Below are 140,725 nucleotides of genomic sequence, written 5' to 3' on the forward strand. Positions count from 1 at the left end.
CTCAACTAGGGATTAATTTAATCCTGCTTGATGTATTTAATTCCCATGTATTAAGAAAAATGAAGGTTGAAAGGAACATAAATTTGGAATCTTACCAGGCGGGGATTCGTCGTTTTTCTTTCGAGTTAGATGTTTGGACAACATAATCATCTGAGTCGGCGAGATATTTGTAAGTTGGAGCAAAGCATATCCTGCCTTCTTCCCATCCAGAAAACACCCGTCCCGCCCTTTGTTCGATCCTTAGCTGCCAAGCACTCAGGGAAACGTCACATGTTAGATCTTGAAATAAACAATAAAGAACTTCAAGGTCAACTATCCATTTTCTTTGTTTCACACGAAAAAGATGCCAAAGTGAAGAGATAAACAAACCAACATCTTATCTGAAACAGAAAAAATGTTTAAGTGAATTAGCCTCTCACCTGATCCTTCTCTAGAAGCGCCTGCCAGTTGTTCTTCTTCAGTAATTCATGCGTATCGACACAACCCGGAGCAAGCCGGTAGTTCAAATCCCCTAACCAAATAACCTTACTGAACAAATAAAGAAAAGGAAAATACATTAGAGATCAAACAAGTGTGGGATCAAACAAACAAGTGTGGGAAGTTGCATGATAATTTTAGTGGAGTAAGGAGCATACTTATGGTCTAAAATGTTCTCTGGATGAAATGGCTGCCTGAGATCTCTAAATGAACGAGAAAACTTTGTCCTCTTTAATATTTCTGCTACATCGGAATTTCTTCGGATCTCATCCCCTTCTTTCTCCCCGGACGTCAAGTGCGTACAAACAAAGCAGAACGTTTTTTGGTGCAATGTCATGCTAATGGATACTGAACCCTGTTACCAAATAATTAAAAGAAGCTAAATTTAATACAATTACAGTTCAACTGCAATAAATGATGGATAGTTTTGTTTTCGGAACCAACATGTAAACAACAGTGTATAGAATAAGTGCAACTGCTGACCTTGTTTCCAAGATACCCCATGATACCACAGCCAACACATGAGACTTTCAGATTGCTAATATGCTTGTAAAGATCGGTTCGAACCCACACACACAAGAAAAGCCCAACCATTTGCTTGCTAGCAGCTAAGCAGAAGTGTTGCCGGGCTGGACTGCCGGACATGTAGGTGGGACTAGGAGAGCCTTCCTCGCTCGAATTTGAATTTAAGTTTAGCAATCTTTCGAAATCCTCTTCGCCAAGTTCATCTTCCATTGAGAGTAAATCAGTAAAGCTGGTCCTAGGCTTCAGGCTGGCTTGCTGCTCAAGCTGCAGTGAGGATGGACTGCTTTCTTCAGTGGCATCGCTATAACATCGAGCAAGTTCTTTGTCACTTTGGTCGGAATTCAAAGCTTCACGAATAAGGGAAAGCCATTTGGCAGCTGGTCCGTTGTCCTCAGCTCCAAGCACATTGCCAGCATTTAGAGGAACAATTTCCTGGAACCTAACAGGTCAAAAAACAATCTGGTTATGCAAATCATTCCAAAATACCACAATACCCTTCACACTTCAAGTCAAACTTAATTTATTCCTTCTTCTGGGCCAAGTAAACAATAGATTGAAGTTGAAGGGGAAAAAAGATAAATTATAAGAAGAAAATGCGTGACGGACCACAGATTCCCATTCAACAAAGTTGAAGTTGGTTATGAGCTGTGGAGCATTTTAAGATGGAGTCAACAAGAAAGGAGGATCGTTTTCCTCATTTTTTCTTAAAGGAAGTTTTCAACCATAGATATTAGATATGTTAAGGAAGGTGTTAAAAAGCAATTTAGAAGTGGGATAGGTACAAAGGAAAGAAACAACAAGAAATTACCCAAGAACGTAGATATCAGCAGGGGCTGGCGAGCTTAGCCAATCTCTTATGTTCAAACCCTCGTGAGGCGACTTTCCTCCCACATTCCATGTCCCTACGAACATCCTGAAAACCCCCCAAAATTATTACTGCATAATTAACATTGAAACTTCCAAAGCAAACCCCAAAAGTTAAAGACCAAATATTGATGCATCTTCAACTCCACTTTTCTCATGTGAACCCGCGTATTTCGAGGACCCAATACACCAAAAATTCTCAACTGCAAAATTAAGTTTTTATAAACTCACCTGAGGTTGAGTGAATCGGTGACAGGTGGTGGCTCCGGCATACTTTTCGACGGTTTAATCCCTCCGGCAGTTTCCGTCAGCCAGCCTTCTATAAAAAAGTCCAAAAAAAAAAGTACATCTAAGTACCAGTACGTGCTACAGCTAAAGTCAAATCTCTCCCGTCTACGTGGCAAAGAATTAAAACACTGGATCATCAAAAAAATCAACTGATCAAACCGGGACCCGGCCGAAATCACTGCCAGTGCTTTCTTTTAACGTCCAATCCAATCAATAGGAAATCAGAGCCGTCAGTTAGCTCTGGGAAATACGATAATCCCTTTTCCAGTTCTCATCTTTTCACAAAGATTAACGGACGGGATTTGAAAATCAGTACGATTTATAATAGTGCCCAGCTGTAGCAGAGTTAGCAACAATAATATCATTACCTGAGAAATTTTCCGGTACGATCGAGTGATAATCCTGGTCACAGCAACTCTTTCTTCTGTCACCAGTTTCGCCTGTCAAAGAAAAACATGAATTTGCCGTTCTTTGAATCAATAAACCAAATCTATGAATAAAATTTTAAATGAAACACGACGAGATGGGATTTTACCGTTTACGGCGTAATCGGACTGAAACTCGTCAGCTCCACTCGGTATATTCAGCCATTTTCGAGCGATTACTTTAGGCCACGAAGACTAACAGCCAAGAAAAAAACAAAACAGAGTTTAAGATTTTCACTTACCCATTAATCAAAATCCGGCGAAGGATAAATCGGGCAAGAAGAAAAGGCGCATACCTTGGAGTTTTTTCTCATATCTGTTCTCATAGTTGATTGAGCGCCTGAGCCGGGAAATTTTAAAATGAAGATCAGAAACAAGTTGGCGGATTTTTAAATCCAATTGTGGATTAATCAGTTTATTAAATGTGGAGATTTTCCGGGGAAAATTTTATAGTATTGTGAATTAAATAGAGAAAGCGTTTAATATTTATATATATAAAAAGGTCGGCTAATCCGGTATATAAGAGTTGGAAGCAAAAAGGCTTTGGGTATTAATTTATCTATATTTTGAGTGAAAATGGTTAGGAAGGCTCAACTAAATAGAGAAATTCAACGCAATATGAAAGAACTAGTTGCAGGAGAAATGGAGACAGCTTCCAACGAAGAAACGTAGACGGAAAAAGAATAGTTTAAAAAGAAAGAAAACGTAGTATCAATATAATATAAAGGGTGCTAGAGATGGATAATAGGTCAGGTTCATCCTTCTTTTTTGTAAATATTGGGTTTAAAGAAAGGCTTTAAAGCTTTTAGCCGTCTTTGCAGAGAGGATTACAGGGTGGAAAATAGGTGAAACAGATTTTTAAGGATCGGATCGGATCATCAAAGTCTCTGGTAAAATACATCTGGGAAAATTATTTTGGCCTTTTTATTTGGTACGTCTGTACTTGACTATATAAATATTATTGCATGATTCAGAAAGATGAAAAGAAAAAGGGAAAAAGGGAAAAAGGTGGGGGGGGATTGAAAGCTGATTCTCAATTATGAACGCAAGTGGAAAGTGAAGGATGTTTGAAGAATGAATCTGAGTTGTTAGTGAAGGACATGAAGATAGGGGAATGAAAGGAACTTTACAAGAACCTGAAGATAAGGTCATAATCTCATGTTTGGGATGATAGGAAAATTTGAAAAGGGAACTAAATGGCAGAGACAAACGGAGATCCCACAAAGCGGCCGGCCAATGAAACAAAAGGATCTTCAAATGCAAATAAGTGGTTTCTTGAAGCAAGGGTGGTCATTGGGTAATAACTTGATCAAAAGAGATAATAGAGGAACACAATAAACGTGAAACCAAAAACACCATTTAAAATCTAACACCTCCTAACTGAAGTAAATAAGTGCATGCCAAACAAAAAGGGAGAGTAAAAAAAGATGCTAAACCCAGATGAAAAGTTGAGAAATACTTACAATTATGAGGATGCAGAAGTAGACAAAAAGGAAAATGGAGATGGTGAAGTATCAGAGGAAAAAAGGGTGGGTGGGGGAGGGGGTGGGGATTATATTGGAGTATGAAATTGAAAGAGGGTGCCTCTTTTTTCTCAATCTTGGATCCTGATGTATCCTTTTCCGACTGTTTAGCCTTCCCCGAATGCTTTGTTTTGTTTTACAAGGAAAAGCGAGAAGAAATGCAGAGCCAAGTTCTTGGAGGAGTTCCTCGTAAAAGCCAAAAGGGGCGGTTGCTTCTCTAATTTATAAATATAAAGTGCTGGGAAAAAGGGAAAAAAAGAGAGATTAAAATAAATAAATAAAACACCAAGCTATACATTGAAGTCCAAACTACTTCTATGTACGCATCCTCACTTAAATGTTAAGCTTAATGTTTTTAATACTTAATTTTGATAGAAAGTCACCTTGTAACTAGAAAGATATTTTTAATCTAAAATTACTAATATTCCTCTTTAATCCATAATAGAGGGATAATGTACTTTAATGCATTTAAACTCACATCATCCTAAATTAATAATAATGTCATTGTTAATCGAGTTAAGACTCAATTAATTTCTTCTAATAATAATTAAACAATTATATCCAATATATATTTAATATTTAATTTACTTTTAAATCGATAATAAATTTATAATTTAATCCAATGAATTCACATAGTCATCTTTAATTAATAATATTCAATATTTTTTTTTGTGAAAAAACATAACAAAGAAAATACTAAGCCTAGTCTAAAACCCCCTTGTGGGTTGATCAAACAGTTTAATATTACTATTATTGCAACAAGCCATTTTTTGTTTGGTGGTCTGCAACTTCGTTTTCTTCTCTCGAAATATGTTGGATTTGTCACTGTTGTGTTGTAGTCAACAGCTGTTAAATTCGTCTGATCAGAGTAGAATTTGAGTCCCTTGAATAATTATCTCGAATAGCCTGAACTACCTTCATACTATCTATATTAATCAGCACACTGTCATGACCTTGATCCAAGATAAGGGTCAAGTCGTTAAAGATGACCCATAACTCAGCTTCCAAGACCGAACACGTCCCCAAACATTGGTTAAAGCCTAAAATCCACTTCCTGTTCTAATATCGCATAACTCCTCCTGCAATTGCGAAGCATGAATCTGCTTTAACGACTCCATCCGTGTACATCTGGATCCAATTACCTATCAGAGCTAAAGAAAAAATGTTATATACCTCTTACCTTCTTCTAGTTCCCAACCAAAAAAAACCTTTGATGACTTCATTAACGCTCTAAGAGACACCTTGGATCACATAATATCCAATAAATTTAACCATCAAATTTTGATATATATATATATATTAGCTTAATCTATAAAATATATATATACAGTAATTAGAACTAATCCATTTTAAACCATATATAAACTTGTGATTAAGGATTCAGAATTTTGCTGCCATTTTAATTAATTATGTCAGCTGCTTGATTTGTCCAACTTGCAGTCTTGTGTAATTATTATGGTTGACTTTTTTTCTTTTACGAAATTTTATTGTTTTATAATTATTTGGAGTAAATTAAAATTTCCTTAACAAGAAAAAAATATATAAAAAAAACCTTATTCATGCGAGGGTCCCAAGAAATTTCCATAAATTGGATAATGGTTTTATTATTTAGAACAGACAGACCATGTGTTAATTGAAGTTGCTACATTTATTTATTTTATTTATTTGTATTGAAAAAAAAACCATGCTCTAATTCCAAGATTCTATACCACTTGTCCTGAGTCGTCGAGAGGACAAAAATAAAAATGGAAAAATGGTTTCGCGTATTGGTCTCCATGGTAAGGAGCAAATGCATGCATGTTGCCTATTCACACATATTTTGACTTTTCTTCTGGTTATTTATAATTTTATTCTTTTTTCTATTTATATTTATGTATCAATAGTGTATAAAATTACATATTTGTTAATAAATTAAATGCTGTTATTTAAAAATAATTAGGTAATTCTATTTTCTTAGTCCTTTAAGAATAAATTGAAATACAGACACACAAACCTTTTCTCATTAAAGTTGTTGGAAATATCCAAATTATGATATTTTAAAAATAATTTATCATTACTCAAAAATATTAAATTTAATGACAGAACATATTGCATTGTCAATAAAAAAACCCCTATTCTTATTACGAAGATTGACATTATTATAAAAAAATAATCACGAGTTCTCAAAATAAACATGATGATTACATAAATTAGATGCGTGGCGGATAATAAAATACAAACTCATAGTGAAATTAAAAATAGGTTTTTCCATGCACCTTTTCTTCACAATATTCTCCAAAATGAAGTTTGATCATTATTGTTTATACTTAAAAACTTAGGTGGCTTTAGCTTTCCACAATATTTTATATTATATTTACAACTATACCAATAATTTATTACAAGTTTTTAATAATTAATTAAATTCAAATTTATAACTTAAAATATATTTGGAGAATTCATTCTAGCCCTCTCTAAAATTAAAAATATTTCATATTTTTCCCCTAAAAAATATAAAATTTTAATTTAATATTTTAAAATTTATAAAAATATAAACTATTAAAATTATAAAATTATATTTTTATTATTATAAAAATACATAATTTAATTCCAACCCTCTAAAATAATTTCTTACTCTGCGGATGAATACGAAGACGGACATATTGTGTCACGTAACTTCAAAGTAGGCGCCATAACTGCATATGATCAAACCATTGTAGCAAACCCAACATATCTTTTCCTACTTGTAAGACTATGCGTTTAAGTTGGGTTTCAATAGTACCTTCACTTTTGACACCATTCATTCGACTGTTTGTCCCAATTTCTTCCTTTTTTTAGAAAATAAAATATTTATTTTAAATGTAATATTATAAAATAAAAAATATTTAATTATATATAGAATATATAAACTGAAGTTATAGTAAAAATATTAAAATATAATTTGCTCAATTATATTTTAGATATTAAAATTACATGCAAATATAACTATTATACATTGAGGTATACAATGCTATATATTTTAATGAGCGTTAAAGAATAATTTCAACCCCAAACGTGCATTAGCAAAATTCAAAAGCCATAAAAATTGGTTTTTTTTGGCTTAAGATAAAAGCTTTTGTATTGAAAACTTTATTATTTATTTTTATTTTTTTAATATTAATTTTATTATAGGTTCTTATAGTATGTACTGTTCTTTTTTATATAATATTTAAAATTATTTCTGGCCGCTCTTCAACTCTTAAAAGGAGGATAATGCATTTTGACACACTCAAACTCACGTCTTCCTGCATTGGTAACAATACCAATGTTAATTGAGTTAAGACTTAATCCTCTTTACACTGGTAATAATGCCGATACTAATCGAACTAAGACTCAATCCACATCTTTATGTTAATGGTAAACAACGTCTTAATATAGGAGTGGTCGTCTGATCTTCTCTCTTCAGTTAATTTTTATAAATTTAGATATTACAGAATTAAATAATATTTAAATAGATATATTTTCATTTTTATTCATATCAGACCATTGTGGATAATTGGTTTGGACGTAAATATTTTAAAATTTTGTTAAATCTATTTAATAAATTCTGATAATAAAATTCAAACATAAATTCAAGTAATAGCACTAAGATTGAATACAAATTATTAAAGTATTTCATATTTATAAACATCAAATCAAACGTCAAATCGGGTGTTTATTTAAAGCCAAACAAGTATTGGCACCGGCAGCTGCAAGACTCATCTAATTTGCCGTTTCAGCCTACACTAGAAGTCGTAGTATGTTGTTGTATATTCACCTCTCTTTCCTTGTCCGGAAATAAAATTTTAGAGTTGAAACCGAAGAAAATATGAATTTATTTAGGTTCATGCGTGGAATGGAAAAAGTTCAAATAAATTTAGAATTTATTTTTATATATATATTTGAAAAGTTTAAAATTTAAGTTCAACCGTTAATATTATTAAAATTATTTTATTAAATTCAAATTTAATTTAATTTAATTATATTGCTACCAAGTAAAATTTTTTATTTTAAAATGTGACGTAAATTAATTTAATAAAAAATATTAATAATTAAATTTAAATTTTAAAATATGAAAAATATCTAAAAAGTAAAATTATAATGATTAAAATTTAAATTTGGGAAGACATTTAAATTAATTGAAAATAGGGATGTATGGCATATTCATCCATGAATTCCAGAGTAGTCAAAAAACTCAAAAACCTGGAATAGGCAGCTAGTTTCAGTGGGTGGCGAAATGTGGTAGGAGTCCTATAATATTAATGGCTTCAACAGACGGAAAAAAAATCAATCGTCAGATTGTTGGTGAAACTTAGGTATGGGTCTTGACTTACAGCCTTCAGGATTACATTTTCCACTATTTTAATCAGAATTAAACTTCTATTCATGACAACCTACTCCATAACTCATAAATATAAAGTTTAGTATTTCATATACACATTATATATGTTAGGGATCGTCCCGATTAAGCAACAAGTAATAAAAATAGCGGAATAAATTGAGAAATTGAACACACAAATTTAACGTGGAAAAATTCCTCCAAAGAGGATAAAAAACCACGGGTAAAGATAATTTTACTATAATGGCAAAAGAACGAAGAGTACAAAAGATGGAGATAAAACTAAACCCCAAAAACCCGAAAACAAAGAACTCTCAAAACGTAAACACAAAATTCTCTAAATGTGTTATGAGTTCTAATCTCTAATGGGTGTTTTTACTAAGGTTGTAAAAGAGCCTATTTATAGGCTAAATTCATATGTCAAATAATAATAAAATAATCTAAACTAATCAGTGTTTGACTGAAACAAATAAACAGAGTTTAACTAAAAGATTATTTCTCAAATTTGACTGAAAATAAAACTCATACTTAACAATATACAAATTAATTTTGCCAATAAATTTCAACACCTAAAACTCTATACATCACCCTTTCAACTTTACTTACAAACTTTAAATTTTCTGCTATTAATATACATTTTTCATATATACATTAATATACACTTTGGAAAACTGAATGTAATGATAATTATATATATGGATAATCATTTGATGTATAAATAATAGAAAAATTAAATTTATAAATGAAAGTAAGAAATGGTAAGCAAATTACCCAATGAAAGAAAGTAAGATATGGGAATTTATTCAACTTAAAATGTGTTTGATTCAAGAAACATAATACTTTTAATTAGGATAACGTAAGATTTCGACATATGATTTTTATATTTAAGCTGATAATTTTACATTCTAGTAATGTCAAGAATTTAAAATATAAGAGTAATTTCAATACCACATTTTCCTTATGTAATCTTACATTTCCTTGGAAGATGACATTTTTGAAAATTTTACCCCCATTTTTAGTGACTATGATATATTTTATTTAAACCAAAACGACATAATAATTAATTAATCAAATTCTCCTTGATATCTTTTTTAAGTAACATTTCAATTATATTTATAAAGAAAAAAAATATTTGTCTAAAGATTATGTTTTCCTATGTTCAAATTCTAGCATGATACTATTTTATAATAATATTTTATATCTAAATACTCTCGTATTAATATTTGTATATTGTAAAATTATCCTCAATTTAGTCATTTCTCGACTACGTTAGTATTTAATTGACTATTGACACCAACTCATTTATACTATTATTTATACCCCTGACTAAGTTGATATCATGGGTTAATCGGGTACAAACTCAATTGGGAAAAGACTAACATACGCTTCCTATCAGATGAAAACTATTATTAATTTGATGGCGTTTTTGTCTTTTCGTAATTTTATATGACCTTTAAATAAAATAACTAAAGTTAACATATCCAAGGATTAAACACATGTTTTAAACAAGTTTTTTACCACTACACCAATAATTATTATTTAGTAATTTTTTAAAAAATATATATTTTTTACATAAAATATTTTCTCTCATCCACATCGTGTATATAAATAAATTTTCTACTCACCAGTTATTTTTTTTAATTTTAATTTCGTACATATTTGATATGTTTTATTATTATTGGTTTCAAACCATGCATTTTACTATTCGTTATATATTATTTTTAAATGCACATATGTATTCTATTTACATGATTAATAAATATATACGTGTGTAATAAAATTTTTAATATAAATAAAAAATTGAGTTGTACAAGTTTAGAGAAAAGGGTACATAAAAAGTAAAACATGGGGTTATGACAAAATTGACATTTTTTAAGTTGGTTTGTACGACTATAACCTAACCATCTTTTTAATTTGATCATCCATAAGACTCAAAAATTTAACTGAATCAATTTAGAAAGACCGTCACATACATATATGTTGAGTGTTTTTCTGTGTATCTCCTCAGATGGGTTAATTTTATGTATTTATATGATACGGTCATTATTTATAGATGTGACATACTAGGTAGATTTCCATGCATAATAACACGTAACTCACATTAGGGTTAACACATGTATACTTAAAGTGAGTTCGCATACATAAGAATGCGAACCCATATTATGTGTTCTCATCTAAGGCTTGCCCATGTACAAACCCATATAAAGTACAAATCAATACCCAACGGACTAACATCATTAGATTGATAATAATTAGTATGATAATGATATCTATTTTCAACAAAACTATGCATATTTACATCTCCAATACTTGCAAGAGTCAAATTAAAGAATGAAAGTGCAATTAGTGTTTAGGCATTAGAAAGTTTAGTAACTTTTGGGGTCCGTTGACTGGTAAAATACCCATCAAAATCCGACGCCGCGCCTACCTATGTTATTGACGTACTACTTTTAACCTTTTCTAATCTTGCATTAAAATTATATATAAGAAGAGCCTAATTCGGTTTAAACACCTGTATTAATAAAATACCTAGGCAATCGAATGACACCTATGATTAGTAATGAATGTTTTTAAGTGCATTTAATCCTGTTCCCTTTGACATAAACAATGATTCAGCCCAGCTTCCTTTGACGAATTTGTATTAAACAAATGTTTTCATTTTGGTGTTTTTGAAAAGGTCACCAATGGTTGAGAACAATGTGTCCACCACATTTCCATCAAATCATGCCTACAACCTAACCCCCAAATGTGCGTGACTCTGTTAAAATTGATAACAATTATTTTAATCTAAAGTTTAAGATTAACCTATGTTTTACAAGACACCTAGAGGTAAGGCATAAGGTTTCGTCACACTCGTAGATTTCCTGACAAAATGTTGCACTTTTTGGCATTTCTTTTTCACTCAGATTCTCAGGATTAATTTCATCTCCCTTAGATTTGATGTCCAACTTATCTTATAACCATTAATTAAAAGCTAATCAGGTTTGTATTTTTTATTAATTATCACCCCATCAATTATTATTAACATTGAATTTTAGAAGGGTTAAATTTAATGCTTTTGTAGCGAAAGCAACACTAATTTGTGTTGGACACTCAAAGGCAGAGGACGAATATGAAGTAATCAAATTAAATATTGGCGAAGTTGTAATTAAGCGGACAGATGGGTATTGACATGTAACCAAATGCATTGAAATAGAGTGCATTAGTCAAAGGTAAATTTCCGTATAAAATGGTTGATCTTCGTATCCTACAAAGGCTGCTGTTATGCCATCTGCCCCAGTCATCTCCTTTACAAACTTCCATTCAATTTATCTATTACTCCTACAATCTATTGCGAGATTTGGTTCTATTAAATAAAGTAATCTATATTCTTTGTTATTAAATTAAATTGAAATATTTCATTTATTTAAATAATAATTTAATTAATTATATGGTTCCAGCTGTTAAGGACTATGGGGGGGGGGGTATTCTTTTATTCTAGCATCTTGTATTTTTCAGAACATGAAATGGAGAATAATGGTAGTAGTGGACTGATTGACGAACTCCGTCTTCTCAATTTACCAACCGTCATTTATGTCTTCCTTATCCAGAAATTTGTCCGATAATATTGTTCCACGAGGTTGAAAGAAAAATGGTGAATAATACCAACAATAATAATAAAGCCAATACATGAATTTGTCATTATGTTTTAAATAGACTTAATTTTTTACTTAAATTTATTTCGAATCTATTATTTTTATTTAAAACCTTTAAATATGTTTTAGTTTACTAGTATGTCGCATATGAAAAAATAGAAATCTCTTTGTGTTTCAAGGTATATCTTAAAATTTTATGGACTCCATTAAGATTTCGATAAGTACATATATAGTGCATAATTCAGAAGTGTCCAGAAGAGTAAATTTAGAACCTGATGCATTAGGAGAGTCTTGGAATAGTAGGGTTACGATTGTTAAAGCTTTAGATAATTAGTTCAGTTAGATTTTATTTTACACCCAAAAAATATACAGATAATTTAACTTTTAAATAAATTTAATTGCTACTTATTTAATCTTTGATCTTATCTTCAAGCATAAAAATAATCTCTTAAAATATTACAATTTTTCTTCTTGCCCATATAAAATATTACAAATTTATTAGCCAAAAAAAAGTTATAGCTTATTAAACTCTAATTCTTGCCCATTGATTTTCTTTGTGATATCGTTCCTAGTCTACTTAATTTATCCAATGGTAGATGAAAAGAGACACTACCATTACTTAATTTATCCAATGGTAGATGAAAAGAGACACTACCATACTATTATTCAATAATTTAGGTGAATTCAAATTACTATTTAAATAAAAATACGTATTTATTTAAATTTAATCATAAGAACATGTAAAAATAAAAATTTGAATCGGAGTTGATAAACCTCTCAATAGGCTCGTATAGTCTCCAAATTGAATCGGAGTTTTGTCTCCCAACTTTATTGAAAGCCCAAGCTGGGATAATATTAATCTATTGCCTCCAACCAAACAATAATTCGAAAAATCCACTTGAAGAAGTTGAGAGATTTAAATCTAAATCAGACCAAAATTATTGTATATATTCTATAACGAAATTGTCAACCTAATCTATGTCGAGAAGAAGAACATGTCCATGGAATATTGGATTCATCAGCTGGACTCCATATTGTACGTTTAAACAAGTAGGAAGTAGGTATGGAGAGAGTGATTAAGGCATGTGAAACCAAACTTTAAGCTAATATTCCAACGAAAAGTGGATTAGTTAATGAAAACTCCAATTGTAAATTAATGCATCTGATTAGTTTGGGATTAAATTGACATGATTAGAGTTAAGTCTCCTAATCATGAACTCCACAAGATCAATTATGTGGGGTCTCCATATAATTTCAGCTATGATTTTTTCATTAGTGAAAGGAAAGCATTATTATCATGGACCACCGTTTAAGCTCCTTTTTCATCTCTCCCATGCTCAATCCTTCTTTAAAATCTTGGGTCATAAACAAATATCAATGCCTGAATCACTCGTAAAATGATAATCAATCTTCAATTACCAGATTTAATTTTTAAACAAAAAGTTGAACAAAAAAGAAAAGGCAGCCAAAAGGAAAAGAGCATGGGTTGAGAGTAAAATATTGGTTTTCAAAGTGCAACTTTCTATGAGCCACTTAAACCAAATCATAAGAACCCTACAATTAAATTACACCATGAACAAACGTGAAGCATTATTTCATGAAAGCATAATTGTTAAAAGATGAATATTTAATTGCATGCGGTGACATGTCTGCCAAATCAACAAGTGTTAGTTTTGAGAATATATATTAAAAACCTTTGATACGATTTGCAGGGTTACTAAATGGGATTCATGGCACATGCTTCCTATGCCTATATTTGCTTTTTATATTCTAACATCCACAAGCTCTGAATTTGCTGTATGAATTGGCTAAGCAATGACGTTTAGCCGCACTTTTGTTTGGTGTCCTTCCATTTATGGGAGAACATGATTCAGGCATTAGCCTTGGATCCAATTGTGCACCAACAATAAGTGAGCTCTGGATTCTTATTCGTTGAATCGAATGATAAGTTGTAGTTTAAAACGATGCCATTGATTTCTTAATCAACTCTTGTATAAGCTTTGTTTATAATTAACCTGCAAATTTCTGAATGGTTATTTGAGTTTTTTTCTTTCTGAGGAACTAATTATAGAGGTGGCTAAATCGTGCACCTCTTCTATACTTGTTGAGTAACATGGGTAATGCGTTTGGCAAAGAGTGGTGAGGATTGATGAATGGTTGCTTGTTTTAAGCAGTTGATGATCAATGTTTTTCCTTGTCATTGAACCAACCTAGAAATGGGAATATATTTATTGGGTGCAATGCTAAGAAAGCTGGGAAAAAACTAGAGTCCCGCTTAAACATCTGGACTTAAGAACCATCCCAACACTTTGCCTAAAATAAGAAACCTCTAGAAAATAAATAAATCAACTAAAATAGAAGTAGAATAAAATCTAAGAAAAGAATTAAGGTCACAACCCAAACATTAATTAGACAATCATAATTAATGGTTTTTTTATTATAAATTCGTCCCAAATAATGAGTTATTAGTTGAATATTCTTCACCAAAATACATCTGTGGTCAACTATACTAAACATAGATGTAATCATAGAATTATATTTACTAACCTTTCTTAAGCCAACAAAGCATTACATATAAGAGCAAATTGATCTGCATTAATAATATCGAGATTTACATGAACACTTTTCAATAAGACAACACATCCTCCAATTACATCAAAAAACACGTGTTTAAGGTTTGTGACTCAACTATCAACTCTCCAATAACAAGACATCTACATAGTGAGGGTCCAACCATGAACAATATAAATAACCCACCTACACCAAGGCACATATACATTATCACTCTACTAGAATATCATCATAACTCTCAAACATTTATCTTTACATTTATTGATCACCTAAATGCTTTCTGCACCTTCGTGTGAACTTACTTTCCTCTTCCTTAAATAAACATTTTATCAACAATGTTTTAAGGTAAAAAAAGAAAAAAGGAAAAATATCCAAAAATCTTTCACTAAAAGCTTATAAAATCAATTAAGTTAATTGATCCATTCGAAAACAAAAATCATCTTTGACTAGTTTAATGGTTAAGGGATGCTGACGTGATAGCAACATGGATTAGTACATTGATATAGCATGCCACAGAAGTAAATAATAATAATAATAATAATAAAAGTCACAACTCAGCCCTAACTTCCCATCTTAATCATTCTATTTAAAAGTCAAATCCCACGATTCTCTTTCTAAGCCATCTCATGTTTAGATTCCAAACTAGCTAAAGCAATCAAGTTTCTCCCAACATCGTCCCCCTATTAATGTTATGATTCCACCAGCAAATGTTAACATGAACCCCAACCTGGCTCCTGCCAGTACAGGGGTATGAGAAGATGACCATGAGAGCCTTTGACTCTGCCGTTGACAGTGCAAAAGCATATGATAGAGCCCTTTAAGCTACGTGGAAACAAAGCCATATTGAATTTTCCTCTCGAAGAGAGTCACTACAATTTTTCATAATTAAATAATAATATTTATTTTTATAAATTTTAATAAATTTTTAATAATTTATTGTAATTTTTATAACATTTTATATTTCTCGACTTCATTAATGAGAAAATGTTTTAAGTAAGAAGGTGATCTAGGCTTGGAGCTAAAGCCCATTTAATATCACAACCTAATCCTAATGGATCACTGTCAACAGATAAAGCCCATTTATGAACTCCAACTAACTAACAAACAACATACTGTGTTGGAAAATCTCAGCTTCAAAAACTACAAAATTAAACGCCCATAACAGGGCATTGAACAATAGAGGGCCTGTTAGAACTTAGAAGAGGAGGCAACCAACCATACGAGTGGGTCTTCGATTTCAATTTTTTTTACATTCACACTTTTTCGGGCATAAATTTTTTTGGGTTCAGATTGTTTTCAAGCTCGTATTTTTTTAAATTTGGGCTCGGATGAAGCTGCACGAACTATAATCAGTTCAAATAATTTTGAATTTCTAAGTTATAAATATTTTAATTTTAAATATAATAATTCATTTTACTTCAATAATAATGCAATTTAGATTTGTCCTATGAAAAATATAAATTCTATATATTTAATGGAGGTTTTTTTTATATAAAATAACAAAATTGCTGTAAAATTTATTATTATACGATTTGTATATGAATTGACAAAAATATCTTTTATTGTTTATTATTATATTGAAAATTGAATAATTTTTACATTTCTTATTAAATTTATAAACCTAATATTCATATTCATTCCAACACCCAAATATATTATACCAAGCTCAAACTCAAATAGTATACTCATTACTTTTTATAGCAAAATATACCCATTATTATCCAATTCAAAATAAACTAATTATAACACAAATATCAAGTTCAAAATAAAAAAGAAATTAAGCTCAATTCCCAAATACAATTCGTAAAAGTTAAAACTCAATTCAAAATCCAATTTAATTAAATTAATAACATATTATGCCAGTTACTGGTATATATATTAAAATATTAATAACCAAAATATAATTTTTTAATTAATTATTTAAATTTTTTCTCATATTTTTATTTCTAACAAATATTACTATTTTTTATTTTAAATCCTAACAATTTTTGAATCCTAACCAATCTTTTAAACCTCTACTAGACTCTGCCATTGCACTGCACTCGATAATACAAACTAATTATTAAAAGAAAAAACCATAAATAACTCAACTTCCTTCTATATTTATGGGGTACAGCGAACCCTGGCATGATGTAAACAATGACTACATAACCTGGCGGCTCTGAGGCAGTGGACCATCGCTGGACCTTCTCATAATTTGGGTTCTAGATTTTAAATTCAAAATGCAACTAAAAGGCATGATGTTTTTTTTCCCCGAAACAACGTCTATGTGATTTTACGTCTATGTGATTTGCACTAATTGTATTTATTGTTGGGGTTTTGTCTTGTTATTGTAATTCACAAAAAAAATATCACACCAGTAATTTAAAAAAAATAATGATATTAAACAACTTTGAAATATGAAAAAAATAAAATAAAGATTGATGTTTTGAAGAAAAGTTGATGCTTGAGCATTCTTTAAATTGAATCCAAGTCATTCTAGTATGAAAAGTTGATTAGTATAATGTATAAGTAAAGAACATAAATCATATACACCAAAGGGAAGGAATGTGATTAAAAATATCAAAACAAATTGCATATCATGTAGATATATGCATGCCATTTGGTATCTTTAAAGTTTATCTAAGGGTCTCGAAGAATCGTTAATTGTGTCGGTTTAAATGATGTTGATTGCTTGTATAAATGTAGTAAAATTTTGTTGCAACAGCATGAGATGTTGGAGAACAAAAAGTAGCGGAAGCTTCATCAACAGTCACTGGTATAGCCATTATAGCTCGCCGCTCGTGACCGCAAAATGCAAAAGCACCCTCCTCACGTTTGACTAAATCTAGAGGTATTTTATTTAATTATTACAACACAAGACGCGTGGGTTTCATTCCAAAACTCATGTTTCCGCTTTGTTGACTCCGCAGACAAATGGGAGTATTGTCTTTTTGAATAGTCTATTTATTAGTCAAACTTCTCCGCTGTGAGCATTGAGAGGTGAGAGTTGGTTCCTCCTCTATATAAAACTCAAACATGAGCGATGCTTGTCACCATTCACATCAAAATAAAACCCAGGTTTCATAGTAATCAGATCTGTGAGTTATACCTGTCAGCTAAGCAATGAAAAGAGAAAGAGAAAGTGTAGAGATTCAGGGGTTTGACATTGCTAAATCTCTAATGCTGCTATCTCAGGGCCTCCAAACCAAGCCTAAGGAGCATTCGGTGAGCGAGGTTTTCGAGTGCAAAACTTGTCACCGTTGCTTCCCATCCTTCCAAGCATTGGGAGGTCACCGGGCTAGCCACAAGAGACCCAAACTAATGGGGGACAAACCAAATGAAACAACACAATTCCTTAGTTTATCAACCAAGCCTAAGACTCATGAGTGCTCCATTTGCGGCCAAGAGTTTTCAATGGGGCAAGCTTTGGGTGGCCATAGGAGGAGGCATCGAGCTGCCATGAACGAAAGCTTCTCGCCGTTTCCGCTTGTCCCGACAGTACCGGTGTTGAAGAGATCGAATAGCAGTCGGAGGGTTGTTTGCTTGGACTTGAATTTGACTCCTTTGGAGAACGATTTGCAAGTTCTATTTGGGAACAAGGCTCCCAAGGTTGATCTTTGCATTTGATACAATACCATCCATTCAAATGCTTTTTCTTCTTCTTCTTTTGTGTTCTATTCTTTAATTTGTTTTCATTTGTTCGTAGATCTAATCTAATCTTTTAATAATATTCATTCATTTCTTCCCATCAATTTATGTTCCAGTTTCCAACAAAACATACCGCTTGTTTAAATCAACATAATTTTAATGAAGTTGAATAGAACCAAAAGTAACTCAACATAATTCTTCCCACAAAGCACTTACTGCGAGAATGCTCCTTCACTCTTAAGCCAATGGCAAAAAGCTTAGCATTCCCTCTTCACTCCCATTCACGGATTGGCTCAAGACTAATATGCTTTCAAAGCTCCCTGCTAAATTAAACATCACAACACCCCTTGGAGTATTGTCTTTATTCACTTCATCCGAGGCAACAAATATCATTTTTGGAAACACTCCAAACCCAAGTAATTTTCCCAAATTGCTAGCCTCCCAATTCTTTCCCTTTCGAGCAGTGGGAAACACACCGGCTCTCCTTCCCTCGTCCAAGTCAAACAGGTTCCTCCCTCTCCTGGATTTTTTAAGCTCCATAAGGATGGCTCAGCCATTTGTAATCTTAGGAGTGCGGGTGCTGGCCATGACCATTTGGGTAAATAGATCATTGAATTGCATAGGTTTCCTGGTCATACTATCAATACAATAGCTGAACTTTGGTCTCTTCACTATGGCTTGCTTCTTTCAAAGTCTTTTAAGACAAGTAATTTGTGCAATTTTGTCTAGTTTCTTTTAAAAAAATAGATAATGCATTTTTTTCCTTTATTTAGAGTTAAATAATAATAATTTCACTTTTGTGCAAGTTTATTTAGTTTCTTTTTACAAATAAAGCATGCATTTATTCTTTATTTCAAGTTATAAAAATATGCATTACAAATATACTAGTCAATAAAATATTTTTAAATCCCATAAAAGGAGAACTAAAGACAATACAACATGCCTAAAGACACCTACAAAACACACATCAACAACAAAATAGTAAATCCAAACATTTACAACTTCTCAAAAAACAGAATGCGCCACCCTCCTAACACATAAAAAAGATCACCAACACCAGCAAAAAATTAATTAACAATCAGTTCAAGAGCGAAAATCACCCTTTCAAAGCCGCAAACAAAACATACAAGTGCCTACAAGAAACTCCAAAATTGTACGACTCAAAGCATATCAAATCCAATAATCTCGCCAAGTAGAAACCACCAAACACCTCGCCCAACAAAACCAACAAGAGATCAGTGTCCATACAAAGATCATAGCACCACCAGCCATGAAAAAATATCCCCACCTTAGGAAAACGATAATAAAACAAAAACTTGCCTCCAAATCCAATTGAAATATCCAAACACCAAATAGTACAACATATCGAGTGTCATCACCTAAAACACAGCACAACAAGAACGACAATCATAAAACAAAGGAACTCCCTTTATCATCCCCTTAACAATCTATATTCAATCTGCATCAGCTCCTTAACGACCTCTTCCTCATTCCTTATGGCTTAAAAGACTCAATTTTTTACCAAGTTCCCACAAGACCTTTTTGCGTTTCAGAAAATCAGAGTCCGATAGTGACTCGTTAGCTTATTGACAATCTATTAATATATAAGACCTAGTTTATTGGTTGAATATTCATATTCTTAGGTTATAGCTTAAGTTTAAATCACAATTGTACTTAATATATGTATACATATAAAAGTAGGGGTAGTCGGGATTGGCAGGCTCGACCCCAAAAAATTTCATTTAGCCCTCTTTAAAATTATAAAAATTTAAATTAATAAAGGTAAAATTGTACTTTTAACTCCTCTTTAAAATGATAAAATTTTAATTTAATTCTTTAAAAATTATAAAAATATAGATATTAAAATGGTAAAATTATATTTTTGCTATCGTAAAAATATATAATTTAATTTCGATCTCTAAAAAATTTTCTAACTTCACCTCTAATGATATAGTGAAATAAGAAATTAGGTCACCTATGGCCCGGAAGAATATTGAATACCCAATTTTCAGCCCTGAAAATCTGAAACATCCCACGCCGCCGTGAAAGCTGAAGCTTTCCTTTTCGTGTGTGTATATATATATATATGCATTAATTTATTTATTTGTTGCTAGCCTTCCTGTCTCCTTTTTGTACGAGGTTTATCATGTACATGTACGAAGCAGACAAAGGTCATGGTTTTATTATTAGAAATTGATAAAGTAATTAATATATGATCTAAGAAAAAAAAGGAAAGTTGGAATCCAACCAAATCTTTCTTAATTATTTAGCTTTGGTTGATGTTAGACCTGCCGCCCGGCCCGACGGCCCGCCCGAAATATGAGAGGGTTTGAGTAAAAATTTAGGCCCGTTTAAAAAATTGGCCGGGCCTCGGGCAAGATTTTTTGGCCCCGACCCGGCCCGAAAAATATTAAATATATATTTTTTATTTTTAAAATATAATAGTTTTTTATTTTAATTTTATTTACTTTCATTTCCTTGACTAGTGTTACAAAATAATAATAATAAAACATCAAGTTTGTTTTACTAATCAAATGTTAGATTTTATTACAACAATTAATACAATTAATAATTTGATAAATGTACTAATCAAATGTTAGATTTTATTACAACAATTAATACAATTAACAATTAATAATTTGATAATTTTACTAACAATTAATTTTAATAACAATTAGTTTTAATTTTATTAAAAAAACTAATTTTAATTTTAATTAAAAACGGACTGGGCCGGGTTGGGCCCCATATTTTTTTTTGGACCGGGCTTAGGCAAAATCTCAGGCCCATATTTTGGGCCGGGCCGGGCCCGGGCCTAGTAAACTGACTGAAATTTTTTGTGGGCCCGGCCCGGACCATGGACAGGTCTAGTTGATGTAGACTAGAAATGCCCATTTGGGGTCCATGCATTTTCTTACAAACAAAATCATATTTCCGAAGCTTCAGTGATGGTTCACAGCCATAGCAGCTCGCCATTTGCGTAAGCATAGCCTATTGCTTACGTTCATTTCATTTCCCATTGCTAAAAAAAGCACCCAAATTTCTTTTCATGCTGTAAACCCAAGCTTTGTAATTTTATTTTTTGTTATTTCGTCTAATAAAACCTGTCAAATGAGAAGATCCTGGGTACAAATTAGGCATATAAATACAAGCTCTAAGGTTTCTTAGTTACCAACCTAAAACATTACTTCTTGATTATCTAGCTTTGGTCTTTAAAATATACATTGTTTTCAAGTTAAGATAAAGATAATATATAAAAATAATAACTTTTATAAATTTGTTAACATTTACGAAAAAGAATTATGTACAAATATTTAATTAATTTATAAATAAGCATTATTTAGAAGACTTTTAATTGAAAAATATTAGTTAAATATTTGAAATTTTGATTTTTTTCTATCAGTATTTAATTAATTTTATATTTTTAACACTTCTAAATAGTATAATAATTAAATAGTTTCGAATTCTACTAAATAATGTTATCATTATTTTTTTTATTTTTAAATTGATTGTATTGATTTTTTTCGAATTTTTTTATCTTATACATATATTGATTATATGTATATGTCATGTCACGTGGATCGATAAGTGCCTAGTTAAATTTTTAACATATTTAAAAAAGTTAATGAATCATAAGAGTGACTTTTAGAAGTTGCGGATAGAAATAAATTCCTACAAAAACTGGATTATAAGTCAATTTTACTCTCATTTTGATTATCAGATATTCAACTTAGTTTAAAATATATAATATCCTTTAGAGATTAAGAATTATATAAAAAAGCATCACATATTACAAACAATTGTATATAGAAATATATATGTTAGTTGAGGCCTTGAGGGGATCAACATTGTAATGGTAAGGAAACCAAAAGAGGAGCCAAATGGAAGCACGTGGTTCACACTACTAATGGCATTTATGGGTTTAGCAGTTGAGTTGAAAATTAGATAAAGTTTCTGTATCTGAAAGAAATTGTTCTTCCTTGTGGCTGGAGAAGCTTACAAAATGGAGGAGGGACTTGACATGAGTCTCGCTATATGATTAGTTTACAGAATCGGATTGCATTTAGAGTTGAGAGAAATCTCTTTTAGGATGAGAATTGACGGTGTCAAGTTTTACACTCGAAAACATCATTATGATGGACCAAATGGTTTGATTTTAGCTTGGTTTCTAGGCCTCCAGACAACAACATTAGACAGTCATGTCCATTATGGACTCAAAACTCACCGTCTCTTCATCTCTTGCGAACAAAAATTTGTGGGGTTTTAAGACCAAAGCTAGATGATCAAGAACTATAATTTTTGGCTGGTCAAACTAAAGAAACCTCAGAGCTTGTATTTATATGCGTAGCTTATACCAAGGATTTTCTATCAGTCAACATTTTAATGATATTATATGAGATTAAAACTGCAAAGCTTGGCCTTCTATGGCATTAAAAGAAATTGGGTGCTTTTTAGAAGACGGAAATGAAATGCACGTGAGCATTATGCTATGCTTACGGAACTGAAAATGTCACAAATGGCGAGCTGCCACGCTGTGAACGATCACTAAAACTTGGTAAATATGATGTTGTTTGTGAGAGAATGTATGGACCCAAAGGGCGCCAAAGGGGCATTTCTAGTCAACATAATAGTCATCATAAACAAAAACAAAGCAAATAATAAAGGATTGATTGGATTCGTACATTCTCAAATCATACATTAATTAATTCATCAAGTTGTTATCTGCTTCATACATCATAAACCTCGTACAAAAAGGAGACAGGAAGGCTATCAGCCAATAAGGAAATGAATGCATATCTATATATATTATACATATGAAGAAGAAAGGTACTTCGGGTGAGTTGAAGATGGAGCGGCAAAGGCTTAAGGACCATCTAGGGTGCCAAGGGAGCTTGAGAGAGGACCTGAAGGGACTTGCGAACTCCTCAGATTCCTCGAGCTCCTTGGTGGAAGGTTGATGGCTCCCATAGTACCCAAGGGAGGCGCACCTTGAAAGTGTGGGAGAGGCGAGTGATGGCGAGTTATGCAGACTCCTCGAGGATGGAGAACTTGGGGGCGTTTCGACTCCTCAAACTCCTCTTGGGATGTGAGGGTGTCGTGGTTTATGGTTCTAAGGTTATCTGCGCATGAGGTTGTGGTATAATGGAGCGTTTGTCCTGTAGTTTTTGTGTAGACTCCTCGAACTCCTAATTCTTAAGACCTACAAGAAGGCATCGGAGGTTTTATTTTTGGTGCACACTTGAACACTTAAGTCAGAGATGTGACCAAAGTTTGAAAAATAAAGAGAGTACTTGGAGGACAGACATGGTTACAAATGGTAAGGATGCTTGGTATTTGGTGACAACCTCCTATTGGGAGCTTTAGGGGTGCCAGGTGTCATGCTTTTATAAGAGACTCAGGAGGTGCGCTAGTGGGTGCCCAAGTTCTTCTTGAGCTTAAAAGCGAAGGATGTTTCTTTGGTGTGAGCTTCTTTCATGGGCTTCTTCTAATTAGTCGTGGCCATCGTATGCGTCGTTCATTCTTTCACTCCCAATAATTATATTAGTATTCAAATATTTCATTTTGTGAGAAGTGCACGTCTCCGGAAATATTGTCTAATAAATAAATATAATAAATTAAAGTTTGAGAATTTTCATTTACCCATCAATTTTAATTTTTAACTTTTAATTATTCTCATTCATGTTGGGTCATTGGTTTTTTTAGGTGTTTTGAGAATTGGGATAAAAATAGTTTTAATTACTAAAGAATTTAATAAATCCAGTTTTGAACCAATTTCGATTCGATTTTAAACGGTTTGTCTAAGTTAATTAATTTTCGATTCAATCAAATTGATCGATGAATTTAATTTACAATTCGACATATAATATTCAACACCAAATATAATTTTAATGTGATTATTTAAAAAAAAAACAAATAAGTTTGTAATTTCGAGTTAAGTGACATATATATATTTTGAACTAACATTTTTCATAAGATTTATTGAATGGAATTAACATAAGGGTCTTAATTTTAATAATAAAAGTTGAGTGATGTAATACGAAAAAAAAAATACCCATTATTTTGTATTCAAGCAGCAAGTTTTTAACTTAGGGTTTAATTTCAAAACTGTTTAACTTAAGTCATAAACTAAATTAGATTATGGCACATCTATAATATAGGTAAAAAATTATTCTCACATTTTGTAAAAAATATGATTTTTTAATTTTGATTATCTCTTGAGTGTAGGCTATATATTACAATTATTTTGCATATAATATATTTATTGTTAGTTATTCTTTTATTCAATCTCGTTAAAATTATGTTGATTTTAACAAGAGGTGGGTTCTGTTAAAAGTCTGAACATAAAGACGATGGAAAAAAATGGATGTAACATTATTAAAAAAAATGTTAGAACTACAAACACATGAAAGAATACAAATCAAAGGGAGAAAAAGAATTTTTCACATGTTGTACAAAACAAAAGAAAATTGTAAGTTTCGTATGGGAATAATGATATCAAATGCAACGATCAACCTTGGGAGCCTTGTTGCCAAATAGAACTTGTAAATCATTCTCCAAAGGAGTCAAATTCAAGTCCAAGCAAACAACCCTCCGACTACTATTCGATCTCTTCAACACTGGCACCGTCGGAACAAGTGGAAAGGGCGAGAAGGTTTCGTTCATGGCAGCTCGATGCCTCCTCATATGGCCACCCAGAGCTTGCCCCGTTGAAAACTCTTGGCCGCAGATGGAGCACTCATGAGTCCTAGGCTTGGTTGATAAACAAAGGAATTGTGTTGTTTCGTTTGGTTTGTCCCCCATCAATTTGGGTCGCTTGTGGCTAGCCCGGTGACCCCCCAATGCTTGGAAGGATGGGAAGCAACGGTGACAAGTTTTGCACTCGAAGACCTCGCTCACCGAATGCTCTTTAGGCTTGGTCTCCAGGCCCTGAGATAACAGCATTAGATATTTAGCAATGTCAAACCCCTCAATCTCTACACTTTCTCTTTCTCTTTTCATTGCTCAGCTGACAGGTATAACTCACAGATCTGATCACTATGAAATCTGGGTTTTGTTTTCTGCTGTTTGTAATGGGCAAAAGAAGATGAGGAAGTGGGGAAGGTGTGTTTGAGGTTTATATATTGAAGGGAAACTCTCAATACTCTTGAACAGCTGAGAAGTTTGACTATTATTTTGACTATTCTAAAAGACAACTAACCCATTTGTCGGCGGCTGTCATAAAAGCTGAATCGTGAGCTTTGAGAATGAAATCCGTTTACTGCTCCTTCGAGGTTTGTCTTTGTATTAATCAATTATATAAAGCAAAGCAAACAGGGTCTTTTTTTTTTGCTGACAGGCAAACAGGGTCTTTATGTCTTAACTAGAGAGGAGGTCACCAGTGGCGAGCTTAAATGGCAAACAGTTACTGTCGCTGAAGCTTCGCCTACTTTTTGCTCTGGAACGTTTCACTTAGTATTTTTTTTATTTAACAATTGCTTATCGTAAATTAATTTTCAGGGTTTACTTTGCCGTCTATATGCTTTTACTAATGACGATGATAAATTTGTGTACTATTATAGTGTATATAATAATAATAGTAGATGTGATGATATCCATGATGTAACTTAGAAGTCTTAAGCTAAAGTGGGAACGAAAGCCATAATATGGTCAAAACATAAGAAATTTTCAATGTTGATAAAGTAGCAGTAGAATTGTCAACTTCTTTTTCAAGCAATATGGGCCGCAGACATTGTTTGGTTACTCCCCGCAGGCTGGTTCCACATTTTTAATTAACAAAAATGAATTACTAGACTTCACATGAAAATATTATTGGCCATATTTTTACTCCCCGCAGACATTTGTGTTTTCCATTTGTTGGGGTAGGTAGGAGTCAGTCCCCAAAACCCACATCTAAATTTTGAAAATGTCTGAAGTCCATGTACCGGGTAGGACATATCTATTTCTCTTTCCCTTTGTTTTACATGTTGGATTCTATTGTATGCCTAAAACCCACAAATTTCTTAGAATCAAGGATGGATTAGTTAGATCTGGCAACACTATGAAAACGACGTATCTTATAATAGGGTAATAATTTAATAATACAATATGATTTATTTTAAATAAAATTAGTATATTCAACATAATACATATATTATATCATTGTCTTGGATGTGTAACAGTTTTAAAATTTCTGTCGACGGGAGTTATAATGGATACTTTGAAAAATTAAAATATATGATTAAAGATTTATACATTTTTAACTCTGATCATGCGTGGATTCTATCTTAGATTTATCTTTAATAATTTATGTTATACTAATTGTATATATATTTACTAGTTGATAAGAAATTAGGATAAGGATAAGACTAAAACGTAATGAAGAGGAAAAGGTTGTAGAAAAAGGGAAGTAAAATATGGTGTAAGATGTGATGCAAGATGAGCAAAACTGGGGAAAACTGTAATGATGGATTTGAACATTTCCATAGTATCACGACATGCTGTGAACATTCACACATATATCTCTTCAGTTTATAGTAATGAATGTGAAAGCATAAGGGGCTTAGAAGTCTATGACTGGGAGGGAGGGAGGGAGCAAATAATAAAAAGTCTTATGGTTGACTGTACGTGCAGGTGAGGTTAAACCTCCAGTTGCAGGTAATTAATTAATGAAACACCCATTTTTGCAAAGCCTTAAAAAAAAACCCTCCCTGCCCCTGCCCCTGCCCCTGCTACAACATTTCAACTCTCTCAAATTTCTGTTCACGGAAACTGAGATGTTTCCTTTCATAACTCTTCAAGAATTTTCTTCTTCAATGACAAACTCGTGTTGTGAGTTTTGACATTATAAATTGGATTCTAGATGTTCAACATGCACTTGTCAACCTTGAGTAAACATAATATTAATATTTCATACATTCAAATACCATCATATACATTTAAATATTTTGTTATCGTTTTACTGCACCATAAAGAGGTATGTCTTACCCATTTAAATTGGATGTATGATATATTTTTAAATATTTCTTGGTACCAAAAATAACTCTTCACTTTTATTAAAATATCTTCCATATTTATCCCTATCAACAAGTTCGAAAATAAGTATAGTAATATGATCATAATAAAAAGAGCAAATACATTGTACAAGCCCAATTTTAGCCTGGGGCCCAATTACAAAAAACAAAAAAACCAAACCAAATTAACCTAACCCATTTCAGCCCAATCTACCCAAATTTACCCATTACAACAAACCTAAAACCCAACAGACCCAACACCCAAATAACCTAACAACCCTAGCCCAACAAAATCAGAAAAATGAACAGCAAAAACAAACCCTAGGTGCGCCGCACCTAGGGTCTTCTGACTTCGGCCGCCGTCAGCGCAAATGGCGCACCTGCCACCGTCCCTTCCATGCCTCCATCACGTCTCTACCCACCTGCTCCACCGCCTTCAAATGGCCTGCAAGAAAGGACAAGAAATAATATAAAAACATTGTAAAATGGCTATAAAAAGCCATTCAAAACCATTGTAAAATGGGCGGTTTTCCCCTCTTTAAAAAACACTTTCAGAAATCAAAAGGAAACAAAAATTTTAAGGTGATTTGCGATTCTCCTGTTTCGGATTTGTTTATTCTTCTTTTCCTTTTTCTTCTCTCTACATCTACAAATAAAGAAACAGAAAAAGGAAACGAAACGGTACCTGAGTCACTCCGCTTGCGTTGTCGCCGGAGTCCGTCTTCGGGTCTCCGAGATCGGACCCCGAGGGCGACGTTTGGGGGTTTCGCTCCTCGGCCCTACGAGTCTAAAGCCCGATCCTTAGTTGGTCCCTGAAACGGGGTTAAAAATCGACCGTTTAGAACCCCCGACCACCGCATGTGGCGGGGTCATGGGTGGCCCGTTTAGCCAAAGGAAAAGGCGGGCTGAGGGTTTCTTTTTTTCTCTGAAGTTTTTTTCTAAACAATGAAAGAATGAGTTTTAAAAAAAAAATTTGTCTTAAATAAGGTTTTCAAAACGGCACCGTTTTGATAGGGTCAGGACAGCCCCAAAACGACGTCGTTTTGGGCTCCTGACCCGAGACCCGACCCGTCTGCCTTGGGGATCCGCGTGTTTTAACGGAAGGGCTAATTGCGCGTTTAGCCCTTCCGCTTTTTAATGCTTTTAAAATTAGGTTTTTTTAATCTTTTGAATTTTACCCGGAATTTTATTGCGTTTTCAATGTAGTCCCTTCTGAAACTACGTCGTTTTAAAGGCGAAGGACAAATTTCATCTTTAGTCCCTCCATGTCTCGCGCGTGTTTAGAATTATCCCTCCCTTTTTATTTATTTGTGATTTGACCCGAATTTTGTTAAATTTTTAACTTAGTCCTTTTGTTATTTTGTTTATTTTCTTAATATTATATTATTATTATTATTTCCTCATTTATATATATACATACTTATATATATTTTATATTTTATAATTTTTATATATATTTTTATATACATATACGTGCATATACATACTTACATAAACTTTTATATTTAATAATTTTGAAATACATACATACATATATTTTTCATATTTTTATAAATTTATGTGCATACACACCTTTTTATATAACGTATATACTTATATTATATATATACATATTATTTTATAATCTATATACCTATATATGTAAATGTTTATGCTTTTATTTTTTTTATAATCCATATACATATCTTTTATTTATTTTCTTCATTTATTTATTTATTTGTATGTCCATTATTATTATTATTGATTATGCTTTATATTGGTTTATTATTGTATATACGTGATTGATTTTATTTATATATATAATTTCTTATTTACTTATATTTTGTTTTCCTCGAGATTATTTTGCTTACATCATCATCATTCCATTACGCCCATTTCTATTTAGATTTCAAAAAAAGAAATTTTAAAAAATATAAGTAATATTCGGTATTTTGGATCTTCGAGAGAATCGAGCCCTAACGTATTGGGTTCCGACTTTCTTCGTTGAACTTAAATAATCGAGACTACTCTTCAAAAATGATAACAAGCTCGTTATGAAGAATTCAATACGTTGTGTCCTAACGCATTGGATGTGACATGTTGCTTTCTCGAAACGAGAATTTTTCGAAATAAATGTAATATTCAGTGTTTAATATTTTGATAAATTGTGCCCTAACGTATTGGGTTGCGATTTCTTCATTTGATTTAAACAATTGAATATTCTTTTAAACTTTATTACACGAATTTTTTTAAATATCGGGAATTAAAAAAGGATCGTGTCCTAACTTACTGGTTGTGATCCCTTTTTAATCCAAGATAATTAAATATTTTCTAAATAAGCACTTTTCATTCGCGTATCAGGAATTCGAGACATTGTGTCCTCCTTACTGGAAATGATTCTCTTTCTCGAATAACGTGAAATACCCTCCTTTTCTTGAAAATTTTCAACGTTTTAATACAAGGATCGTATTTTTTAAAATTCTTCAAAGTTTTTAACCTTTGACATTAAGACATTAACTAATCAACTAGGTACCAATTTTGGGCGTTACGAGGGTGCTAATCCTTCCTCGTACGCAACTGACTCCCGAACCCGTTTTTTTGAATTTCGTGGACCAAACTTGTTGTTTTAATAAAATCAAATCGTTTATTAAAAACAACCACTTTTCGAGGTGATCCAATCACACCTCATGAAAAAGGATTGGTGGCGACTCCCGTTTCATTTTTCAAAACCCCAGTTGACCCCGTTTTCATCAAAAAAATGGTGTCAACAGCTTGGCGACTCCGCTGGGGAGGAAACACGAGAGTCAAGCCATGAGTTGATTACTTTTTGTCTTTTTGTCAAAAATCAAAAACTTAGTTTAAATATACGATCCTTTCATTGTATTTTTATTTATCTTTATTATGATCTTCGTCATTGTGATTCATAATTGCTGTGTTTAAGTTCAGATTTATTTTTGCACATTGCATTGCATGACCGTTGGTCACACCCTTTTTAAGTGGGAGTGAGAAGCTACGCCTTCGTGAGGTTTTCACCTCCGCATGGGATAGTGAATCGCTTTCGGGATACATCCGTACCTATGTCTTCGTGAGATTTTCATCTCCGCATGGCCATAGGGAAATGTATTCCCCTGAACTGAACTCAGTCCGTATGAGCCTATAATGGGTGAGGATCGAGGAATCTGCTGGTTCGGGTACCCTTACTTTAGAACCAACCCTCATATAGTAGACTTAGGAACTTAACCTAGGTAGAGCCACTCCAAACCCCTAGTATCTACCCGATTAGGTACTTTTTGTTTTCTGTGCTTGCTTATGTTTTGTACTAACCCTTCTTGTTGTGTTTTGATTATGATTGCATTACATTGCATTTGCATCTTAGGAAAGAGATATGGATTCAAATCCAATTACTAAATTAGAAAGCTTGTCATGGAATACGAATTCCTTGATAAAGTGGAAAACAATACGACTTCCCAAACATATTCTGAGAAACACAAGAATGGCGATGGAAGAGTTCGTGACCTTGCTTGGTGGCCTGGGGATTCGAGACGATTGTCCAAAAGCCTTCAACAAGCTGACGAGCCTTATGAAGATGGGCAGATGATGGATCGCGACCGAGATCAAGAAAATGAGCTAGCAATGGCATCTATTGGTGAGATTACCTCAAACATGCGGATGAAGAAAAAATCGATGTTGTTTCTTGGAATATGAGGGTAAGGTCGTACATGTATCCGTTTTATGTAAGGGAATTTGCTTTCTAGAAAAGTTTCCTAAATGTAATTGAATCAGAATCAACGTCTCTTTAGGCATTCATTTCATGCATCTGCATTACATTGCATCATATGCATTAGATTTTCACGAAGTGACCCTAATTATGTAAAATTATTTCAGCTAATCTGGAAAACCAATCAACCAAACATCCTTACGGTACTCGTCGCAAAGCCAAAGAAATGGATCAAAGATTAGAGAAACTGGAGCAAACGTAAAAAGAGATGCAAGACCAGTTACAGGTGCAAATGAAAGAACATATGGAAAAGATCCAGAAAGACATGACACAAAAGATGAAGGAGTCTCAGGATGAACTAATGACTAAATTGACGCAATTAATAACCAAGGGAGTGGATAAAGGGAAAAATCCTGTGGTTTGCGATGAAGAAGGAAACAATGATGAGCCACTTTTTTCTCCAGGATACACGCCTCCGCAAGCGCAAATTCAGATTGAACCACATCCACGAAGATCTTCTGTTTCGATTAGGCCTCAGCACTTTCAAGGTGACGCTTCAATACCGAAGAACCTTCAGGGCAGATCTGGTTCTAGTCCTGACGATAATCTGGTTGTCCCAGACTTCGATGAAGTAGCGGAGAAAGACAAGATGAAGGAGGAGTTACCAAAGCAGTTTGAGGAGAAATGGAAATGGATTGAAGAGAAGTTTAGGGCGATAGAAAGTATCGACGGCTATCGTGGAATAGATGCGAAAGATCTGAGTTTAGTTCCGGATTTGGTGCTTCCTTACAAATTTAAGATGCCGGAATTCGAGAAATATAATGGGACCAGCTGCCCAGAAGCTCATATTACTATGTTCTGTAGGCGTATGGCCGGATACGTCAACAACGACCAACTGCTCATACACTGCTTTCAAGATAGCCTCACAGGGGCAGCGTCTAAGTGGTACAATCAATTGACGCGTATCCAGATTAGTTCTTGGAGGGATTTAGCACAAGCCTTTATGAAACAATACAGTCATGTAGCTGATATGGTCCTTGACAGAATTACCCTTCAAAATATGGAGAAAAAGCCTAATGAAAGTTTTAGGCAATACGCACAAAGGTGGAGGGAGGTCGCTATCCAAGTTCAGCCGCCACTCCTAGAGAAAGAAATGACGATGCTCTTCATCAACACATTGAAGGCCCCGTTCATCACCCATATGTTAGGAAGTGCTTCGAAGAGTTTTTCAGACATAGTCATGAGCGGTGAAATGATTGAAAGTGCCGTGAGAAGTGGAAAGATTGATGCTGGAGAAAATAATAGGAGGTCAGACTTAAAGAAGAAGGAAAATGAGGTGAGCAATGTGAACACCTACAACAAATCGATTACACAGCCAAGAAAGGTGATTACTAGTCAGCAAGGTTCATCTAGACAAGAATCGTATGTGAAGCAAGGCACTGAGAACCTCCAATTCACGCCAATTCCGATGTCATATAAGTAGTTGTATCAAAGCTTATTCAACGCACGTATTGTCGCCCCTCTCTACACGAAACCTCCACAGCCTCCGTACCCCAAATGGCACGATGCGAATGCACAATGCGAGTATTATGCGAGAAATACGGGGCATTCCATAGAAAACTGCATTGCCTTTAAGAAACTGGTTGAAAGGCTTATCAGTATAGGCATCGTTAAATTTGATGATTCCTCCACTGCGGAAAATCCATTACCCAATCATAATTGACGAGTGGAGTGAATGCAATGCACAAGCAACTGAAGAAGGGATCTTATTAGATGTTCGCCCTTATAAACCTGGGAGTGTTCTAAAGAAACCTTTGTAGTATTTAGAGCTTACTCAGAGTAATATTCAAAACACACTCGTTGCTTTCAGCCTAGAGCAACAAGAAGTCTTTTGTGAAAAAGGCTTATGTCTGAACGTCATTATGGAATGCATCTTTGCGATCTTTTGAACTAATATTTTTTCATTGATTATTCTTTTATTCTTCCATCCAAATCATTCTTTCATTCATTCATAATCATACTGTGCAGATAATTATTCTTAAATTCATACATTCTTTGTATATTCTTTTGTACCTACAGTAGGTCCCTGGATATCAATTATATGAATGACACTGTTACAGACTTAGAATCTCCTTTTGAGTGAGACATGTGTTTAGAGGGATCTCACGCCTTTGAAGATGACATAGATTGTAGCCTATCTCTAGACTTGTTGAGGATGGTAGAACAAGTGGATAAACAGATCTTACCTCTCAAGGAATCATTAGAAATTGTGAGCTTGATGAAGACTAGAATTGACCTGACCACAGAAACGAAGCAATACCTTGTTGAGTTACCTCTAGAGTTCAAAGATGTCTTTGTATGATCATACCAGGGCATGCCTCGATTCTTAAAGCCTGCACAACAGCACGATGGCAGAAATTTACAGTGCGAACGATGCAATTCTTTACCGGGGCAATGCCTCTCTCGTTGAGTCAGCATAGCTTTGTCCATTTGAAGTCGAGTTTCCATCCCTTCAAGATGTTGGACTTTATCCTGATTAAAGAGGAAGATCCAAAGTTTTCTATCGTAGTTGCGTCCCAAAAGGGCTCTATGAAAGAAATCTGGTACCAAAGAAGGTTTTTCGCATACAAAGATGAAAGTGGAAGATCTTATGTGGAAGACTTTAGAATAACATTAATTCTGGTCGAAAAACATGACCAGGACTTGCCTGATCTCATGAGTTCAGACTGAAAAAAAAATCAAAAAAATCAAAATATCAAAATATCAAAAGAAAAACAAAAATAAAAATAAAAAAATCAAAGTCAAAAATAGGAAAAAAAGAAAAAGAAAAAGGAGAGGTCAAGGCGAAAACCCGCAAAGGGCGCTTTGACCAAAGGTGGATCTGAGTTGAAAACCCGAAAAAGGACGACTCAAATTTTGAGCACAATGGGGCATGGACATCACCATTATCGAAGACTTCTAATGGGCATTGTTTCATTTTGAGAGGCTACTTCATGAGCTAAAGTCATCGTATACCGATACAGAATTTTAGAGAAGAGAGTATTGGAGAATGCATTGAGGTTAAACAATAGCACGATAGCGGAAGTCTCAAATTAGCTCAGAAGTGGACACCACGATTCGTCACTGAAGTTCCTAGAGTTGAACATCAAAAATTGAAGGAAAATGACTGAGACTTACGAGGATTGACGTGAGAAATTACCATTTACCCTCATTGTTTGTCGAACATCGGTACTGGGGCAACACTTCTCTTTTTGGTTTACAGGATTGAGGTAGTTCTACCTATTAAAATCCCCTCATTGCTTGTTGAAGGGATCCAATCGCAATGTGATCAGTTGGCCCTAGGAAAAGGGTTAAAAGCTATTCATCAGGGTCAGATGTACCATAAATAAATAATATGAGCCCATAATAAACATGCTCGTCTCAGAGAATTCCACAAGAGGGCTGGATGTTGAAAAAGATTCTTCCTTAACGAAATGATTCTAAAGGGAAACGAATGCCAAACTAGGAAAGTCCCTATGTTGTAAAGAAGACCATTTTTAGAAGAGCACTGATCCTGAGTGAGATTGCTAATCCTATAAACTCGGATCCAGTCTAGAAACACTTCGTTTAAAGAAGAAGGAAGGACCAAGGTGAAAACCTGTAAAAGGGCACTTTGATTCAAAAAAAAAAAAGAGAAGAAGAAGAAGATGAAAAAAATGAAAAATGAAAAAGTAAAAATGGAGAGGCTAAGGGGAAAATCCGCAAAGGGCACCTTAGGCCAAAGGGGATTTGAGTTGAAAACCCGAAAGGGGCGGCTCAAATATTGATCAGAATGGGGCATGAAGTGATCAGATTGGGGCATGTGGTGATCCTGCTATACCTGAAAGAGTAGGGTGACATCTTGGGGCATCGACAAAATCCTGTAGATCTCCTAAACACATGTCAAACTCAGGAAAGTCTTCAGAAAATTTGTACAGAGAAGTTCAAGCTGCGATATCTGGGGCACCTAACCTTCATACTATTTATATATTGAATTTGTTGTTGTTCTTGGAATACTTCATTCTTTTTCAAGATACGTGTTCCAATCAATTCCTCTTTTATTACCCTTGATAATTCATTCATTTCGAGCTTGCTCTCAAATCAATTCTATTTCATCCATTGTTATATTCTTTTTTGCAAGTATGTTGCATTGGAATGATGATACTTTCACAATGAAAGTTTTGCATATTACTCTAGAAGTTTCTAAATAATATAGGAACCTAAAACAGGACTATCGTTTAGAACGCACCAAGTTTAAAGAGTGAAATATCTAAGAGGGAATAGTTTAAGTTAAAGGCTATCTTTTCAGATTTTGTTGTCCAAATATTGATTGAGCAAAATGACAAGATGTCGTGTTGGTGGCAAAGCTTCAATGAGCCAACAAGCGATGTTTACCAGGCAAAAGGAAAAGGTCTTCTGGGAGAAGAAAATTTTGCAATTGTGCATGAGCATTTGGTATGACACCTTGGGAATGAGGTAAATGACCAAAGAGTTTCACATTCAATATCATTGAATTGCGATAGGAGAAGATTGAGAAAAGCCATACCTTTCTACCATTGGGTTACAATGGAAGATTGATGGTACAAATTTTATGTCCCAGTGGATTAAACTTTGACGTGCACAGTGGGGGGCAATCAGATTAAGTGTTTCTTTGGATATGCTAGCCGAGCAAGAAGGCGGTGCAGCACGTCAGTGAATAAAGCCTTAATAAGCTTTTGTGTGATGATAAACTAAGCATTAAGGAATCATTTTCATGACATTTTGAATGTTATTCCTTCACATCTAGTTAGGAGTATTTGATTCATTTTGATCATGCCACCCTAATCATTAGGCATAATTAGGTTCATTATACAGGTCATGTTCCCTAGAGAACAGATCAGTGAAGAAAGTAGATTTTGCCTTCCTGCGTTAACAGCGAAGCAGATCGAAAACAAGCTTTGCCTTCATTGGTTACAGTGGAGCTGGTTGAAGATAGCAGATCTTGCCTTCCTGCATTAACAGCGAAGCAGATTGAAAACAAAGCCTTGCCTCCATCGGTTGCAGTGGAGCTGGTTGAAGATAGCAGATCTTGCCTTCCTGCATTAACAGTGAAGCAGATTGAAAACAAAGCCTTACCTCCATCGGTTGCAGTGGAGCTGGTTGAAGATAGCAGATCTTGCCTTCCTGCATTAACAGCGAAGCAGATTGAAAACAAAGCCTTGCCTCCATCGGTTGCAGTGGAGCTGGTTGAAGATAGCAGATCTTGCCTTCCTGCATTAACAGCGAAGCAGATTGAAAACAAAGCCTTGCCTCCATCGGTTGCAGTGGAGCTGGTTGAAGATAGTAGATCTTGCCTTCCTGCATTAACAGCGAAGCAGATTGAAAACAAAGCCTTGCCTCCATCGGTTGCAGTGGAGCTGGTTGAAGATAGCAGATCTTGCCTTCCTGCATTAACAGCGAAGCAGATTGAAAACAAAGCCTTGCCTCCATCGGTTGCAGTGGAGCTGGTTGAAGATAGCAGATCTTGCCTTCCTACGTTAACAGCGAAGCAGATCGGAAACAAAGCCTTTGCCTCTCTCGGTTGTGATGGAGCTGGTTGAAGACAACAGATCTTGCCTTCTTGCATTGACAGCGAAGCAGGTCGAAGACGAACCTTACCTCTCTCGGTTGTAGTGAAACTGGCTGAAGAATTTTAGATCTTATCTCCCTGAGGTTACAGCAGAGCAGATCGAAGACATAATCCTATCTCCCTGAAGTTACAGTGGAGCAGATTAAAATAAAGGATCTTATTTCTCTGAAGTTACAGCAGAGCAGATCGCACCAGGTCTTATCTCCCTGAGGTTACAGTGGAGTAGACCGAAGACTTTCAGATCTTATCTCCCTGAGATATCAGCGGAGCAGATCAAAGATAGTAATCCTATCTCCTTGAGATTACAATGGAGCGGATTAAAGGATCTTATCTCTCTGAAGTTACAGTAGAGAAGATCACATCTGGCCTTATTTCCCTGAGGTTACAGTGGAGTAGACCAGAGAATTTCAGATCTTATCTCCCTGAGGTTACAGTGGAGCAGATTGAAGCCAGAGATCTTATCTCCCTGAGATTACAGCGGAGCAGATCGAAGACACTATCCTATCTCCCTGAAGTTACAGTGGAGCGGATTAAAATAAAGGATCTTATCTCTCTGAGGTTACAGCAGAGTAGATCGCATCAAGTCTTATTTCCCTGAAGATGCAGTGGAATAGACTGAAAACAACAAGTCATGTCCCCCTAAAGTTGTAGCGGAGCGGACAGTAGATAGCAATTCTTATCATGTCTAATCTTATTCCCCTAAAGTTGTAGTGGAATAGATGGAAGCGAAGTCACAAACCTTGTCTCTCTGAAGTTGCAGTAAAGCAGGTTGAAGTCACGAATCTTATCCCCCTGAAGTTGTAGTGGGGCAGGTTGAAGATATGAGTCCGATCTCCCTGAAGTTGCAGTGGAGCGGGTCAAAATGATGGACCTTACCCCCTGAAGTTACAACAGAATGGATTGAAGTTACAAGACATATCTCTCTGAAGTTGCAGTGGAGTGGATTGAAGCAACACGACACATTGGATTGGAATGAAACTACTTGAAGAAGAGAAGCGTCAAGAGAAGTCAAGAATCGACGAGACCGGGCAAAATTGGTCTTTCTTAGTCTTTGCTCTGTTCTCGTTACACGACAACGAGCAAAGAGGGGCAGCTGTACAAGCCCAATTTTAGCCTGGGGCCCAATTACAAAAAACAAAAAAACCAAACCAAATTAACCTAACCCATTTCAGCCCAATCTACCCAAATTTACCCATTACAACAAACCTACAACCCAACAGACCCAACACCCAAATAACCTAACAACCCTAGCCCAACAAAATCAGAAAAATGAACAGCAAAACAAACCCTAGGTGCGCCGCACCTAGGGTCTTCTGACTTCGGCCGCCGTCAGCGCAAATGGCGCACCTGCCACCGTCCCTTCCATGCCTCCATCACGTCTCTACCCACCTGCTCCACCGCCTTCAAATGGCCTGCAAGAAAGGACAAGAAATAATATAAAAACATTGTAAAATGGCTATAAAAAGCCATTCAAAACCATTGTAAAAGGGGCGGTTTTCCCCTATTTAAAAAACACTTTCAGAAATCAAAAGGAAACAAAAATTTTAAGGTGATTTGCGATTCTCCTGTTTCGGATTTGTTTATTCTTCTTTTCCTTTTTCTTCTCTCTACATCTACAAATAAAGAAACAGAAAAAGGAAACGAAATGGTACCTGAGTCACTCCGCTTGCATTGTCGCCGGAGTCCGTCTTCGGGTCTCCGAGATCGGACCCCGAGGGCGACGTTTGGGGGTTTCGCTCCTCGGCCCTACGAGTCTAAAGCCCGATCCTTAGTTGGTCCCTGAAACGGGGTTAAAAACCGACCGTTTAGAACCCCCGACCACCGCATGTGGCGGGGTCATGGGTGGCCCGTTTAGCCAAAGGAAAAGGCGGGCTGAGGGTTTCTTTTTTTCTCTGAAGTTTTTTCTAAACAATGAAAGAATGAGTTTTAAAAAAAAAATTTGTCTTAAATAAGGTTTTCAAAACGGCACCGTTTTGATAGGGTCAGGACAGCCCCAAAACGACGTCGTTTTGGGCTCCTGACCCGAGACCCGACCCGTCTGCCTTGGGGGATCCGCGTGTTTTAACGGAAGGGCTAATTGCGCGTTTAGCCCTTCCGCTTTTTAATGCTTTTAAAATTAGGTTTTTTTAATCTTTTGAATTTTACCCGGAATTTTATTGCGTTTTCAATGTAGTCCCTTCTGAAACTACGTCGTTTTAAAGGCGAAGGACAAATTTCATCTTTAGTCCCTCCATGTCTCGCGCGTGTTTAGAATTATCCCTCCCTTTTTATTTATTTGTGATTTGACCCGAATTTTGTTAAATTTTTAACTTAGTCCTTTTGTTATTTTGTTTATTTTCTTAATATTATATTATTATTATTATTTCCTCATTTATATATATACATACTTATATATATTTTATATTTTATAATTTTTATATATATTTTTATATACATATACGTGCATATACATACTTACATAAACTTTTATATTTAATAATTTTGAAATACATACATACATATATTTTTCATATTTTTATAAATTTATGTGCATACACACCTTTTTATATAACGTATATACTTATATTATATATATACATATTATTTTATAATCTATATACCTATATATGTAAATGTTTATGCTTTTATTTTTTTATAATCCATATACATATCTTTTATTTATTTTCTTCATTTATTTATTTATTTGTATGTCCATTATTATTATTATTGATTATGCTTTATATTGGTTTATTATTGTATATACGTGATTGATTTTATTTATATATATAATTTCTTATTTACTTATATTTTGTTTTCCTCGAGATTATTTTGCTTACATCATCATCATTCCATTACGCCCATTTCTATTTAGATTTCAAAAAAGAAATTTTAAAAAATATAAGTAATATTCGGTATTTTGGATCTTCGAGAGAATCGAGCCCTAACGTATTGGGTTCCGACTTTCTTCGTTGAACTTAAATAATCGAGACTACTCTTCAAAAATGATAACAAGCTCGTTATCAAGAATTCAATACGTTGTGTCCTAACGCATTGGATGTGACATGTTGCTTTCTCGAAACGAGAATTTTTCGAAATAAATGTAATATTCAGTGTTTAATATTTTGATAAATTGTGCCCTAACGTATTGGGTTGTGATTTCTTCATTTGATTTAAACAATTGAATATTCTTTTAAACTTTATTACACGAATTTTTTTAAATATCGGGAATTAAAAAAGGATCGTGTCCTAACTTACTGGTTGTGATCCCTTTTTAATCCAAGATAATTAAATATTTTCTAAATAAGCACTTTTCATTCGCGTATCGGGAATTCGAGACATTGTGTCCTCCTTACTGGAAATGATTCTCTTTCTCGAATAACGTGAAATACACTCCTTTTCTTGAAAATTTTCAACGTTTTAATACAAGGATCGTATTTTTTAAAATTCTTCAAAGTTTTTAACCTTTGACATTAAGACATTAACTAATCAACTAGGTACCAATTTTGGGCGTTACGAGGGTGCTAATCCTTCCTCGTACGCAACTGACTCCCGAACCCGTTTTTTTGAATTTCGTGGACCAAACTTGTTGTTTTAATAAAATCAAATCGTTTATTAAAAACAACCACTTTTCGAGGTGATCCAATCACACATCATGAAAAAAGATTGGTGGCGACTCCCGTTTCATTTTTCAAAACCCCAGTTGACCCCGTTTTCATCAAAAAAATGGTGTCAACATACATTATTTGGTACGTAACTTTGACATTTTTTTAATATAGTACTTATGGTGCTTTATTTAATATAGTACATGTATTTGGCAAACGTTATAGATTTTGATATTTAAAGGTAACTGTTAGAGATTGTGTGACCCAAATCCTGTCAGTTGTTGAAGAAATAAATGCAGCGGCACAATAAGAGGATCTATGGGGGCAATAAGCCAAGGGATGAAGTCATTGAGTATGTTAATTTTGATTTTGCTGAAGACCTTGATAAAAGAAGGTCACTTTCAAGGTATGTTTTTACTATTGGAGGTTGCGCCATCAGCTGAAAAGCCGCTTTGCATATTACAGATGCTTTGTCTACTACTGAAGCTGAATACATGACGATTACTGAGACTTGTAAAGAAGCTATTTGGTTAAAGGGACTCTTTGGTGAACTCAGTACAGACCTTCAGATTAGTACAGTGTTTTGTGATGTCAGAGTGTCATCTTTCTTACGAATGATCAAATGTTTCATGAAAGAATAAAGAACATTGATGTTCGCCTTGTTCGGTATTATTTTGTGCGTGATATTATTGCCTCGTGATGATATTGTTGTGAGCAAAGTTAACACTCATGATATCCTATTAACTTTAAAGTAAACCGTAATCTAACACTAATATATCTACCATTAATCTTTAATGATAAGAGATAAAACAATTGAAACTCTATCTTGTCACCTAATCGAACTTTAAAAATATATATATTTAATATTCTAATGAAGTATTAATTTGTTTACCAATTAAAAACACCAAAGTAGAAATGTGGATTCAATTATTTCGTTAAAGTAAACCCTAATTTAATACTAACCTACCATTAATCTCTAAGGTAATCTAATATTTATCCTAATATTGTCGTTGACACTAAGAAGAAAAAGATTAAAATAAAAATAAAAAAATATTTATTATTCCAATTAGGTATTAATTTATTTGCAAGTTAAAAAAATTAGTTATTTTGTTAAAATAATTTAATAATGTTAAGGGACTTAAGTTGTTAATAATCAAAGTTAAATGATATATTTTGATTATATCAGAAGTTTATGATCTAATTGAAAGTTGAGATTAAGTTTAATGATTTATAATGTAAATTACGTAATATACACTATACTTATTGCCGCTAAATGAGAAGTACAAGTTAAATCTCTAGTAGTAATGATTAATAGTAAGTTTTGTTTTTTTCTATCTTTAAATTGTTGGCACATATGGGAAAGTTTTATATTTTTTAAATTTTTCTTTATATATTTAAATTTTTTAATAATTAAAGCAAAAATAAAAAGAGTAGGGGTCAAATTGACAAAAATTGAAAGGTTGATGAGCTAAAATTGTGATTATACCTAATTTTTTAATGGAGTTTACGGAAAAAAGTTAATGGAGGGACTGAAAATGATGAAATCGAAAAATAAAGGAACCAATTTTAAGTAAATAAAAGTAGAGGGACTAAATCCGCACAAATTGGTGATGTTACAAGGGCTATCCTTAAAATTTAACCAATTAATCAATTACTAACTTAGATGGTATTTGATAAACTGAAAAGGTAATTATTAACAAATTAAGTGTTTGAAAAATTAAATACTAAATTTAATTACAAAAATTGTTTGATATATTTCTTAAAATTTTGTATGAAATATGATTAAAGCGATTGATAAATGTAAATATTAAAAATTTTAAGGTAATGTATTTAGGGATGACAATATAGCATAGCGAGGGCGAATATTGTCAAATTCATCATCGTTACACAATTGGCATGGATTTGCTATTTATTTTTAATATTTTTAGTGTCAAGTAAATATTTAAACATAATTTTCAAAAAAAAAAATTTAACATAAAATATATGAAAATTTTCTATATTATGTTATTACATATTTACCCTTTTAATAGTTTATATATACAAAGATAAAATTGTAACTTTATATAGTGGAGCGGGTTGAAGTGAGGCAAGCAATTACCATAACTGCTCCATACCCACTATCTAAAAGAGAAAATCCACCTCGCCCCACATCCACTTTTCAAAAGAAAAAATTCATTCCATTTGGAGCGGATCGATTTGAAATCCATTAGGCGGTTTGGATTTTGCCATCTCAAAATGTAATTTAAATGATAATGTTAAAAGAAATAAAATAGAATAAAATAAAATAAATCGAAAAAAAAATCTAAAGTAATTGATAAGTAATTTAAGTAGCTCATTAATTACTTATCATTTTTCACACTTTTTATTATAGATTATCAATGTGCTTACAAAATTAGATCACTAAAAACATTAATTTTTAGTTGATTTAATTTTTCAATGTATTGTCAAACAAAGCTTTATATATTTAAATTAAATTTATACTTTAACATGAAAAATAATTTTTCAAATTCTATTAATAGATCATGTACTTTGTATAAATTATGAATTTAGTATTTGTACTTTAATTTGATCAAATTTAGTTTATGTACTTTTTGATTTTTGAAAATTTAGCTCTAACCCAATGGTAACGGTTAAATTATGTCATTAGCTCTGTATTATGCTTAAAGTTATATATTTAGTTTACGCTGTAAATTTAGTCCACATTCACCAATTGGATCATTCTTAGTGGCTATATATATTTTTAATTTCAGATTTTTGGTATTAATTCAAGCGATAGTCGTTAAATTTATAAACTAATTTTTTATGAGCAATATGTGAAAATAACAACCAGACATAACATTACATATGTGATAATATGTTTGACACATTGAATTTTAAAAATAACAGAAGTTAACTTAATGAATTTAATAGTTATCATTTGGTTAGGAGTAAAATTTTCAAATACTAAAAGTATAAGGATTGAAAATGACCGAATTAAAATACATGTATTAAATCCACAAACCGAATTTAATAATAGAATTTGACCTAAATATTTTTAAATAGTTATAAAAGTAGTTAATTAAAATATTTATATAAACTCATAAAATTGTATAATTAAAATTTTAAATGTTAAAATGTCATTAAAATACATCATAACAATTAGATTAACTTAAATAATCATTAATCTCACAATTAAAACAATTAATTCTATCATTATCATTAAAATCAATCTCAATGCCCCTAAATTAATCATATTTATTAGACTTAGCGTCTCCAAGCGTTGTTTGTTTATGTAGAGTGTTCGCGTTTGAAATAATGAAAACGAGAACTGAGAAACAGCGAAACCCTGGTTTCTTTTCTATTTGTATTTTTAGGTTTGAACCGACAACAAGGCTTAGGGTTATGGCTTCTAGCTGTAATTGCACCAACAAAGCATACTTTAATGAGCAATGCTTTAGGTAAATTAATATTTTAAGCAACAAATCAAAGATTAAAGGGGGACGGAACGTAATAATTGTTTGAGCCTATATTTTAATAATATCAAGCAGGAAAGGGATATTGAAAGATGAAGCCACTGCACTGCTTTCACGTGAATCCTGAGGCAGAAACCGATGATGGAGTGGGGATGATCATTGTTTGCTATGAATGATAATCGAAACGAAAATTCTCTATGAATCTTTGGAGGATGTTTGGGAAGCTATTGAGTTATGGTGATGGGGCTGCTAACCCCCCTTCCCCTTTATAGACTAGCCTACAGTTAGGCCACAAAAGGTGTTCTGCCCTTTACTTAAGATCCCAATAATTATACTTCAAATCCAACTTCTCCATCTATCATTCAATTCTCATTATCAACTTTTTTTAACCATAAAATCGATTTTTCATAGTTATGGCAAGGGAAAAAAAAACGGACCAAGGGGTCACGTGGAGAGGGGCATAATGTCCACGTAAGAGACAAACGAGGATTTGCTTACAAAAATCTCAGATCCACCAATCACACACGTCGTCCCACGTGCGACCTTGTACCCCATCAAAAACCTATGTTATGTTATGCATGACATCATTCATAGTATCATAACTGTAAGAACAACAGTGCATTAATATATTTTTTATTCAAACAATTTGGGATTCTCTTGAAATCTTCATCTCATAGCTTGCTATTATCATTATTATTCCCAGTCTACCCTCTCCTACTTTCTCTTTTCCTCTCTAATTCATTTTCTAGTTTCTTCTTCATCTCTCTTTTCCTCTTTAAGTATTTTAGTTTTTGTTTTTATTTATGGCTGACTCATCATCATCATCATCTTCTTCTTCTTCGTATATTCACATGGTAAGTTGTAGCTAATTATTTCTTTTTATTTTATTTCCATTTTTGTTGGCTATTGCTAACTAAGATGATCATGTATATAAATACAGGTGCACCGTCTTATAGAAGAGTGTTTGGTATTTAAGATGAGCAAAGAAGAGTGCATGGAAGCTTTGTCAAAGCATGCAAATATAAAACCAGTTATTACTTCAACAGGTAGTTATTCTTCCGACACTTTCCTCTTTCTTGATCAATCAAGCAGCATATACATCGTACATGATGAACTTGACCGTAAGGGTCTTATTAAGTAGTTTTGTTGTTAGTAATATAATTAATAGGATGCGTATATGTATTGGTTAAAGTTTGGATTGAGTTGGAGAAAGAGAACAAGGAGTTCTTTGAGGCATACACAAGGGGAAGCCATGAGAGAGCCACTGAAATAGAGAAAAGACAAAGGATTCAGAGGAGTCTCCATGCTTACATAAGGGACAACAATGGCAACGATCAACTCCACTACTAAATATCATCATATTGTTCCAAACTATTTGTTCTTCCTTTTTGGTGTTGAAAGTGTATTGTAAAAGTAGGCATGAAAGTTGAGGCAATATCCCTTGCATGATACCATGGTTGAGTGTAAGGTTACCTTGCTATATTCCTAAGCAATAAACTCACTAAACAATTTTAATTGCTTCAAGCTTTGCTCACAATCTCGTTTGTTGTATATACATGTGTGTGTTTATTCATGTTGTTGGTGAATAAAGCTTGAAAATGCACGTGTCAAATTCTACAAAAGAAAAAACAAACGTGTCAAAGAGATGCGAGTACATTTACAGGTACATCGACTACTGAACATATTTTTATCCACGTTTTAGTAAAGAAAAGATCAAATTTTCGTTTTCTTCTTTTTTCTTAGCAATAGAATTTTGTTAGAGAATAAAAAATGATGTACTTAGAGCGAAGTTACATATTCAAAATAAATTTATATATATTTTTTCAATCTAAGAGGCAATCACTTAAATATGAGGTTAAAATAAATTTTTTCAAAATTTAGATGACTTAAAATGTAATTTGACTAAAGTTAATATATATATATATAAATACATAAGGGTGGGATCTATTTACACTAGTATAAAATTGAAATATTTTTACACATTTCTATTATGTTTTATTCAATCAATATTTTAAAAACGTTAAATTTATCAATATAATTATACAATATTTCATGCATATAAATTTTTTAATCAATATTAATCTATAACATTATATTTATTAATAATTTGACATGCATGATTTATATTATATTTATTAAATTTTATTTTTTAATCAATATGATATCTCTGTCATATTACTTAAAGTTTAACATTATTACTTAAAGTTTTTTTTTTTGAAAAATACTCAAAAAAAATTTATTCTTAATATTTTTTTATAATTAAAATTGGATTTGCACAAAAGAATTCGGTCCATAAATATGTATATTTAGACCTTCCATGAAATTAAGCACATATAATTTGTTGAGTTAGCATCTTCAAAAACTCACTAATAGAAGAGAAAAGAAATAAAATAGTCACACCATGTGGATAACATCAATATTTAATTATTTTTTAATTTAAAAGTTTTTAAAATTTATAAAAAGCTGGTTTTTAAAATTAAAAATTTTAAAAAATATAATTTTAAAATTTTAAAAAATTAATTAAATGCTGACATGTTATCTACAGGGTAATTCTCGTGTATGCCACGTTAGCAAAGTTAATAAATATTAATTTTTTTATTCATTTAGGGGTGATTTGAGAAAAATGTAAGTTTAAAGGTTAAAAAAATTAAATGAATAATTAAAATAACTTTTTCTGGAGCCAAAAAGATCATTTTTCATGTTTTTATATATCTATTTATAATGCTTTCATCTAAGAGGATTTTACTTGAAAACATTTTTAATATTGGAAAATGAGAATTGCTAAAACTGGGCTGACTAAAAAAATAGTATCATTCGGCCTCAAATTTCAAATCCAATTGTGTAAAACATGGCATTTCAAGCCCAAAAAAATTGGGCCTCGATTTTACATCATCTATCATCTACGTTTCTGGAATGATAATATGATATTCGACTTCTCACTTTTCATTAAAAAAGAAAGGTTAATATATGTGCCAAGTGTTTATACTTTTCGTAAATATGAAATTTAGTCCATTTGCATTTTGAATTTCAAAATTTAGGTACAATTATTAATATTGTTTATTTTTTGTTAAAATTGTTGGCGTGATATTTTAATTTTTTTTAAATACTCATTTGGTAACTATATAACTAAAAACGACGTTATAATCAGTTTGAATTTAACAAAATAATCCTAATAATGTTTGAATTTTAATATCTGAAAAGTAAAAAGACTAAATTTCAATTTTTACAAAAATAGATGAACTTATGGTATATTTTAACCAAAATTAAAATACACTAGTTTTGTCATTATTAATTTAGTTTGAGATATGGACTAAGTTTAATTTGAATAATTTTATTATCTCTAAATTTAAATATTTTAAAGCTTTATTTGAGTAAGATTTAATCAATTTTTTTATTCTTACTTAATCAACTGTAAAGCATAAAACTGAAGTTGTTATAACAATTAAGTTATACCAAATGTAGAATAAAATAAGGGTGGCGGTTCACACCATAGGAGTATAAAATGCCACTAAAATAAAGGTGGTTTACACCAACTACTGGAAATTGTGGTTTAGAGATCTCAAGGTTGGGCTTGAGCTTAGGGGATATATGGATTCTCTATCTCCTTGCCTTGATGCAAAAAATGAGTATTTATAATGAGAGGTAGACTTGGTGTGGGTCTCAGCTGTTGAGTTCCCTACTCCTTAAGTGCATATGGTAGAGTAGAAGATATTTTCCAAGGGTACAATTGTAGTCGACTTGAAGGGACTAAGTGAGGGATTTGTCAGGTTAGGGATGCAATAGATTAACGGGCATTGTCAAAAACTCTTCTCCATACATCTTCTAAGGGTTGTCTGGGCTCGCCTAACATGACATGATGTTTAAGTAAGACATTTTTTAGATAGGAATTATCTTTCTGGCAAAGCCATAAGAATAAGCTTCATTGCATTCCTATAGTCATTGAGTAGTTTAGTGAGACATGAGTATAACAATTGTCATCTAGACGAAAGATTAAGTTATAAAGTGATCTAGGTTGATTTGATTTGCCAGTGAGGCTTGCAGAGAGTTTAAAACATCATTACTATTGCCGAGCCATGTCACGTATGGGATGGTCATGGCATGACGAGGACCTCTTGCCGAGCTGATGCTTGCTTGGAGGAGAAGGAATTTATTGATTTTGTTCACCAACATGTGGTGAGCATTTAAATGTGGAGCCCTTCATTGTGTTGCTTGTAGAAAGGGATGGACACGCTGCTAATATCCTTGTAGAAGATCCTATGGAAGTCATTGGTGCAAGTGTGTGATCCTCTTTTAAATTAAATTTAAAGTTAATGTACCATTCGATGTTATCAAAATTAGTCTTAAATCATAAAATAGGGAAACATACTTTTAATTATATAAAAATAATAATTTTAGAGTAAATATTTTGAATTTCATTTCAATTCAAATCAAAAGGCTACAACTCCTCACATCACAAGTACGTAAATAAAACAAGTGAGAAGCTGCAAATGTCCCCTTGGGGAGTGGCAGAGCCCGCAATAGCCGGCTTCTTTTCATCTCTCGATCAGCTTGATGGGCAAGGGGATTGATTCCCCTGCTGATTTCAGTCTCCAGTCAACCACCCCGCTCCTGACGGAGGAGATTCTTTCCTAATCCTTTGTCCCTTGTTTTCCCTTGCTCCGTTCCCACTACTGCTCTTTTTTGCATACGCAACTTCCCAATTCATTACCATTTGGGTTGGGCTTCTCTATTACAAATTCCATCAAACTCAGCTCTCTATTATTTTGAATGTTCACGGGTGGGTTCTGATGACAGGTGTTCAACCTTCTATCTTATAATGTCAATGAATCCCTTCATCTATTTTCCACTTCTTTTCTTCAGAGTAAGAACCACCTCTTATTTCTACTCGGTTACCTTTGTATTTAACTTATGCCCATTTTTCTCCTTTATTAAGTTAATTTGTCTGTCAAAAGGTAACCTACAATTATAGTTATTCAAAAAGCCATAATTAATAATGTTGATTTCGGCCTCCAATACACTATAGTCAAAGCTATTGCTCGCTTTTTCTTTTTCTTTTTCTTTTTCTTTTTATATTTCCCAATATTTAAACCATAAATAATAATAATAATATTTCATACTAATTGCTAAGCAATTAATGGAAGAAACCTTCCTACACATACAACACAGGCCATGAGTGGCAGGTATAAGTAATGCTTATTGCATTTATGTTAATTTCTAATTTCTTTCAACATAATATTACTTTCACATGTTTCCTACGACAATCTTTGGATCCCTTGTGGAAAAAAAAAAGGTGTCTAGAAAGAAAGAGAAAAGAACATACGGAAACGACACTGTCGAGTCTCCATCATTGTGATGGAATGGAAGAGCGGAACTTAGCTTTAATCAACTTCTATCCTAGAGAATGGAGACAGCAATCATTTTTTTCTTCTTATGGTGCTGTTTTGCTTTGCCTTTTACACTGAAATAAAGGTTTTTCCGTGTTGTTCTTATCTGAACTAAATATGCATGAAATCCGATCCTAAAAAATGACAAAATCTAAAATGATTTGATTCGAAAATTTTGAATGATAAATTTAAAAATTTTGAATCTCGAAATGACTCGAACTTATCCTAAATTGAATCGATTCAAAATCAACATGACCTACCTAAATGATAGGGCATTGACAAACTATACAGGAATGGTTGGTGAAACATGTTGTTTTGTAGACAGAAGATGAAACAGGAAACACAAAAAAGATTGCTTCTTGGCTCAAGTTTTTGCATTTTTGAGATAGGAAGTGAGGGTTTGATTTTCGTTTGTTTGTTTTCTATTTAAAGTTTATGTTTTTTTTTTGGTTCATGAGATTGAAATTAGTAATTTAGGAGAAACTGGTATGGGTTTGGGCTGCCCTTACCAATCATGTAGGAAAATAGGTGAGAAAATTATTGCAAATCGGGAGAAAATGTTGGGAGGAACGAGACAAACATTGAAGGCAGAATCAGTAAGTCAAGAAAAATAATTGAACATCACAAAATATTGCAGCACTGATTGAAATAGTTCTCCAATTATTATTATAATATCTGATGACATTGCTTCATTTACAAACTTGGAATTTAATCATATGCTTGAAGCTGATTGATTTAATTTAGACATGCGCTAAAAGGTTTCTTCTGATCCAAAAATCATGGGAAAATCAGCTTAATTAGCTCCTTTTCCAAGCCAATGTTTCAAAGATTGATTCACCCAAGTCTTTTCAATACATTTCATCCAATGTATTCACCTCTTTTGCATTTATTATAAGAAAGAATGGCCATAGAGGCTGAGATCTACTTTCATATAATAATTTACTTAAATCTGAAATTGTTGCTTCTTTACCATGTAGCTCCTACGCTATTTTGGATTATGATCGGATTTAGCCTTTTTTTTTGCTAAGGGAAGAGGTGGAATTGTTCAAAGTTTAAACATATAATTCAATGGGAGTCTTTTATTACAGAACCAATGATTTGACAGTTTTGATATAGAAAGTGTAAATAGTAGCATTAAAGTCACCTTGGGAGGTAGATTCTCAAGTGAAGCCCACCAAATCTTTAGAATATATAAGTTAGAAAGAAGAGAATACCACAAAAAAAGGGTATTATTTAGGGTTTTAGAAAAAGGTATAGAAATCTGGGTCTATCCATATCCTTTTCATGTACAATTCTCCTCTTAAGGACACAAATCCCTGTGACATTGTTGTTTTCTCGTCCAAAAATAAAAGCTTGAGTAGAGTCAACTTCATAAACCAAATCAAAACAAAAATCACCAACAGCTGGAGGACCAACCTAGCCAGTAATACAGGCCCGGACGCCCTTTGTTTAAGCTTCCACTTGCATTTAAAATTGGAGATTCCCTCATGCTTTATAACTCATTTTGTGGCCTCTAATATTTCATTTGGAGCCACGTAAAATCTGTAAGCTTGACTTTCACATTAGATTTAATTTGGCCAATTGATTCGCAACCATGTTATAGTCTTTAGTCACATGCTTAATTTGCCATTGTCGTTCAAATCTCATAATTCGCTAAATCTTTCTAAACACGATAATATTTGAATCCTCCAATCAGATGTTTGTCAATACTTGGACCACATCAAGATTATTGGTTTGGATATATGTTAATTGGTTAGTTTTTAATCATTCATATGATTTATTTATGATGAAGAGAGAATTTTTCTTATTTTTTAAATTTTTTTTACAAAAATTTTATTTATCATTTTAAATTTAAATTTAAATTTATACTAATTATTTTTATGGAAAAAACATAATTATACCTAACAAGGATTATTGAATTTATATAAATCAATTATTAAAATATGTGGAAGAGTGGACCGTTCAAATGTGAAGAAAGAGCATTTTTAATTGCATGTGAAGAACATCTATCTTGAAAAACCTTATTAGGAACACTAAAAACAAAAGAAAAGAAAGAAAGAACCATGACAGGTGACAAGTCACGTGACAAATCTCTTTCATAGGGAAGTCAATTTAGGCGTTTTTTTTTAAATGTGAACTAGGCATGAATCTTGATATTGGACAACTTTCATAAGTTAATGTGTAAAAGTATAATATTTATATTCATATGATATAGATGGTCTAATCATTATAAAACTATATCAAATTTTCGATGTTAGTATTTAAAATTTTTTATTTCATTTTGACACTTAAACTATAATTTTGTTATATTTTGTAGTTTTACGATTTATGGTGTTAAAAGAATAGTAACCAACCAGAACATGCCATTGTTTTCGTTGATTGTTATGTGGACGATGACATGGTCATTGACCGCATTGATTATGCATTGATTGTGCTGACTAGACCAAAAAATTGTTAAAAATTTTATTAATGTAAGTTTTTTACATACAAAAATTGTAAAAAATATTTATATTATTAAAAATAGTAATTTTTTTAAATAATTATTAAATATTATTAAAAATAATTTAAAATTGTAAAAGTTATTAAAATTATAAAATAATATTTAAAATTTGTAAAATAGAAAAAATTATTAAAAAAATTGTAAATAATTATTAAAAACTATAAAAATTATTTAAAATTTTTGAATTGTTCGCATTTAACCAAAAATTACACAATTTTTACATGAATTTTACAATTTATACAATTTTTTAATCGAATCATATGTTGTTCCTGTTTCAAGACCGCGGATCTAAAAACAGTAATGTTAGAATAAATCAAGAAATAAAGTAGATGACAACATAGAGAATCTTCTTGTATTCTTTTAGAATTTGTAGAGAAAATTGAAGAAGAATTTGTTTTGTTAATTATTTACAACTTTTAATAAATATTTACGATTCTAATAATTTTTAAAAATTTTAAATAATATTTTATTATTTTTAATAATTTTTTTATAATTTTAAAACATTTTAAAAATATTTAATTTTTTACAAATTTTAAGTATTTTATTACAATTATATATATTTTAAATATTTTTATATTTTTTAATATTTTTCTACAATTTTTTATTTGGTCAATGCTGTCAATGGCCACATCATCTTCCACATTAGCAGTTGATGGGGACATGTGCGGTGTTCTAATTAGTTTTTTAACACCATTAGCAATAGGGGTCAAAAAGTTCAATAAAACTATAGTACAGGTACCAAAATGTGATAAAAATAATTTTAAATACTAATATGAAAAAATAAGTATAGTTGAAAGACCAAACAGTAAATAAAGGCAAGTTTAAATAAAATCCAAAGATATATTTGACTTGCAAGAGATGGTACACAGCTAGGATTTCCAAATTCGATTAGAAATATTAAATAGAATATTTAGAAATTAAAAAAGATCAACACGATCTACTTTTTTTTTTTTTGTTTCCAATAAATTATGCATAAATATCGCCTAATTTCAAGTTTACTTGTAAACAGGATCATAATATTAATATAAAATGTATCTTTTCCATGATTTTGACCTAAATTCTTTTGTCTTAACAATTATTGTTTATAATCATCCTCTATTCTTTAATTTAATTATTTTTAAAATTATAAAATTTAATTTTTGACATACATGAAATTTATTACATCTATTAATTAGCTTTTTTTTTCAAAGTAATATGTAAAATTATTAAGTTGGTATGATATTAAACAAATGATAATGTGTTTACCGCATAAGATTTTTGAAAATATATAACTTATGTTATGTTGGTTACTAGTGTAATAACGTGAGAAAAAAAAAAGCTTATTTATGGCATATGCATTACAATAATTAGACATAAAATAAATAATAATTAGTACAGATCTAAACTTAAAATTAGAAAAATAAGTAAAAACTCTTGTAAAAAATAAGAGCTCTTCAAAATAAGCGGAAACTTTTCCTTCTCTTTACTAAAAATAAGTCATGAAGTTGAGGTTAAATATTACCGATTTAATTAGTTTATTGTTAACTCATATATAAAACATGTGTAAAAAATAATATTCCTATCAGACTTAGCATCAATTAATTAACAGTTACTATTCGATCATCACTGAAATTTTAAAATTTGAATAGTATAAAGATTAAAAATGACCAAATTAAACTACAAGAACTAAACCTACAACTTACACATAATATAGAGGTTGATAACATAATTTTGCCTACTACAATAAAATTCTTTGTCGAGTTTAAATATCAAAGCTAACTCAAAAAAAATTTATTTGATTTCGTGTTTAGTTTCACAAACTAACTTGTAAAAATTAAAATAAAATAAACAAATTAATCTAAAAATAATTAAGTATTTAAAATTATAAAAATACATGTCATCAACCACAAGTGAATCAGTACAATAATTAATTTTGGTGTCTCATAAAAAAGTAACACTAATTGTAACACCCCTTACCCGAGACCGTTTCTGGAGTCGAGCACGAGGCATTACTTAGCTTATCTTACCAGTTCGGAGCATAAAAACTAGGTTTGAAAATTTATTTCATTATTCGCAGTAAATCTGTCTAATCGCGCAGCAGTTACTAAATTAATTATAACTTGAGCTAAAGAACTCGAAATTTAATCCCGTAAATTTTCCCTGAAACTAGACTCATATATCTACTCACCATAAAATTTTTAGAATTTTTGGTTCAGCAAATTAGTACAGTTTATTAGTTAAAGTCTCCCCTGTGTCACCACCAGACTGCCCTGACCTCTAGTCACTAAAAATAAGTTTTCTCGCTATAGGATTTTCATATGAAGTTCTTACTTGTTTCTATAGAAAAATAGACTCATTAAGGAATCTAAGCATGTAAATTTCAACTCATAACCATTTTTGTACAATTTGTAATTATTTTCTAAACTCAGAATAGGAGACTCCAAAAACAGTTCTGACCCTATCTTACTAAAATTCACATATCTTAAAATATAAATTTCTTTTTTCTACACCGTTATTTTTCCATGAAAATAGACTCAACAAGCTTTAATTCCATATATCATTCACCCTCTAATTCATTTTATACTATCTTGGGTGATTTTTCAAATTCACGTCACTGTGCTGCCTGAATTCTGTTTCTTTGCAAAATTTTATCCTTTCATAATTTCCATGCATAATTTATCACCTAATCTTTCATAACAACAAACACCTTCATCCTTAATCATTTTAATAACCATACATCATCAACTACTTACACATCACTCATTGTTCATATTATACCAAAAGTAGCTAAGTTTCTATACATGCCATACACAAAACAAAACGTCTAACTATACCGAGTTATTTCTTTGATAGTGTGATCGACCTCCGACGTTTCCTTCGATCCCCGAGTGGTTAGATAAGTACTATAAGAAGAAGAAAATAAAGAGATTAAGCACTAGGCTTAGTAAGCTTACAAGCAAATAAATCACAACATTCAACATAATGGATAATTATGCATAATATCATCTAACATCATAAATTTCTTTACTTCTCAATTTCTATCTTCTTCTTTATTCCTTTACCTTCTTTCTTACCTGACCTTTCCTTTTTCATAAATATAATCTACTTTTCCTTTGCTGTTAATTCACTGTAATTTAACTCGTATTCTGACCCGTTGAACCACTCGAAATACTAAGGATACTAGGGTCATTCCTGTCTATCAATACCCTGCCAATGTCATGTCTTTGACATGGACTTACATGAATTATTCCTGTCTCCAATGCCATATATAATATGGACTTACATGGCTCAATCCTGTCTCCAAAGCCATATTTCTAATATGGACTTACATGGCTCATTTCTGTTCTGTCCTGTCAACCCTAATATCCTAACATTCCTAGGGTTCAACCGGGGCTTTCTAACACTTTTCCTCTATCACTTCACCTTAAATTCGACTTTAAATATTTTCATAACATAAATATATAAATGCTGAAAATTGACAATAATAATGTAAAATAAAAGAATATTGCATTTATTTACTGTAAACTTACCTCGATACAAAATGTGACTAAAGTTTACAATTTAGTCCTTTACTCTTTCTTTTCCCCGATCTACTCCCGAATTTCGCTCTTCTTGATCTATAATAGCAAATTTAGCTTATTTAATATCAACATTTATCAAAACAACCCTTTACTCAAACTTTGGAAAAATCACATTTTTGCCCCTAAACTTTCACATATTTGCACTTTTGCCCCAAGGCTCGTAAATTAAACTTCATCCTATTTTCTTATGTTTTATGACATACTGATCATTTTTCCCTTCTATGACAACATCAAATTCTAATTTAATCCCTTATCAATACTAATTTTATTTTTGCATTCTAACTCTATATTCTCTCTTAATTCTTACTATAAACTCAGTTTAATTCTTCAATTTCCCCATAAATCCCTAATTTCGGGATTCTTTCAATTTAATCCCTATCAATTCAAAACTTATATTTTATTTTACAAATCAATCTTTTACTAACTTCTAACTTAAAATTCAATCATTTTAACCTCTAGTTCATCAATTAATTCAACATAACTCATGTCTAACAATCTACTAACTTTCAAAATATCAACATAAATCAAGTAGTATTTATCTCTAGGATTCCAAAAACTCAAAATTATAAGAAAAAGACTTAATTTGACTTACCAATTGAGCTTGGAACCTTAAAACCTTAAATTCCCCTTTTTCTTTTTCTTTCTTTCTTTCTTTCTTTCCTTCCTTCTCTGCCCGTTTTGCTCTCTGTTTCTTTCTCTGTTTCGTCTCTTCTATTCTGTTTCTTTTCTTTCTTTTTTTCTATTCTTTCTTTTGTTTTATGCATATATATAATATAATATAATATATTAATGATAATATAATATAAAACATAATCATTACTATAATATAATAATATTTTTTTAACACATAAATATCTTAGATTTTTATACTTATGCCGCCTCAACTTTGGAAAAAGGCATAATTGCCTATTTGGTCCTTTTAACTTTTCTTTAATCTATAATTAAACTTTTATCCCTATTGCAATTTAATCCTTTTTCATAATTAACTATCGAAACATTAAAATTTCTTAACGAAACTTTAATATTATCCTATTGACACTCCGTAAATATTTATAAAAATATTTACGGCTCAGTTTATAATATCGAGGTATCGATACCTCGTTTTCGACCCAATTTACCTAATAATTTCTTTTAAATCACAAAATTCACTAATTCAAAAATATTTCTAACTTCTTCATCGAATTTAGTGATCTCAAATCACTGTTCTGACACTACTGAAAATTGGGCTGTTACACTAATAGTATACTAGAATAATTTGTATAGCATTTAATAACTTCAATGCTAAAGTGAAAAAAAAAATACTAAATTAGAAAAAAGTGTAAAATTAAACACCAAATATTATATTAAACCATTTATTAATAATCAATATTAATATTTGATATAACATAAAATTTAAAGCATCATTTGACTAAATATTTAATTTTTATTTTTTGAATATCAAATTAAGGATATGTTTTCTCCAACTCGTCTGTAGGTTTAAAAACTTACACTATTGACATATTAAATAGTTATATTCAATAATAATTTATTTTTAAAAAAATAATTATTAATTAGATAATTTATTTTAACTAGGAATTTTATTATATGCGTATATATGTGAAAACAATATATTTTTACGTTTAAAATTTAATATTTTAGTCATAATTTTCACTGATAAATGATTTGATTATTTTTAAAATATTGATAGTTAAATTTAACTCTTTCTAAAATAATAGTATTAAAATTAATTAAAAATAAAAACTAAATTAAAACATATATATAAATAGTAACACATTAATGTGTTGTTATCAAAAACACTTTCTTTTACAAAAAAAAACCAGCAAGGAAGAAAAAGTGGAAATACAGCAGAGTGACACGTGTAAAATACAGTTCGGGGTACGAGCAATCCTTTCTTTGCCTCTCTCTGTCTCTCTCATATGTATTTGAATGTTCAAAAATTTTAACATTGTCTTTCTCTCTCTTCACTCGCACGCTCTCTTTCCTTTCCCTTCCCTTCCCTTCCCTGTCTTCGACGGTTCTAACGGACCACTTCCGCGACTCCCTTCTTTATTGCCCCCGCCGTTGTCACGCTCTCAGCTAACTAATTTATTTCTTTTTTTTTTCTTAAAAATTACTGAACTTTCTCAGTTTTTTTTCCCTTCTGTTTACGAGATCTCTATTCTTTTTCTCTCCACATTGCTGCCTTTTTTTTTTCTTCTGGATTTTCGAACTAGATTTCTTCGGATTTCCTGTTTCTTTTTCTCTTTTGTTGGTTAAATGAATGGAAATGGAGACATTTGGGCAACGGAGGCCTAAGATTTCCAGCTTCCCTTCTGATCAGAGCTTAGTCGATTTGCTACCTTCAACTGCCCCTGCTTCATCCAGAGGTTCCATTTTCTCTTCTTTTTTACGTATTTTTGAACGAGGTTTTCGTTTGTTTTTGTTGTTGAGGAATCCGAGGCCAAAAGTTTTTTTTTTAATTTTGTTTTCTTTTAGTTATATGAAGATTCCGTAGTTGCTTTTCCATTTTGAAAATGAGTGAATTACACTGTTAAATGTTAAGTTTTAATCCACTACACTATTCTCCTTACTCTCTTTCTTGAAATTCTAGTTCATTTTTTTGTTCGTTTCTCTTTCTAGCATGCATTTACCTTTTGTTTGTTTTAAAATTTGTTTTCTATGCCCTGCTTCTAGCATTTGCTTGTGTTCGTTGAAGTTAGTCTTTTTCTAACTACTTTCTGACTTTTCTCAGTGTCTGTAGTGGTATAAACATGATTTTGCTTGTTTTTCTTGGGTCATGGTGAGCCATGATTGCTTCGCTTCGCTTCGCAACCGAAATTTATTTCCCCATTCTCTGATTTCTTGCTTTATTCTTCTGCTTATTACTACTTGTTTAAACACTTTTGCAAAGATTGAATCTAGATTTGGGGTTTTTATGCCCAGGTTGATTTTTTTGTGTGTGTGTGAGAGAGAGAGAGAGAATAATTCTTATGGTTTTTACCCCGTTATGTTGATTTGATGAATTTTTAAGCGTAGCTTCTATAATAAGTTTAAATTTGCCCCTTTTTTTATTACTGGAACAGCTATCTAAAACTTTTATAAGGATCTATTTCCAGGAAACAGGCTGCTTCAGAAACAGAGAAAATTTCCAAAATTGGCATCTGATTCTAGTTCTTGCAGTAGTGATACTACAGAGGAAGATCAGGTGTGCTGCTCTTTTTTATTTTTATTTTTCTTGTTTCCATTATTGTTTTATATGGTAAGGCTTATCTTTCCTAGCATTAAACTCTTTTAGCTCTGGATTCTCCTGATTTTTTTATTTTTATATGAAATGATTCATGAGGTAATGGTTAATAAACAATTGTTTCGGGTTGTTGCAGTTAACGTTTGAGTTGACTTGTAGATCTTCAAAACAATCAACTGGGACACCAATGAAGAAGTTGTTAGCGAAAGAGATGACAAAAGAAAACGAATCTAGAAGACGACCACCAAGTGTTATTGCTAGATTGATGGGTCTTGATGGACTGCCACCTCAGCAGCCTGGCCACAAGCAGCAAAAAAGAAATGAGAATAGTCATGAGAAAGTTCAGAAGGGTAGTGCATCTTATAGTTGGCAATCTTCTAGGAAAAGCTCCAAGGACGAGCAGGAATTTAAAGATGTTTTTGAAGTTTTAGATGCATTAAAAATGGAGGGTGCTAGTTTCTCTTCACAAGGAACTGTAAAGTCAAAGCTTTCTGATACTGAGGTGGCATTTATCCGGCACAAGTTTATGGAGGCTAAACGTCTTTCAACTGATGAAAAGCTTCAAGATTCTGAGGAATTCAATGATACCCTTGAAGTTTTAAACTCCAACACCGATCTTCTGCTGAATTACTTTCAACAACCAAATTCATTATTCACTAAGCATTTGCATGATTTGCGAGTGCCACCCCAATCCCATTGTGGTCGAGTATCTGCTATGAAGTCATCGCATACTCTGAACAATGAAAATTGTTGCTTTGCACAAAGAACTGGGAGAGAAACTCAAATGAAGCTCCACTGTAAATCTCCCATGGGGCATCAAGAAGATTGTTTGAATCACTCTTATGGGAGATATACTGCTCACAACCCCCCCAAGTCACCGGTGGTTCAATTAGAAGAGAAAAATGGGCCAACTATTATACCCACAAGAATTGTTGTCTTGAAACCAAATCTTGGGAAGTCACAGAACTCTTCTAGAACTGCTTCATCACCTTGTTCCTCTCATCATTTTCCATCCAAGTGCACAAGGCACTCAGAAATTCTAGGTATCCAAAATAAGGAGGCAGAAATTTGGGGCAAGAATAAGGTTCATCAAGATACTGGGTTTTCAAGGTATAATTCTAGAGACTCTAGGGAAATGGCCAAGGAGATTACTAGGCAAATGAAAAATAGCTTTAACAATAGCCCAATTACAATTTCAACCTCCAGGTTTAGAGGATATGCAGGGGACGAGAGCTCATGTGATGTATCTGGATCTGAATCTGAATCTGCAAATGATTCAGATGTAACAACGGTATCCTACAGAGATAACATTAGCTGGAATAAGCGACGACATAGGAGGTCATCATCCCGTTCTAGTGAATCATCAGTCAGTAGGGAGGCCAAGAAGAGATTGTCTGAGAGGTGGAAATTAACGCACAAGTCTCAAGAGGTGCACATGGTTAGCAGGGGCAGTACACTAGGTGAAATTCTAGTGATTCCTGGAAATTCTAGTGGCCCAGTTGGTGTGGAAAGATGCAATGAGATTGGTAATCATGTTAGGCCCGCAGTTTTGAATGAACCATTAGGTATTAGCAGTAGGGACGGTTGGAAGGATGGTTGTCTTGGTAATCTTTCAAGATCACGATCTCTTCCTGCTTCATCTACCAACTTTGGAAGTCCTGGAGTAAGCATCCGTCCTGAAAGTCTTCGCAGAGATAAGAATGTGAATCCAAAAGAGGGTTTCATGTGGGACAGAAACAAGGCAGTAAAAGGCAATTTCAATCAGAGGGGAGCTCCATTACCTAGCAACCAAAGATCCAGTGTTAAGAAATCTCAACTTCTGGGTCGTAGTTGCAGTAGTAGTAAGGAATACAGTGACACTTTAGCAGATTCTAATGTCACCCCATATCAAGTAAAGCAAAATATAGAAGGGGATAAGCAATCTGAAAACAATGTTTCGGTCTCAGGGGCTTCTAGCTCTGCCATGGATTCAAGTTCAGTTCTTGAAAATGCAGCCGATGTCAATGATCAGAATAAGCCCGTGCTTTCTGAACCTTCTCAGATGGAATTATCACCTCCTGCTTCTTTGAATCCTGCTATAGTTTCTACTAGTGACCTAGATAATTTGGACTCGCAGGTATTTCTGAATGGTGTTTTTGTTTGATGCGTCTATTCTGATCATGCTCATGGTGTTGCATACTGGTTGTTATTTGTTATATTTGACAAACTGGGCAGCCTTTCCCTTTCAAACAAAATTCTGAATATGTTTTAATGCACAGTATAGCTTTACAAGATGGACTTCTACGTTTTTATGTCATCTTTCTTTCCTGGTCAATTTTAACCGAACACATCTTTATGTGGTTTCTCCACTATTAGAATCTTTTTTTTATTCTTTGGTTTTCTATTCTATCATTCCGTTCTACTATTGAGTATTTTCTTTATCTGTTGCTTTTGCCTTGTAACATGCACACACGGGATGTTTGCTCAATAACAGTCTATATTCCTTAAATTGCGCTGTTAGCAATATATAGATCTTTTTTTTTTCAACTGACTACAGTTTCCCATAGTTCTGTTGGAAATTTGCTTGAAATGGTTACCTCAAAATCATTGTTTATAGAATTATAGATTATAGAATTGTTAAGGAGAAATTTCTCTACTCAGTTTGACATATGAATCTCTCTTGTAATAATCTCCAGGAACCATCCGAGGGACCATATAAGCAAACCACACCGCGTTGCCCTGTATCTGAACTAGAATCTCAAGCAAACTGTAAGGAGGCAGATCAACCTAGCCCAGTCTCAGTTATAGAAGCTCCTTTTACGGATGATTTATCATCTGGTTCTGAATGCTTTGAGAGTATTAGTGCTGATCTCCATGGTAATTTAATGATGGTTTTAGTTTTGTTACCATTTGTATTTGGCTTCCATTTGGACTAGAAAAGCCATTGCTTTTTTTTCCTCCTTTTTACTAGTGTTTATTCTTTCAGAGCTTCAGATGCAACTTCGACAATTAAAGCTAGAATCTGAAGCATATGAAGATGGAACTTTGCTTCTTTCGAGTGATGATGATAGCAATGAAGTGTCTGTCGGGTTTGCTGAGGAAAATGGGAGACCAAAGGCTGAAGAAAATTGGGAATCTGTATACATTGTTGATGTCTTGGTTGGTTCCGGAATTGATGGAGCTGAACTGGATACCTTCATAGCTGCATGGCATTCTCCAGAATGTCCAGTGAATCCGCTAGTATTCCAACAACTCGAGAAAAAATATTGTAGCCTAAATTATAGGTCAAGGGCTGAAAGAAGGTTGATGTTCGATAGGATTAATTCAAAGATACTGGAGATGTATCAAGAATACAATGACCAACCCCCTTGGATGATATCTGGAAAAAAATCATTCCAACATGGAACATCAGAGAGCTTGAAGATAGCCTGCACAAGTCACTAGTAAGCCAAAACAAGATAAGGCAGATGGATGTAGGAGAGATGGTGCTTGCAGGGGAATGTCTATGGTTAGACTTGAGATGGGATATTGATACAATAGGACGGGGAATCGAGAGGTTGTTGGTAGATGAACTAGTAGCTGAGGTATTGGCAGGTTAGTAAAGATGCCTTTGGTTTAGGAAATTTATATACAAAATGCTGGAATAGGTCGGATATATGATCATTCATGACTGTATCAATAAGTTCTACATTTTTACACCAGCAAGAATTATGGAAAACCCAGAGTATCAATATAGAATTTGGTTGAAATGTAAAAAGTTAGGTCTGGATTTGGTAGAATTTGTTAAATGACTAAAACTTTTTCCCCATGAATTTCAAAGCCCATATTCAATTAGCGATGAGTTGAATGCGACGTACTTTTAAAACGAATGCATCCCACTGTTCAGCCACTTTTAAAATATTCCTCTATTAAAGCCATCTCCCAATATTTTCATGGAATGGTAACTTTTTTTTATAAAATTAAAAGAAATGGAAAATATATCTGAGAAGAGTTAAATATACATAGGTGAAGTAATAATAAGTTATCATCATATTCTCTCGAAGTAAAGCAAGAAGACCATAAATTGTGGCAACATATTATTTAAGTTATTATGGTTATGTCCTATGATTGAAAAGGTATATTTTATGAAATTTATATACGCCGTGCAAGAACAGTTGCAGTATAAAGAGTCCAGAGTCCTTTAGGGCTATTGCAGCAGCAAAAAGTCCCGAGGCAAATTGGCTATGAAGATGCTTCAGCTGGCCGAGGAACAGACTGCCATCCAGTAAACTGCTGTACTATATGTTTAAGAGCTTCTGACGGAGGTTCCACTGTCCAAGTAGGGTAGTATTCACTTGGATGAAACATGTTGGACATAACATTCTCGGTCAACAACCCTGCTTGGGTCCCGGTCAAAAACAAATCCCCTTCAGACCTTATGCAACCGCTGCAAGCTTCATCCTTGTCTGCAGCCTGTATAACCAATACATCAAATGATAATTTTCTATTCATTAAGTGTCAATGGTTACAAGCCAACATGTATATGGCAAAATTGAGTATTTGCAGGAAAATAAAATAAATTATTTGTGTCAGAACATGTTTTTCTTCATCAATTATATCTTCATCAGTCAAACTAATACTATGCAAGACATGCCGAAAATGGAAGATGCAGATCCTTTCTTTTTATAGGATCTTCCACACTTTTTTTTCCTGCCTCAAAATTTGTGCCCCATGGGGAGTTCATGACTTTCTAGAGGAAATGTTATCGACATTTTAGGCAGTCAGAAGATCAACTGATGATATGCAAAGAGAGTTTATAGCTTCTCAATCCAAGGGAATGGCAAACATGGGTTCCAAAGTAAGACTCAAGGGAACATTAAGCAAGGCAGTAAACTGTTTTCTTCTTCAAAAGCCATAAAGTTCAGATACCAAATGATTCTTCCTGGTAGCATAAGCATTTGCTCAATATACCAAATTTAGAAACAAATCAAGAAGAGATACCTTTTCATGAAGATACTTGAAGGCCACCTTCTTCTGCCCTGCTTCGTATATATTGCACTGAGAGTATATCTGACATCATTTAGTAAATTAAACTGTTATCTTTTCGCCATAAGAAGGTTGAAATGATGAAACCTTGGAAAGAAATTTTAGAATGGTAGGAGAATGATCACCTGTGATTCCACACTGGCACAAACTGCATAAATGCCCCAATTTCTAGTGTAATTATTGTACAAATGTACCTTCCCATATCTAACACGAGGATGGCGTTGCCGAGTCCCATCGAAAAAGCAATGGTGAATAGTCACCCGGATACACCTATCACCGACATGAGAAGGGTCTGCTCCAATAAGCATCGTCTTGTCATGCTGTGCAAAGTGACACCTGAGAACCCAATTAACAATTTCATTTTGTGTTAACTGCTGTTATTTTCCCTGAAAATAATATACAATACCTGGAAACAGTAATATCAGTGCTTCCTCGGGTGATGTCTATCAACCCATCATCATAATCGTGAAGGCTGCAACGGTCTATCCAAATGTGCTTGGAGTTGGGTTTTATTTGGATCCCATCGACATCTGGTCCTCTACCACCTTCAAACTCCAAATTGCATACGATAACATGCTCACATTCCTTGAGCCTCAAACCTTTCCCGGTGAGTTTTATCCGTTGGCCACGTCCATCAATGGTCTTATAAGATGACACACTCAAGGTAGAAGAAAGATGAATGGTTCCTGAAACTTCAAAGACAATCCAAAGGGGTTCTTTTCTGCGGCAACCATCACGCAGCGATCCTGGTCCATCATCTACAATCCCACAGCAAAATTACTTCTACTTTTACTTTAAAGAAACTAAACTATCCACAGTCAATTTCCATACTCTACACAAGGGATCTCAAAGGCCAATATACCACTCAAATGATCAATTCAATAATTTGTAACCCAACCAACAAAAGAAGGTTCCCCACAAAATTCAACTTAAATTGACCAATATCCAGAGCCCTAAAACAATCAGCAATAAATATTTAATCTGGAATTCTAAAAGATGTAGCTAAATGGGGCTTCAATTTAACTTCAAAACTCTTATTTCATACGCAGACAAAACGGAATTCCAAGCACAACCCACCTAGGAGAACTTCAATAGTTCCCCAATCAACCCCCCCCCCCAAAAAAAAGCTTTTTTTATTTTTATTTTTATTTTTTGTGGTTAACATAGCCAACGAAATAGAAAGGCGAAGGAGTTATACCGGATAAAGTAGTGACAAGGTAGATAGGACCGTGCAGCCCACCAATGGCGAAGCGACCAAAGCCCTCAGCTTGACCGGCAAGAGCTCGAAGACTAGAGTCGACATTTAAATAAGGCAAAGAGTGAGGCATGTGGGGTTGTGGCATGTAGCTTGGGACATAAGGTTGGGGAGATATATAGTAAGGAGGGGTAGGCGTTGGGTGATGGTGGTGGTTACGGTGCTTGCGGTGGGGGTGAGCGTTCCCCATTTATGGTTGTAACAGCTAAGCTGATGAACGTTTAGGAAATTGATTGTTCTGCAACGGAAGAGCCTTGGCTACATATCCTTTAATGCACCAATGATTTTTTGCCGACAAAACATTTTGGGGATACCTACGATACTTGGCGTCTCAATTGATTTATTATAGATTGAATGTGAAGATTTCCGAGTCAAGTGAAAGGATGGAGAAGTGCTCACCGTCGGCCCAATTTCATCTGATTTAGACTATTAATATTTTTTTAATAATTATTTTTATTAATATCAATACTAAACATGGATTTTTTTAATAAATTTTGATTTAATTAAATTATATATATAAAATTTTAGTAGTGGTTTAATTATGCACCTCAAACTTTGATTTTAAATAATTATGAAAATTTAAATAAATAAATATATCTAATTTATTTTTATATTGAATTAATATAGTTATTTGTGTATGTAATATTATGTTGCTAGTGGTTTGTAAAAACTTAATCAAATTAAAATATCATGTATAAAATTACACAAAATCAAAATTTATATATAATATTATACATAAAACTAAAGTTCATGGATAATTTTGATATTTATTCCTTCAATTTATTTATTAATCCTTAAGCTACTATATTTTGTTTAAACAATTATACCATATTTGTAGTTATATTGGCTCCTAGTCGGTCGTTTTTTACTTACGGAAGTTCTTGATTTTAAGTAAAAAAATATTTGGGATTTTTAAATTAATTTGTATTCAATGTTGATGTGAATTTAATAATAAAAGTTTATTAAATAAAAATAAAAAATATTTTTTAAAAGTAAAGTAAAATAATATTTTAATTTTTTTTAAAAGTGCTTACATATAAAACACATTTAATTACTCTTTTGAAAATTTTAATGTCTCTTTTAAATTTTATGTTGATGTTAAAGTGTATATAATTCCTATTGCGTCAACAAAAAATTATATAAGAGCTTGAGATTCAAATTTTAGATTTGGGGCTTATTTAATTTAATTACAAAAATAGTTTAAGGGCTTGTTTAAATAAAATCTTGTAGTTTAAAGGCTCTTTTAGTATATTAACAAAAAATATATGTAAAAATTGTATTTACTAAAAGTTTACCTAAAAAATTAAATGAATATTCAATTGAAATGATAGAGTCAAAAATTTAAATTTAAGGTGTCGATTCAAATCTTATCATAATTCATATGTGAGTATCATACATTGTCATTAATGGAGTTTTTAGATAAAATGATTTTTTTAAATATAGAAAATAAAATGCAAATTACCTTGTGAAGTTTTTCTATAAAAAAATTATATATAAAATTAAAAGTATGTATTTGGTATATAAGTAGTGTACTTTTTCTATTTCACTAATAATCTTAAAAAATTGACATGAATTTATTTTTAAAAATATTTTATTATATCTTTATAAAATATTTGTTGACGCTTGTGGAGTTAAAAATCCGCTAACAGTATGCCAAATAATTTTTAAAAATTAAAATACATATAATTTTTTCTTTCCTGCATGGGAGTTTTTATATAAAAAAGAGACATTATTATGCGAGGATGCGGATCATGAGATTATCATTTTTGTTTGGACAAGATGATCCATGGCCAAAACTCCAACTCTCCTGTCTTTGTGGTGGAAGACCAAGATTATTTCTGTTATCAGATTGAAGCTGTCCTGAGCTTGGTAGAGAAATTGTCGCAGTACATGTAGTTTGCAGGAATTCAGTTCCCAGTTATGAAGACAATCACTACTTTGCTTTATAATATACCCTTCATGGTTTACAATAGCAAAAATCCTTTTTTTTCCATGAGATATAGGCTGTGAAGCCTGATTGCTGGTGGAGAGAAATAAAAGATTGAGGATGTTGCGAGATGACCAACCATGTAACAGCTCGCATAAATGGTGAACAGTTTAAATGCCAATCATTTTGCGGATTGTTATTTGACGAACTGTCTCGTTGATTGACATTATGCGGGCAGTCCATATGTGAGAACGAATTTGCGGACATATAAAGCTGCGATCTGTATGGCAGGGTTGAAGAAATGCAGAGTAAATCTGTGGAATGTATCCGTAGATTGAATGAAGATGTTCAGTGATGAGGGCGTGTTTGTTTTAGGTAAAACCAAGTTAGTTGGTAGATTTTTTGATGTGTTTAGATAATGGTTGATATGTTTATTTAATTTATTTTGTGTATAAAAAATATATTTTAAGTTTCAAGAATGTATTAGTGAAATTTGTTAAATTCTCTTGTAAAGAAAGAGTAATTCTTTGTTTTGCTTTCTTTCTTTGTTCATAACACCAACAGAGAAGATATCAACACTGGTTTAGAATGATCACAATTTAGGAAAGCCTCTGTCCATTGGTTTGCACTGACAATTGCAAAATTTACTGCCTGAATGTCATCTTTTCAGCATGGCTGGTAGAAGGTAAATATACGTTTTACTTAATTTTTTTTTAAAAATTTTTTAAATACAACTTATCAATACATACCAAAATTTCAACTCTGCTTACAATTATCCCTGATAATAATATATCAAATCTTTTTAGTAAACTTTTTAATTCCACATCACATGTCCCAATTATTAAAAAATTGTTTTTTATTATTGTATTGCACCCATTTATCCCTTATTTATGAAGTTTTTACTAATAATTTTTTCTTTATAAAAAAAACATAGATGATAAATTTTAGTTCGTTTGTGTTATATGAAACACGTTTAAAATATTCAAACTAAATTACATTGAAATTTAAAAAATCTTCAATTTTTTTTAAAAAAAATAGAAGAATTGAACTAAAAAGAATCTAAAATAGTTGTATATTTGCACAAAATATAAAAAATCAGAAAACAAGGAAGTCAAAATTATTTAAATATAAAGCAGTTGGGAATGTAGTTGCCTCTGACCAAAAGAAGAATGTTTGTCTGTCGGACTTTCCGAAACGAGATCTTTTATTTTATTTTTTGGTTCATACAAAAGAAACAAAAACAAAACAAAACGGGGGTTATTGGGTATTTCCAACATGTTGTGGAACAACCAGAACGCGACACGACAGGAGACTCTGCCAAAACTACACCACATTACAACTTTAATTCAGCAAAAACTCCCGTACTTACCTGGACTTCCCAATCCTCCGGTGACCCCACTGTTCGGCCTATCTCAGGGCCCGGTCTGTCCATTTCTCCATTCCCCTTTCTCCCTTTTTTTCTTTTCTTTCTTTTTATTTTTTCAAACTCAATTCTTTGCTAGTTTCCATCAGACAATCCATGGAATCAATGACAAATTGATTTAGCTTTCTTTTTCTTTCTCTTTTCATCTTCTGATGGACTATTGTAAGCAAGAAGGTACTTTCCAATTCTTTTTTGCTTTCTCGTTTTTTGTTTCTCAATCCGATTCATTCATTTTAATTCGATGTTATTGAATTTAAGGGTTCTTTTGAAAGAAGGGAAAATCTGAAAGGTATATATAATATACATAGGTTGAGAAATGAAACATAGGCATAGGATCTGGGATTTATTTAGATAGGAAAAGGGTTATCCATGTTTGGACATGGATCTGGTGTTAATAAAGACTAAACAATGCAATTTAGTTATTACTACACCAGTGCTTAGTTTGACATTGGATTTGGAATTTGATCGATAGAGATTGCTTTTAATAGGGTATGTTTTGGAACTGATGTCATTTTCCTTTGGTTTTTGAATGGAATGTGTAAAGAGTGGGAGAAGGATCTGGAGAAGGGACTTTCTCCACGGAATGTCCCGGCGGCAGTGGCACAACCGACTTCTCCGTCTGCGCTAAGGCGTGCTCTGGTTCTATCTAGTTCATCCAAGGCCCTTTCGGCCTCCAATTCAAGTAAGACCCTTCTGGTCTCCAATTCAAGCAAGTCTCTTCTAGGCTCTAATTCTGGAAAACGATTTGATAAGAAGTATGTCAAACAAGTTACCGGCCGCCACAACGACACTGAGCTACACCTCGCTGCGCAGCGTGACAATGTTGGATATATCAGGCAGATTTTAGCTGAAATTGATTCTCAAATGATGGGGACAGTTGGTGGAGCCGAATTTGATGCAGAGGTAAGTTGTATTGTAGAACAATGCATGATTAGACTCTAGTTTCAATCATGCAATGTGATCCCAAGTGAGATGTGAGTTTAAGAGTGCATTGTCAGAAACGAGTCGTTTGTTGCATTTCTCATTCTGATCCTGTCTACATGCTTTCTTCTTTTAACAAGGTGGCAGAAATAAGGTTAGCCATTGTGAACGAGGTGAATGAGTTGGGAGAGACTGCGTTGTTCATTGGAGCTGCAAAGGGGTATTTGGATGTGGTTAAGGAGCTTTTGAAGCATACAACTGAGGAGGGGCTTAAATTGAAGAGTAAATCTGGGTTCGATCCATTGCATATTGCTGCAAACCAAGGTCATGAAGGTATTAGGACTAGCCTTCTCTCTTATGAGTTTAATCAATGTAGTTGAAATTAACATATATGTGGTTAACAGCAGAGAACATTCTTGGGTGGTTGTGTAAACAATAATTTTTGCTTGTTTATACTGCCAACAAATTGGCATTGTTTTAGAACTATTGTAACATAAAGTTGTTCTTTACTTCTGAGATGAATAACAAATTGCATGTGTTCTGCTTGCTTGCTGGCTTTCATTTTATTTTGTTGAGCATAAATTACATGTTAGGATTGTGCAGTTTGTCTGAGGTCAATACTTACCTTTATGCAGCCATCGTCCAGTTGCTACTGGATCACAATCCAGAGCTAAGTAAAACAGTTGGACAAGCCAATGCGACCCCTCTTGTATCTGCAGCTACAAAAGGACATACAGCTGTAGTCAATGTATTACTCCGCAAAGATCCTAGCTTGTTGGATATACCAAAAGCAAATGGAAAAATTCCATTACACTTTGCTGCCAGGCAAGGACATGTGGATATTGTTAAAGCATTTCTTGACACGGATCCTCAATTGGCAAGGAAGACTGATAAGAAAGGGCAGACAGCATTGCATATGGCAGTCAAAGGGATTAACAGTGAGGTGGTGAGGTTGCTTCTTAAGGCTGATTCAGACATTGCTATGCTCCCAGACAAGTTTGGTAATACAGCACTACATGTGGCTACTAGGAAAAAGCGGATAGAGGTATTCGATTAACATTATATATATACATACAGAGGCAATAATTTCCTGTTAGTAATTGAAGATACGAAGGTCTTTTGTTGCAGATAGTGAACGAACTTTTGGAACTTCCTAACATTGATGTGAATGCATTATCTAGAGACCATAAAACGGCGATTGACATAGCTGAAGGGCTTCCACTCTCTGGGGAAATCGCTGAAATAAAGGAAAATTTGACTAATTGTGGTGCTGTCAGGGCAAACGAGCTGAACCGGACACATGATGAACTCAGGAAAACTGTGAAAGAGATCAAGAAAGATGTGCATACCCAGCTTGAACAAGCCCGCAAAACCAACAGGAATGTGAATGGCATTGCCGTGGAGTTGCGTAAACTTCATAGGATGGGCGTTATAAATGCCACCAATACAGTCACAGTTGTGGCAGTGCTTTTTGCAACGGTTGCATTTGCAGCTATTTTCACAGTTCCTGGGGGTGATTACGACAGCGGAATAGCTGTTGCCGTCAAATCGACATCATTCAGGATGTTCTACTTTTTTAATGCAATCTCACTCTTCACTTCGCTTTCAGTGGTGGTGGTACAAATGACGGTTGTAAGAGGACAGTTGAAATCAGAGAGAAGAGTAATAGAGGTGATCAATAAGATGCTGTGGGTGGCTGCGGTCTGCACCACTATTTCATTCATGGCTTCGTCGTACATAGTGGTCGGTAAATATAACGAGTGGGCTGCAGTTCTTGTAACAGTTATAGGAGGAATTATAATGGCAGGTGTTCTCATTGCCATGACTTACTATGTTGTGAAAAGCAAAAGGATTATAAAAGTAAAAGAGAAGGAGAAGAGTTCGAGGAACAAAACAATGTCAAATAATATATCAGATTCGGAGCCAGAGGTGAACACAATTTATGCCATTTAATGTTCATAGGTACTACTTTGAACTGGCCTATCATCATAACTTGTAATTCAAGGAAAATGAGTGAAGCAGAAAAGAGGAGGCAGTTTTGTGTTGTTGTTGTGAGAAGTAATTTTCTGTAGATACATCTTCTCATCTTTCTTATTTCTTTCCTTCATTCCTTTTTATCCCATATTTTTGAGGATGAATATAAAGACACTTAGTCCAAAAAACTTGATGAACATCATCGCATGCTTACATTTTCTTGTGGTATACATACATACATACATACATCTTGGAGGTTGCGCTCCCTTCTCCATGCTTTATTTGCAGTTGAAGAAGCAGATGGTTAGGACTTTTAGACTTTAGATGTTCTACTGTAAAGTGCAGCAGTTTTGGATTGTATCATTTGTCTTTGTCTAATCGACTCGGGTTAGACGGAACTATGACCTTTGAATAGAAGGCCCCATTTCTTTTTTAATCCGATTTGATCTATAGATAGGTGCCCCCAAAGTCAAAAGAAAAGTCTATGAAGCTATCAAGATATTTGCACATGCAAGGGGGTGGGGGGGGGGGGGGTGGGGGGGCAGCGATTAGTTAAGCAATCCCCATCATGGAAGTAGAGACCTGATTAACACCACTCTATGCCTCCAATTAAATAGATTAGGTACTCTAATCCCAATTAATTCATTTTGATTTCCATTTTAATAAAAAAATAATTTTTAATGTAATTTAATTTGAATTAAGTTTAAATAAAAATTTAAAAAATAGTTGAAATCAGATTAGAGGCGTTCAAACAGTTGGTGAGGTGTTTATAATTAATTTCGATAGTTAATCGAATTAATCAAAATTAGTTCATGACTTTTCAAATAAGTTTAAAACATAAAAAAAATCCATTACGATCTTTTAATAAATATTACATTAAAAACATTAACTTTTACTTTTCTTTGTTTTTTTTGGTTTAATGTATACTTTAGTCCCTAAAGTATACTGTTTTTCCCATTTTAGTCCTAAAAGTTCTTTTTTACCCTTTTCAGTCCCTAACATTTTCAAACCTTGCTTATTCTTTTGGCCATTAAAAACCAATGAATAAGATATTCAACTAATCATATGCTGCCACATGTCATATAATAATATTATCATTCGAAAAGCCATTAAAATAATTTAGAAATAAAAAATTCAAAAATTTTTAAGAAATATAAAAAATCCAAAAAATATGTTAGAAAATAAAAAAATTAGAGAAAAATTATAAAATTACAAAAAGAACAATATAAAAATTTTACTAATTTTTTTTAAAATATTAGAAATTTTAATATTTTGAAAATTTTATAAATCACACTTACAAGAACTTGAATATGAGATCGTTATCTCTTAGAAGAATATCAACTACAATATATTTTTTACAATTCAATCAATCAAAATTTATAATTAGTAGATTCTTTAAGTAATAAATTTAGATTAAAAAATTTCAAATTGTTTAAAAATAACATTAATTTTCATTATTTAAATAAATTTAAATATTGCGAATATCAATTATAAAATAAATCTATAAACTAAATTGAATTTTCATTTCTCACCCTAATCCTAGACGCTATGCTCCACACGGTTATTACGTAGGAAAGGCCAAAAAAAACACCCGCAGGATGTTTGGATTGATGGTGGGAGAACATAATTGGTTGTTACTGTACGCGTAGGACCCCAACCCAAATGGGATTTTAAGGCAACCCTGCTCCATGTTTCAGTGGTGTGTGATTGTTGCTTACAAGCTTTTTGCACCAAAAAGCTCTCCTCCACTTGCCCATTTCGACTAACAATCATTCTTTTTGTCCTTTTTTGCTTATAAACTTTCTCTTATTATTTCTTCCTCTTTTTCTTTTGTTCTTCACCGCTCTAAACCACCCTTTTCTTTTTCAATTCCTTTTAATCTGTTTCTAAAACAGAGAAGGCAGGGGAATTTTGGTTTTTCCAGAGCTAGGAACCAAGGTGAGTTAAATAAAGTAAAAGCCATTTCTTTATTTTAGTCTCTCTTTTTTTTTTTTGAACATTTGGGGTCTTTGGCGTTATAGCTAGTATTAAATTTAACTACTCAATTACTCTCTTTGATTCATTGAATGATAATAAATATTCAAACTTGAAGAAAAAGTTTCCAATTTTTACAGTGCTTATCCAATGGTTTTCTTTTCGTGTCTTTTTCATACGTTTTTGAATGATTTGTGCTAATAAATATATAGATATGAAGCCGTGGATATTATAATGAGGAGTGGGGAGACTAATGTGTCTTATTTTTATTTCAAAGATTAAAACATGTGTACGGAACTTGGGTTGCAAGAGAAATGTTAAGATCATGATGATATCAAGGAAATCAAGCTCTAAGGTTTTCTCCACGTGCCCCGTCAGTCTTCTGAATCATCTTATCTTTTGATTTCAGGGATTCTTTTATGCTTCGGGTGAAGTTTTTGATCCTTTTATATGGTCGATAATTGAAGTTTGCATCAAAGGAAGCAAACTATGGGAGAAGAGCAAATTTTCCAGAAAAAGATGGCAAAGCAGTTGACAGGTAAAAGGGATGATACACCACTTCACTCAGCAGTGAGAGCAGGGGATCTTCACCTGGTTTTGGAAATAATTAGAGGATGCGAAGCTGGGGACTTGTTTGAGCAGAATCAATCTGGTGAAACTGCCTTGTATGTTGCTGCTGAGTGTGGTAGGGCTGATTTAGTGAAGGAACTGATTAAGTATTGTGATATTGTTTTGGCTGGTATTAAAGCAAGGAATGGCTATGATGCTTTTCTTATAGCTGCCAAGCAAGGGAACCTGGGTGAGTTCTTCAGTTTGATTTTCACCTGATAATCATTATGAATGTCCAACCCTGCAATTTCTCTACCAAATAATTTTATGAAATCAATGGTTGTAGTAAAGGTCAACAATTTTGAAGTAATTTTATTTGCATATACAGCTTGAGGGTATTTTATTTGTGTATTTGCCTACTGATTATCCTTTTTTCTCTACTATCTCTCAGAGGTATTGAAGATTCTCATGGAGGCCAATGTTGATCTTTCGGTGACTTTTGATTCTTATAACACCACAGCGTTGCACACTGCTGCATCACAAGGCCATGCTGAAGTGGTGAATTTCCTCTTGGAAAAAGGCAGCAACGTGGCTGTAATAGCAAAGAGCAATGGTAAAACTGCCTTGCATTCAGCAGCAAGGAATGGGCATGTAGTGATAGTAAAGGCCCTTTTGTCTAAAGAGCCTGGAATCACAACAAGAACAGACAAGAAGGGGCAGACAGCTCTACATATGGCGGTTAAAGGGCATAATATTGAAGTGGTTGATGAGCTGATAAAGTCAGATCCTTGTTTAATAAACATGGTTGATAATAAGGGGAATACTGCTTTGCATATAGGGACTCGAAAGGGTCGAATTCAGGTAGTTAGTATTGAAATTTTGGTGATTGCCGTGTTTCCTGATTAGAGTATGCCTTTTTATTTTGGCCAACTTAATAAGCATACAGGATGAACTTATAATGGCTTTGCATGCTATCAGATATTGAAAATCATCTTAACTAATCATGTCTTATTTCGAGTAATACAAGGTTTTGCTTTGGGCTTTAGAATAAGCACCAATTTTAGTTACTATTCAAGTATTTCTTTTCTACAAATGCGTTCTGCAATGGCCAGAAGTAACTAACCAAAGTTGCTGATAGAACATTTTTGTCTCTCTTATAGTGTTGAAAAGACTGTGTGTTGGTCTAATCTCTAATTCGATCTTTCAGATTGTTGAGAAGCTGCTAAATCAAAATGGAGTTCACAAACTAGTCATCAACAAGTCTGGGGAAACAGCTATTGACATTGCAGAGAAACACAAACTATCTGATATTGCAGGCATCTTAAAAGAGCATGGAGTCCAGTGTGCCAAATTCATCAAGACACAACCTACAAATTCGGCTAAAGAACTAAAACAAACTGTAAGTGATATAAAGAATGGGGTTCATCACCAGTTTGAACACACACGCCAAACGAGAAAACGCATGCAAGGTATAGCTCAACGAATCAACAAAATTCATGTTGACAGTCTCAATAATGCAATCAACTCCACCACAGTGGTGGCTGTTCTCATTGCCACTATTGCGTTTGCTGCCATATTCAGTGTCCCAGGCCAATATGCTGACAGTCCAAAAGATATTTCACCAGGAGTTTCTCCTGGACAAGCGAGAATTGCTTCAAAACTGCCCTTTTTGATTTTTATTGTCTTTGATGCTATAGCCCTCTTCATATCATTGGCTGTTGTGGTAGTGCAAACCTCGATTGTAGTTATACACAGAAAAGCAAAGAAGCAGATGATGGCAGTTATTAATAAGCTCATGTGGTTGGCTTGTGTACTGATTTCAGTTGCATTTCTAGCCCTTTCATATATTGTAGTTGGAGATGAGTGGTGGTTAGCTAATCTAGTTACTGGTATAGGGACTGTTATCATGGTATCAACATTGGGGACATTGTGTTATTGGGTGATTGTGAACCGTATCGAGGCTTCAAAACTACACAGCATCCGGAGATCTTCAATGAATAGTGGATCTCGATCATTTTCAATGTCATATGTGTCTGACACGGAGATTCTGAACAATGAACATAAGAAACTCTATGCAGTTTGAGCTGCAACGCGCCTTATGGCCTTCACCTAGACACCCACCTTTTTATCTGTACATGGATCTCACTAACTGAAGCAGACTGTCAGCCTAAGCAAAAAATGCAATATTGAACTTATACAGATTGTATAACATCATATATATGTAGACAGACGTTTTTGTAGTTAAATGGATCGAGGAAAACAAATTAGCCAATGATTTGGCTTTATTGTCTGGATTTTTTGTTACGTTCGTAATATATCTGATAGTTTTTATGTCTGAACGTGTCAAACAACAATCACTCTAATCTCAGAACTTGCTGATTTCTTTGTTCCAATGATAATCCAAAAGCATATCAAATGAGTATGTATTATGCTGTGCTTTTCCAGGTCGTATGTACAAGATTCCCAGTTAACCGTGCTCCTTTTCCTCTTCTTGCAAGACAAAAATAGAAGGGTGCCGGCAACTGCTGAGCATTGCGGTGATTCTCCTACATAGTTTCCTTCTCAGTGAGTCTCCTTTTACCACATTCATTGCAAAAGAAAATATCTTATGGAATAACTCACAAGTTTTTAAAAAGGGATTACTTAGAACAGTTATGATTATTTTATACATGGTAACATTATGCTGAAGGTGCTTCAGAACAAAGTGGGAAACAAGTTATTTACAGAAATTTTATACTTCCAAAATACTTTCTTTGAGGATATACTATTGATGCTTTGAATTTATTCTGACATTTTCTTCCACATGCTAAAATGGTCCCAAAGCAAAACTTTGAAAGAGTTCATTGCTGAAACTTACTTCTAGGGGGAGATTATGATTGAATGCAATGGTAAGTTATCTGTAAATCTCATCTGTTCCATCCACTAACACAATATTTCAAAGCAAGAACTAGAAGGGCCCTACTTTTCTATATTTTAAGCAAAGTAAATGCAGCAGCAACGTTTCCTTTCTTCAATACCAAATTCAGCTAGCCCCATAGTTTACTCATACAAATTACGCATGATAAGCATATAATTTTGGAATCCAACTTTTAGTCTTTTTCACATAAACATGAAATAAAGATCCAAATTACTAGCTTACAAGGTGTTAGACCCTTGCACTTCCATTTTTTTCTCACCAAGTGGAGAAGAAAAAAAGGTGATGATCATACATGTAGGGAAAAGGACTAGTTGCTTTTCTATTCTTGTCTGTACTCATGGTGCTCAACATCTGTCAAATTAGCTGCAATGCAATTTCATTATTTCCATGTCAAAAATCTAGCAGGCATGTTTTGTTTTAGTTTAATGGTTAGTCAAATTCATGAGAAAAGAACAATAAGATATAATGAATTTCTTTGCTTTATAGTTGGGGTCATATCGTTTTCAGTTAACAATGACATTGCACATTTTCCATGTAGATGGTTATGTATAGGGTAGTGATGAAAATCATTTCATAAATAGAAATATAATTGCAATAACCTAAAGCATTTGGTATAGTTTAGTCTCAAATTGCAGTAAACCATTGTGGTTAGCAGGTGGGATGATCATGCTACTTCTGAATAAAGCATAAGTTGGTTCCTTTAATCAAGTTTTTTTTAGGCATCAAAGTATAATTTAAAACCTACTTTTTTTAAAGTAAGATTGCAGGGTCTCTCTCCTTGATGTCAAGGGAGTTATTTGACCAGTAAAAGAATGACCACTTACTGTTATTTCCTTGTTTAGATTATTATTTCCTTGTTTAGATTAAGTGAAAATAGATTATTATTATTATTATTATTATTATTATTATTATTATTATTATAATAACTTACTTTACTAAAGTGAAAAGTTGAGAAAGATGGTAGAGGATCTTCTGGACTTGCGGATTTAAATTTTTTATGTTAATTCTTATATTTTTAAATTTTATGCAATAAATTTATTATTATTATAATCACTTCGAAAAATGATTTTTATGAATTTCTTTTACCATATCATCCATGATCATTATCAATTAAAAATAAACATATACTTAAAAAAGTTGATAAAATAATTTTTCTTAAACTGGGAATTTCAGTTTCGTTAGAAAAAAAAAAGCCAGAAAGGCTGAAACAGTAATAAAAAAATTCTATTTCTGGGAAAAGCTTCAGGTAGAAAAAGGGGCTTTTTGTAAAATACGCAGTTTATACAGAATTTAAGATTTAAAATTCTGCTGATCTTACTGATAGAACGGTTTCTTTTTTCTTTAGAAAAAAAAATTTTGGGGATTCCTATTTCACTGTTATCAACAGAAATTGACTTCTAAACTTGGCATCAATGGAGTAAAACTTTGAGATCATTGTCAAATGTCAAAAGATGCTCTAAGAAAACTGGCAAGTCCTTGTAAAAGAGAACGTCTTGTCCCTGCCCAAGGAGGAAAACAAAAATTAAAAATAAAAAGGAAACAGGGGAAATGAAAATTGAAGCAAACATTCAACCAACTCTAATCATGCAATATCTTGAGCAAGTACAAAAAGGAAAAGGCCATATAGTGACCATTGATTTTGAATGATAATCTTCCATGGAAGAATCTCCACACTTTTTTTTTTAAATTAGATTAATAATGGGGTTTTCAATATGTTCTTCCATAGAAAGCTATTACAGTAACATTAACAAATTGATCTTGTCTAACAGTGAAGGAAAATCATGCAAAGTATCTAAAATATCTCACACTGCAACTGCATTGAAAATGACTCACTTTGGAAGAATGTAACAGGAACTGGGTACCAACTTTGTGATTCTCATGGTGGATTTTTCAGTGTCCCCCCCCCCCCAAAAAAAAAAAGTTCTTTCATATGATTATATGCTGCAAAATCCTGGTCTTTCTTGGTCCCCGTTAACTGAAATCTTTCTTGAACTAGACAGCTGCTGAGACTGCTTACAGTGAGCAATTGCTCCCTCAATAGAATTTTCCATCTCCGAATTGGCGCTGTTGCTTCTTTTCAGCAACTGTAAATCATAGAATCCGCTTGAGCTGAATGAAAACGATGAAGACGACGATGAAGAGGAATCGGATGAAGATGTAGATGAAGACTTTGTTGTAGAATGCCTTTGAATTACTCCTGAAAAGGACCTCCTATGGCTATTTGCAGCATCCTCAACCACCTCCTTATCAATGCTCTTCATAATGATACTTGATATCTTATATCTCTCATTATCAATCTTGCCAAATGGATTCTTCTTTGCCATTTTCATGTACTTGTTTACACAATCTTTGTTCTTTGAAACATTACCTGCTTCTACATTGCATGCTGCTTTGGCACAAGATTCATCTGAACACCCAGACTTGCTGAACAAGGACTTAAGATATGCCCGAGATGTCTTGAGCTTTTGGCTTATTGAGGATTGCTTGATCTGCATGAGCTTTCGGCACCAAGACGTCTTCGAAACAGAACCGTTGCCGATGAAACCATTCATTTCAGTTGAACATTCAAAGAAATAGTCATCAGCATTTAGCTCACTACTCACCCTACAGGATTCTGATGCAGAGATGCTGGTCCAGTATTTCAGTGGGAAACTTGTATTAGTTGAAGGGATAGCAGGGTTTGGTTCAATGGGTGGTTGAGTTTTGGAGTCCAAGGCAGCATTGTTGGAACTTTGGCGTAGTTTCTGAACCATTTGGAGGCGAGGAGGGAGGTAGAGGGGAAGGAGCTTGCCCTTGTAGAAGAGTTCATCAGCTGGATAAGTAGAGGAAATATCTCCATCTGGAGAAACTGAACACATTTGGAACTCAAACTCTCTACTTTGAGGTGGAGAGCTTATGGAATAACACAAATAGTTGGAGGATGAGCTTACCTCCATATCTATATAATCTTCATCTGCATGGTTACTTGAAGCTTGGCTTATGGCCATCATTTTTCAACTCTCAAAAGCACCTCTCTTGGTCTTTGGGGGATGCTCAGTTATGGGAAGGTGTGAGGTTGGTGACGAAAGAGAGGGGTATCCTTTAAAGTGAAGATGGAGCCAAGTTAGAAAAAGAAAATCATATGGTAAGGAGTTGTCAGATCTTTTCCATTTTTAATTTGCCACCCTTTTTTTTTTCTCCTTTCTAGTAAGTAATATCTTGAATGGTTCCAAATAATAAAATGGCAAAAAACAGCTTCTGACTGACCCATATATGTAGTATTTTTGCATATTTATCCCTTCAATTCTGCATCAAAATGACCTTGCTGTTATTATTTTTACATCAGATACCAATTCCAAAAGGTGAATTACAACCATTTGTCTTTTTATTCCAGATAATTTCCAGTTCTGAAATTAAAAAATGCAAAGAATCTTCTCATGTTAATGAATGATTTGCATCCATAGCCATTAGCCAATGAACTTCTAACAGGTACAAACTAGTAAAGCTTGAAAGATGAGCTTAGAACCATATGATCAAATCCCTATAATGCAACAACTGTTGTTTTAGGAAAGTGGGATAACAATGTTGTGAACCCCATGTTTATGTACTTTGAATTGAACTTGAAATGTGGTGGCAGAAGGTAAGAATCTTCCAATATCAGCAGAAAGAAAGGTGACAGTTCCCTTTTGTTTTTGCTGAAAGTTTCATTGTAAGCAGCCCATGCATATCTCTTTCAACAGTGTTGAAGAAAATGAAAGTAGGAGAATGAAAAATTTAGATCAAAAGAACTCATGGAATCTTCAAATTATATGATAATGACAAGTATAATAATAGTGTATCCACTTGGGAATTCTCAAGGATTTAAGCATCTACTACTTGTCTGCCTCAGTTTTAACCTATATTACGTCCACTCTTTATTTAATATACTCGTGTCTAACAGTTAAAAACTTTTGAAATAGAAACAGCATTATTTCCTGAATATAAAACAAAAGACCAATTATTTATTTATATATATATACACAATAGGGGTTGTTGTTTTCTGCACCTCCGCAAACTTCTTTCACTGCAGCAAAATTTAAATTTGAAAAGGGAAAGCCAGCCAGCCCTGTTTCCAAAACCTGTTTTTTTGCAGTGTCAAGTTTTACAATTCAATACTGATAAATTAGAGCCTAAGGGACAGAGAGCTATTATTATATATTGAAAGTTCCAAAACCTTTAAGCTAAGCTAAGCTAAATTATATGTGTTCTCCAAGAGCTGTGATTGTTAGTACAAAACTCCGGTAAGGAAAAAACTCGAACACACGATCGGAACTCGAAAAGAAAAAGAAGAAATAGGACAGGCTCCAAGGCGTGTATCAAGCCACTATCTTTAAGGTTATATTCGCCCCCACTTATCTTCAGTGTGCAAACGAGTTCCAAGCAAATTAACCTCGAGGATACAATGAAGCCAATGACTATTTGCGTTTTGCACTGACGAGAATAGTCCACTATGCACTGAGTAATGTATAACAAAAACTCAATTTCTACAAAGGATTTCTGCAGCAATACTTTATAGAATAATCTAATAATATTAGAAAATGAAGGAAGAGAAGAAATAATATTAGAATTTGTTGATATGATTTCCAAATGAAATCCCATTCCTATTTATAGGAATTTTCATGTCTCTTCATAGAGACATCTTTCAATAGGTGTCTTTATGAATAAATAAATAATAATAATTATTCATTTAATTTTGTAACTATTCAAATAATATTTTTTGAATAGTTATAATTCTTTTTTTTTTTTAAAAATCAAATGATATAACTTTTGACCAATGACCAAAAGTTTTATCTTTTGATTAATTACACCCATTCATTTATAGTTATTGGGATACTATAAATATTTGAAAATATTCCAACAATCTCCCCCCATTTTCAAAATATTTAGATTTTGATATTCTTGGAAATCAATTTGCATAAATAAAGGTGTCTTACGATTGAACCTTCACTTAGTGAAAACATGTTAAAGTTAATCGAAATTGTATGGTAGACTAAGCTTTGAACCAACTATTCCATTTGATTAACTGAACACATCTCACACAATGATTTCAACATCAGTCAATGCATAGTATCTAGGGACACTATTATAGCCATGTGTCTATCCTCTTTTCATGAGTGCTGTCAGAGCCAAGCCCTTAAGCTCCTAGAAGCGGCCACACTTCCACTCACATAGGTAGATCCCATCAAAAGTGTTCCCGTAATTATAACACTCTAACATATTTATGTTATGGGTCCATTAAGAGTACATTACTCATCCTTCCCTTATCATTACGGGTACCTAGCACTTTAATCTTAGGATGGATTTATTTATAGTGCTAACAGTCACATACTAATGATGTACTTTGTCTCATTGAACTCAAGACTTGACGTTATACCAAGCGTTGAGTCGAGTTTCCATCATGGGTGACTCTAATTAATAGGCTTGAGTCTCATCCCTTTTGAGGTCCTTTTTACTGCATCTCTAGCAAGACTTTTTGTCAAAGGATCTGCCAAATTTTCACTTGACCTCACATAATTAATAGTGATCACTCCATCAGAGATTAATTGTCGGACATAACTATGTCTTAATCCAAAGTGTCTAGACTTTCCATTATATACTTGGCTATATGCCTTTGTTAGAGTAGCCTCACTATCACAACGGATAGAAATAGGTGAAATTGGCTTAAGCCATAAAGGTACATCATAAAGCAAATTTCTTAACCATTCTGCTTCTTTAGATGCAGCGGCTAATGCAATAAATTCTGCTGCCATGGTGGAATCAGTAATACATGTTTGTTTCTTGGAACCCCAAGAAATGACTCCTCCACCAAGAATGAAGATCCACCCACTAGTAGATGCATGATCTTCCAAACTTGTAATCCAACTAGCATCCGAATACCCTTCTAAAACTGGAGGATATCCATTATAACACAATCCATAGTTAATAGTTTTCTTTAAGTACCTAAGTACTCTATTTAAAGCTTGCCAATGCAAACTACTTCGATTACTTGTGTATCTACTCAATTTTCCAATAGCATATGCAATATCTGGTCTTGTACAAGTCATTATGTACATAAGACAACCAATTAGACTTGCATATTTCAATTGATCAATTTTCCTACCAGCATTAGATAGTAATTTTAATTGAGGATCCATGGGTGTAGATGCTGGTATACAGTTGAAAAGATCAAACTTTTTAAGCACATTTTCAATGTAATGTGATTGTGATAAAGCTATAGTGCTTTCATCTCGGGTTATTTTAATCCCAAGAATAACATCTGCTACACCCATATCCTTCATAGCAAAGTTGTTTGACAAGAATTTCTTTGTGTTTTCTATTTGTTCCAAATCCGTGCCAAAAATAAGCATGTCATCTACATATAAGCAAATTATAACACCCTTTCCATTATCAAATTTACTATATATGCACTTATCGGATTCATTTATTTTATAGCCATTAGCTAAAACAACCTTGTCAAACTTTTGGTGCCATTGTTTTGGTGCTTGTTTAAGCCCATATAAAGATTTAACAAGCTTACATACCTTATGCTCTTGTCCTAGAACAACAAATCCTTCCGGTTGCTCCATGTACACTTCCTCTTCCAATTCACCATTTAAAAATGCAGTTTTAACATCCATTTGGTGAACAACCAAATTATATATAGAGGTAAGTGATATTAATAGTCTAATTGTAGCAATTCTTGCTACTGGAGCATAGGTATCAAAGTAATCAATACCTTGTCTTTGTGTAAAACCTTTTGCTACCAACCTTACTTTAAATTTATCAATGGTTCCATCGACCTTCATTTTCTTTTTGAAGATCCATTTACAACCTATTGGTTTGGAACCTGGTGGAAGATCAACTAAGATCCAAGTTTGATTTCCCATTATTGAATCCATTTCATCATTTATTGCTTCTTTCCAAAAAGCAGAGTCTTGAGATTTCACTGCTTCTTCAAATGTAATAGGATCAGATTCGGTATTATAACAATAAGGTATCTTATTGCATATACTTTCACTTTTTCCTTCTACAAGAAACATAATGAAATCTGGTCCAAAATCTTTGACCTTTTTAATCCTCTTACTTCTTCTTAATTCTTGACAAGATTCATCATTATTATCAATTTGTTTCAATGGAATCTCATTCTCATTTGAAGAATGAATCAATTGTTGTGGTTGTAATTGTCTTGATATAGAATTAAATCTATTTTCATCAAAAATAGCATCTCTTGATTCAATAACCGTATTAATTGAAATTGAATCATTTGGTTCAATTACTATGAACCTATATGCCTTGCTATTATGTGCATAACCTATAAATATGCATTCAATTCCTCTTTCACCTAACTTTTTACGTTTAGGTGTTGGAACTTTTACAATAGCTCTACAACCCCAAACCTTTAAATAATTAAGGTTTGGTTTCCTTTTCTTCCATTGTTCATAGGGGGTTATTTTAGTTTCCTTATTAGGAACTCTATTCAATATATGACAAGCTGTTAGAACAGCTTCTCCCCAAAAACCCTGTCCAAGACCTGAATATGATAACATTGAATTTACCATTTCAATCAAGACTCTATTTTTCCTTTCAGCTACACCATTTTGTTGTGGTGTGTAAGGGGCTGAAACTTGATGGACAATTCCAGTGAGTTCAAAATAACTTGGATTATAGTATTCTCCACCTCTATCCGATCTTAAGCACTTGATAAATGATTCACACTGAAGTTCAACTTCAGATTTATAAACTTTAAATTTATCAAGCGCTTCATCTTTTGAATGCAATAAATATACATAACAATATCTAGAACAATCATCAATAAAAGTAACAAAATATTTCTTTCCACCTAATGTAGGAGTATTATGCAAGTCACATAAATCACTATGTATCAAATCAAGCAATTTTATTTTCTTTTTAACCTTAGGGAAAGGATTTCTTGTAATTTTAGTCAACATACAGGTATTGCATTTTTCAATATTATTATTAAAAACAGGAATTAAATCTAATTTATACATGTCATTCAATTTTCTATAATTCAAATGACTTAATCTATAATGCCACAAACAAAATGATTCAACCATATAAGCAGAAATAGTATTTTTATTCTTATTAATAATATTAAGTTTGAACATGCTTTCATACATATACCCTTTTCCCACAAAAATTCCTCCCTTAGACAAAATAAACTTATCTGCCTCAAAAACAAGTTTGAAACCAAACTTATTCAACAGACTTCCAGACACTAAATTTTTCCTAACTTCTGGTACATAATATACATCATTTAAGGTTAAAACCTTTTCAGAAGTGAATTGTAGTTCAACAGACCCTTTGCCTTTAATTGTTGCGGTGGAAGAATTTCCCATGTACAAGACATTGTCATTTTCACATTGTGTGAACTTTGTGAACATGCTTTTGTCTTTGCACACATGTTTGGTTGCTCCGGTATCAATCCACCATGTATTATCATCTTGTGCCATATTAATTTCAGATATCATTGCAACGAACTTTTCGTTATTATCAGCCTTAGAAGATGATTTCTTCTTTAAAAATCGACATTCATTCTTGAAATGTCCCGGCTTTCCACAATGATAGCATGAGCCCTTTTGTTTCTTTTTGAACTTAGGTGCTCTATCAGTCTGATTGAACTTTCTCTTGAATGGTTTAGTAGTCCGTACTTCCTCCGTAACATGTACTTTGGCATTTTCAAAATTTAGGTTCTGATCTTGTTTTCGATACTCTTCTTCAATACGAAGATGATTTGCCAAAGCCTCAAGAGATATTTCCTCTTTCTTATGTTTTAGACTTCTTTTAAAGTCTTTCCAAGATGGAGGAAGTTTGTCTATTATGGAGGATACCACAATCATTTCATCCATTTTCATATCATATTGCTTAAATTGATTCAGCATCTTTTCAATATCACGAAATTGTTCCATAACAGAATGACCATCAACCATTTGATAATTATTGAAACGACTGACAAGAAATTTCTTACTTGTAACATCTTCGGTCATGTATCTTGCCTCCAATTTGTCCCATAATTCTTTAGCGGTGACGTCGTTTTGGTAGGTGTCGAACAAACCATCAGATAAACCATTCAATATGTGGCCCATGCATATGTAATCAGCATTGTCCCATTTTTGTCTTTCTCGGGTTGCAGCAACAGATTCATTTTCATTCTCTTCAGGTCTTGGAGTATCCAAAACATAAGCAATCTTCAAAGTTGATAACAAAAAGTGCATCTTTTTCTGCCATCGTCGAAAATTGCCACCATCAAAACGATCAAGTTTAACAAAGTTGGAAGCCAACTCCCTTAGTGTTCCACTTTCATGTGTTGTGGTAGTCATCATGAAATATAACCTTAAAATTGTTAGTACAAAACTCCGGTAAGGAAAAAACTCGAACACACGATCGGAACTCGAAAAGAAAAAGAAGAAATAGGGCAGGCTTCAAGGCGTGTATCAAGCCACTATCTTTAAGGTTATATTCGCCCCCACTTATCTTCAGTGTGCAAACGAGTTCCAAGCAAATTAACCTCGAGGATACAATGAAGCCAATGACTATTTGCGTTTTGCACTGACGAGAATAGTCCACTATGCACTGAGTAATGTATAACAAAAACTCAATTTCTACAAAGGATTTCTGCAGCAATACTTTATAGAATAATCTAATAATATTAGAAAATGAAGGAAGAGAAGAAATAATATTAGAATTTGTTGATATGATTTCCAAATGAAATTCCATTCCTATTTATAGGAATTTTCATGTCTCTTCATAGAGACATCTTTCAATAGGTGTCTTTATGAATAAATAAATAATAATAATTATTCATTTAATTTTGTAACTATTCAAATAATATTTTTTGAATAGTTATAATTCTTTTTTTTTAAAAAAATCAAATGATATAACTTTTGACCAATGACCAAAAGTTTTATCTTTTGATTAATTACACCCATTCATTTATAGTTATTGAGATACTATAAATATTTGAAAATATTCCAAGAGTGATGTGATAATGATCTATCAGAATCAGACAATGCAATGTATGCCAACCAATATTTGACTTGGTCAAAGCATGGGAGACTTGTACATTCCAGATGAAGTTATCTTTGGAGGATAGTTGTATGAATTAACCTCGGTTTTTAAAACATTAGATATTTTGTATTTTTTTTCCTCTTGATTTTCTTTTTCCTATTTTCATTCACCTCACTAAAAACAAACATAAACGCCATTCATTCACCTACAAAAAAATCAAGTTTAACAAACTTCAATATTTATGTGGTGGGACGTGGTTTATCCAAGGCTGGGGGGGCTGCTTTTTATTTTTGCTTGTCTCCTCTTGTACTAATTGTTTAATTTTGGTAAAAAACAACCTTCAAATCTTTGATCCAAAACCACAGCCGCAATATGTTGAATAGGGCTCATTGAACCTTGTATATGCAGTTTTCTACTCTGTACTCCAGCCCGAAAAACAAGAATATATATATATATATTTTAGTGTTATGTTATGAGGGTGAAGGCCAAGTTCTGGTGTGGAATAAAAGGGTAAGCTGGGTTTCGCTGCAACAAATGAAGCAGGTGATCACGTGATGCTGGTCACTGTATTCAGAGGGGGAGGGATCTTACTTTCGGTCGTGGCAATTAGCTTTTAAAACACTAATGCCTGCATCATTTGGCTGAGCCACTGTCAAAAAGACTCAAAGTTGCATCATTTACAACTCAGAGCTGAGATCTCTAAAAAGTTCAAGGCCAAGACCCAATGGGTAATGGGACTCACTTTTATTTTATAAGTGGGTTTTCCTTTTTACTACTTTCTGAGTCTTACAATTGATTCGAATGCATGGCAAAAATATTAACATGTTTCATTCTGAAGCTTTGATCCTGAACCTGCATTTACTCCATCTACATTTATTAGTTTTTCCCTCGTCCTAACTTCTTAGCGTCCTTGGTTCTTTACCTTGTTAGTTCTGTCCCTGTTTTTGCTTTTTTGTCTCCTTATGGTCCTGTTTCCATGGCCCCTAAAAGTCCCAACACAACAGCATAAATACATCGTGGTTGAAGACCTGGAGGAAGAACTCATAAATTTGGATCTTATATTATTGTATAAACTTTTTATAATCTTAATAATTATAAAAAGTTTATACAATTAATATTTTAACGACTCAACTATTAAATTTATCAATATAATTGTATTTGCTATGTATGTAAATTTTCGAATCAATATAATATATCTATCATATCAATCTAAAATTTTGTATATATTAATATCTATTTAACAGTTAGAAAAAATTTCTTTTACATATAACAAATAATTAAAAAATTTTAATTTATATTAAATTTTGTATATTTTTTTTAAGTGAATCCTTCCCATTTTTTTAAACGGGAGGTTTGCTTTTCAATTGGAGCAAAATACCCTAGTGAAAAATTAGTGCTCCAATGTGGTATGAGGTTCACGATTGAATAAAATTGTTGTTATCTAAACGCAAAATCATGGTACATTTGTACAGAATATGTGAACTCATTGAAACGTGAGTTCTACTCACATCCAAAGGAAGCTGTAATCATCGAAAACAATAGTTGATCCTTAAGGAATGGTTGGGTATTAAAGGCATTGAAAATGTTGATCTTCAACATCTGAATTTTGAGTTCAAATCCATAACATGCCACTATAACAATGCACCAAAGAGAGTCGGAAATGTGTTTGTTATTATAGATTTTCATAAAAATGGCGATGAATTATGTTAGAGTAATATTATGTGATCTACAACAATCATCAAATTAATCAAAAAGCATTTGAGTGTTGTGGTAAGATATATTACATTCTCAAAAAGAGAACATAAGTTCGAATTTTAAAAATGATATTATTAAGAAAAACAATTATAAACTCTAAATAATAACAGTAAGAAAAGTTGCATGGAAATGTTTTGTTGAACTTCAGCTTTTGGATTCAGCTAGTGCTCAGTGAATCTTTATATTGGATTTTCAGAGCTGATGATGAAAACATCTTATATAACATTATTAATGGCCTTATCATGCCATATTGCCATAGCTTTGGTTATTGTTACTGCAATCAACCCTTTTAGGAACCAATCCCCTTCAAGATGTAGTTAAACTCAAGTTTTTGTTAATTATGATAGATTGTTCTCTCCCCTCCATGAAACATATTGTCCACTTTTTCATCTTACAATAACAAATATCCATATTTTTAATTGCAATCGACAACTTTTTCGTCTTAGGAACTCTAATCAACCATCCAAATGAATAAGTAGAATGTGTTAAAATGCACTTTATATTAATCATAGAAATCAACAAAACAATGTTTTTATTTCTATGGTACATACATCTGTGGGAGGCAATAATTTTGATTTTGAAGGTCACAGATGAATATAAATGTGTGGGAAGCAGTCACGACAATCTGCTCACCATGGGGCCACTTTACCCAACTCATTATCTCATTAACTAGTTGGTAGAAGCAAACTGTATTCCTTAAGCCACCATCTCACTTAATATCCGGTAATGGCACTTTCCAAAAATTCCATGCGTTATAATCTTCCTGCAAAAGTATTTCCATATCAGGGAAACCATTGAAGGCTCCAAAATAAAATCCAGGGACAATCTTGCAGAGAATTTGTAGTAAAGAGACAGGAAATATACTCCTTACCTGCTCAACCAATGAGGCTGGCGGAAACATGTCATCAACAAGAGTATGCAATGACGTATACGATCTCACATCAATACGTTGACTAATAGCCACCTCACCCTGCCAAGATTATTAGAAAGTCAATAGTAACCGCAAGACAGGCTTCAGTTAAGTTTTATGTCTCTTTTTTCTCATACAATCATATGGTTGTACCTTAGGGTTAATTATAAATATCTTGCCCTTCGGGATTCCAATTTTTCTGTAACTGAGCTCATCTGTGTCTCTGTTTCCAAAGCCAGCATAAAACGGATTGTGATCGGAAGGGAAAAGTTTCTTGATATCCTGCATGCACATGTAACCAAGAAATCAAAGGTGAAAGACTGATCTGATCATAGTAATTTAAATCTATATTGAGAAACAAGGTTTATTATTTCAGAATTTACCTCTAAACATGCTATTTTGAATTCATGAGGTGCTCTTCTTATTACTGCCATGAATAAAGAGGAAATTGTAGGATAACTCGGAATGGTACTCATATGTTATTACAACTAAGAAGAAAATGGAGAGGGGTGAAGAGGATACAAAACATAATGCATGCAAGTACATAACTACATACTACAGTCAAAAGATTTCGACAAAAAAGATCAAAAGTGCAAAAATAGACGCTTTTTATCATTCATGGGTTCTATGATGGGATGTAATTTCCCTTGTGTTACTGAAGCCACAAAGTTGTGATGCAAACTTGAAACAACAAGCTATATTTTACTTCAATAAACAATGGAAAAAATGGGGGGGAAAATAGAAGACCTTACCTTCACGGTACAATGAAGGAAACAAACCATCAGGGGAAATAACAACGGGTCCATTCGGTAAAGCTTTTCCGTCCTGCATGAAAAAAGGAATCAGTTAAGAATTTGATTACATACTCATGATTTCAACGATTTTTTTTTTTACAAGATGGCTCTAGATGTGTTGGCTTATTCATTTAGTTGTTATTTTGTCATATTGCCTTTTTGCTTCCATAAGTAAAACGTAAAAAATGCTTTCGGATGCAACAGAAAACAATTCTTTTGAAGAAATAAAAAATTGTATATTAGAATTTTCTAACATTGAAATAGGAGGTTAAGAGCAGCAAAACCTGGCTATTTTGCTACCTGTTTTAGGTTGAGTAAATAGTTTCTGGTTAAATATGCCTGAACGATTGCACGCGCACTGAGAAATAGCAGCTGATATCCATTCTCCTGTTGTGAACACACAATTCGGTATTTGACATCAGATACCAAGGAAATCACTTTGCTAAATCAAACTCCAAAGTGACTTGATATTGAACCCAATGTTCCATAGAAGCAATATTGTGTTTGTGTATGCAAAAACATGGTAGTAATAGAGAAAAGTTAAGGAGCATAATAATGGGATAACATTCACATCATCATGGTGCTAAGTCTGTCAAATGTTATTCCATAAACTAGCATTATAAAACCCGATGAAAGAATATATCATCACTTAGATCAATAGAAATTTTATAAAGAAGAAGAAGAAACAAGAAAAGGAAAACATGAGACTGAGGCGACTTTTGATTGGTGGTGGGTATACAAAAGGAAAGGAATAATGCTGGAGTCATTTCATAGATCCAGTTTTGCATCATAGTACAGAACAGAATTAAGGCTCAATTAAGTCAAGTTAAACAATGAAAAATATGAGGAAAAGCATACCTTAATAGCAGAGAAAAGTTTGGCTACACCAGACTGTGTCCAGTCCCTTCCAACTAAAGGCATAAACTGGCCTAAAACGTCAGACCTGAAAGAAATGTGTCAAGGTTATCGAAAGATACATTTTGTTCTTAGACAAGATTGAAACACATTCAAAACAAAGATTTCACCATAAATCAATTAGGAAATGACAGGTTGTGGAAATGCTCATTGTTGCTTTAATGCTGAAGGTCTTAGGGGAAGATCAATCTCAGCTTCAAATATATAAGTACCTGGCTTATTTATCTCCGGTTCTTTTATAATCCACTTTTACTTATTAGTTCAGTATTGAACTCATCATAACAAGTCTATTAAGGAAATCATGTACCGATTGAGAATACACATATCATAATAAGAATTACAGGTGAGTCTAGACAAGCCCCTAAATGAGTGAAACAGAACATTTTAAATAATGCAGAGAGATACGTCAGGAGGTAAAAATCCCTACTTGGTAATAGTTCCATCAACGTCTGAGATTACAATCTTATCATTCCACTTCCACAAGTAAAGATGAGCGTCAACCTGTTAAAGATGCATAGGTTTTAGAGGCTGACATTTAAGCATAACACAAACCTCGAAAACATGATGAGGAATTTAGTAGAGAACTGAAACCTCTTGGTTTCCAAAAACCCTGGTGGAGAAACTGAAAGTAATCATATTTTGACCATCTTTCAGATTCAAGGAAGCTATCTGCTCAGTAGTGGGAACATTGGTTCTAATAAATTGCTTGCGGGAAGAATCAAGAGTTGAACCTGCTTGTGTATTTTGTATATCAGATTCAGAATCAACAAACAACTCCTCACTTGATGAATTGCTATCAGTGTGCTCAAGTGTTTTGCCCTTTGTAAATGGAATAGGCCAGAGGTTCCATCCGCGGCTAGAGGATGTGGAAGTGACTACAGAATCATCACCCTTTGAGTTTGATGACTCATCCTGTTCAACACGGATTGCATCTCGGGGCTCAAGAGATAACTCTGAACCAAATGCAGCCATTCCAAGAATAACAGAAGCAGCTTTTTCCCAAGGAAAATACCTGTCTCCAAACCGGACGATAAGGTTTGAATTCTTAATAATTGACCTTGCATTATTTTTAAATTCTTCCTTTGATATGCGGTGTGCTTCAAAGACTGCAGCTGCAGCATCTAACCCCATACCAGCATGAAGTTTTTTTCCACAGAGAGAGATCTCAAATCCTGAAAAGACAAGGTGAGCAAGAGAAACCAAGTACTCCATGAGAATCAAAGCAAGGAAAAAGAGAGGGAAATAATTAAAGGAGGAAAAGGACTCTTAGCTCCTTACCTGGATTAGCATGAGCTTCTGTCTCTTTACCAGAAGTAGATTCAGTTTTGACACACTCACTTCGGCTACTCTTATTCTCAGGTTCAGGAATTTGTGGACTGCCATTTATCCCATCAGTCAATGCTGATGTGCCAAACTGTTCATCGTTCACTTGAGATCCATTACCAACAGACGCATTGTTAGGACCCAAACAATCAGATTCCAACTCTTTGTTTTCAACTGGTAAGTCAGGAGATCCATTATTGTTGGAAGAAGACAACAAATCTTCCTTTCTGGAGTCACCAACATCTCCATCTTTGATTTCATTAACGTCTGGAGGGCTGCAAGAAGGTTTATCATGGGAAATGTGAGCTTTAGATGGCTTATTTGTACCTACAGGATCAGTGTTCTCACCATGTCTTCCCAATTCAGATAGTTCAAGGCAGCTTTGAAAAACCTCCCCCCTTCTCTTAATCACAGATGCATCTCCAACATCACTTGGCCTGTTAAATTCACTTTGATGGTTAGAAAGGTTTTGAGTTACTTCGGTTTGACAGCCATGTTCCCTCCCTTCTACACAAACTTCTGGATGGTGTCTCAAAGCAGTTGAATCACTGTTCACACTAATATCATGAGAGTCCTTATCCGCTGCTGTACTGAGCTTATTAATACAACCAGCAGCACACACATCGTCTCCTGAAATTAGCTCCTCATTACCATTGCAACACTCAGGTTCTTCACCTGGTCCTATATGAAACCTGGGTGTGCTTAATTGCACATCTTCACCATTTTCCTCCGATGCTGATACAGGGGCTGTAAGCATATGACCATCCACACTGACCAAGACAACTTCTGAATCTAAATCTTGTGCATCACCAAGACATGCACCATCTGAACCATCACATTGGCCAGGCCCGACATCTGACACATTAACTGAATCCTCTAGAAAGGATTGCTCATCTTGAAACTCATAGAACCTAGCATCAGATTCCGACCTTTCAAGCCGCTTCGGATTAATGGCATCTAATTCATCCCTCAACAGAGCCACCCTGGAGTCTGAGACACTATGTTCAAGTCTACAAAATTGAGCAATGTGTCTATTACCATCATCCTGTGTCAGTTCAGACTCAGAATCTTTCAGCTCACCATTTGTATCATATCCTTTACCAGCATCAACCTCCCTTGCGAAATAGGCTTCCCCAGAGTTATCAAGACACATATGAAAATCTGCTTCAACGCCATTAACAGTTATACGAACAACCTTCTCAGCCCCTTTTAAAACACCCTGAAACTTCCCGAACCGAACATACCATGGCGTGCTTCGAAATGTCCCATCTTGTTGCTGAACAACAATGACATCAACAGCCCCGCCAAAAGGATGGAAAGGGGTAGCAACAGAATATACACCTTGTGAAATTAAACTCCCAACTTTGCCAACCACATTCATTTGTCAATCTTAATCCTTTTTCGGATTAAACAAAATTCAAGGGAAAATAACGAAAACCCTTTTTCAGATTCTTTATTTTCCAATAAAAAAAGAATAAAAAAATCAACTGTATAAATCCAACACCTTCCTTTCCTCTCAATGGTATTCACTCTTAATCTTTAGGTATCTCCATGCAATTCAAAATTAAACCAAAACCCAATTCTCCCCTTTTGATCAACAGCAAAATATAAATAAAAGAAAAAGAAAAGCAAGACCGGGAATCTAACAGCTACTAGTTTCATACAAAATCTTGAAATCCCGCTTCACAAATATTATATGAAACCCAGTACAGAATGTCATGAACATATTACTTAGAATAGAAAAACGGAAGGAAAAAATAAAAGAAACTTAACCTTTTAGAAACAAGAAAAACTGGAATTACTTATTCCGCCAAATTTCTCGGCAACGAAACAGAAATTAAACGATGATTGTACAATTAAAGCAGTCAAACGTAATTGATAGAGACACAGCAATGCACCTAAATCTATTAATGCTAATTACAGAACATCAACTCAATGATAAAATAAAATGGGCACACTAGAAACGTGGGTGGAAGCGAGGAAAAACATCGTGTTAAAATATTTGGAAATATAAGAAATTATTTGACGTTAATGGTTAAAAAAGGAAATATTAGATGTATTCTTTTTTTATTTGGCATAATTTCAAAAATAGTTCCTAACGTTTGATGATTTGGTCAGTTTAGTCTTTTGTTTTTGTTTGGAGCAACTTAACTAGGGGTGAGAAAAATCTGATTCGATTCAAAAAACTCGATAAATTTTTTAAATTTTGAATTAAATAGTTTGAGTTATTTGAGTTAATCAAGTTATTTGGATCAACTCGAATAAAAAAATTAAGTTTTTTTGTTTAACTTGAATATGAATTACACAATTCAAGTTATTCGAAAATCCAAATAAGAAAAGGCAAACTACGTCTTTTTGTTAAATGCTTACCTTTTCTAAAGTTAAAAGTCAAAATCATTAAGTTAAAAGGCAAAACTATGTTGTTTTGATAAATGTTTACTCATTAAGTTAAAAGGCAAAACCATTATATTATTTATGTAGTTAAATAATTTTGTACTTCGTTGACTAGTTAAATAATCGGTTCAATTAAACACAATATTGAGTATAAATAATAATATTCGTTAACTCGACTCGACTTGACTCGAATTTTTTTGACTCCATTCGATCTAATTCGAAAAAAATTCAAATTGAGTTCGGTTGCTAAAATAGGATTCGTCAACTCAACTATCTCAAAAATTTTTGACTCGATTCGACTCGAATTGATCAAATACTCACCCCCAGTGATCCCTATAGTTTTAAAAATTTTAAGTGTTTTTGAAAAATTTTCTAAGTTTTCGATTTAGTCTCAATTTGTTTCTAATGTGTATTTTGGGCCTCAAGGGCTCGTATAAGGGACAATATGAATGATTTTGATTGGGTTTTTATATGAATGTTATATGATATGAAATATTTGCATTTTCTATTTGTTTGGTTTGTAAACTCTAGTAATGCTCTGTAACCTTGTTTCAGCGACGGACTCGAGTTAGGGGTGTTACAAATTATGCGAAAGAATATTATCCAAAACCTGTTGTAGAATTGCATTTTGATTTCCAATGATATTTTGGGGTATGTTTTTAAAAGTTTTCATACTAAAAACGTTATATATGTTATTTCGATTTTGGTTTAGGGTGTTATAGTTTAGGGACTTTCGTTTAAGGTTGTTGAATTTGGAGATTCTAGTTTAGTGTTTTTTTAGGATTTTAGTTTAGGGTTTAAGATTTATGGTTTTTGATTTTAGGGATTTTTGTTCAGGGTTTTCAATTTGGCTACTAATTAGAAGAGGAATTTTGGGTATTTTAGTTTTTTTATTGTTTAGGGTTTTCAATTTGGTTACTAGAAAGAAGAGGACTTTTTAGTTTTAGTTTCTTGGTTTAGGGTTTTCAATTTCATTAATGATAGTGGTCAAGCCCAAATTTGACAAATTTACATGTTTCATTATACTTTTTGGTTCAATGCACGATTTTTATCTGGGGGTTATAATGTTGGTTGATGGGGGCATTAGTTCTAGGCAAAGTTCAATAGGTGAACTTATTGAAGTGATCCCTGCATCTTTTGTTGTTTTTATGTTATATATATAAAAATTTTATAAGATTTGATTATATAATTATTAAATATCTAACTTTATATGCATTTTGTATTGTTTATATTATTTCATATTTTGTTTGTGTGCACCTTTTTTTGTTGCACTTTGTTTGTCTGTTAGTATAGAATTTTATTGTTTTCTAACTTTTGTAATATGTTTTTTATTATTATTTAAGCTACATATGTTTGTAGAGGAGAAATACTACATAAACTTGTATGTTGGAGGTAAATTTTTACGTGATCTCCATATTAGGTATTCAAGTGGTGAGATGTTTAGAATTAAAGAGGATCCAGATACGATATCATATTTTAACCTGTGTAAAATAGTTAAAAAGGGTTAGGGTTCAATACAGTGCAACTAATTTATTTCCATGTACATGGTAGTGGGACTTTGCAAGATAACTTTAAGGTTGTGTGGAATGATAGTAACACTATTGACATGTTGATTAGTTAAGCATAATGAGATAGACCTGTATGTAGAGCTTGAGACTATCATTGTTGTTTTTGTTGATGATGATTTACTATTAACTGCAACATCTATTGAAGGTTCTGGTGATGGCAATCAAGGTGGTAAGGGTGAAGCTGATGAAGGTGGTAAGGGTGTTTAAGGTTTAAATACGCGAATGCCTCCAATAAATCTTGAACATCCCCCCTTAGAGTAGAACTTTTCACCAACATATCATCAACATACACTTCAGCACTTCGTCCAATTTGCTCTTTAAAAGTTTTGTTTACCAACCTCTGGTAAGTCATATCTGTATTCTTCAAACCAAAGGGCATGACCTGATAGTAAAATAAACCTTCCTCGGTAACAAAAGATGTCTTGTCCTGATCCTATAGGGTCATAGATATCTAATTATAACCTGAGAATGCATCTATAAAGATCATAAATCTATGCCCCGAGGACGCATCAACCAACCTATCAATCGAGAGTAAAGGAAAAATGTCCTCAGGGCAAACTTTATTAAGGTTGGTGAAGTTAATACACATTCTCCACTTGCCATTAGCCTTCTTCATCATTACCACATCCGAAATCTAATCAGGATATGTGACCTCTCTGATAAATCATGTTGATAGCAGTTTCCCCACATTCTAATTTCCTGCCTCTACAACCTATGGAGCAAACTTTCTTTTCTTCTGTTTAACTGGTTTAACCTTAAGTAACACATTTAACATGTGAACAATTATTTGAGGATCCACCCCAGACATATCCGCAAAAGATTATGCAAAAACATCAAAATTTGTGAGCCATCTCATACAAATCTGCCAAACTCTGTGGCATGTTATAAGTGAACGAGTATTGCACATGCTCATTCAAGACTCCCATAATAAAAGCATCGATGGCCTATTGGTCCTCTAGATTTTTTGTATTTAACGTCATTTTATGAAAACGATTGATATAATTTTGCAAACTTTCCCCTTCTCTCTGCTTAACAAACATTAAACCCATAGGAGTACCCATTATTGTCCTATGTGCTTGAAACCTACCTAAAAACATTTGACCTAACTGTGAAAAACTTTGAATAGAACCCTGCTGGAGAGATAAATACCAATCTTTTGCACTTCCCTTAAAGCTCATTGAGAAGGCCTTACACTTCGTAGTATTAGAAGTTCCCAGCACATTCATATGATCATTGTACTGCATAAGATGTGCTCGAGGGTCCCTCATACTTTCAAACATTTCTTTTGGAACTTTAAAATCAGCTTGTAAACTTATAGTTGCGATCTCAAGAGCTAGAAGATTGTTAGAACAAAACAGTCAATGCATATCTTGAGAGTTAGGATGCAAAGCCCGTACGTCTCTACGTAGAGCATCCATCTCGTTCTGTCACGATTTTGCATGTACCCCGGGGCCTTCTTCATGCATAATGGTATTATCATGGAAATCATAATTATTTGACTGTTCCTTTTTCCTCAACTATTCATTTTGCCTTAATAACTCTTATTAAAATGTTTGTTGCTACTCAAACCTAACATTTTTCAAAGTCATTTGCTCCCTTATCAATCTCATTTGCTCATGAAGAGTAAAAAAATTGTTGTGGGGATGCCTCCTGATCGGAAAGGAGTGATAATCTCTGGCCAAAAGGGATATTCAAGTCAAAAGAATTTGAGGCTCCTGGATGAGTCGAATCACCCAAAATTTCTGGCCGATCGGCAAACCAACCAGCAAATAAATCCATCTCACTGGGCTGATTACCAGCACCAGAAACTCCAGGTTGTCCTATAAAAAATTTGAAGATCATTGGGGTAAGTCATTTTGATTTTTTTTACAAACTGAAGATTTGAAGATCGAAAATTCTCCATGCTTATCGCGCCAATTTGTTGAGTGTTTTTCTCTGTCTCTCTTAAATGGTGAGGCTTCTCTATTTATATGATATGGTACTGTTCATCGATATAACATACTAAGTGGGTTTCATACATGTCAAATGTATCCTACTTTAAACTTAACACCCGAATAGGTTTTGGGCCTATGATAACAAGTATTATAACAAAAATCAATTTTAAATAATTTCTTTAACGTATTTGATGTTTACTTAATTTATGAAATCAAAATGATAATTTAACTATAGCAAAAGGACGGGAAGAGATATTGAGCCTAAAATTAAAATGGGTTGGACCATTTTCAGGCAACGCATTGATTTTTGAACCCATTAAGTTGGACTGACCCAACTCGCCAATGTCCATCAAACATGGAGACCCATTTTCCGGTTCGAAACGACGCCGTGTAGACTTGCCTTGAACTTGAGATTACGATCTGAATTTCTCTGATAGATCATAAAAGCATCACAAAAAGGAAAACAATCTAAGATCCCAAGCAAAACCCGATATCCTTAACCTTTTAAATTCATTCATTATTCATTCACTTCCTCTAGTTTCGTTTCCGTCCAACCCGCCGTAACTACCACGCCGACCGTCATAACTACCGCCGTAAATTCTCCCAAAATGGCGAAACTACCCTTACAGATCCTCCTCCTCTTCCTCCTTTCCCTCATTTCCTCCTCCATCGCAGAGATCAAAACCCTAACCATCAACTCCGACTCTCGCCCCATGATCCTCTTCGAGAAATTCGGCTTCACCCACTCCGGTCACATCGCCATCTCTGTCTCCTCCGTCTCGGTCACTTCCTCCGCCAATGCCCCCAATCCCGACGCTTCCCGCCTTGGCTTCTTTCTCTTATCCGAGGAAGCTCTCCTCCAAGTCCTCCTCGAGATTCAACAGAATCCTCACTTTTGCGTCCTCGATTCTCGCTACATCCAGCATCTCTTCACCTTCGGCGACCTCTCCCCACCTCCCCTCTCGCGTTTCAACCACACTTACCCTGTTTCTTCACCCAATGAATACTCTCTCTTTTTCGCCAATTGCGCCCCCGAAACCCGCGTTTCGATGAACGTCCGAACCGAGACCTACAATCTCGAACGCGACGGTTCCAAAGATTACCTCTCCGCTGGTTTAACCCACCTCCCTTCCCTTTACACCTTCTTCTCCATCCTCTACTTAGTCTTCTTGGGTAGTTGGATCTACGTTTGTTATAACAACAAACGATCCGTGCACCGGATCCATTTATTGATGAGCGGTTTACTTTTATTCAAAGCTTTGAATCTGATCTGCGCTGCCGAAGATAAGCATTACGTTAAGGTTACCGGAACTCCTCACGGCTGGGATGTTTTGTTCTACATTTTTCAATTTATTCGTGTCGTTTTGCTTTTCACCGTCATCATTTTGATCGGCACCGGTTGGTCCTTTTTGAAACCATTTTTACAAGAAAGGGAAAAGAAGGTTTTGATGATCGTGATCCCGCTTCAAGTTTTAGCTAATGTTGCTTCGATCGTGATCGGGGAAACTGGGCCTTTTATTAAAGATTGGGTGACATGGAATCAGTTGTTTTTGCTGGTTGACATCGTCTGCTGTTGCGCTATTATTTTCCCAATTGTTTGGTCGATCCGTTCATTGAGAGAAACTTCGAAGACCGATGGGAAGGCTGCAAGGAATTTGGCGAAGTTGACCCTGTTTAGGCAGTTTTACATTGTGGTGATTGGGTATTTGTATTTCACAAGAATTGTGGTGTTTGCTTTGAGGACGATTGCAGCTTACAAGTATCAATGGGTTAGTAATGCCGCCGAGGAGACCGCGAGTTTGGCGTTTTATTTGGTTATGTTTTACATGTTTAGGCCGGTGGAGAAAAATGAGTACTTTATTCTTGACGAGGAAGATGAAGAGGCTGCTGAAATCGCTCTTAGAGATGAAGAATTCGAGCTTTGAGAAAACCCCTCCGGCCGCTGAAAAGAGAACTTATATAAGGGTACTTTGGATTTTTACTTTTGATGCAAATTGGGGCTAGTTTTGAGGTTTGTTCTTAGTGAATTTTACGGATACAAGTTGCTGCATACAACTGTCGCTGTTCTTCTCTTTACTGTTTTTATTATGTTTTAACTTGTTGCTAAAATTTGAATATGTTTCTGTATTTCTGCCTACTGCTTAATGAACTTCTCTCAGAAGGTTGAATTTAGAAACAAAGAGTTTTAAGTTTTTTTCCGTTCTGCAATTCTACGCATTAAATGAAACATTATGTCGAAAATGATTGATTGTCTTGATACTGGATGATCATGGCTTGAGGTGGTTTTCACTACCCAGACAATGCAAAATTTTAAAGTTCTCTATGGGGATTTTTTTCCCTTTATATTATTATTATGGGTTTAGGGTTGTTGAGGGATCGAACTTGAGATTGGTTTCAACCGATGAACACAAGTGACAAGTCTTGTGTCCCAAGTGTTTTAATCAACTGGGACTAAGATCTTTGATTATTGTTAGTCAGTGTTTGGAGTACATTTTGGGCTATACCTGCAAGTCAATTGGCTTAGTATGGATTTGGATGGACAATTGGGTGCGGTGCGGTGCGTTTAGCTTACTTTTTGTCTCACGTTACAGTGTCGCTACAGTATTTAATCTCATCGCTACCACTATTTTTACACTAACCGCAAATAAACACACCGCCCATCCAAACCCACCCTTGAAGTTTTGTTATCTCAACTCTTGTCTTTTTGCCGTAATGTATTTCCAATTTGAATGGCAATGCCTTGCGTTTGTTCTTTCTTATTGGCAGATTTACTATTTAGTGGTCAAGTTGAATTTATTTATCGGCAAGTCAATTTACCTAACATTTTGTTGTTTCAACTTGTCTTTTGTCTTTATCTATTTCCAATTGGTCTTCACAGCAATTTGAATGGCAATGCCTAGTGTTTGTCCTTTCCTATTGGTAGACTAGTTAGTGCTCAAGTTGAATGTATGTGTTCTTGTGGTTATTATTGAATTGGCTGGCTAATGAGTAATGATATTGTTAATTTCCCAAACGCAAAGTAAGAAAATCTTGTCAAAATGCTATAGCTGTTAGTTCTCAGCCTTGGTGTGATGAATTTCTTCCTCGTTTATGATCTACCCATACTTTTCCATAATCTTCTAAATGGTTGGAACACTAAATTGCATTTATTTGTTTCTTTTGTGCCTATTTTAAGCTGAATGATAAATCATCAGTTGCATATATATAAATAAAAGATTTGCAGTATTTAATCAGGTTTGCCCTTTCCCTTTATGGTGGTTGTTGCTGCCTACTAATACATCTAGAAACACAATATAAAAAAAGATATAATGGTTTTTTTTGGCTCTCCAATTTTATAAAAAACAAATTATTTTAGTCTTTTATTTATTATTTTAATCTTTTTAGCTTTTAAAATTGTCTTTTTTGTTAGATCACCCTGAAATAAAAGAAAAAAAATATTTTTTTTAAAAAAAATTTGTTATCTGAGCGTTTGATCAAATCTAGTCAAATCAAAACTAGTGAAATATTTTGAGTTGATGAGTTTTATTTTGTCATCTTATTGTGTGAAACGAAATTTGAGTTGAATCTAGTATGATAATAATAAAAATAAGATATTTTAACATGATAAATTTGAATCATTAATTAATTTATTTAGGTCTTAAAATTATTATTTTAGAAAATTTTTAAAAATTTAATTTTCTTCATATATTCTTTAGAATTTTTAAATATATATATAAATTTTGAAATTTTTATAAATATTTTGAATTTTTGAAAATTTTTGACGAGAGAGACCAATTTGGTTATTTTCAAAATTAACGGGGACCAAATGGATATTTATACTAATTTGTTATTTGAATTGTAAAATTCAACTTGACTCAAGCTCGAAACTCAAATAACTTGATTTAATTAACTCGAAATTCAATTTTTTTTTACTTTTTCGAATCGAGTTGAGTTTTACTCACCCTTACGTTTTATACATGTGGATGATATGCCAACATTTAATTAATTTTTAAATTAAAAAACAAAATTAAAAAACTATTTTTAAAAATAAAAATCATTAAAATTAATAAAAATTATACAAAAATGTTTTTTTAGTATTTTTAAATTATAAATTAATTAAATGTTGGCGTATTATTTATATGACAATTCACATATATGTCACGTTAACAAAATTGACTCGCGTTAAGTTTTCTATCAATTTTAAGATGATTTAATAAAAAATATATATAAATTTAAGGATTAAAAGAGATAAAAAATTAAATAAAAGGTTGAAATGATTTATTGATAAAGTTGGAAAACTTAAAAAAGAAATTATGATGTAAAGCAAGAAGGTTTTCCTCTGACCGTATATATTAATATTATTATTTACTGAAGACAACTGTAAACCTAGGATTCTAAATGAATACTACAATTTATAAATAGTTTTGATTTTTTGGTTTTTTTTGCTTGCCATGAATGAATAGGATTTTGAGGTTAGGCACATTAATATTTACGAACAAACTTATTTAAATGAAACATTTAAAGTTTATTTAAAATTTGTTTATTATTTAATTGGTGTATACTTAATATTGTTATTGTTTGTGTGTTTGGTTTATTTATTTATAATGTAATTAAAAATATTTATTTTTAAAAACAAGAAATAAGTTTATTTATTATCTATGAATAAATTTTGAATATATTTAATCATATGTTTATGGATATAGTTGAACGAATACGAATAAATATAATTTTAAATAAATGAATACGTAATTTTATTAAGAATTTGAAGATTTAGAATAAGGTGGTTGTAATTTCCAAATTTAAACAATTCTATAAAATTTAACTCAATTATATTGATATCACATGCTTCAAGTATTTGCTCATTACAAACTTACAGCTCGTATTTAAAATGTATTCATTTAAGGGTGGGTGATTAAAATGGAAATGGTTTTAATTGGAAAACATGTTTGTATAAATCAAGTAAAAACTACCCATTCCGTCATGCTTTGAATATTTTGAACAAATTAAATAAACCAACAAAAAATCAGAAGAAAACAGTCTTTTGATCCACAACATCAACACTAGCAGAGCAAGACAGTAACCTATTGAAAAACCTAAACAATGCTACCTTCACTTTCCTCCATATCAAACACCTGCTTCTAATACGTCTCTTCTGCTTGTATCTCCTCTTCCTTTGACCCACTTTCTCCTTAACCCTCCCCAAGCATTTCACAGTCTTCTCAGGCACAGTTTCTTTCCTTGAGAACCTATAGCTCCTCAGATACATCTGCCTGCATGAGATACTGTCAACAACTCTACCACCATGCAAGGACCCTGATGAGCTCCTTGACCTCACGAACTCCGGATCTGACTCTGGCCACTTGTAAAGATTCACATAAGTTGCCCTCACAGGCACCCCAGGGTCTCTGGCATCATTCAAGCAATTAGAGATGCAAATCGAACTCATTTCTTCAAAAAGATTTTCTTTTGCTTTTTGGAATGTGGGTAAATTTTGATCAGAATTTATGAACAGGGGGTTTTTTCGCTTTGGAGTTGCAAATTTTAGCAAAGCTTATATTGCAAGAAAAGGCTAACAAAAATGAAAAGAAAGAAAGTGAAGGAAAGCAGAGGGAGATGATGGGGGGAATTGGGGTTGGTTCCACTTCCAAGTGGAATTTATGCATGCCCATATGCTATAATTTAACATAATTACAGCAGCAATGAAAGGCTTCTTTTTGGCAATGGCGTGCTGTTAGGCAAAGAGTGGATATGCTAATGCTGTTTATTTTATTGACCAAAAATGAGCCGCCGTTAAGTAGATTTAAGGTTGGAGTTAGGAGTTTCCGAGCATTTGTCAATAGGGAAAAAAAAAACATTTAAGCAATTCACAATGAATTTTGGTCCTACCAGATCCACATATCCGCATGTGTTCTAACCTGAAAATTTATACATGTTAATTCTACTTTATAATTATTTTTACATATTTTTATATTATATTTTAGCTGTATTTATAAAAGAAAAAAAAAACACAATTAGGCAGTTAGATATTCATGGGGTTGAGGGTTTTTGATGTTGATGGTTGGAATCAACCTAATTCTTACTCTCTGTTCCATATTCATAGCGGCAATAACTTGTTGGGTCAGACTTCTTCCGTGATAAAGGTCTCGGCATTCATTCTTTCCATCTCGATGGTTGACTTGTAGTCCCAAGAAGGGACTCAACATCGCCATCTACAGGAAACTCCTACGGGTGTGGTGGTTCGGCCTAAGCAAGAGAGGAGTTGTTTTATGTTCCAATTTTTCACTTTATGTTTCGTGTTGCTTTCTCTTTTATTTTCCCCTTTTTTTTTTTGATATTTTGTGTTAGTAATTTTCTAATTCAGTGTGCTCACATATTAATGTAAGTATACATAGGTTACCATCAATTAACCATAGTCTACATGAGCATTACGTGGTGGAAAATGAAATTAATTAGACTATAATTTTAATTCATGAAATTAGTATAAGGTAACGTTAATTAAATCATATTAATTATTTTAATAATTAAAATATGATAGTGGGAAACGACTGCGACGTACGGCCATCACAAAGGCCAGGAAGTAATCCGGGAACATCCCTGCAATGAATGCCACTATTTAACTCCCGCCCAGAAAGTACAGCACGCTGCGAGGAAGTAGAAGAGGAACCCAGAGAATCCTCCGGAAAGGCCGATTGCCCAGAAGGTTATAAGACAGAAGCTGAGGGAAAGGACGATTAATGCTGGGATTGAGATGAAAGAGCGAGCGAGAACGTATGAAGAACGTCGATAAGCATCGTAAGCAGTTTCCCTCACGAAAATAAATCTTTCTTTGATGAACTCTATGGTTTCCGTTGTGCAGGTGAAGAAACCGGTGCTTATGGAAATTGCTAAGCATCCTAATCTACCTTGGGCTCCTCTTGGGGGAATCATCAACCTGCCAAAACATGGTGCCTAGTACAAGTCTGGTGATGATTATCATCGCTAACCGGAGTTTATTACTAGCCTTTTGAGGGAGGGTGAATCTACCAGGGATGACCTAGAGAAGCGGTTGGCCCGACCCGACTCACACAAAAATTTAAGGGTAAACTACTATAAAGGTCATTAAACTATCAATAAGTTTCCGTTTTGGTCAATTAATTTCAAAAAGTTATAAAATAGTCACTGAATTATTCGAAAGATTTTATTAAACTCACTAACCGATTAGCGAGCTCTAAGTGATGATTCGACGATCGATATGGGGGATCAATACCCATCAACGAGTAAAATAACATATTTAGATCCAAGTCGATCTGATAATTAATATCAGAAATAAAAAAGAAATTGTTTAAATTTTGGTTTATAAATTTGTGGAATTCAAAATTATATCATAAAAAAATAGAATTGTAAAACAGAAGGGAGAAAAAAAGAACTTTTGATTGGTGTAGGAGATGCGACCGAAGAATGTCATATAGCGGTGATTTTAACATCTTTATGATTTAAATAAAATTTTTAAATCACCCAATAATCGTTTTATAATTTTTTGAAGATAATAACTAATAATTTAATGATTAAAAGTGTAGTTAATGTAAATTTTAATAGGGTGTTTAAAAAGCTGAACAAAATAAAGAAAATTTGATGTAAATACAAATTCTGACTGTGATTAATGAAGAAACACTCAAAGAGAAAAATAAGGGCTGCATTATGATAAGTGCCAAGGCTTTGATCATACTCGAGTTGAGTGCGTCAATACATTAAAGAAAGTGTTACAGAGTTATAAAAATTCTTGAAGCAGTTTAAAAGAAGACTAAGAGCATCTGAACAAATATGTTGCCCTTATCTTCCAAAATCATCATTGCTAATTCTTTTAAAAAAGCATGCCAACGATTCTCAAAACAATAACCCGCTAATAATGAGATGATTGATTGTGAAGTCAAACATCCATTTTGTCGAACAGGTTTCATCTTGCGTTCCTTCCAAATTCCCGTCATTCACCAGACCCTTTACCCTGACTGAAATTCACCATCTTCCTTGTTTAAACAGTACAAGTGTGTTGCAATTTGGGTTTAAGTGAGGCATCCCGTTAATGAGAACAGCGTCATGTCATATGGTGTTCTTCAGCCTTTTCAGGCACCACCTGAAAACGACGTCTTTTTAAGGTCTTTCTAGTACGGCTGGGATTCGGTGTTGTTCTCCCTTTGCTCGATGAGTTATAAATGGAAGTCATGAAGCAGATGAATGAGCAAAAGCAAAGAAATGAATGAGGACCGCAAATTCATTGTTAAACAAACTTCAGTGGCCGCCGACCAAACTCCAGGAATCACTCCGAACTTTAAACCCATCCAATTCCAATCTCAATTATGGTGCGTACGGTCACCTTATCCAACACTTCACCAACCATCACCTCCCTCGCCAAGCCAAGCAACTCCATGCGCGCATCGTTCTCTCTTCAGTCACTCCCGATAACTTCCTTGCTTCGAAACTTATTTCTTTTTACTCAAAAACCAATGGCCTTCCCCAAGCTCACCATTTGTTCGACCAAATTCCCCAACAAAATACCTTCTCTTTTAACGCCTTGCTCATCGCCTATTGCCAACATAACAAGTTTGCTGACACTTTGAGGTTGTTTTCAAGTTTCCGCGACGTTATTAGGCCGGATAATTTTACCATTACGTGCTTATTAAAGGCGCTAGCAGGTTCATTTTGTGAGGAAGGTGTGGCTAAGGAGGCCCATTGCTTTGTTTTGCGAGGTGGGTACAATGAGGATATTTTCGTTTGTAATGGGTTGATCACCTACTATTCAAAATGCATGGAATTCGGCTTGGCGAGAAAAGTGTTTGATAAAATGGGTGAAAGAGATATTGTGTCATGGAATTCGATGATTTCAGGGTATTCACAAGGAGGGTTTTACGATGAATGCAAGGCTTTGTATAGAGAAATGGTGAATACTTTAGAATTTAAGCCTAATGCGGTGACTCTACTTAGTGTTTTGCAAGCGTGTGGACAATCCAATGATCTTCTTCTTGGAATGGAAATTCATCGGTTTATCATTGAGAATTCTATTGAGACGGACGTTTTGATTTTTAATGCTTTGATTGCATTATACGCAAAATGTGGGAGTTTGGATTATGCTAGTGAGTTGTTTGAGGGTATGAGTGATAAAGATGAAGTTACTTATGGCTCACTTATTTATGGTTGTATGTTTCATGGGTTCATTGACAAAGCTATGGAGCTTTTCCGCCAATTGAAACACCCAGGTTTGAGTACATGGAATTCTGTGATTTCAGGATTGTTTCAGAACAAACAGTATGATGGGGTTTTGGATTTAGTTTGGGAAATGCAGGCATGTGGTCTTAGACCCAATGCTGTGACACTATCAAGCATTCTTCCCACTTTCTCATATTTTTCGAACCTGAAAGGAGGGAAAGAGATACATGCTTATGCTGTTAGAAACAATTATGAGAGCAACATCTATGTTGTGACTGCCCTTATTGATACTTATGCGAAGGTGGGGTTTCTACGTGGGGCACAACGGGTTTTTGATCAATCAAAATGTAGGACCTTGATCATTTGGACAGCAATAATTGCAGCATATGCTTCCCATGGAGATGTTGATGCAGCTCTAGGTTATTTTCATGAGATGCTTTATAATGGAATTCAGCCAGATCCTGTCACATTCACTGCATTGCTCTCTGCTTTTGCTCATTCAGGAATGGTAGATTTAGCTCAGAGGATCTTTGATGCCATGCTCGTAGACTATGGCATTCCACCCTCAGTTGAGCATTATGCCTGTATGGTAGGGGTCCTAAGCCGAGCAGGGAGGCTCTCAGAAGCCACAGAGTTTATTTCTAAAATGCCAATTGAACCAAGTGCTAAGGTTTGGGGTGCATTGCTACAGGGGGCTTCAGTTTGTGGTGATGTTGAACTTGGGAAGTTGATTTGTGATCATTTGTTTGAGATAGAGCCTGAGAACACTGGAAATTACATCATCATGGCAAACCTATATTCACAAGCTGGTAGATGGAAAGAAGCTGATATGATCCGGGAAAAAATGATGAATGTTGGGTTAAAGAAGATCTCAGGCACTAGTTGGATTGAAACTAGTGTAGGCTTACAAAGCTTTATTGCGAAGGACAGATCAAGTGAAAGAACTGAAGAAATATACAGTCTGCTAGAAGGGTTGCTTGGTTTGATGAAGGAAGAAGGGTATACTTTGCATGATAAATTTGATGAGGAGAGTGTTTACGATCATTGATTACTGATCAACATAATCGCTGCAACCTTCTCAAGGATTTAAATGCACCCTTGAGGCTTTAAAGTAAAAATTATTGCTAAAGATGTTGAGGACATCGGATCCTTAATGCATTTCTCTTTTAATTCTAGCAGAAATTGTTACTTTATGGCTAAAACGAAGAGACACTTTCGAATTAAATACTGTCACATGTAACTTTTCTATTTTCTCTCTGGTGCAAATTTCACTTGTGGACTTGGCCAGAGCATTATTTTAAAACAATTTTAGCATTTATCCATCACATCCGGCAGACATGGAAGTTGGATCATCTTCATTTCTTTGCGTAGTTGAGTTTGCTTTTCTTAATTATGCTAGTCGAGAACCTCTGCTTGCACCTGGAAATTTCTATTATGAAAATAATACTATTTCAAGTGTTACTCTTATGTACGAGTCATTGAGTAGGTAAAATGATAACATCCAAGTTTTTGTCTGTACTAGTGTTTCCATGACAGTTTGTCTGGAAATGGTGATAACTGACCCTGATGAGCCCACAAGCTTAGCTTGCATTTGCAACATAACAGACAATAGGATGGAGCTTGGGGAAATGGGTCAAGCATTTCCATTTCCCCTTCTGCTTCTTTTGTTGCATATCGAAGTTGGAAGAGATAATGAAAAGAAATAGGGTGTCAAAGATGTTTGAAATGTACATAATTGATGACAAAATGGCTATATTGTCATTTTCCGGCCATTCCATTAAAATTCCAAGGCACCAACATCCCCCTTTTGGCTCCACATATATGATAACGCAAAACCTCTCAATGCAATAAATGCTCAATCAATCTATACGATTAGCAGCAAATCATAATCAAATCTCACTTAATTCGTGTCATTAAAGCATGACTTCTTATTAAGAGTCAAAAACCACAACAATGAGCATCTTTCAGTTCCTAGTTTACCACAGTTTCAAAAATAACCAAAAACAGTGGTCCACTTACCGTTTGGCTATTCATCTTCACCGCAATTGGGTTTTGTTTGAGTGAAGTGAAAGCCAATTTTCCCATACTCTACTATCATGCAATCATGTAATTATCCCTTCTATAACTTTTGATGATTTTATGTATTAGAAAAAAATTTTATATTAATCATTTCCTACTTAATTAAGGGCTTTAGTCTACTATATTTTTAAAGATTACAATATTTCAAAACTACATTCATAAAAAAAGAAACTAACAGAATTCAGAAAAATGGGTCTTAAAATTGCAAAAAAAAAAGTAAAAAAGAAACAAGAAATGCTACTACATGCCTCTGCATCCATCTATTATCCTGATGGTAAATAAAACTGACATTTCTCTCTACTGATAGGGTTGAATCAGCTTGTTTTTATCAATTTGGAAGCATACCAAATAAAATATGAAGAACTGAAACAAAATCAAATAAATAATTAAATACAATGAAAAATTATGTGGAAGGATGAATATGCAAAACATGATGATTTGGTCTGTGATCATGATGTTTTTGTTGGAGAAAGATAAGATGAAGAAATGTAAATTTTACTATTACCCGGTTATAATGGTCTTAACCAGCTCCTACATTAGATTAGTGGATGTCAAAAAAGTTTATTTGATTGATACATGTCAAAATCTCAGCAACTGAAACGATAAACACTTGATTGCTTTGCTCTCATTCTTCCAATCCTTATTTTGTATTAACCCCAATTTGCAGAAATCTCATAAAGTTTGTGGCAGTGAAGCGAAAACAGTGGCCAAATGTTGTATTCTTGAAGAATGATAATGACATATAAGCCACCTGGAACGGATAATGAGTCCAAGCCTTCCACCTTGGATTTCCAACACTTTTAGCTGCCCGAGGATCTTCTGTTTGTGAGCAACCCCCCATTGATTACAGGCCATGTCTTACTTTGCTTCCATTTTCTTTTCTTTTTTTTTACAAGCTGCAAGGTAAGTAGGCTCTGATCTACTGTATTATGGTAACTGAAGTATAGCTAAGATTTTGAGTGTCACTGCTTCATAATGTGATTTGGTTGTTTTTGTATTGTCCACTCAGTGAAAAGATGGAAAGAGATGAAGGATTGAGGACTTTAGAGTGCTTGAGAGGAAGGCTTCTTGCAGAGAGACAAGCTTCAAAGACTGCAAAAGAAGATGCTGAACTTATGGGAAATAAGGTTAGGTCTTCTTTTATCAATTTAAATGTTAAAGGAAAAACGATGTGAAGTTTCTGTTTGTTCTACTGGAATGCAGGTAATAGAACTTGAGAAAAAACTCAAAGAAGAGACCAAAGTAATCAACAAAGCTGAGAAGAGGCTCAAACTGTTGAGCAAGAAGCTTGAGTCCCTCAAGTTAGTGCCTAGTTTGGAAGAATCAGAGCACCCTGCAGCAGTTTCTTGTGTTTCATCCACAAGCAGTTCAGGTACCAAAAACCCAGAAAAAACAGCTTCCAAGTCTCAAAATGCAGTTCCAGTAATTTCAAAAAATATGGAGGAAAATGCATCAGACACCACTACATCTATACCAAGCTTTAAAATTTCTTTCAGCAGAGAAAGTTCTTTTTCTTCACTTGAAAACTCCAGTTTTAAATCAAGTTCAGTCCATGAAGATCCAAAGGTTGATGACACAAGGACAAGGTATTTCTCCACATTTTATCCTACTGACTTTGCTTAAGTATATATATATTATTCGATCACTTTTCACCATTCATTTCAGCTCTTCAAGCCTGAAAGCTTCAACAATGGAGATTGATATGAATGGATGAAATGAGAAGTATGAGGATGATGATTATGTTGATAACTCATTGGCATTGGTTCCTCTAATCCTACCAGAAACCAAGGTGGCCCCTCAGATAAAGGTAGTGAGCAGAAGTATAGGTGAAGTTCTTGATACACTAAGGCAAGCCAAGGGAAGAATTCAGAGCTCAATGGAGAGAAGACAAATGATTAGGGTAGGGCCTTCTTGAATTCATGCAAAGTAAACAGTAATTATGGTGGCATTTAGATAAATAAAACACAAAGTGACAGATGTTCTCTCGCGCATTGTATTTAAATTTGTGCCTTAATCAAATCGTTTAGTTGGTACAAAGTTTTAGTATAGCATGTGATGTGGGGATGTCATGTGACCCTCCATTGACTTGGGTCCCAAACCTTACCCACTTGCACTTTAGGTTGGTTTGAGTTTGAATAGCAACACAGAGTCTTATCTGGGTTTCTGTTGATTCTGTACGCTTGTCTTCAATGTACCGACAGTGTATATGTTAGTGAATCATATTAAATTACACACTAATTAGTAATTTAAAAAATGAATGTAATTATTATAGTTTTTAGGAGTTTGTATTCAGGTATGATGTTGCATTATTTTCTTTCAGTTTAGAAGTGTGTTGGTGTTTAGGGTTTCTCCTCATCTTTTGGTTAATTCTACCCTTTTAAATTTTAATAAAATATTATTGAAATAAATTTAATAAAAAATTAAAACTTAATCGTGCATAGATTACTAATAATAATTGAATTGTTGTGTTTTTTCATTTGGAGATATTTTGTCTTCTTATAAAATTTTAATACTAAATGCTAAAAAAGTTCTCAAACCATTATTTTACAGTGTCTTTAAACTAGATTTTTTAACAAGAAAAAATAACATTAAACTAAGCCTTAAACTACAAAAAGACTGAGATAAATGGAAGGAGAAATCCATGTGAAGATTACCCTCCAACCTACTTTAATAAATAAATAAGTAATAAAATAATGTGACATTATTGTATATCCTGACTACTGGATAGTACAAGAAATTGATTTTAAGTTATTTTGTAGCCATTCAGCCATTAATGTTAGTGTACAGTAAGATTAGGGTGTTCATGGTTGTAAATGGTCCTGGAAGTCAGGTGGGAGGTGAGCCAAAATTCAACTGATCGGTGTCCAACAAGTAGCTCAACGCATAAAAGCTTCTCAATGCATGTACCAAATAAATATCAGTCAATCCAACACCAGACCAATGGACCCCTTCTCCCAGCTGTTTAATTTATTTATTTTTTAACTCCAAAAGATTGCAATCCTTCACATTCATCAATCCAAACCCAGAAAATGGAGTCAATGAAAGTTTGGCAATGAAAGGAATCCTATCCTTTTCTTCTTTTATAGATATTCCTTAACAGTAGTAAGAAATGAACTACTGATGGAGAATTTGCAGAATAATATGAGTGAATTTCCGTTCATGATTTGCCCCTTCAACTCTAATGCTTGTTAATGCGTGCAGGAAAGGGACAAGTAATAAAAATAGGCATGAAGTTAGTAGTGTGTAATACAAAATATCAAAGTGTAGAGTAGTGTTGGGTTATTGCAAGTAAAAAAGGAACTTAAAATCTCGGCCATGCAATAATAATAGTACACAGCTTTAGGACAAGCAAAGAACATAGAAATACACCAAGAAGCTAAAACACAAGGAAGGGAACAAAGAAAGAAACAATTACAAAAACAACAATGTCAGAAATCTCTTTATTATTATTATTATTTCTCATCCATCTTGGATCTCCTCTGACAACAAAACCCATGATCTTCTTCTGACATAAAATTCCAAAATCTTTTTTTTTCTCTTATCCAGTTGCTTCTTTTTCTTTTTTCTATCACTTTGATCTCAGACCAAACTCTGTCTCCACCAAATCCCAAGGTGCTTTTCCAGCTAAGTCTGTTGCTCAAACACGCCACACAGTGAAGGTGCCAAAAGCGATTTAACTCACATTCAAGGTACACGCCCACCACTACCTCTCCATATTCTCTGTACTCACATAAAACTAATGCTTTCTTGTCTCTAATACGCACTTAGCAGTTGAGTAAGCCCATACCCAACTTTGCTCCTTTGTCTCAGACTTGTCATCTACTCAGATAAATGATGTCTTCTATTTCTTTGGTTATATACTTCCACCTACTGGGATTCTAGTATATTGTAGACCAAACAAAAAACTTGACCCCAGATTGAATCTTGGTCTTCCTGCTTACTCAAAAATGGTTAAATCCTGTTGGAATCCATCGGCTGAGGGTGATTCTGGTGGGCGTGTTGATGGTTTATTGTGGTGTAAAGATTTGGGGCAACATATGTATGGCGAATTTTCCATGGCCGTGATTCAAGCTAATAGTATGTTGGAGGATCAAAGCCAAATCGAATCAGGGCCGTTGAGTTCGACTACTTCCGGTCCTTACGGGACTTTCTTCGGTGTTTATGATGGACATGGTGGAACTGAAGCTTCCCGCTACGTCAATGACAACCTTTTCAGCAATCTTAAGTGTAAGTTTCCACTTTAAACTTTGCTAGTCTTTAGTATTTAGCCAAATGCTTATTTTACATCCCTTGATGTGCAGCATTTGCATCTGAGCATCAAGAAATATCAGCAGATGTTCTGAGAAAAGCTTTCTCAACAACAGAAGAGAACTTTCTTTCGCTTGTGAGGAAACAATGGCTTGTTAAGCCACATATGGCGTCGGTGGGATCGTGTTGTTTGATAGGGATTATCTGCAATGGACTGCTATATATTGCTAATGCAGGTGATTCCAGAGTGGTGTTAGGCAGATCAGGAAGAGGAACAAAGCAAGCTAAAGCAATGCAATTATCCGTAGAGCATAATGCTAGTATAGACACTGTAAGAGAAGAGCTTCGGTCATTGCATCCCAATGATCCACATATCGTTGTGAAGAAACACAGAGTTTGGCGTGTCAAGGGCTTGATACAGGTTTATATTCTATTCCTTTTTTCATTAAGGAAACTGAGCTGGAAGTGAATACAATTGTGGGTTCTTTTTTTAATGTTTTGTAGATTTCAAGATCCATTGGTGATGCGTATCTAAAGAAGGCAGAGTTCAACAAAGAGCCTCTTTTACCTAAATTTAGACTGCCTGAACCCTTCCAAAAGCCGATCCTTAGTGCTGAGCCATCAGTGTTGGTACACAAACTACACCCAGATGATCAGTTTCTCATATTTGCTTCTGATGGTCTGTGGGAGCACATTAGCAACCAGGAGGCTGTCAAGATTGTTCAGACTAGTCCGCGAAATGTAAGTTTCCAGAGATAGCAGGGAGGGAGTTGTCAAAAAGGAAATGGTTGAGCATGTTTTGGACACTTATAAATTTACATGATGCAGGGAATTGCGAGGAGACTTATCAAAGCTGCACTAAAGGAAGCAGCAAAAAAGAGAGAAATGAGGTACTCAGACCTGAGAAAGATTGATAGAGGGGTGAGGAGGCATTTTCATGATGATATCACAGTCGTGGTTGTGTTTATAGATCCCAACTTGATCAATGGGGGCTCCTCCTCCTACTTTCCGTTATCGATAAAAGGTGGACGATTTGCTGCTGGTGCCGGTGTCCCATAGCCATGCTTAAAGAAGCAGGGGGAACAACTTTCTTTAGCATCCCCATCAGGGGTAATAGTATAGTATAGTTTGAGACTGGTTATTGCCAGAGAAACTTAGGATCATGAGACTGCAAGATAATCTGTAGATATGATTTCCATGTAATTTAATGGTTGATTGTTTGCTCTCCTTCAAAATGCAACTTTCTTTACCACCATTGCTGATAACATCTCTCATTCACTATCCAAAATTATGTTTCTTATAATGTCCTATTGCATTTTGATCATCTTTTGAAAAACTAAACTAATTACTTGATATCCACCAAATGAATTTTTACAAGTAACTATATATTCGATTGTGAGTTCAATGCCATGATACCAGTTCTCTTGGCAGTTAGCAAGACGACCCTAAAGATTTAAAATTAATGCTTGGTCTACAGGAAATTTTAGTAAGAAATGAAAAGAGATTCCTTTTAGATAATCATAAATTAAAAAATGAGTTTTTACAATAATAAATTTAGCTCCTAACTTTTTTTTTATCAATTTAACCTTAAATTTGATCATTAATTTTTTTTTAAAAAAGTCAAATTACCTTAGAAATATTAAGTAAAATGTTAATTTTTTAACAATTTTGACATAATATACAATTCATATTAACATGACACTACATATTTTATATATCATGTCAACGAATAATTTAAAATTAATAAAAATTATAAATAATTATAAATAACTAATAAAAATTAAAAAAATGCATGTGAATTGCGTCTAGTTAAAAATATCAAATTTGATGTCAAATTGAAGACCAAACTTGAGTAAAATAAATAAAAGCCACATTGACATTAAGCTTCTTTCTTTAAAAGTAAGCAGTGAATTCTTTAAATGCTCTATTGACCTTCATCAATTCAACCATGGAAACAAATCCATCTTCCAAACATCCAGTTGACACGTATTTCTTTTTTTTATCATTCTTACTTTCAATCCTCCTTTCTCTTAACCTTTCACTTACCAAGAAATACTTCAAAAAATCCATAGAGGATTATGAACAAAGAAATGAGAAAACAAATGTCAAAAAAAATATTAGATATTCGAATTCCAACCAAAATTCCAAGGAAGCTAGTCGTTGTGAACAGAACACTTGAATTTTAGTTCAAAAAGAAAACATAAAATATTACACGACTAAACAAAAAAACTGAGAAAACATTAAACAACCTTCACTCCAAGCATATAATTACCTTGCAGATCAGCGAACCCACCTGGTGATATCAAGGGATGCTAGCAATCACTCATATTGTTCACTTATCTCAAATACAAACCAGCAATATCAGATATTTTGAAGTAGATTGCTTAGCAAAAGTTTTATCTTTTGGATCAAATATGTAATCATCCACTGAAAATATTCTCCATAGGCAATTTTCACGTTATAAGACCTCCTAGGTTGTAGCATTTCTCTGACAATCAAGTGCTGAACAGCAGTAGTATTGTACCCCCCCCCCCAACAACATTAAACTGATTATTTTACGACAAGTAAGATACTGGTAATTGATTATGTTGACTAAATGCCATTTGAAACATGAGTATGGTGACACAGTAGCAGAGATATGAATACAAACATGCAAACAGATGCATGTAAGCCTGCAAACAAACACATCACGAAAATGCACATGTCCATTAAAAGGTCATATTTCTTTTTTCCTTTTTATAACAAGGAAAAATGTCAAATCTATTTAAGAGGAACAAAATTAACAAGACTACAGTCAGAGATAAAGAGAACAAACAATTTAAACAAGAGCAAACTCAATTATCAATCTAAATACAAAAGTAGAAGTTATCAATGCTAGCTCGGATCAAAGGCATCTATGAACTATGATTACCATTTGTCCTACAGCCACACCAACAACACACACCAAAAAAGAAAAACAACAATATATTTAAAAAACAAAGTTAAGAATAGAAATTCCTCTTGCATATTTAGCTAGAAAGTCCGAGGATTCCTATAAAGCATATGTCTGTATATATATTGCTATTATAACCCAGGGCAAGAAGTCAGACTCGATATGAATTACAATACTACTGCTGTCTTACACTTGATCGTATGACGCAACATAGAGGAGTATAAGCAGCTGCCATAATCTTACCATAAAAAAGACATCAATTGATATTTTAATAGGAAACTACTTACCAACCAATACTTCGTCGATTATATTATCGAAAAGGAAAAGTTAAAAAAAAAATTGGCCATTACTTCAGAGTTTCTAATGCTCTTTGTAAGATTTGAGACAGGTTAACACTACAGGTGGTTGCTAATTCCTCTAGGTCTCACCAAGTGAATAGAAACCAAAGCTGTGCCAAACTGCCAAAAGAAGCCTCTTCACTGCAGTGGAATTGATATGAAGGAATACTGCATCTAAGAATTCCTCAGTTGGAAAGAAAGCATTGTAAGGAAGCCACTGAGGGAATCAAAAACTGTTAAAAATTAAACCTGACAAGGAAAAAAGAAAAAGATAAATGTTAAAGACAGGTAATTGATAATAATAATATGACATAGCTATATATATATACAAGATTAAAGCAATGCAAATCTCCAACAATACCATCTATGTAGTCCACCAGCCTTTCCAGCAATAGGAACCTCCTGAAGGAAAGAGTATATATAAATCAGTATCCCGGACAGCACCTTTAAAATACCTTATATTCTCCTATCAAAGAAGTATGTCAAAAACAATTAACAAGGCCTTACTGGTTCAATATTTCCATTGCCATTCACCTAAGATAAAGTAGTAGAAGAAGGATTCGAAAACCTGGAAGGACCGAAATTTTTTTTTCAATCTCAAGCATAAACCTTTTAAATAACGATCTCTGAAGGCAAATTACAAATCAGTGAAAATGTAGGGAAAAGTCCTTTAGCAGTGGAACAGACCTGATAGCCCGTAATTTTCTTTTTTCTTCTTCAACTGAATCAGGTTTCGAATATGGTGCAAATCTAGCAAGACGAGCTTTCTTCTTTGCATCCTCATCAGTTGCTGTAGTGGGTGCAGCAATCCCAAACCTGGGAAACCAGGAAATAAAAATACACTCTGCAAGCGATAGTATAACAAGGAAAAGATAGTATGGAATAAAAACCTCTCTGCTCTCTAGCCTTCCTCTTCAGCTCCTCCGATTGCTTAGATTCTTCCGATCCCTTTGAGCTGGGTGCAGTGCCAAACCTACAAATTTATTGGCCAACAATCAGTAAGTTACAAAGACAAGCCAAAAGTCAATAAACAGAGTTCAACATCCACAACTGCACCTTCACCATCAAGAAAAACCCTTCTAGTACAAATAGAATAAAGAGTCATAGAATTTATCTCTAATTAAATACAAATATATATCTACGGTAATATTTAACTAGTCCTGACAAACTTTTCCCAGGCTCCAATCTAAACATGCAGCCATGCTTAGCAAGGCCAGTAGGTCAGATTATGATGGGTTACACTCATATTTTGAGAACTAATGCATAAATTGGTTAAAACTTAAATTTAAGACAATAATTTAGAAAATTATGAGCTTTTTAGAGATCCTAAATAATGTAGTTAGAGAGAGTAAACTAGAGAACATATTCAAGAGCATTACCCTATGCATCTCAGCGCATCTAGAATAAAAAAGTGCATTCAAAGAAATTATGAGAATAGTCATTTTCAGAAATAAATCAATCTCTTCTCTTCAGAAATTCTCACCAACCAAAAAGGGGGGGGGAAGCATGAACACCAGATAAATCCTAAATATTACCCAAATGAAGAGGGAAAAATAAAAGAAGTTACCTTTCGGCCCTAGAATTACGCTTTTCTTGCTCAGATAACTGGATGGGCACGCCGAATCGCTCAGCTCGTCGAATCTTCTTCTGGATATCGTCGGCGGGACCGCTGCTTTCCCCAGCGGCCAAGCCCACAGCAGTCCCAGTGGTCTTCAAACCCTCGCCCTCCTTTACAGAAACCTCAGCATCGGAAAGTGTTGAAGCGCTAGGAGGATCTGACTTATCCATAGAAGGTGAGGCAGCGTCCAGGGTATTCTTAGGGTTTTCTTCTGCCGATGAATAGGCGGCAGTGGTGGTGGTGGTGGTGGTTGCCATCGGAGCAGTAGTAGGGTTGCGTGAAGAAAACAAACGAGGCTAAGAGCGTTGTCTTTTCCTTTTCTTAAAGTCGCTGGATACTTCTGGAAGGAAGAAACGTTAATATATCATTCTTCTCGAATGGGAAGCGCTGAGATATTTTTTGCTTAATTTATTACGATATTCCTTGCGATGACGTTTGTTTGATTGGCTAAAGCACTAATTTCCCGGCCCTGCTTTATGAAAAACAATATTCTAAACCCCCTTCACATGTCAATTACCCAATTTTATACGCTATCTAATTAATATTAGTAAACTATATATTTTTATGATTTAAATCACACTTTCAGACTGATTTAAATATTTTAATTATTAAATTACAAAAACTTATTATATAATTATTATTAACTTATATTATGTTCTAAACCATTCTCTTCTCACCCCCAATTAATCTACCATCAAAGTCATTAAATATAAGCGGTTGATTCTCAGTCTGATTGGTACAATTGATTAGTTTAGGTAAATAAATTATTAAAAGTTAGGTAAATTACATCAACAGTGCTCAACTTTGAGTTAACTAATAAAACAGTCACCTAGATTTCATTTCAATCACTCAACTTTTAAAAAATAACAAAACAGTCACTGACATTATAAAAAACTGACAAAGCAATCACTAATTAACAATTTTCATTAGTGTCTTAACGAGACCGCTGATGTGATAAGTTAACTAGCTAAGGTGGCCAACTAACTTGCCACGTTGGATGTCCACAGTGGAAACCCATCCAATTTATGAAGAAACTGAAAAAAAAACTCCTTAATAACAAAAAAGAAGAAGAAGAGACTATAAAAACAAAAAATGAAGGTAGCTACGATAAAAAGAAGCAAACCAAGTTTAAAGATCCTCTCTTCCTCCTATGACATTAAATTCTAGAGAATAGTTAAAACAAGGATGCAATGCACCAAGAAGGTGATAAGTTCGCACCATCCATAACCCTCATCTAATTCAAATTATGTTCATGACAGAGTTGATTAATAGCTAAAAAAAAGTACTCAAACCTCATTTGCAATTATTCTAAAGATTAAACTACAACTAATCCCCTACTTCCATTTTACATCAATTAACAAGTAGGCTAAGAAACAAATCATACCAAGAACAACATCAAAAATTAAATAATTTTCAGTTAATGCAATTTAAATAAAAAAATCAAGTATTATCTCAATGCAACTCCTAAGCACTTATATAACCATTTAGGAACAAACACACATTTCCTTAATTCCTTAAAATGCATTCAACTTTTCCCTTAATAACAAACACTCATTTCTTCAAAGTTTTCAACTTTTCCCTTAACCGGTCAAAATTAGGAACACGCAAATCCTAAAACTAAAATACCCAAAGAACCAAAACATGTATTTCCACCATTTTTTCAAATGGATAATCCAAAAAAGAAAATATGAATTAAAAAGCTAATATATCTCCCTTGTAAAAGTGCAAAGCTGACATGTCTCACCTTCCATCAGTTACACTTGCTTGCCCCTTGTCCTTTCCTGCTTAAACTCCAATAAACGACATATTATATTATCCAAAACAGCAGGGTCCATTGTAACAGATCCCATAATTTGAGGAAAAAAAATAAAGAAATCTCTCCAAAAAAGTAATAAAATATTTTTTCTTTGTTTTCTTGTTTTTGGGTTTTTCAACTTCATTTCATTTTTTGGTGTTATTGAAAAAGAAGAGGCGGAGAAGAATGTGGCCTGACTTGCGCGTGGGGATTGATAAAATTAATACTAAAGAAGAAAAATTAAAATAAAAGTGGTGGTGAAAGCAACTCCGGAACGACGGAGAAGCCTAATTTCCATTTGTAAGTATTAAACTTCGTTGGGGTCGATGATATAAGGCTTGGTAAATAGCCATTGATGGTTATAAATTTTCAAAAGAACCGGTCAGCTGCAGCTGTCATCTGCCATGTCATTTTACCGTTACGTTTGTAAGAGAAAACGGTAAAAATGACTGTTTTATTATTTTTTTAAAGTTGAATGACTGAAATGAAGCTTAGGTGACTGTTTTGTCAGCTATCCCAAAGTTGAGTGACTGTTGGTGTAATTTACCCTTAAAAATTTGTTAAAATAAAAATATACTTAAATTTATTTCCTCTGAAATTCGGCTGTCCACTGTTGATTGATTAAGCCCATTTGTATTGTAAGATAAATTAAGAATTACGGGCTTAGCCCATTATCTTCCTAGGCTCTAACAATTCGATACATTACCAAAGCTCAGAATTTGAAATGTTGTAATGAGCCCAAGTCCCAATCCATCATCAATTTGATTAAAATATGATAAGTAGTACTTTTTTTTTATTTAAAAATCTTAAGCTAACTATTAAAATCATAACCGGCATCTTGACTAAATTGTTTTATTGTGATATTGATTAAATAAATATATTATAACAAAAATTATCAACTGCAATAATAATTGAGTTAAGATTTATATAAAAGAAGGAAGATGGGTTCTCGACGCCGGCGTTGATGACGACTTTTGCCAACCCCTCCATCTTGTTTTGATTTGGTCAATGTAAAAAAGGAAATAAACGAGCATATAAAAATATTATTAGACGTTTAATATTTTTCTTATTGGTTTCGTCATTGCTGACCATCACTCAACATTTCCTACGCTTTATATAAAGCGAAGAATTTCCTTCCTGAATGTAGGCACAATTGTTAAGCAAAACTAATAAACATCAACAATAAATCGGAATTCCCCAGCAGCAATGGCTACTCCGTAAGAATCTTCTCAATTTTCAAGCTTATCTGTCAATTTTAGCCTTTTGGTTTCTCTAAAATTTTTTTTTTCTGGTTTGTGATTTCAGAAGTGTAGAGTATTTGCCTCCTCCATTGGATGCTACTGCACAGCAACCCGCTATCTTTGATGGAACAATCAGGTTTCACACTTTCTTTTCTGGGTGCTTTTAGAATAGTCTTTACTCTTTTGTTCTGTTCTACTTCTTTTAACTAATATCTTGTTTGCTTGTGTTTATTGCTACACAATAAAGTTGACGCTTTTCTTCTTCCTTTTGAAGGTTGTATCTGGCTTATCCTTGCCCTTACGCACAGCGCGTGTGGATCGCCAGGAATTGTAAGGTTGTCCACTTTCGTTGATTATGTTTGCACTATTCTTCCCCCCCTCCCATCTCTTGATTTGCGGATTACTTTTCCTTTTCCCCTGTTTTGCAATTAAATAAATCTTTGAATTTGGTTGAGTTGCAGGGTTTGCAAGACAAGATTAAGTTGGTTCCTTTGAACCTTCAAAATAGACCTGCTTGGTACAAGGAAAAAGTTTACCCTGAAAACAAGGTCAGACTTGTGAAGTTATCAATATATTATGTGTTTTTAGACTTGTTAAATTAGTGATCAATTTCCCATCACTTCTTTTGGAGTTTTGCTTAAAATTGAAAGATTCAACCATAAATACCTCTTTCCCTACTTAATTATTGTGTTAAATAATTTCATTTTCAGGTGCCGTCCTTGGAACATAATGGCAAAGTCATTGGGGAGAGTCTTGATTTGATTAAATATGTTGATAGCAACTTCGAAGGGCCGTCTCTTCTACCTGATGTAAAGATCTGTGGAAATTTTTCTACTGATCTCTCTCTTTATCTGTATTAACTAAGTAGTAATCTTCTGGAAATGTGTTAGGATGCTGACAAAAAGGAGTACTTTGAGACGACGTTATCACACATGGACGAATTTCTAGGGCTGGTGTATGCTACATTTAAAGGAGACTCAACAAAGGATGCTGGTTAGTCTGAAACATGCTTCTGATTTACCCTGTATCCTGTATTTGTATAAAATATGATTTGAACTAAAAACTTCGGACTTGCATCAGATGCTGCTTTTGATCACTTGGAAACTGCTCTTGCAAAATATGATGGTCCATTCCTCCTAGGCAACGAGTTTACTCTGGTAAGTTGTCTCGCCAGTGAAGCTAAAGTTTATAGTTACTTTAATCAATAAAATAACTATGGTGGTATCATTATATGTGGTTTGAGTTTTTGTGCAAAGATATATGAATGATTTTGTCATTTTCAGGCGGACATTGCCTTCATTCCTTTTGTCGAAAGGTTCCAGATCTACTTATCAGAGGTGTTTAATTATGACCTCACAGCAGGCAGGCCTAAAGTGGCCGCATGGATTGAGGTATAATTTAAAACATATACATATACATGCATATATGCTTTGCCCTTCTCGTAGCTATCTAAACTTCCTCGAAGAGTAGCCTTTAGATTTAGAGTCACTCTTCTGCTGAAGACATGCAGATTTTAGCAATATTGCTAACATTATAAGCACATTGAGAGTTGTTGTTTTTTACTTGGGATGGTGGAAGAGATTACAGATATCGGGATTCATACCCCGACCTACCACTACCAGATGTTCATTTCTTAGAGAACAGTTGCATGAACCAACTGACTAAGCCTCAAGTTGTTTTGGTTACATCTAGTGTTCCCTGCCTCCATGTTTGTCTGCAATGTCATTATTCTGCAACATTTCTGTATCTACTTCGATTCTTGAATAAAACATTTTATTGTCATAACTTGGTGATGCAGGCGGCGGACAAGATCGATGCCTATAAGCAGACAAAGAAAAGTGATCCAAAAGAAATAGTGGAAATTTATAAGAGGATATTCTCAGTACTGTTCTACTTTTACCCTTAAACATAGATTACTAGTATTTCACTGTCGATTATTATACCGGAAGTTGCTAACTAGTGACATAAATTCTTATTGTTGCAGGCCCAGAAGTGAAGATGAAATTGACAGTTGGCACCATGTATGTGAAAGAGAATAAGGTCTGCTTGGATCAGTGATTACCAGCTATTTGAGTTAATTTGAAGAGTCTGATGTGATCGTGTTGAATTTAGTATAATTAAACATGAGTCATGTATAATATAATTTGGTATAATTTAGTACCAACTCACCTGCGTTGCCCATGAGTCATGTATAATATAATTTATATCAAAAGAATAATATACAATTTGATTCTTAATGAGAGAATCTCATGGTTTCTCAATCTAACGCTAATGTATTAGCTATGAAATCTAAACATTTTAAATAAATATAATTTTTATCTAAAAATTTAATTTGATTTTAAATATGATAATGCTAACTTCAACATTGTAATATATAATTAATATTTTGATAGTATCTATAAAAGAAAATTAATATATTTATATTTAATTATATATTTTATAATAAAATAGAAATTAGTATTTTATTCAATTCAATAAAAATCTTAGTTCGACTTAGACGTACTTAAAAAATAAAATTAGGAAAATCACTCAATTTAATAAAAACTTTAAATATATAAATCATTGAATATAATTGACTTAATTAACAAATCATGAAATCTAGGCTTTTTATAATTAAACATTTTAATTAAAGAAATATAATGTTTATTTACAAATTTTCTTTTATTTTAAATCCGAATATTAACATTACAATATATATAACATTTATTCCAACATAAAAATATATAATTAATATTTTGATAGTATCAATAAAAAATATATTTTATTTAATTATAAATTTTATAATTAAATTAAAAATTAATATTCTATTAATAAATATTATATAATCAATTCAATTTAATAAAAGTCTTACTTCGGGAAATAGTTTGACTTCTTAAGAAATTAAAATAAAAAGTTGCTTAATTGAAAATTAATAATTATGTTAGTTATATTTTTATAGGTCAATTTTTATTTAATTTTTTTTGTTTCTATCGCTAAAAATTGTATGATTTATTATTATTATTATTATTTTATATGTTTAGTTTTTGTTATTATTTGATGTTTAAAACTTTTACTTTTATATGCTTTTTAATATACTCACGTGCACAATTGTGAATTTTTTTTATCACAGTGTTACTATGTTTATCAACTAATAATTACTTATGTTAATGCAAATTAAATGAATATTTTTAACAATAATAAAAGGGATATAAATTCAATTATAATAATTTTTAGATGCCAATAATTTAAATATTAAAAGAATGTTGAGGTATAATTTAATAATTAAATTTATAATTTAAGTATGATAGCTCAATTTTAAAAAAAGATTGATGTAAATTTGTGTTTTAATTTGAATAGAATTTTCGTTATAAAAAATATAAAAGATTTTATCCACTAATTATCATTTAATTAATATTAGAATTATATACTAATTAAAATCTAAATTTAGTTATATGATTAGCATCCAATAGATAGATATATTCAATCAAGTAGCAACTAAGAGTAATTGCCAGTAAAAAAAATAGAGATGGTTAAATACAGTAAGTTAGAAATATCTAAAAAAATGATGCATTGAAATAATGGTTCTTCAAAAAGATAATATCAAGTTATATTCAAGCAACAACGGCACCAAATAGAGATGAAAGATTATTTTAATTGGTGATGAGGTAATAGTTTAATTTACAATATATCAATTTTTTTATAGTTTTTACAAATGTTTTAATGATGGTTGAGAAATTTTTATTTGCACTATACTTAGAATGTAAAAATAGAATGTCAGCAATAACAATATATCACAAATAAAAGAGAAATGAAAAATAAAGAACACGCAGATTTTTACATGGAAACCTTTTCGGGAAAAAAACCACGGGTAGAGGAGAAGAAAATTCACTATGTTAAATTCGAATAATTACAAGAAGAGTAGACTATGTCTATTTATAAATTTGTAAAACGATATTCTAATAGGAGTGTAGTAAGATTGAAATACCTATTTGAATCAATATCAAATAGATGAAATTTAATAAGGTTTAAAAAATCTTATTCTAAAATAAAATAAAAGAAGTGTAGTGCTATATGGATTTTACTTTTATTTTATTTTACCACTTTGTTTTATTTAAATAAGGATTCGGATCACTTAATTCTAACAATCTCCATATTGCCACGAATTCTCAATGAACAAGTTCTTTATCGCGAACTCTCAATGAACAAGTTCTCCACCTCTTCCATAATACCTCTTAACAGTTTAACTTCAACAATGAACACCAACCAGGTCTAAGCAATGCTCAAACTTGGTTATAGGAAGTGACTTAGTCATCATATCAGCAGGATTACCATATCATACCTCTTGTGGAGTTTTTTTCTCAATGGCAACAGATTGAGATTAGTTGATCAAAAAACATGCAGTAGAGGCTGCTTCGGCCCAAAACAACTTCGGTAAGTTAGCATTCGACAACATACATTGAACTTTCTACATGATCATTCTATTCATTCATTCTGCAACACCGTTTTGTTGTGAAGTATGATGAACTGTCAAGTGTCTCACGATCCTTTCTGACTTGCATAGTTCATTAAACTCATCAAAACATAACTCTAAGCCATTGTCTGTGCGGAGGTGTTTTATTTGTTTTGCCGTATGTTTTTCAATCATAGTTTTCCAAGACTTAAATGCGAAAAACATATCGCTTTTCTACTTCAGGAAGAACGTCCAAACATTTCTGGAAAAATCATCAATAAAAAGTTAGCATATAATTAACTCAACCTCTCGAATGCACTCTAAATGGCCCCCACAGATTAGAATGAATATACTCCAACGTTCCCTTTGTGTTATGGATTCCTCTGGTGAATCGAACTCTCTTTTTCTTCCCAAAAACGCAGTGCTTATAGAACTTTAATTTGCAAATTCCTTACCCATCAAGAAGTCCTCTTTTTCTCAATTCTGCCATGCCATTCTCACTTATATGCCCTAGGCGCATATGCCAAAATTTAGTAATATCATCATCTGACAAGGAAGAGGAAGCGACAACTGCATCACCAGTAACAGTAAAACCCTGCAAAACATATAACTTGACAGTCTTTCTCTGCCATTTCATCATAATGAGAGAACCTTTAAAAATCTTCAAAACCCCAATTTTAGTTGTGTATCTGTACCATTTGAATAAAGAGTACTCAACGAAATTAAATCTCTCTTCAATTCTGGAACATGTCGCACGTCACTAAGTGTTCTGACAACTTCGTCAAACATTTTAACTTTAATCGCTCCAACACCTGTAATTTTACACGAATCATTATTTCCCATCAAAACAACACTTTAGACACTGTTTTGTAAGTTGTAAACCAATCCCGATTGGGACTCATGTGGAAGGTGCAGCCCGAATCAAGGATTCACTCCTCGCTCACTTTAGAATTGTTGACAGAAGCGACTAGAAGTTCACCATCGCTATAGTCTTCTACAACATCAGCTTGACCGAAATTTTCTGGTTGTTTTACCTTTTAATTCGCAACCTCCCTTTTGATCTTGTTCTGTAGCTTATAGCACTCAGATTTAATGTGCCCTTTCTTCTTGCAGAAGTTACAAGTTTTATCTTTGTTTGAAGACTTCGATTTACCCTTAGATTTACTGCGAGGATTCTGTTCCTGTGTCCTTCCACGATCATCATCAGCATTTTGATCTTGTCTCCCATGAACAATGAGACCCTCTTCCTGAGAGTCAATTTTAACCACAATATGCTTCATCTTACCATACGAGGTCAAAGAATCATAAACCTCATCAACTGTGAGAGTCTCACGGCTATATAAAATCGTGTCTCTAAATGTTGATAAGACAGGGGCAACGAACAAAGTAGAATCAACCCTAGATACTGAACCTCCATGGCCTCCAAGTTTGAGAGAATTTCTTTAGACACTGTTAAGTGTTCGTGCACAGACGCACATTCCTCCAAACAATGAGTATAAAGACGTTGCTTCATATGCAACTTGTTGGTTAGAGTTTTCGACATACATATTTGTTCCAGTCTCTTCCATAATGCAGCGGCAGTCTTCTCCTTCATCACATCCTGCAATTCGTTAGACAAATACAGATATAACTGTGTTAACGCCTTTCGATCCTTATACTTCTTCTCTTCCTCTGTCAATGTCGAAGACATCTTATCTACCTTAGCAGGGTTTCCTCTAAGTCCATCTGCATCTTTATTTGTCACAACATGAATTTAGTGTTGCAATCCAACAACGGAATTTCATACTTCAAAGACGTCATTACCGTGATTGAGATGAACAACCCGAAAGCTTGGATACCATTTTGTAAAAATAGAATGTCGGTAATGACAATATATCGCAAAGGAAAGAGAAAGGAAAAATAAAGAACACACAGGTTTTTACGTGGAAATCCTTTCGGAAAAAAAATCACGGGTAAAGGAGAAGAAAATTTACTATTTCAAATTCGAATAATTACAAGAGGAGTAGACTATCTATTTGTAGGCTTGTAAAATCATATTCTAATAGGAGTGTAGTAAAATTGAAACACCTTATCAAATCAATATCAAATAGATGAAGTTTAATAAGATTTAAAAAACCTTATTTTAAAATAAAATAAAATAAAAGAAGTATAGTTCTATATGAATTTTACTTTTATTTTATTTTATCACTATATTTTATTAAAATAATATTCGGGTCACTTAATTCTAACATTGAATTATTAAAATAATTTATATATGTTAATTAGCTATTATTTTGAATAATGTACTTTGCATTAATTATGTGAAGTAAAACTATATTATATATTGAATATGTTAAATTTGAATTAATTTTTATTGTAATATTTGATTTATTAAATAAGTTAATAAATTTAATTATATTTAATAATTTGAATAAAAATATAAAAATAACATTTAAAAAATAAACATATAAATCGACATTTAAAACTAATTTCGTAAATAGCCGTACAAGAGCTACAGTCTTAGGCTTCTCTTGAGAGAGGGAAGTTATGCGATTAGGATTAAAGGAAAGCTCTGTTAAATACAAGGAAACCTAATTAAATGAATGCCTCTTTGATGAAATCTTGTAATAAATCAAATTTAAATCACTACAAATCCTACAAACAACCTTTCTCTCCTCTGCCATGATCGGCCTTGTGCCGGCTGTTGTTTGCCTTTCTTTCCTTGCTTTCCTAACACAATAATGTCCAAACCTTGCCCCCCTCTCTTTCGTCGGCCTTTGACCGAAGATAAGAGGCTTTTCTCCAATGGCTTTGGAGGCTACTCCCCCCCTTTTGTTCGCCACATTGGGTTTGGTCCGATTGGCTTCCCCAGTTTTTTTAGGTGGCACCACTACCACTTTAGCCTCCCTGGTTTGAAGCGCGAGGGAGATCGAACACTGCTGCACCAACATTGTTCCTTTGGTGGCTGAAGGTCGATGTGATGGCCGCAGTCTCTTCCCTCTAGTTGCCGGTTCTTCTCTAACCCTTGGTGGGCGTTGGTGCAACATGGCCTTCTACCGGAAGTGTTACATTCCGGTGATAAGTACATGTGCCTCGACTTTTTAACCTCCCGTGGCAATCTCCTCCCCCGACTTCTTTTGTTTTCTTTGAGTTTTCTTTTGTGGGTCCGACTAAAGCTAGATGTTAAAAATAAAATTAAAACTAAAGTTAAATGATGTGAATGCAGAATTTTCCCTTTCATCGTTCAAGAGTGAAGGCTGTTCATGGTTCCTTGAATCATTCCTTATCTCGGAAGATAAATTAAATGGCTATTAAAAATGGAATATCATTTTTAGATGATTTCGGGTAATGTATTGTCTTTCAAGAACAATTGGGCTTTACCGATGTTCATGGATATTGGTATTTGCGAAGGCCTATGGCTTAATCAAACCATAGTCTAGTAATTCATTTGCAACTTCCGAGGACGGTTTGCGAATGAAGCCACGGTTAAAGGAACACCACAAACTAACCAATAGAACATGATTTTAAAATGGTTTACAAAGCACCCAATTGTTCAATGATGTTCATGAATCCAGCACACCAAATCAAATAGGGTCTTAATATAGAAGTCTTCTACCTTCTCCAGTTCCCCTAATGCACAATTTATGTTCATAACAACAAATTATAAAATTAAAAGAAAAAAAAAAGGAAAAAAGAGGAAGGTCTATAGCAATAAAACACAGTTCATCAAGACTAACATTGTCAAATAGTCTAGACCGGTCTCTTTGCAGTACCAGCAAGAAGGTTTACTTTATCTCTTGTTCTGCTTTTTTCTTGTTCACTATTCGTCGCATGAATTGCCATTGGATGCTGGGTCGTTGTTCACTGTTTGTCGCACGAATTGACCTCTGATGCGAGGTCGTTGTTCTGCTAGTCGTTTCCTGCTTTGGTACCTAACCTGAAAAAAAAAAGGAGTATTAAGAAAAGTTACTCTTGAGATCCTGAAATTAATCAGCTCCAAGTGTTAAAACAAAACCAAACAAACAAAGAGGTGCAACCAGTTCCCATACAGTAGGAAGATGTCTCAATGAGCTAGAAGGAAAATAGTTTCAGTCAAAATGGAAACAAAATCTTGTGTTACATAATTCTCATGCATCGAATATGTGCATGATGTGCTGGTGGCTTGAAGATTTTCAAGTAGAAATTGACTAACTAGAATATTATTAAACAGCTCGATGTAAGCTACCTTTTTTTGGAAGCATCTCTCTTTCCTTTTCTGGCGAAATTTGGTCAAAGCAGCTTCCCTATGAGCAGACTTGCTCTGGTCTGCTTTGCTCCCACTCCCGCTCCCGCTCCCGCTCCCGCTCACATCACCACTTCCACTTTTCCCAGCTATTCCATTATCACTTTCCATATTTGTCCCTACAGTATTGACTGCATTGCTACTTCCATTTGGCCCATTGCTTCCATGGTTACTACCTGAGGCACTTCCATTGACACTGTAGTTGGCAGCATTTCCTTCAACCAGCCCACCCCACACATTCGATGATCCACAATGAGGAGCATCTGCAGCCAATTTTTTCAAAGATAAATCATCATGTTCTGGTGGCTGCTGCTGTTGCATACCATGAGTAAGATGGTGATGTTGATCATAATGGTTTGAGGGATGTTGCATTTGCAGTTCGTGGTGAATGCCTCTAGCTTGAGCCAGTCCTGCTGTAGTAGATACATCATCAGCCTTGTCAAATACAACTTTCTGAGTAGCACTTAAAAGGTCATTTTTCATTGGCTGGAAAATAGATGATGGGTGCAAAGATCTGACAGTGGATGATGCAGCTGACTTATTCTTATCAACTGCTGCTTTGGCAAAAGCATTGTTAGTTGTGGAGCCCATATCAATGTTATTGCTACCGACATTTGAGCTTTGATTGGGAAGTTCATTAACCAAATGAGATTCGTTATTGCATACTGATCCTTTTCTTGTCAATTCTAAATTACTATCAAGTGCAGACGAGCTTCCAATGTTGACAACGGGAACCTTATTTGCATTTGATGCAGTATTATACCTGCAGGTAATAGACATAATTGTCAGAACTAATCAGAATTCAACAAATCACAACAGAGTACTTTTTTTGGGATTCAAAGAAGTTGATGCTCCAAAGCATTAGTCTCTACTTCATACCTTGAGAAGGCTGAAGAGTCTGATCGTCTCAAAACATTCCGCTCATCCCTAACTACAGTCCCAGCATCTTTAACACCTCTAAGTCTCTTCAACCCAAGTTCAACAGATGGTAGTTCTTTAGAATCATTGATGGTTTTATCATTGACATCAGGGATCTTGGAAAGCCTGTTTGAAACCTCATTCTCTGCAATTTCCTTCTTAAGATCAGTAGTCTTAGATGTAGTTCCAGTTTGATTAGCAGCCTCAGACTTTTGTTTGTTTGATGGGCTTTCACTATTGAGGTCCAGCTGCCTTTTCTCAATCTGTTCACTGAATTTACTGGAGCTCATATCAAGCAGGTTAATCTGTTTAGCTCCAACTGTTCTGATTGGGACCTCAACTGGACACTCTAGTTGTAAATCTAAATTTCTAGGCATGCCTATATCCAGGTCCTTACCCACTGCAACATTGTCTGCAATAGAAAGGATCAATAAGGCTAAAAGAAGAGAAGAGAGACAAGGCAGTTCTGCCATTAAAAGAAAGAAAGTTAAAAAGGCACTCAGATTAAAGATGTTGCCCAGCATGGCATGCTTCAAGCTGAGGGTGTAATGAGACACTGCCTGCAAGCTAATTGGGTTCCACTCAACAAAAATTGAATTCAGTTTGGTCATTGTTGAGCAGAACTCAAGCTCGGCAACTCAAGCTATTAAAAGAGCTCAGTTTGAGTATCTTAATTCTCAGCTTGAGTAGTTTGCTTGCTTAATCGAACCCTTCTTTTAGTATATGTTTATTGTTTTTATTTACTATCAGAAAAATCATTGTTAGAACCCGTGCTTGAGTTCAAGTACAGACAGTTGAGTTTGAAGTCGAGTATGGGAAATGAACTCATCTTTACTAGATAAACGAGCCTAGTTGAACGAGCTCAAGTAGTTCAATTTTTATCTAGAATCGAGCCTGAATTGAGCCTTGAGCCTCAAGTTTCAAGTTGAGCTCCAGCTTCTTACTGCGATGACTCAATCCAAACCTACTTCAAGCTAAACATTTGAAATTCATATTTACCAAGCTGTTCATCTTGTTCTTGGCACCCCTTTGCTGCAGCAACTGGCACCCACTTGTTCCCAGATAATTCTGCATTTGAATGGACAACTTGGGCACATGTACTATCAGGGCACTCAGCAACTTGATCTGAGGGTGAAACCAGACGAGGGCTGTCAACTTCTACCGCTTGTTTTGTCCAAGAATTCTGCAAAAAAAAAAAATGCACAGGTATTAGTTTTCCACTACATATATTTCCAGTTTTATAACAACTTTGTGACCTTTTCATCCAAGTTTCGAGAGAGATGAAGTTCAACTGTTAAGGATGAGGAATCAGAGGTTATAGCCCAAATACCACAAAGTGATTAAGAGGATGTAGCATTTGTAGATAGTTAGCCCTAAATTTGGAAAGAATAAAATAATTCGTGCAGACTACCAATAATCTCTATAATGTTTATTCTAAAAACATAATACCTACAATGTTATACATGTATCTGTATGAAATTGATGGTAAACAATAAATAATGCCGTTGGAGTTTAGGAGTTCAGAACCTACTTGTTTGTTCTTTCATATATACAAAGTTCAGACACCAAACAGCTCTCTTTTCTTGAGAATATGTACATTATTTCCTAAGCAAAGGTTAGCACAGGCAGAGCTTAATGTAGTCCATGACTTATAAAATTCGTTTCATGATGGCTTCAGCGAAACATTACACGTCATAAATTAAACTTGAATGAAAGTCCATTACAACTAAAAACAAATATCTTTAAATATTATAAATTAATATAAACAGAAAAAAAAAAAAAACTACCCACTCCGCACTATGATATAAATAAATGAAAGAGCAGTTCAGAAGTAAAAGTTGCTGACTATAGTTCAGTACAATCCAAGGCCTAAATTTCACTATTAGATATTAAAACATTTTTTTAATTAAAAAATGCAACTGAAGGACAGGTTTTGAATACCTGAGTGCCACTCCCATCATCACTACCATCTCCGATATTTAGACCAATGCTCCCGTTATTTTCCTCATCATTGCTGCCACTGTTGTTGTCAGACTTCTCAACACTTTTTGATCTCACAGATTTTTGAGTCTGTGTTCCACTCTCACTTCCACTACCACTAGACTGAGGGAGCAGAAAAATAATCATGTGACAAAGAAAACTACGAAAACATAAATGTAATCCAATTCTATCTTTTTGCTTTTATTGTTTTTTCTTTTTCAAAAGAAACTAGTACAACTAGAAGTTTTCCTAATCAAATACCCATCTTAGATGTTAACTTCTTCATATGGTTGGAAAATAAACTAATGGAGTATGCCTTTTGTTTGAAATATTTTATCTATTTTCTTAAAAATAAAGCAGGAAACAAAAAGAAAAACTTGCTAGTACATATTTTGCAATCTCTACTTGTAAATAGGGAAGCTAAATCTGAAGAAGTGAAGGACTCACACTATGGCATCTCCTCCAAACATGCTGCCAAAGGTTCTTAAGCTCATTCTTTCGAATAGGCTTAACTAAAAAGTCAACGGCACCTTTTGACAAACACTTAAAGACTAGATTCATAGAATCTTGAGATGACATCACTGCACTCATCAAAAATATTAGTTAAAAGTATATACTTAAAAGACCTCGAAGTGAAAGAAAGAATTGGATAAAAAAATACTAGAAGAATTTAAAAAAGGCAGAAGAGACTGGAGGCTTACTGATCACAGGAACATTTTTTCGTGTTTTGTGGCTCATAATCTTGCTCAAAAGAACAAGGCCAGATAAGGAAGGCATTCCCACCTCAGCCAAAATAAGATCAATATGATTCGTTAAATCTTCTAGAATCTTCCATGCTTGTAATACATTTGCAGCTTCAACAACTGGGAATGTGAAGTGAATATTTAAGTTAGCACAGGCTACATAAGCCCCTATATTTCACCAGATAAATGATAAGTTGAGTGTTCCAGAATGGAAGAGTGTATCCGGCGCATGAATAAATATCTCTTGTAGACAGAAAAGAAAAAGAGAAGAATCAAACATGAAATAACTGATAAGAATAAATAGGTATCATAAAATATCATCATTAAAATCTAATAAAATATTGAGTCTAGTGATGCTATGAATAGACAAGATGAAATGTACGATAAGAAAACTTCAGGCTTTAAGCGCTATAGCAAGCCAAACTAAGCTTAGCTAAATTTGGCTCTAAACAAGCAATATGTATATTAGAGAAGCTAAGTATCTAATCAAACTAGTTGAGATATAAGCTTTCCTTCCATGTGACCTGAAATATTTGAAGGTTGCATGTATGAGAAATTTAATAATTTATAGAATAAAATGAATAACCTCCAAACCATGATAACAATATCCAAGATAACAATTCTGAGGCATAAATCTGTTATTTTGCAACTGATCAGCCAAAAAAGAAAGCCAAATTATTGTGTGTTATAATTCTTGAGTCACTCACCATCATAACAGCAATTGCGGAGAAGTGCAGTGACAACATGGCGGGTAGAATCATCATTTTCTACAAGCAGAACTGTAACTGTTGTTAGATGCAGAAACCTCTGCCAATAACACATTGCATTTTGAGGCTGTTGCTGTGTTATTTGCCGCATAGCAGGAGCCTGAACGGCCACAACATGACCATCTTTCACATTTTGAGCAATCTTGTTAACTTTCACATCCTCCAGCATCACGTGCTCCTCAGCCACAACTCCATTTGTAGTTCTCTTGCTACCATCATAGAGCCTATGATTTAGTTCCCGTAACCCTTTGTCACCATCACCATCAACATTCATCTAGATGCTTCCCTGTAAATCAGATTAGACAATACTGGTAACAAACAATAAGGACAGTCCAAGATTGGAACAGTAAAATCCTTCTTCAACTCAAAAAATAAGTAGTACATAGCTTTGTCTTTGAAAAGTCAAACCTCTGAAAATACAGAGAGTTCAACCTAAAACAAGAGCAAATAAAAAAAAGAGATCCATAACTAAAAGGTTAAACAAACCACCACAAGGAAAATGTTAACTCCGTTTAATCTTCAGAAACCAACTCTATACTCCCTAAGCTGTTTTCACCCTGTATAAAAACAACAGAGCATCCCGTCAAAATAATCCACCAGAATCTAATCATTAAGAACAGCCAAGTAAAACTCCCGATATTTTCCTCATTTTAAGGAAGAAACCCGTTACAATATAAAACAAGCTTAATCTTTATAGATAAACATGTAACCACAAGTTGATTTAAAATTATTAAAATAAACAAGTAAAATTTTTAAAGACTTCTATGCCAAAAACCCTAATATCAAGCACCAAAAATCTGCTGCTAAACTTAAAGCAAAGTTTTTCTACTCCTAACCAAAACCTAATCTAAAGCTATCAACAATTATAAGTAAATTACTAAATTGAAAATTTTGAATATTCTACAGTATCATTTCTTTGTAGTTCTAAATAGAAAATGAAATCTATGTCATAAAGAATTCAATAAAATAAATCTTTTCAAATCTGATATAAAGCTGAAGAACTTACAGGCATTTGAAATGAAGATAATCCTCCGCGAAGCTTCAACTAACCATCGTTATTCAGCTGGATCGAAAACATGTCCGGATTTAAAAATAAAATAGCCCAAAACTCAAGCAAAAAATTTAATTTCAAAGCATAATTTTTACATTGAAATGAAAATTTTCAGTTATTACCAAAAAAAATTTCCTAAATTTAATGCAGATTAGATTTTATTTTTTAAAAATAAATTGACTGCCTGAGAAATAGAGAGACTCGGAAGGAACAGATATCGCCGACCTTTAGTTTAGGCGACGCGAGAGCGAAGAAGATATTAAGACGAGCCCATCCATGCTGACGGGGATAAAATGGATGTATAGAGCGTTCCAGAAATTCCAGGTAGGATGGCGGATAAATCCACGTGGCCAAAAATTTGGGGCTGATGGGTTGCTGAGCTGGACAAAATCAAAAGCCGGGAGCTCGCTAGTCTCTATAGCATCTCTAAAGATCTTGGAAATCTCGTATGCGACACGTGGCGTTTAAAGAGGTGGAGAATATCGAGACGGAGGGTTACGTCGTTTTCACGGACGTCAAAGGCTGCGTTTCTCATTTCAAAGGATCTGCTGGTTTATGCCGTTATAGTTGAAGTGTGGTCTTGAGGACGTTAAGTTTGTGGCGTTCGATGACGGAAGTAACCTTGTTATTACAAAATGACAAAACTATCCGCAATTTTGGCTTGGACTCGAACTATGGGAAAATATCTAGGTGAGTGTTTAATACAGTATGAGTCTGTTACACGGAATTAAGAATGTCTTGGCCTTCCTAAATGACAACATTACCCTTCTTTCTAATTTTTTTCTATATTTGTCACGAATTTTATTTGATGCAAATTGCAATGTTGTTAATTATCATTTTTAGTCCTTCTAAAAAAATGTTACAATTCAATTTAAGGTTTTTAATACAAAATCCATGCTTTGTCTCTCAATAATTTTTCTTTTATTTCAAAATATTTCTCACTTATTCATACAAAATTCCTCCTCTTGAAATTTTTAAAGTCTTGAAAATTTCCATTCACTTGAAAAATATTTTTATTGTTAAGTTTTAATTTGTTTCTTAAATATAATTTTAAAAAAAAATATTTTTAAATAAACGAGTATAATGAATTTCCGTATAAATAAATGCAGTCATTGAAGTTACACAAATAAAAATGTATAATAATTATTTTTCTTAAATTTAGAAAAAGCAATTAAATGTGAAAATAAATTCTAACTTAATAACTAAAAAGCAATACTATATGATAAAATAAAAAAGCAGTTAAAGTAATATTTTTAATTGCTTGTTAAGTAATCTATAATGACGTGATCTTTTTATAGTTTATATTTTTATTCTTCAATCAAATTTGGACACACAACAACATCCGACGACAACAAAAAATAGACTGATATATTATAAAATAGTAAATGTAGCTTTGGATAGTGGTGTCTTCGAAAAGCTTCGATGAACTTACCCTTCTACCAATTGCTAACCGACAGGCTCAGATGTCTCAAAAAATTTTGCAATAATAAAATGGGTAAACTAAATCTAAGGTTACTAAACTATTAGTAAATTTACGTTTTAATTATTCAACTTCAAAAAGTTACAAAATGATCACTAAACTATTTGAAAGTTTTCATTTAAGTATTAGGATGTTAAATCGTTATTGTATGACCTTCTCTATTTGCGCTGCTTGTACCAATCCAAAGCTTTCGTTCCCCTTTTTTTCTATAGTTCAATTTTTCATGAAATAACTTTGAATGTCACGAATATGCAAACCAAAATCCAAACAACTTTCGTCTCCGAGCTCCGACACTGACCGTCAAATCAAGTTGGATCTAAAGTATGCTTTTCTACCAGTCGATTGGTACTGATTCACTGTGTAAGTCGTCAAATCGTCGCTTGGAGCTCACTAGTCGAACATTTAAAAAAAACTTAAGAACTAGTGATTTAAATAAAACTTTCAAATAGTCCAGGGATTTAAAAGAAAAATTTTGAATAATTTAAAGATCATTTTATAACTTTTTGAAATTAAATAACCAAAATATAAACATACTAATAATTTAATAGCTTATCGTAAGAAACAAAAGAATGTGATGGTTATTCTTTTTTAAAGATCAGTATGACTTGTAGATAGATATAAATCTAAACTATTATCTAAAATATCAATCTAAATTTAGTCCCAAAATGAGAATTTATAAATAAAAAATTGAGAGTATTTCAACATTTTACATACAATTTAATATATATATATTTATACATAGTGAAATCTGAACCCAATACCTCAAAAATCTTCATTCTCTTAACTAAAATCATATTTAATTTTTATATATTTATCATGCATATGCTCTAATCTAGTACTATAATATGAACTTTATAATTCAAAAGAGTCCAATCAGAAATATCAAAATATCAAATTTTTGTGTAAACGAATCATTGAAAGTATAGATGGTCAATTAAAGATAAGTTGATTGCATTTACCTCATCATTTTGAAGAAACACATGTCCAAGAAATTTATTGGATCAATATTATAGAATTAACCGAGAATCCATTCTAATAAACATCATCTTTTGGAAGTCTCTTTAATCATCAATAGTTGTTCTTAAGTTTTAAAGTGTTTCATGTTTCTTCCAAGTTTATTTAATTGATTAAATAGTTATTCTATGTAAAACTTGTCAATTTGAATATTTAATTAGTTTTAAGAGTTCTAATTTATTGTTAAATAGAGTTTAATTATAGATTAAATTATTTGTGCTAAATTTTTTATTATTTTATTACGAGTTTATCATTCGAGTTCTTATATAAAGGAGACTTGATCAACTACATGAAAGGTAATTTCGTATTTGATTCATCAAAATTCTCTTTTGCCTCATGTGTGATTTTTCATATACGATTTATTATTATTATTGAATTTTCTAATCACAAGTTGATTAGATGTTTTGCAAGATAAATTATCCATCTCTTTTATTTTGATTTATCTTTTTAAATATTTTCTTCTTTTTAGTTACTTTCGTAACTTATCTTTTGAATTATGTATAGGAGAGATCTATTTACATCGGTGTAAAATTAAAATAGTTTTACACTTTCTATTATATTTTTATATGATCAAAATTTTAACGATGTAACATATTCCATTCATATAAACCATGCATGTCAAATTTGACATAAATTTAAAATTTCTACTTTCAATTATTCAATAAATATTAATATATATATATAGTATTTTAGATCGATATGGCAGAGATATCAGACGGATTCGAAATTTTATATACATGATAAGTATAATTATATCAATAAATCCAGTGGTTGGATCATTAAAATATCAATCATACAAAAATATATGAAAGAATGTAAAACTATTTTAATTTTATAGATTTACTCCCTGTGATATATAATTGGTTCATTTTGAATTCTTTCCCAACACTTTGATAATGGTCCGCAAAGGAAGAAGTGTTTTAGCGAAATTGCAATGAAAAGCCGTAATTTTCTTTCCTAATACTGCGTGGTCTAAATACTCTTCTTCTTTTTCCTAATTCCTCTTGACACTTCAATGGATTTTGTGTTAGCTTTGCTAAGAACGAAGCGAGGAAGAGATAACATCTTCGTGATTGTGGATTGTCACAAGATTGATGATGTACTCCATATTGTGGATCCAAAAACTATTGTTTCTAATTGCAACGTGAGGTTTCTTAGTCACTTCTAGACAGTGTTATATAGGGTAAGTTAAGATACTAAACTACTTTATTATTTGTCATCTTCAAACATTCTATCAAATCGAGTCTTGAGATTTCTTTTTCAAGCTATAGTGGGTAAGAACATTAACCCATGAGCAGAACAATTACCTTTTGTTACTATGGTTTGCATTAGATTTAATCCCTTTAACTTTGAATATGATTGTTAATTTAGATGGTGAATGAAAAGTTAAGTCAGTGAAAGAGATTCATGTGAAGGCTCGAAAGACAGTTAAAAAAAATGAGCCTAATGCATACCACACGAATAAAGGGTGCAAGCAAGTATTGTTCAAGTTTAGAGATTGGATTTTGGTGTTTATGTACAAGGAATGTTTTCTTTCCAAACGAGTGAATAAACTAAGTCCAAGAGGAGATGGACCAATATTCTAAGTTATGAGAAAATCATAGATAATGTTTGCGGAATTGATTTAATATTGTTGATCTTTCCCCTATTGAATTCAGTGCAAGTTGAGTTTCGAGGATGAATACAATACATTTACTTGAACCAACAAGGATTTCAAATAAGTTATGCAACATTGATGTTTGGATACGTCATTTGACATTCAAGTCACTCTATCCATCCCTAATAAACTCAATTTAATATTAAATATTAAAGTATAAACATATAGGCATCATCCAAACTCATTGAACAAGCAAAAAAACATCATTTTTTGGGCCATTTTAGGTTATAGGTATTAATACTCATATAATTGATATCAATACTTGAGCCTTTAGTGTCGATACCTAGAAGTAAAACTGTCAAAATTCAATTTAAAAAACAATTTAAATACTGTCAATTTATATCATTTCAATTCCATAGCATCACAAAATAGCTTAAATATCATTGAAAGAGCCACATATCATACACATATCAAGTAGTTAACAATAATCATTTTAAGTTTACGCAAAAGTACATGTTATAATTCATCTAGTATATACAATTGGTTTCAATTTAACTAGACACATGTGCATGCCATTCTCAAACATCAATAATTCATCTAGTATATAAAATTGGAACACACGTGCATGCCACTCTAAAACTAGATTAGAAGGGTATTCAAAAGAAATAATGTATTTATATTTTTTTGAACAACTTCGATTTCTGATTATACTTGTTTTTGTTTATATAATGTTTGGAACTATTTATATCTTCTCCTCATTCCATAAATAGGAGGATAATGCGCTTACCCAACTCACAAACAGGAAGGTAATGCTTTTTAGCACACTCAAACTCACATTCTCCTTACAACAACATCTATACCAATCGAGTTAAAACTTAATACACCTAACAAAAATGTATTTTTGATGTTTCGAGTGATGTGAATGTTGAAGTTGAATAATTGCCGGCCGACTACTTTCTTCTGAAATCCAATTTACTACCTATAAAGCTGTTTTCTCCTTAGTTGCCACAAAAACATTAATTTCTATGCAGTGTAAAACGTAAACAGAGAATACAATTCCATCGGAAAATTCACACAAGACACGTGGCAGATTGAACTGTAATCATCATATTTAATTATAATCCCTAATATCCTGCCACGTGTCAGAACGGCTGCCATAAAACAGCCTACGAATCTACGGTTTACAATTTTAGTGCAACTTCTCGTTTTTTGTCTGTAACGAATTAGTGTTCAC

At 33.5% G+C, this 140,725-nt stretch overlaps 19 protein-coding genes across 42 annotated transcripts in view; 11 read left to right on the forward strand and 8 right to left on the reverse strand.

Annotated features, from left to right (window-relative positions):
• LOC107891023 (type I inositol polyphosphate 5-phosphatase 8) overlaps positions 1-4,306 on the reverse strand; it is a 5,430-nt gene extending 1,124 nt beyond the window's left edge. The window contains exons 1-10 of one of the 3 annotated variants that reach the window (XM_016815653.2): positions 4,043-4,306; positions 2,876-2,919; positions 2,690-2,774; positions 2,523-2,594; positions 2,098-2,182; positions 1,811-1,915; positions 961-1,441; positions 636-832; positions 420-528; positions 96-244 (exon numbers count right to left, since the gene is read on the reverse strand). In XM_016815653.2, coding sequence (XP_016671142.2) covers positions 96-244; positions 420-528; positions 636-832; positions 961-1,441; positions 1,811-1,915; positions 2,098-2,182; positions 2,523-2,594; positions 2,690-2,774; positions 2,876-2,905 — 1,313 coding nt within the window. In that variant the 5' untranslated portion in view covers positions 2,906-2,919; positions 4,043-4,306. Of the gene's footprint in view, positions 1-95; positions 245-419; positions 529-635; positions 833-960; positions 1,442-1,810; positions 1,916-2,097; positions 2,186-2,522; positions 2,595-2,689; positions 2,775-2,875 lie in introns of all 3 variants that reach the window. The other 2 variants (XM_016815652.2, XM_041100967.1) reach the window with 2 other exon arrangements.
• Positions 4,307-17,620: 13,314 nt separating this feature from the next.
• LOC107892861 (zinc finger protein ZAT11) lies at positions 17,621-18,358 on the forward strand. The gene has a single exon (XM_016817895.2). It carries the CDS (start codon positions 17,747-17,749, stop codon positions 18,248-18,250), a length of 504 nt encoding a protein of 167 aa, XP_016673384.2. The 5' UTR covers positions 17,621-17,746; the 3' UTR covers positions 18,251-18,358.
• A 6,267-nt stretch (positions 18,359-24,625) lies between these two features.
• Positions 24,626-25,582, reverse strand: LOC107892860 (zinc finger protein ZAT11). The gene has a single exon (XM_016817894.2). It carries the CDS (start codon positions 25,265-25,267, stop codon positions 24,764-24,766), a length of 504 nt encoding a protein of 167 aa, XP_016673383.2. The 5' UTR covers positions 25,268-25,582; the 3' UTR covers positions 24,626-24,763.
• Positions 25,583-44,097: 18,515 nt separating this feature from the next.
• Positions 44,098-45,138, forward strand: LOC107892859 (uncharacterized). The gene is made up of 3 exons (XM_016817893.2): positions 44,098-44,468; positions 44,555-44,660; positions 44,807-45,138. Exons 1-3 carry the CDS (start codon positions 44,418-44,420, stop codon positions 44,962-44,964), a joined length of 315 nt encoding a protein of 104 aa, XP_016673382.2. The 5' UTR covers positions 44,098-44,417; the 3' UTR covers positions 44,965-45,138.
• An 11,848-nt stretch (positions 45,139-56,986) lies between these two features.
• On the forward strand, positions 56,987-62,072 carry LOC107891021 (uncharacterized). 2 transcript variants are annotated; one of them, XM_016815650.2, is made up of 5 exons: positions 56,987-57,424; positions 58,154-58,242; positions 58,418-60,397; positions 60,957-61,137; positions 61,247-62,072. In XM_016815650.2, exons 1-5 carry the CDS (start codon positions 57,319-57,321, stop codon positions 61,702-61,704), a joined length of 2,814 nt encoding a protein of 937 aa, XP_016671139.2. In that variant the 5' UTR covers positions 56,987-57,318; the 3' UTR covers positions 61,705-62,072. The 2 variants fall into 2 exon arrangements, with proteins under 2 accessions (XP_016671139.2, XP_040956903.1); XM_041100969.1 differs by having other exon boundaries at positions 56,998-57,424; positions 58,441-60,397.
• Positions 62,073-62,266: 194 nt separating this feature from the next.
• On the reverse strand, positions 62,267-64,948 carry LOC107891022 (probable pectate lyase 4). Its single transcript, XM_016815651.2, has 5 exons — positions 64,484-64,948; positions 63,692-64,043; positions 63,411-63,621; positions 63,241-63,309; positions 62,267-62,712 (listed from the first exon to the last, which is right to left on the reverse strand). The coding sequence occupies exons 1-5, from the start codon at positions 64,728-64,730 to the stop codon at positions 62,482-62,484; spliced, it is 1,110 nt and encodes a 369-aa protein (XP_016671140.1). The 5' UTR covers positions 64,731-64,948; the 3' UTR covers positions 62,267-62,481.
• Positions 64,949-67,770: 2,822 nt separating this feature from the next.
• Positions 67,771-70,987, forward strand: LOC107891020 (ankyrin repeat-containing protein ITN1). The gene is made up of 5 exons (XM_016815649.2): positions 67,771-68,064; positions 68,435-68,793; positions 68,952-69,144; positions 69,447-69,856; positions 69,940-70,987. Exons 1-5 carry the CDS (start codon positions 68,043-68,045, stop codon positions 70,762-70,764), a joined length of 1,809 nt encoding a protein of 602 aa, XP_016671138.1. The 5' UTR covers positions 67,771-68,042; the 3' UTR covers positions 70,765-70,987.
• Positions 70,988-72,470: 1,483 nt separating this feature from the next.
• On the forward strand, positions 72,471-75,598 carry LOC107891019 (ankyrin repeat-containing protein At5g02620). Of its 2 annotated transcripts, none has more exons than XM_016815648.2 (4): positions 72,471-72,723; positions 73,169-73,558; positions 73,760-74,169; positions 74,516-75,598. In XM_016815648.2, exons 2-4 carry the CDS (start codon positions 73,249-73,251, stop codon positions 75,389-75,391), a joined length of 1,596 nt encoding a protein of 531 aa, XP_016671137.1. In that variant the 5' UTR covers positions 72,471-72,723; positions 73,169-73,248; the 3' UTR covers positions 75,392-75,598. The 2 variants fall into 2 exon arrangements, with proteins under 2 accessions (XP_016671137.1, XP_040956904.1); XM_041100970.1 differs by having other exon boundaries at positions 72,479-72,737.
• A 1,728-nt stretch (positions 75,599-77,326) lies between these two features.
• On the reverse strand, positions 77,327-79,422 carry LOC107891018 (probable membrane-associated kinase regulator 3). Of its 2 annotated transcripts, XR_001682110.2 has the most exons (2): positions 78,059-79,421; positions 77,327-77,724 (listed from the first exon to the last, which is right to left on the reverse strand). XR_001682110.2 is itself a non-coding variant. In XM_016815647.2 (1 exon), the coding sequence occupies exon 1, from the start codon at positions 79,213-79,215 to the stop codon at positions 78,160-78,162; it is 1,056 nt and encodes a 351-aa protein (XP_016671136.1). In that variant the 5' UTR covers positions 79,216-79,422; the 3' UTR covers positions 77,793-78,159. The 2 variants fall into 2 exon arrangements, 1 of the variants encoding a protein (XP_016671136.1); XM_016815647.2 differs by lacking the exon at positions 77,327-77,724 and having other exon boundaries at positions 77,793-79,422.
• Positions 79,423-88,486: 9,064 nt separating this feature from the next.
• LOC107891016 (phosphatidate phosphatase PAH1) lies at positions 88,487-93,957 on the reverse strand. Its single transcript, XM_016815646.2, has 10 exons — positions 91,901-93,957; positions 91,214-91,794; positions 91,050-91,123; positions 90,566-90,650; positions 90,008-90,094; positions 89,666-89,738; positions 89,297-89,340; positions 89,067-89,195; positions 88,875-88,973; positions 88,487-88,766 (listed from the first exon to the last, which is right to left on the reverse strand). Exons 1-10 carry the CDS (start codon positions 93,324-93,326, stop codon positions 88,713-88,715), a joined length of 2,652 nt encoding a protein of 883 aa, XP_016671135.1. The 5' UTR covers positions 93,327-93,957; the 3' UTR covers positions 88,487-88,712.
• Positions 93,958-98,281: 4,324 nt separating this feature from the next.
• On the forward strand, positions 98,282-100,049 carry LOC107891017 (protein CANDIDATE G-PROTEIN COUPLED RECEPTOR 7). The gene has a single exon (XM_041100971.1). The coding sequence runs from the start codon at positions 98,450-98,452 to the stop codon at positions 99,764-99,766; it is 1,317 nt and encodes a 438-aa protein (XP_040956905.1). The 5' UTR covers positions 98,282-98,449; the 3' UTR covers positions 99,767-100,049.
• Positions 100,050-102,643: 2,594 nt separating this feature from the next.
• Positions 102,644-103,700, reverse strand: LOC107892858 (uncharacterized). The gene has a single exon (XM_016817892.2). The coding sequence runs from the start codon at positions 103,264-103,266 to the stop codon at positions 102,844-102,846; it is 423 nt and encodes a 140-aa protein (XP_016673381.1). The 5' UTR covers positions 103,267-103,700; the 3' UTR covers positions 102,644-102,843.
• A 238-nt stretch (positions 103,701-103,938) lies between these two features.
• Positions 103,939-108,325, forward strand: LOC107891015 (pentatricopeptide repeat-containing protein At2g37310). Of its 3 annotated transcripts, none has more exons than XM_041100973.1 (3): positions 103,939-104,612; positions 104,677-104,898; positions 105,837-108,325. In XM_041100973.1, exon 3 carries the CDS (start codon positions 106,054-106,056, stop codon positions 108,046-108,048), a length of 1,995 nt encoding a protein of 664 aa, XP_040956907.1. In that variant the 5' UTR covers positions 103,939-104,612; positions 104,677-104,898; positions 105,837-106,053; the 3' UTR covers positions 108,049-108,325. The 3 variants fall into 3 exon arrangements, with proteins under 3 accessions (XP_040956907.1, XP_040956906.1, XP_016671134.2); XM_041100972.1 differs by having other exon boundaries at positions 103,939-104,588; XM_016815645.2 differs by having other exon boundaries at positions 103,939-104,898.
• A 1,265-nt stretch (positions 108,326-109,590) lies between these two features.
• Positions 109,591-111,433, forward strand: LOC107891014 (uncharacterized). 2 transcript variants are annotated; one of them, XM_016815644.2, is made up of 4 exons: positions 109,591-109,982; positions 110,089-110,206; positions 110,283-110,665; positions 110,861-111,433. In XM_016815644.2, exons 1-4 carry the CDS (start codon positions 109,933-109,935, stop codon positions 110,907-110,909), a joined length of 600 nt encoding a protein of 199 aa, XP_016671133.1. In that variant the 5' UTR covers positions 109,591-109,932; the 3' UTR covers positions 110,910-111,433. The 2 variants fall into 2 exon arrangements, with proteins under 2 accessions (XP_016671133.1, XP_016671132.1); XM_016815643.2 differs by having other exon boundaries at positions 109,593-109,982; positions 110,745-111,433.
• Positions 111,434-112,026: 593 nt separating this feature from the next.
• On the forward strand, positions 112,027-114,592 carry LOC107891013 (probable protein phosphatase 2C 38). Of its 2 annotated transcripts, XM_016815641.2 has the most exons (5): positions 112,027-112,768; positions 112,851-113,306; positions 113,381-113,748; positions 113,832-114,068; positions 114,156-114,592. In XM_016815641.2, exons 2-5 carry the CDS (start codon positions 113,027-113,029, stop codon positions 114,384-114,386), a joined length of 1,116 nt encoding a protein of 371 aa, XP_016671130.1. In that variant the 5' UTR covers positions 112,027-112,768; positions 112,851-113,026; the 3' UTR covers positions 114,387-114,592. The 2 variants fall into 2 exon arrangements, with proteins under 2 accessions (XP_016671130.1, XP_040956908.1); XM_041100974.1 differs by having other exon boundaries at positions 112,098-113,306.
• Positions 114,593-115,430: 838 nt separating this feature from the next.
• On the reverse strand, positions 115,431-118,715 carry LOC107891012 (protein MODIFIER OF SNC1 11). Its single transcript, XM_041100975.1, has 6 exons — positions 118,165-118,715; positions 117,488-117,570; positions 117,285-117,413; positions 117,105-117,165; positions 116,959-116,999; positions 115,431-116,846 (listed from the first exon to the last, which is right to left on the reverse strand). Exons 1-4 carry the CDS (start codon positions 118,470-118,472, stop codon positions 117,128-117,130), a joined length of 558 nt encoding a protein of 185 aa, XP_040956909.1. The 5' UTR covers positions 118,473-118,715; the 3' UTR covers positions 115,431-116,846; positions 116,959-116,999; positions 117,105-117,127.
• Positions 118,716-121,170: 2,455 nt separating this feature from the next.
• On the forward strand, positions 121,171-123,496 carry LOC107891011 (glutathione S-transferase L3-like). Its single transcript, NM_001399826.1, has 10 exons — positions 121,171-121,227; positions 121,316-121,387; positions 121,526-121,586; positions 121,713-121,799; positions 121,962-122,060; positions 122,142-122,244; positions 122,332-122,408; positions 122,535-122,642; positions 123,050-123,133; positions 123,236-123,496. Exons 1-10 carry the CDS (start codon positions 121,217-121,219, stop codon positions 123,245-123,247), a joined length of 714 nt encoding a protein of 237 aa, NP_001386755.1. The 5' UTR covers positions 121,171-121,216; the 3' UTR covers positions 123,248-123,496.
• A 5,649-nt stretch (positions 123,497-129,145) lies between these two features.
• Positions 129,146-135,955, reverse strand: LOC107891010 (two-component response regulator-like APRR7). Of its 11 annotated transcripts, none has more exons than XM_041100977.1 (11): positions 135,626-135,955; positions 135,356-135,412; positions 134,836-134,906; positions 134,290-134,635; positions 133,541-133,702; positions 133,287-133,420; positions 132,801-132,962; positions 131,859-132,042; positions 130,821-131,271; positions 129,885-130,704; positions 129,146-129,596 (listed from the first exon to the last, which is right to left on the reverse strand). In XM_041100977.1, exons 4-11 carry the CDS (start codon positions 134,621-134,623, stop codon positions 129,480-129,482), a joined length of 2,364 nt encoding a protein of 787 aa, XP_040956911.1. In that variant the 5' UTR covers positions 134,624-134,635; positions 134,836-134,906; positions 135,356-135,412; positions 135,626-135,955; the 3' UTR covers positions 129,146-129,479. The 11 variants fall into 11 exon arrangements, with proteins under 11 accessions (XP_040956911.1, XP_016671125.1, XP_040956912.1 ...); XM_016815636.2 differs by having other exon boundaries at positions 134,839-134,906; positions 135,523-135,805; XM_041100978.1 differs by having other exon boundaries at positions 135,523-135,805.
• Positions 135,956-140,667: 4,712 nt separating this feature from the next.
• Positions 140,668-140,725, forward strand: part of LOC107891009 (thioredoxin-like protein AAED1, chloroplastic) — a 2,243-nt gene continuing 2,185 nt past the window's right edge. For 2 of the 5 annotated variants that reach the window (XR_001682106.2, XR_005918222.1), the window contains exon 1: positions 140,668-140,725. This exon is cut by the window's right edge and continues 198 nt beyond it. The gene's annotated coding sequence lies outside the window, so the exon portion shown is untranslated. The other 3 variants (XM_016815633.2, XM_016815632.2, XM_041100983.1) reach the window with 3 other exon arrangements.

The sequence above is a fragment of the Gossypium hirsutum genome, chromosome D09, assembly GCF_007990345.1.
Source record: "Gossypium hirsutum isolate 1008001.06 chromosome D09, Gossypium_hirsutum_v2.1, whole genome shotgun sequence".
NCBI classification, from domain to species: Eukaryota; Viridiplantae; Streptophyta; class Magnoliopsida; order Malvales; family Malvaceae; genus Gossypium; species Gossypium hirsutum.

Coding starts and splice junctions, on each gene's coding strand:
- LOC107891022 (XM_016815651.2), bottom strand. CDS start 64,730: ATGGGGAACGCTCACCCCCACCGCAAGCACCGTAACCACCACCATCAC. Junction 64,044..64,483: donor CCTTGTCACTACTTTATCCG/GTATAACTCCTT, acceptor GTGGGATTGTAG/ATGATGGACCAGGATCGCTG. Junction 62,713..63,240: donor TCAAGTATCTTCATGAAAAG/GTATCTCTTCTT, acceptor TTGGTTATACAG/GCTGCAGACAAGGATGAAGC.
- LOC107892859 (XM_016817893.2), top strand. CDS start 44,418: ATGGCTGACTCATCATCATCATCATCTTCTTCTTCTTCGTATATTCAC. Junction 44,469..44,554: donor CTTCTTCGTATATTCACATG/GTAAGTTGTAGC, acceptor ATATAAATACAG/GTGCACCGTCTTATAGAAGA. Junction 44,661..44,806: donor ACCAGTTATTACTTCAACAG/GTAGTTATTCTT, acceptor TATTGGTTAAAG/TTTGGATTGAGTTGGAGAAA.
- LOC107891011 (NM_001399826.1), top strand. Junction 121,388..121,525: donor ATCTTTGATGGAACAATCAG/GTTTCACACTTT, acceptor TTCCTTTTGAAG/GTTGTATCTGGCTTATCCTT. Junction 121,800..121,961: donor AAGTTTACCCTGAAAACAAG/GTCAGACTTGTG, acceptor TTTCATTTTCAG/GTGCCGTCCTTGGAACATAA.
- LOC107891019 (XM_016815648.2), top strand. CDS start 73,249: ATGGGAGAAGAGCAAATTTTCCAGAAAAAGATGGCAAAGCAGTTGACA. Junction 73,559..73,759: donor TGCCAAGCAAGGGAACCTGG/GTGAGTTCTTCA, acceptor ACTATCTCTCAG/AGGTATTGAAGATTCTCATG. Junction 74,170..74,515: donor CTCGAAAGGGTCGAATTCAG/GTAGTTAGTATT, acceptor TCGATCTTTCAG/ATTGTTGAGAAGCTGCTAAA.
- LOC107892861 (XM_016817895.2), top strand. CDS start 17,747: ATGAAAAGAGAAAGAGAAAGTGTAGAGATTCAGGGGTTTGACATTGCT.
- LOC107891021 (XM_016815650.2), top strand. CDS start 57,319: ATGGAAATGGAGACATTTGGGCAACGGAGGCCTAAGATTTCCAGCTTC. Junction 60,398..60,956: donor TAGATAATTTGGACTCGCAG/GTATTTCTGAAT, acceptor AATAATCTCCAG/GAACCATCCGAGGGACCATA. Junction 61,138..61,246: donor TATTAGTGCTGATCTCCATG/GTAATTTAATGA, acceptor TTATTCTTTCAG/AGCTTCAGATGCAACTTCGA.
- LOC107891013 (XM_016815641.2), top strand. CDS start 113,027: ATGGTTAAATCCTGTTGGAATCCATCGGCTGAGGGTGATTCTGGTGGG. Junction 113,307..113,380: donor CCTTTTCAGCAATCTTAAGT/GTAAGTTTCCAC, acceptor CTTGATGTGCAG/CATTTGCATCTGAGCATCAA. Junction 113,749..113,831: donor GTGTCAAGGGCTTGATACAG/GTTTATATTCTA, acceptor AATGTTTTGTAG/ATTTCAAGATCCATTGGTGA.
- LOC107891014 (XM_016815644.2), top strand. CDS start 109,933: ATGTCTTACTTTGCTTCCATTTTCTTTTCTTTTTTTTTACAAGCTGCA. Junction 110,207..110,282: donor CTGAACTTATGGGAAATAAG/GTTAGGTCTTCT, acceptor ACTGGAATGCAG/GTAATAGAACTTGAGAAAAA. Junction 110,666..110,860: donor GTTGATGACACAAGGACAAG/GTATTTCTCCAC, acceptor TAATCCTACCAG/AAACCAAGGTGGCCCCTCAG.
- LOC107891017 (XM_041100971.1), top strand. CDS start 98,450: ATGGCGAAACTACCCTTACAGATCCTCCTCCTCTTCCTCCTTTCCCTC.
- LOC107891012 (XM_041100975.1), bottom strand. CDS start 118,472: ATGGCAACCACCACCACCACCACCACTGCCGCCTATTCATCGGCAGAA. Junction 117,571..118,164: donor CGTAATTCTAGGGCCGAAAG/GTAACTTCTTTT, acceptor ATAAATTTGTAG/GTTTGGCACTGCACCCAGCT. Junction 117,166..117,284: donor AGAAAATTACGGGCTATCAG/GTCTGTTCCACT, acceptor CGGTCCTTCCAG/GTTTTCGAATCCTTCTTCTA.
- LOC107892858 (XM_016817892.2), bottom strand. CDS start 103,266: ATGAGTTCGATTTGCATCTCTAATTGCTTGAATGATGCCAGAGACCCT.
- LOC107891016 (XM_016815646.2), bottom strand. CDS start 93,326: ATGAATGTGGTTGGCAAAGTTGGGAGTTTAATTTCACAAGGTGTATAT. Junction 89,739..90,007: donor ATTTACTCAACCTAAAACAG/GTAGCAAAATAG, acceptor TTTTTCATGCAG/GACGGAAAAGCTTTACCGAA. Junction 89,341..89,665: donor TCCTTCATTGTACCGTGAAG/GTAAGGTCTTCT, acceptor TATTCATGGCAG/TAATAAGAAGAGCACCTCAT.
- LOC107891015 (XM_016815645.2), top strand. CDS start 106,054: ATGAGGACCGCAAATTCATTGTTAAACAAACTTCAGTGGCCGCCGACC.
- LOC107891018 (XM_016815647.2), bottom strand. CDS start 79,215: ATGATGGCCATAAGCCAAGCTTCAAGTAACCATGCAGATGAAGATTAT.
- LOC107892860 (XM_016817894.2), bottom strand. CDS start 25,267: ATGAAAAGAGAAAGAGAAAGTGTAGAGATTGAGGGGTTTGACATTGCT.
- LOC107891010 (XM_041100977.1), bottom strand. CDS start 134,623: ATGAATGTTGATGGTGATGGTGACAAAGGGTTACGGGAACTAAATCAT. Junction 133,421..133,540: donor AAAAAATGTTCCTGTGATCA/GTAAGCCTCCAG, acceptor TGATGAGTGCAG/TGATGTCATCTCAAGATTCT. Junction 130,705..130,820: donor GACTCTTCAGCCTTCTCAAG/GTATGAAGTAGA, acceptor TATTACCTGCAG/GTATAATACTGCATCAAATG.
- LOC107891020 (XM_016815649.2), top strand. CDS start 68,043: ATGGACTATTGTAAGCAAGAAG. Junction 68,065..68,434: donor GGACTATTGTAAGCAAGAAG/GTACTTTCCAAT, acceptor GAATGTGTAAAG/AGTGGGAGAAGGATCTGGAG. Junction 69,145..69,446: donor TGCAAACCAAGGTCATGAAG/GTATTAGGACTA, acceptor ACCTTTATGCAG/CCATCGTCCAGTTGCTACTG.